The sequence below is a fragment of the Pyrgilauda ruficollis genome, unplaced genomic scaffold (genome assembly GCF_017590135.1).
Source record: "Pyrgilauda ruficollis isolate IOZ18807 unplaced genomic scaffold, ASM1759013v1 scaffold12, whole genome shotgun sequence".
NCBI classification, from domain to species: Eukaryota; Metazoa; Chordata; class Aves; order Passeriformes; family Passeridae; genus Pyrgilauda; species Pyrgilauda ruficollis.
In genome coordinates this window covers 2079128-2212006 of record NW_024510321.1, presented here as the reverse complement: position 1 = coordinate 2212006, position 132879 = coordinate 2079128, and the positions used below count along the sequence as shown (strand labels likewise).

General features: G+C 43.0%; 1 protein-coding gene across 5 annotated transcripts; it reads right to left on the bottom strand.

Annotated features, from left to right (window-relative positions):
* Positions 1 to 12238: 12238 nt before the first annotated feature.
* Positions 12239 to 93091, bottom strand: CTDSPL (CTD small phosphatase like). Of its 5 annotated transcripts, none has more exons than XM_041488134.1 (9): positions 92938 to 93091; positions 47345 to 47499; positions 40426 to 40458; positions 36779 to 36832; positions 33544 to 33645; positions 28585 to 28641; positions 20814 to 20906; positions 19002 to 19187; positions 12239 to 16726 (listed from the first exon to the last, which is right to left on the bottom strand). In XM_041488134.1, the coding sequence occupies exons 1-9, from the start codon at positions 93011 to 93013 to the stop codon at positions 16601 to 16603; spliced, it is 882 nt and encodes a 293-aa protein (XP_041344068.1). In that variant the 5' UTR covers positions 93014 to 93091; the 3' UTR covers positions 12239 to 16600. The 5 variants fall into 5 exon arrangements, with proteins under 5 accessions (XP_041344068.1, XP_041344078.1, XP_041344087.1 ...); XM_041488144.1 differs by lacking the exon at positions 92938 to 93091 and adding an exon at positions 64606 to 65070; XM_041488153.1 differs by lacking the exon at positions 36779 to 36832.
* Between the last annotated feature and the right edge of the window lie 39788 nt (positions 93092 to 132879).

Genomic DNA, 132879 nt, shown 5'->3' with positions numbered 1-132879 from the left:
GGACTGGGGAACTCAGGGGACACAGAGATTTGGGAACTGCGGGGAACTCAGAGATTGGGGAATTTCAGGAAACTCAGGGATTGGGGAACTGCAGGGACACAGGGACTGCGGAACTGCAGGGACACAGGGATTGGGGAACTCAGGGGACAAAGGGATTGGGGAACTCAGGGGACACAGGGACTGGGGAACTGCAGGGACACAGGGATTGGGGAACTGCAGGGACACAGGGATTGGGGAATTGCAGGGACACAGGGATTGGGGAACTGCAGGCAACTCAGGCAATGGGGAATTTCAGGAAACTCACGGATTGGGGAACTGCAGGGGAAGTTTTTGGAACTCAGGGGACACAGAGATTTTGGAACTCAGGGGACACAGGGATTGCTGCTGCCCGGGGAGCAAAGGACCTGACGTTTCTAAAGGACCACACTTTACACACAGGAAATGTGTGGTCTGAACAACTGAAACACCAGAGGTTTCTCAGGAACATTTTTGCACTTTGCACAGAAAATGGCAATTATTCAATAAAAGCCCACGCCCCAGCTTTCAGCCATTTCAGCCAAAATCCAAACCACTTCAAATCTCCAATGACGCAGGCTTGAAGTTATTTCCTTCCATCCCCTTTCTTCTCTCCCAAATCAGCCTTCCCAGCTGGATTACACTTCCCAAAGTCTCCAAGCCTCTTCACTGGGCTGCTTTGCACCTCACACTCGCTGGCAGCAGGGCAGCAGCAGGTAACCCCTTCCTGGCTGCTGGCAGCTCCCACATTTGCTTTTGAAGAGGAGTCCAGATGCATTTGTGCCAGAGAATTCCAGCTGCAGATGTTCTTGTGGCCCCAGGGATGCAGGGGTGGCCAGAAGCCTCACCTGCAGCACGGTGACAGTGACAGGGTGTGTGCTGGTCCAGATTAGGGGTGTCCCCACTTAGACAAGGGAAATGGGAAATGAAGGAACCTGAAGAGGACACACAGCTCCTGCCCAGCCGTGTTTGGAGTCTGCAGAGCTGTGTGCTGCTGGAGCCCAGTGGCTGGGTTTGTTCAATATCTTCACTAAAAGGAGCTCACAGGTGCTACAGGTATCTTGTTTTGGCATTCATATTGGAGAGAGAGGTGAAAAGAGGTGGGGAAGAGCTGGAAGCAAAGTGAAAAGGAGAGGAGGGGAGAGGGAGAGTTGGAAAGGATCTACAGGAATCATCCACTCCAGCTGCAGCATCCTTGCAGGAAGGAGCGGAGAGGGAGAGGGAGAGGTTTTCAGTTGGAAAGGATCTACAGGAATCATCCACTCCAGCTGCAGCATGTGCCCTTGCAGGAAGGATGTAGCTGTATAATGAATTCAGGGTGCCCCCAAAGCAGGGAGTATCAGATTGGTATCTGACTCTATGATTCAGAAGGTTGAACAATTGCTTTATTAAACTATATTATGTTATACTGTACTATATTAAAAAGATACTGTACTATACAAAAGATACTACTAAAGAAAAACCCATGAGTGTCTCCAGACAGCTAGGACATAGCTTTGACCTAATTGGCCAATTAATAAAAACAACTATTACTATAATCTAATTACTAAATCTTTTCAGGTAAATAATTTTCTTAACGCATTCCACATGTGCAAAAACAACAGGAGCAGCAAGGAGAGATAAGAATTGTTTTCTCTTCTCTCTGTGCTTCTCCAGGTAAAAGCCCTGAGAGAGAGAATTATCTCTGTTCAGAGAATGTGAATGCCACATCTGTATGGTTGTCCTTACACATTGCTGAAATCTCATTTTTGTGTTGAGAATTAATCCTCTTTTTGATGTGACACAAATCAGACATCCTGCTGAAAGGCAGGCATTTATCCTGGTAACAACTTCCTCCCTCTTCTAGAATCCTGGGGTGGTTTGGGTTGGAAGGGACCTTAAAGATTGTCTAGTTCCACCCCCTGCCATGGGCAGGGACATCTCTCTGTGATGTTTTTCTCCCCCTGTGCTTTCCCCACTCTGTTCTGTGGCACTCCTAGCCCACTTTATCTCTGATTTCTGCCCTAGGGCCCACTGGCACTGACCACAGCTCTGATGGAAGCCTCTCTGGCATCCAGCAGAGCAGCAGCACTTATTTCCCATTTTTTACGTAACTCCCCTTTTGAAAACCCCCATTCCTCAGATGAGATGGGGATTTTTTTGGCAATGCTTTGTTGGTTTAAACTCGTGGTTTTTCCCTTCTGAAACACAGCATAGGTGATCCAGCCAGACCTTGTAATTCATTGCACAGGATCATTCAATCTCTAAATTTGGAAAAGACCTCTATGATCCATGAGTCCAATCTTTAACCCAGCACTGCCAAGCCCACCACTAAACCCTGTCCCCATTTTTTGGACACTTCCAGGGATGGTGGCTCCACCACTGCCCTGGACAGCCTGTTCCAATGCCTGACCACCCTTGTGGTGATTAAATATTCCTAAAGATGCAAACTAAACCTTCCCTGGCACAAATTTGGGACATTTCCTCTTGTCCTGTGACTTGTGATGTGGGAGAAGAGACCAACTCCCACTTCATCACCACCTCCTTTTATCTCCCTGCTCTCCATTCCTGTATTTGGTCTGCTTGGATTTGTCACTCAGGGAGATCTTCCTGCTCACATCTCTGATTTCAGTCATTCCCAGGGAAAACTCTCTTCTGCTTCTCCTGGATTTTCAACTGCAGATAGTTCCTCCATGGATTCAGAGACCCTTCCCTGCTCTGGCTGGGGGAGCATCAGTCAGGTGTGGCTGTACCCACAGATCCACTGACAGAGGAGGTGATTTTGCACGGAGCTTCCCTAAAATAGCAGCAGTGTCTAACACAGAGCCTTGCTTTCATCTCCCTCCAGCTCCACAGCTCAGCTCACCAAATCCTCACAGGACAGGGCTCTCCCTGGGGAAACTGCTGCAACAAATGATGCTTGGAAAGCCCCTCCAAGCCCACCCAGCTTAGGTAGCTGAGCTTGAGACAGGAGGGTTTAGCTCTTTCCAGGGAGCTTTGGGCATGACTAAAGCAATTTCCCCCCCCAGATTTTCTGTAAGCAGCACTTCTGGTCAGGCTGGGGGAGCTGAAGGATGAGCAAAGCTGTGTTACAAACCTCTGTACAAATCAGCTGGAGCAGGTAACAGCAAGGTGTCCTGGTTTGGACAGACAGGTGTCTGCTAAGGAAGGCAGGAGCCTCCCCTGAACTGGAAAATGTAAACCCCCTCCCTCCAAATTGTTGTAATTTTGAAATTAAGGGGCTCTCAGGCAAAGATATGGGAGCAGGAATAACAGCTCTTTTATTAGGGAAGAAAATAAAAAAATAAAATAAACACTGCAGTAAATCAAAACAACCCTGACAGAGTCAGAACACAGCCTGACAGCCTGTGGGTGAGGGTGTTGGTAGCAGTCCAATGGGAATTGTGGCTCAGCCCTCCTGGAGTGTCAGGTGTGGTTCTATTGGAGCAGGGATCTTGAAGAAAGGTGGAGTCTTCCTCTGAAGATCCAGTGGCAGAGGCAGCTGCTCCTCCAGGAATCCAGTGGAAATGCTGTTCTGATGTCCCAAAATCTCAGATTGTATCCAGGTAGGAATGCTTGGCTCCTCCCCTGGGCGGAGCATCTCCCCATGGGATGATGGAATTTGATCAGCCCTGCAGGGACACTCAGTGGCCATGGACAGCAGAGATCTCCTGGAGGGAGGATTGGCTGTGGGAGAGATAAAGAAAACTGCCCCATGGACAGAGAGAACTGCCCCAGCTCTGAGAGATGGGAACAGAATACACACACTGCCTTGCAATCTAGGACACAAGGGAAGCACTGACCTCAGCCTGCCCAGTGGGAGGTGTCCCTGCCATGGCAGGGCCTTGGGACTGGATGATCTTTAAGGTCCCTTCCAGCCCAAGCCATTCGAGAATTCCGTGAATGACTTTTTGGCCATTCCCACCTTGGGCTGACCTGAGATGAGAGAGGCTTCTCCCACCACTGTTTTTCCCAGGGAGGTCACTCTGCCCCTGTCCCTGCTCTGCTGGGGTCACACCAGGAAAAAGATTTTCCCAGAAAGGGTGATAAAGTTGTGGAATGGCTGCCCGGGGAGGTGGTGCAGTCCCCATCCCTGGGTGTGTTTAACAAAGCCTGGATGTGGCACTGGGGGCCAGGGTTCAGTTGAGCTGTTGGGGCTGGGTTGGACTCGATGATCTTGAAGGTCTCTTCCAACCTGGACATTCTGGGAATTCTGTGGAACAGGCACCTGATGTTATTTTCCCCACTCCTGCATGTTTTCCAGCTCAGACAGCTGAGGTTTGATGCAGTGCTTTGAAGCTGCTGCTGGAGATCTGAGGGCAGCTCCAGTACCTGACAGATTGTGCTTCCCCTCCTCCCTCCTGCCTCAGCCTGACACAGTCATTCTCCCCTCCCACCCTGCACTGTGCAATTTTAAATAGAGCATCAGGATAAGCTCTGAACATTTAGGAAAACAGGGCTGTGCTTTCACACAATTTACAGAGCTGGACTGGGACCATTTAGAATTCAGCCTCTCTCTCCCCTTCCCTCCCTTGAATGGTGGTTTAAGCTACCTGCAAGCTAAAATTGAATGTTCAGAGGCCACATACAGCTCACTGGTACAGCAGCAGCCTTAATTTTCCCATCTCTGTGTTTCTTTCATTACAGCAGTGCAGCTTTTTTATATCAGCCTCAAGGCTGTTGGTTGATAAAAGCAGTAAAGCTGTAATTGCTGCTCATTTAAAGAAAAAAAAAGGAAATAAAATAATAATCACAGAATTGTTATGAACTTTGAAAATGCTGTTGAAAAAAATGGCTTTTTTTTTTTTTTTTTTTTTTTTGCATTGTTCCAGAGCTGTCTAAGAGTAGGAGAGGGGAGCAGAAAGTTTGTAGGAATCCACAATGTTGAGGTTTGTTTTGAAAAAATATTGGCATTTAAAAAGGCAACTGAGAGCACTTTGACCCATCTCTAATTGCTGTCATTCTCAGCAGGCCCATGGCAGGTGGGATCTTTTAGAATCCCAAAATGGCTTGGGTTGGAAGGGACATTAAAACTCATCCAGTTCCACCTTCCACTATTCCAGGGTGCTCCAAGCCCCATCCAGCCTGGCCTTGGTCACTGCCAGGGATCCAGGGGCAGCCACAGCTGCTCTGGGCACCCTGTGCCAGGGCCTGCCCACCCTCACAGGGAAGAATTTCTTCCTTCTATCTAATCCAAATCTTCTCTCTTTCAGTTTAAAGGCACTCCCTGTATCCTGTCCCTCCATCCCTTGTCCCCAGTCCCTCTCCAGCTCTCCTGGAGCCCCTTCAGACCCTGGCAGGGCTCTGAGCTCTCAGTGGAGCCTTCTCCTCTCCAGGTGAGCACTCCCAGCTCTCCCAGCCTGGCTGCATCTCCATGGCCTCCTCCGGAGTTGCTCCAGCAGCTCCAGGTTTTTGTTGTGTTGGGACTCCAAAGCTGCTCCCAGCCCTGCAGGAGGGGTCTCACAAGGGCAGAGCAGGGGGGGAATCACCTCCCTCCACCTGCTGGTGCCAGTCCTGCTGACGCAGCCCAGGATGTGCTCCACGTGCTGCAGGATGAGCTGCTGCTCTCTTGATTTGCCCAGGTTCTTAATGATCCAATTTCTGCTTCACTGATAATCACACATCAGTTCTCAGGAGGTACCTGCTCTAAAGCTCAAAATGGTATCAGGGAAAAGAACCCACCATTATGACTAATTAGTGGCTCTGCTTCAACATTTCTGACTGTCTCCAGGATGGAGCTGATACCTATTTTGGTAGTGAGATCCCTAAAAATGGGTGACAGCATACAAACCCAGTGCCTGTGTGATCCAGCCTGTCAGCAAGCACATCAAATTCATTATTTTAAAAAACATCACAACAAAGTGTCACAGCTGACAACCTGGTTATGAAAAAGTTAAAAGAAGAACTTGCCTTTTCTGTAAAGTTGAAATTTAGAAAATCTGGCTCCCTTTGCTGCCTTGTAGCTGACTCATCGCAGGCAGATAAAAAACATTTATCCCCCAGCACCCAAAGGCTTTCAGGAGAACAAGAGTGATGTGGAATCAAATGAGATGAGGCCACAACCTTTACAGAATAGAAAAGAAAATATATTATTTTGGTTTTACCCCTTGAACAATGAGGTATAGATAATTTCCTTGCCTTTCATACAAGTGAAGGTGAGAGGTGCCTGTGCTCCAACAGCATCCAAGGAACTGAAGGAATTTGAGGAGAAACTGGATCTTGGAGAGACCCAGGTTTAACATCAAGTCAATAACTGGAGCCTGACCTTTTCCCTGGCACACTGCAAAGGTTAGGAAATGCCTGTCAAGGAATTTTTCTCCTTTTAATCTAAATTGTCCATATTGGCTGGGTTACATTCATCAAGTTACACCTTCATCCTGCATCCCGTGGGGAACACGGATTTGCAGATAATCTGACTTTGCAGCCAAGAATGTCTTTGTTTTGCTAACAGAGATGCAGGAGTTCCCTGCAGCAGCTTCCCCTCAGCTCCTGCAGCCCCAGGGTCCTGTGTGGCTGGAGCTGCCTGGGATGGGCAAAGCTGTCTCCTGGAAAAGCCAGGAACTGGGCCCAGGCAGGGATCCCTGATGGGATTTAACTTTTAGGGTAGTCTTGCCCTCGTGAATTAAGGGAGAGGCAAAAGAGGAGAGGCCATCTGTCACCGTCTGGGGGCTGTGTACAGATCACAAACGGGACGGGACTGCTGGGAACCTGCCTTGAGCTGGTTTATTTTCCACCATCACTCTCATTCCATGGTTGTGACAATGGGAAGATGCCAGCAGCTCACATCCCAGGCAGCAGACCAAGAACTCAATGTTACAACTCACTTTAAAATTTTATTGACCAATCACAAAAAGCAAAAGCACATTGACAGTAGTTCTATCCAACCACTATAAGCACATGCACCTTCAGTTAAAACAGTGCTTGCTTATTTTGGATACAATACCTGCTTGTGAGCCTGAAAACACAATGCACAGAGCTCCATTATTAAGCTTAGAACTTCCTAACATCTCACTAGATATACTTTTCTGCAGCTTAGGGAGTTATTCTAGACAAGTGTTAATACACAGACCATTGCTCCATTTGTCCTTACTTTTCTACTTTTTACATAATTTTTTTGCTGATTTATTTTATGGCTACTGCTTAGCTCTAATCACAGTTCTGCTGTCTCTGAGGCCTGCCTTTTGCAGCTTTCCCAAAACCCTGTGATTTTATGCATTCCCACAGCCATCTAAGCCAGAAGGGAATAGCCAAGGTTGGGTGGCTCCTCCTCAGCTGCTGGGTGCCGGGGTCCGCTGTTATGTGTCTCTGCCCCGACACGGGGGGGCTGCAGAGCACCCCTGCTTTACCATGGGCACCCCATTCCTGGGCACAGCCTCCAGGAGGGCGAGGGTGATAAATGGGAATCACAGAATCAAAGAAGAGCCCAGGCTGAAAGAGATCCTGATCATCTGCTCTAGCCTCTCATGGAAAGGGAGCCTAGGTGAGGCTTTCTATCACTGGCCAGTCCCACCTGGAAATCCTCCAGCCCTGGGGACTCCCCCACATCCCTGGGCAAGTTGTTTCCAGGATTCTCACTGTAAAGACTTCTTGTGTCAAGACAAAACCTTTTCTGGGGCAACCTGTAGCCATTCCTTGTTTTCTCCACGGCTCTGTGGGACGAGAGAGAGGAAGAGGGAGCCTCCATCCTCTTTGTGGCACCTTCCAGACCTGGGCTGGGGGGATGAGGGGCCCCTGAGCCTTCTCATCCCCAGGCAGCAGGGACCCAGCTCCTCTGGTCTTTCCTCACAGGGCAGCTGCTTCCAGGTGGGAAGGAGCCTGCCAGGAGAGCAGAAAGCCAAGGAGATGGGCTGAAAGGGGTGGCCAATGGCTTGGAAAACCCACCCTCCTCCAAAAAAACCCGAAAAGCAGATGCTGCAGTCACTGACAAGGATTCCATTTCCATTCCCTGGAAAGGTCCAGCCCTTTTGGACCAGGCTGGCCCCCTGTCCCTGTGCCCCTGGCTGCCCTGTCCCCTCGCCCCCACACGCTGGCCACGGGCAGGGAGCGGAACTGGCACAGGGAATTGCCTTGTCACACACCTGCCAGCTTGGCACCACTTCTGTTTCTTCTTTTTTTTTTTTTTTTTTCCTCCCCCTCTTGGAGATTCAACATTTGTCCACAGTTCTCCTCGTGTACTTCAGCCAGAGCTCAATTTAAAATTATGTTGGTTGGAAAAAAAAAAAAAGGTGAGCAGCAAAGCTTTTGGAGGAAAAAATGGGGACACACACACTAGGGGAGGTGTAAGGACATCATTTAGAGCTCAGCTATTTGAGAAACGCTGATTTCCCTCTTTTATTTTCTTGTGCTGATCACATATTTCCGCATTTTCATGGAAGAAAAAAATAATCAGTGACTAGAATGATCAGGAATACTTATCCTGTATTCGGGCGTGGAGCCACTGGTTCCTTTCTCAAAGGAAACTCAGGAATGATTGGGCAATGAAGAAATTGTGAAGCACCAAAAGAGATTTTTTTACCTGAAGGAAGGCGTTATCCATGGACCCGTGGAGCACAATCCTGGCAGGGCACTCAGACATCCAAAGCTGTGGTGGTGCTCCATGAGATAAAAATGCCATTTAAATTCCCTCTAGGGCTCCTTGGAAGGGCAGCGCTGCACGGCTGCACCATCTCGTGGTGTGACCGAGCCCTGCACGGCCAGAGCCTTCAAACCCTGCTTTTTTCCAAGACTTCCATCACTGACACATCAAAGCCAAACGCTGCCACCGCCAGACCTTGGAGCACCACAATCCCGAGCCACAAAGGCTCTCCAGACATTCCTCCCTCATGCTCCTCTTTGGGATGCAACAATCCAATTGTTTTCCAAGCATCACCACCCTGAGTATTTGCCTGATCCCCCTGGTTGTTATTCCAAGATCTATCCAGCAGGTCAGGGCTCAGACCAGTGGGTGGTTACTCATCTGAACCTGCTCAGGGTGACTAAGATCTGCTACACAGAATTCCAGTGAGGCCAAGGCTCCAGTCACTACTGAGAGGGAAAACCAGAAGGAAAATGAAGAGTCACAGAGCTGCAGCCCTGTGATGCAGAGCCAAGGGCAGGACCTGTACGTGCTCAGCCTCAGCCCTACTCCTACACAGCACCGGGTCCCTCTCAGCTCTGAGCCCTTCCCAACCAAAATGATTCTGTAATTCTGTCATTAAATGGGTTCTTTACATTCTTCTGACAAAAATCTTCCCCTCCTCTTCTAGATGCATTTGTTTGTGAAGGAAAAAGATGCACTAAAGACCCCACAGATAAATTTTATACAGACCTCTGGTTCTCAGTCTCTGAGGGTACAGCAGGTATTAACCAGGGGATCAGGCAGAGACTAGAAAGAAAGAAACCTAACAGCATCTATAAAATAATTTTCCAATTAAAAACACACATGGAAATGCCAGACTTTCACCTTTCTGTGGGCTTGTCTTGCAGCAAATGCTTAACTTACAACTTCTTCAGCCTGATCCTTCCATGCAGACCTAACTCGGGACCTGTGCCAGGTGAGAAACTGCTTCTTTGGGCACCTTGACCCCATCCAGCTCCAGCAGAAGGCAGCTCCCCCAGCTTCCTTCCCTCAGGAATGGATGTTTGCTGCAGGCTGGGTGACCCAAGACCTGTGCCAGCTCAGCTGCCCAACATCAGCGCTCGCAGCAGGCACTGCCACAGTCACGGAGAGGGGACACCACAGCCTGGGAAAAAGGCAGCCATCCTGATCCACTCTCAGCCCCATTTATCCCTAAAAACCCAGGACAGGCAGGTGAAAAACAAACTGCTCCAGGGATGCTGGGAATGTCATGGTACAAGGGGTGCTGCATGGGGTTTGTACACAAACCCCACCAGCCACCATCAGGTTTTCTCCTGCCCCCTTACCCCCTCCCACAATCCAGGATCTTGCTCCTTTTCTCAGCTCCATCTTACAGGCTGTAGTGGCTTTGGAAAGCAGCCCGATGGATTTATCCAAACCTCAGCAGGTTAACCAACAGGAACAGGAGCTGAACCTTTCTGCCAAATCTGCTGGCAGAGGAAGAAGGCCTTGGTGCTCAGCAGTCAAAGCTTTCATCTTCACTAAAGCCCAGCAGCTCCCAGGAGTTGAGAAAATGGAATGAGAACTTTCTGGCCTGATTCTCTGAAGTCTTTGCTTCCCCCTCCCAACGCTTTCCCCACAGAGAATGGCATGTGGACAGAGAAAGGGGGATTTCTGGGAACAGACCTAAACTATTTGCATTATCAGACATGAAAAGAATGAAAAAAATAACACAGATAGTTTATTGTCAAACTGAATCAAAGCATGAAAAAAAAAATTACAAGGTTACACTGTAAAGAAACTTGGTTTTCATCACAAAAGCTCATTAAAATCAAAGAAAACAACCCATTGTCAAGCCAGCAACTCCCCAACAACCCCCCCGAGCTTCTGAGTGCAACATTTATTGCAAGGCTGGGAATTCAGAGGCGGTGACATCACATTTGTAGGGACAAAAGGATCACCCCTCATTATCTGGAGGGACAGAGGTTCTCGAGGGGGTGACACGTGTCTGGCTGAGCGGTGACTCCTCTGTTCCCTCTGAGCAGCAGCAGCCTTGTCCTTGCTGGGGTGCAGCCCGAGGTGAGGAGGCTGATGGGTGCCAGATGCGCTTGTGTCCAGCTTTTCCTGCCTTTCCACCCTCACCAGGTGTGTCCATGTCATGAAATCAAAGCCTGGGTGCAAAACCGAGCGATGCGGGTTTGGGGAGAGCAGTGGGATGCACCACGGGGGGGCACAGCCACAGCCACCACCTCCAGAATCTTTGTGACCCCGTTTTAGCCATGGCCAACCCTCACTTTTTGACACTGGGGTGCACTGCAGAGGGAACCCTGCCCTGTGGAGCCACACTGATCCCCGAGCATCCTGTGCCTCAGAAATGGCCTGAACACGGCTTCAACCACGGACACCCTGCTCCCAGCACAGCTCCTTCCCAACACAACTCCTGCAGCTTCCCAAGGCTGCCAGCACGGCTCCTTCCCAACACAACTGCAGCTTTCCAGCCTGTCCAAACCAGCGGGTTACCCACTGATCACTCCTTCTCCAGCAGCTCCAGCAGAACCAGAGGAATCCAGAACGTTCCTGGGCTCCTGCCAGCGTGGCTGGGCTGGTGGGAAGTCTGGATGGCAAATGTTGCTTGCCAGGAAAACTGCTGGAGGCTGCATCCCACCTGGAGCAGCCCTACCCCATCCTGCAGGGAACTGCAGAGCAGTTGGCTTTCCTTCTGAGTCAAAAGAGAACAAAAAAGGGGGAAAAACCCATTGGAAAGCCTATAGGTGTATAGACTATTGTGTATTCAGTTCTGCAGACACTTGGTTTCTGTCAGCACAGAACAACAGGATCTTTCTCACCACTATAAATGAGCTGTTTTATGAATTTTGAAACACTTGTTTTACCAAGTGAAAAAAAAGAAGAAAAAAAAAAAAAAGAGAGAAAGGCATCTTTATCCTAAGTAGCAGCTAAGGAGATTGGTAAAATCAAAAACCAAACCAAACCAAACCTAAAAAATCAAAAACCTGACCAACCAGTACCAAGTAAAGGCAGGCCAGGTCATTCCAACCAATTACAGGACTAACTAAAAATATTTTTAATTGCAACTAATGTGCTATCTTGAGCCAGCTGCTAATTCCAACAGGCCTGAGGTTTTCTGCTCATAAAGCATCAATAATATGTGCCTTTTCCTAGAAAGGAAGGCTCTGCCTAAGTCTTACTGTGTCAGATAAAAAGCCCCAAAATAGATTTTTCCAACAAAATAAAGTGTTTTATTCAGATATTCATGTGGATATGGCAGTGATGTTAAGAACAGCTATTCAAGTAGCTGAAGTAAGCCCTTCAAAAGAAGTCACACAGCTTTGAGACTTGAACAAATTATTGTATGATCTCATCCAAGAGATCTAAATAGCTGGAACATCTGCAAGAGTCGCCACCAATTTATTTAGCAGAGTTCATCAGTAGTTCATCAGCTCTGTTTGCACAAGCAGGTGCCAGGGCAGCCACTGAGGAGTCCTGCACGTGACTGAGAGGAGAGAGGGAGGAGGGTGGGACAGGGATGGGTGATTTTACCCTCTAACACGGATGTGCATTAGCAGCAGTGAAGTCCCTGCTGAATCAGTGCCTGTTACTGAAAGAGAAGTGCAGAAATGCTTTTTTTTTTTTTTTTTCCCAGAGAAGTATTACATGCACAAGTAACTATATTGTTAAAATTTTTTATTTGTGACAGTAAAGAAACCATTCAATACCTGATTGACAATACTTCTCTCTCCTGCAAACACTCATATGGTATCTGTAGTGTTTCTCAAGTATTGCTGGATTGTTCATTGCAACAAAGTGTAAACAGCTCCATCATAAGGAAAAAAAAAAAAAAAGGAAAAAAAGAAAGAAAGAAAGAAAGAAACTTTTCCATTGCTTACTCCTCTGTTGAGGAGCTCCCAATAGATCTTTAACAAGAAATAAGAGAGAGTCAGCTGGGATTTTACAACATCATGTGAAACAGAAAACTGACAGCTGGTTTTGCATAGTTAGCCCAGAGATTTTGAAGCAATTGCCCCACGCCGGTCTCACCTGCCCCTCCTTGCCCCACAAAGGCAAAAAACATCACAGCACCTTGGAATCAGAGGCACAAACTTGTTTTTGTTTTACAAATAGGGCTGTGCGGAACTCTGGTTTATTAGGTTAAAAACAATCTGTCCAACAGAGGGTTACGCCTTCGGAAGTCACACAGCTACAGATTCTTTTTCTTGGTTTTTTTTTTTCTTTTTTTTTTTTTTTTAACATTGAAATTTCAAAAGCTGCAACATCAGCACACACCAGTGTCATTTAGATACTTTATTGTCCCCAACCAGTCTAATCAAAATCATGCTGTAAGAAAAGTGATTGCGTACACCGACAACCAAAAACGCCTCCAGGTGTTGAGTTTCTTCCACGTATAACTTTTGCTGTTTTAATAAAGATCAAAAGGGCGAAACAAAGAGACAAATTATTCTTCCAAAGCTACCTAAATGAACAGAGCAATATTGTACATTTGCCACCATCTCCCCATGCCCAGCCTGCCACGCCTCGTGGTGTGAACAAGGATTCTGCGCACAGCCCTAAGGTTACAAATGGCAATTTCTTTGTTAATACTTCCATTGGGTTTCAAGGGTCTAAGGCATTCTGCCTTACAGCTTAATTTAAAAATACCCATACAGGCAAAAAACCGTTTTTTTAACCCAACATAAAAAGGACAACAGAACTTCAGGCCAGGCAGCATGTCTTTAGAATGATCAACTGGGAAAGACTTTTTAATATTTCTATAATATCCAGAAATAGAACTGAAACCCAGGGTTTAGAACAGCCCTGGTAACCTGCATGCAGTAACTGAACTTCAAAATATGCAAGAGATTTAGGAAACAAGGTTTGTTTTGTTTTTTTTTCCTATTTGAATTTTTTTTTTAAAATCTTATATTGAAAATACAATCAAATACCCGTATTGCAAATTTTACAAACATTCCACTCGTTCTCTGACTTTATGGACAGAACTCTATTGCTTTTTTAGAATCTAGAAACTCTAAGTATATAGCGTATGTATATCCACGCAAACTCAACACTTGAAATTTCAAGTATGATGATAGTGTCAAAATAAACAACTGTGACAGTTGTTGGCCAAATCTGAATACTCAGGGGAGTCCAAACCTGATTGCAGAGCACTCTGAGTTTTATTCCCATATGAGTTGGGTGGGTTAAAAAAAATAGAACTGATCAGAACTTATACAAAATACTCTTAATACTAACAGAGATCAAAGCTGTGCTACGTTTTTTGTCTTTGTATTGTCACCAAGTGTCATTTTAATGCTGTACTAAGTTACAGTAAGTTGGGTTTTTCAAAATTTGGGGGGTTTTAAGAGCCAAAATTCTACAGCACAAGTATGGTTGTACAGAACATCATCAGAACTGTTCCTCCAGAGGCTGGTGCAGAAGTTCAGTTGCCCATTCTATGTGGATTTGAAAACAATACAAGACACTTTAATAATATAATCAACATTCATTCACAGACTTAAGGCAACTGGTTCATGAAATCACTGTTTCCAGAGATGCAAACGGGTGACACGGTTTGTCTCACGTCCAACAGGTCACAACTGTCACACGGGCCTGTCTCGTGGGTTATTTACTCATTGTCTGATTGTTTGGTCTAATGCTAACGAGAAAAAGTCTTTGCATTTCTTCAGCCATTCCTCTCATACCTGCACAACTAACTACAACCTGAATACTTCCCTGCAAACTGCACTGGGGCCCAGGAGCCACAGGCACAGTTGAAAATACTGCTCAGAGAACAACTTTTTTTTTTTTTTGGCAGCTTACAGTTTCATTACTCTGGAGTAAAATACAAAATTAAACCATCTTAAACTGAAAGTAAACGTTAATGGACTAACCAGAATCCATACGTCCTTCTCCTTGTTGAAATTTTTTGTTATATTTTAAACAAAGTAGGCTTTTTTTTTTTTTTTTTAGCTTTTTCATTTTTAAGCTCGACACTTTGTCTTTTTGTTGTGGCACAGATTTATACAGTACTAAAGTGATGCCAGCTGGTAAAGAAACAAAAGTGTGATGCCTTACAGACTCATAGGTGTGATGGGACTGCCTCCAGCACCCCTGGGCCCAGCCACAGCTGGAGCACAGCTGCACTGCAAGGGGGGCTCAGTTTGGTGCTGCACCCACCACCACCCCCTCGCTGCCTGTGCAGACTGGCCTGCCCCTCTCAGGTGGATTTGTTAAGCTGCTTCACCAACGTTTTTGAGACAAGGATCACAAGCCCCAGGTCCATCGCAAAGGAATTTGTTTTTTTCCCAAGTCACCGGGACTTTTCGAGGAAAAGAGAAAAGGCAAAGGGGGTCTACAATTCAGAATTTAGCACGAGGCTAATTAGAAGCACCAAATAATCCATTTAGTCTTCTCTGATGACAGCCAAAGGCAGCTGCACTTTTTATGTTTGCAGATTTCTGCTGTGGACCATAACTGAAAGGTGACACTGGAAAGGGGGAGGGAAAAAAAGGTGTGCCTTGTTCTTCAAAGGCATAAAATATTTAAAAATCATTCATCTGAAATACCTATGGCACTGCAGAAGATGTTAAGCAGGCTCTCAGATTCAGAGATGAGTGTAACTCAACTCCAAAGCCAGAGGACCAATTTTAGTCTAGGCTAGTAACTTCTGCCCTTCCAGCAAGACTTGATACAGCTCATAATCTGCACATTACACCTTGGGGAAAAAGGGATACAAATCAAAGTTGTGGGCAGCAAACTTCCTGCAATTTCATGTATCAAAGAAAGGAGAGGGCTTCATCTTAATTGAAAAAATTGAAAAAAAAAATCCTTTACAGGTCACCTTTAACTGGTATATGAGATACCAATGGATTAATCCATGGGGGTGGGTTATGAAGCCTGCATTTTATTTATTGCCCAAGTTTGCAGCTTACAGAAAATGTCTCATAGCACAGGCACAGTGGCAAAAACAGTATAACAGCCGATGGTCAACTCCATTTGGTGAGTATACAGTAGCAGCAATGAAAAGAAAAAAGTACTCCAAACAGCTCAATGTAGATCCAGCTTCCCCAGATGGGTTGTTTTGAGAAAAGAATCTTAAGCTAATAAATAGATCTCCTTGCTGTTCTCCAAGATAATGGTTTTCCAAAAAAGAAGAGGCATGGCAGTTGTGCGTAAGCAGAGACAGCAGAACTTCATCTGTCTGGAATTAAAGGTGCTTTAGGTCTATCAGCCACCTCGTTTCCTCAACTCCATCACTCCCTAAATACTCAAACAACTGCAGATATGTTTTAAAACTGTGCCCAAAATCCTCATCAGTGAAACAACCGTGTTAATGACCCCAGTTCACCCCTCCCACGACCGCCTGAACCTTCTGAGCATGACAAAGTGTAACACAACTCATTGTCATCGTGGAGACAGGAACCCAGCATCTTGGTTTCAACTTTTTCCTTTGTTATATATTACAGTGCTCTATAAATTTTTTTTTTCCTTTTTCCTTTTAAAGCATTTAGACAATACAAGACTAAAAGATGTCTGGAAATACGTCTTATACAAAAATGAATTTTTATCTTAAAATAACATTCAAAAAGGCACTTCATTCTGTAAGAAAAAATTCAGAGTCAGGTCAACTGCTCTAAGCAGGGGGGTAAAATTGTCTGCATAGTGGGAGGGGAAGAAAGGGAGAGAAATTCAACTGCTGAAATACAAGCTTCTTTTTTTTTTTTGGCATGTTTTAAGAAAAGCTGATCCAGTAAAAGATGTCCATTTATGAAATTAATTAAAAGAGTCCCATTCAAAATAGCTTTTTTTTTTTTTCCTTTAAAAAAGTAGTCTGAACACATGACCTTAGGAGTCAGGCTTCTGAAGGCTTAATAGCATCACTCATGATTGTCCTTCGTGTCCAATGTAACAGGAAGATCAAGAGTAGCACTTCTGACTGGGGTGACCTCCCCAAGCTTACATTTGAAAGAGCTGAAAGAGATGGAGACAGCCTCTAGCAACTGCAATCTAGGAGCAGGACTCAGTCAGAGTTAAGGGCTACCTGTTGCAGAGTTTATGAAGCATACTGTAAACTTCTTCCTCTTTGCTTAGTCCTTCAAAGAAAGGAATAAGATCTAGCAGCTCTGTGTCTGTCATGTCATCAAACCAGGACTGCACAGGCACCTGAAACAAAGCAACCAATAAACACTGAGAGGGTTTCATGATGTGAAAGACACGTGAGTTTTGTCTGTGTAGGTGTTCTGTAACCATCATCATCATGCTAGAATAATCATGGCAATTAGCTACTCATTAGCATTCAGGTGGAGCAGCAGGGTCAACCCCAAGCCCAACCAGGACAGCTGAGCTTCACCTGCATGTCCAGGTGACCCACATGACCCCACCCTGGGCAGCTCTCCTTGCTCTGCCTCCTTGGTATCCAGAACAGACTGGAAGGCACACACAGGTTATGAAGCTGCAATGACACTTTATTTACAGGAATTATTTTTTTTCCCCTCTAAGAATGATCAGAGTGAGTCACCAGGCACAGGCAGGCAGCAACATCCCCTTCCAGCATGGGGTTTGGAGGAAATGTTTAACTGCAAGGGCAGAACATTGTTCAGTAAAAATGTTAGATCTAGTGAGTGGGTTCAGAAAACAACACGGATAATAACCCTTCTTAAATATGCAGGCTGGATTTGGGGAAGGTGTTCTGTGTATCTTCAGCACACTGAGGTCTTTCCAAGACTATCTTGGATCTTATTACAAGCTCTGGTTTCTGCAGAGACTCCAGTATCAGTCAGCCAGCAGCACTTTTCTATCCATGATTAAACCACTCTGACAAGGCCCTCAATTTCATCTCCCAAATTTCTACAGCTCATTATTTCCTTGGCACTGATTTCTGAGATACCAAATTATTATCTTGGATCAGGTTTTTAATTTTAACCATGAACATAAATTAGAGCTACAGGTCCTGGTTATTATAAATGGCAGCTTTAAACCATGTGTGGCACCAACCAGGAAAATGTTTTCACCCCATCACTTAGGGCATCACAATATTAGGATCTGAACTTGAAAGCTGACTGCTGGAAGATAAATAGCTCATGTTACTAAAAGAAAGAAAGAAAAAGAGCTATTCTGGAGAAGCAGGACTGTGCAAAGCAGTGCTCTTAATACAAGATTTCCTACACTGATTTTGAACAGTTCACAAAGAAGGCAGCCTAAAAACATCAAAGCAAACAGTGCACAGCCTGGTTGTCTAAAAGTCAGCAGATCTAAGAGTTCCAGCTTCTCCCCTGTCAGCTAAAGCAGATGTGAGCAGCTGTGCTGGCTGCAGCCATGGATGGAGCACCCCAGACCTCTCCATCAGAGCTCCTGGAGCCAGTACAAACACACAGTGAAAATGCACACTGCTCCTCATTGTTCTCCCCTACAGAACTGCTGCCTGCCCTTCATCCTTATTTCTCAACCTTGATTAACTTGTTGACTAACAGTTCTAAATTATGGAGGTATGACAAAAATAATTGAGAGAGGAACATAACAGCACAACAGGATCTTGGTTTTTTCTTTTGTTTCCCTTACCCACAAATGCAGATCTCAGTAGCAACCAGTAAATCATTAATTATCTTGCCTAATAAAATATTATTCACACAACGAAAAAAGATGGGAGTACCTAAAAAGAAGTTCAAGCATGTGGCATTCACATTCTCTGAAAAAAACCCTTTGCCCAGGATTTTTCTCCTGGGAAGCTGAGATGCCTCAGAGAAAAGGAAATTCTTATTTGCTTCTCCTGTGTTTTGCTCGTCTGGAATGTGTTTGGAGATTGTTTACCCACAGGTGATTGTTTCACTGGATTCTGGTGTGAGTTGTTTTCACTCTTTGGCCAATCAGTGCCAAGCTGTGTTGGGACTCTGGAGAGAGTCACAAGTTTTCATTATTATCTTTTTAGCATTCAGTAAGTGTCCTTTCTGTATTCTTTAGTATAGTATAGTATTCTTTAATATGATATAGTATTATAAAGTAATAAATTAGCCTTCTGAGAACATGGAGTCAGATTCATCATTCCTGCCTTCGTCAGGGGTGCCTGAAAATACAATACAAGCAAAACATTCTTTCTGCAGTCACTACTCCAAAGAACAAAATCTGTGCTGCAGGGCAGCTTTGTTTCTTAGAGCTAGGTTGGTTTTTCAGGTTCCACACCACTTGGTATTTCTGAGAACTGCTGGACCTCAAGCCAGCAGCCAAAGCTCAGTGCACACGAGCAGTCATGGTTGTGACACTCTGTCAAGATCACTTTGCCCATGTCCTTCACCACTTGGCAGTGAACCCCAGAACCCGCTGCAGCCTAAGAAAACACAGAACCTGACACAAGCCAGTGCTCTAAAAAGTCTATTTTCTGAATCACAAAACATGGGCAAGGGCCAGAGAGATGAAGTTAGGCTGGAGTATTCTGAATACTTACTGCATTTTCAGGATGGAAGATGTAAGATGCAGGAGAATTATCTACTATAATAACTTTACTCAGCTCACGGCCCAGTCGACTCAGGTCCTTCACATAATTCCCTCGGTGGAAAACACAGGATTCTCTAAAGAGCCTTGCCCTGAACACACCCCAGCGATCCAGTAAGTCAGCTACTGGGTCTGCATACTTAAAAATACAAGTCAGAAACATCAAGTTAGCCACAAGCACATAAGGCTGATTCACAAAGCCAGACAAAGAAGGGACAAGAAATAATTTCAGATAAAATGCCCTTTTTCTCCATTTTCTTCCCCGCTCCTTGTTAATTAACTCAACTGCCTGCAAACCTGAAGTGATTAATAAAGAGATAAAGCAAAAGTAGGACAATTATCTTTCTAGAGAAGGCTAACTTGCACTCTAAATGTTTTCTGTGATTTATTAATTATTTTATTCTCAGGGCCAACTTAGAGTTAACCTGAGAGTTTTCTAGAGGTTGATGGATCCAGAGATCTCACCTACCATTACCATAAAACCAGCCAATGCTACTAGAAAATCAATATGAAACTTTTCCCCAGCTGATTTGTTTCCATGTGCCTCTGAAGATAAACTGCAGGGAACAAATCTGAGCCTGATGTGGCTCTGCCAAATGATGCCCTTGGAGCAAATGGGTCAGCAAGACTCTTAAGATTATCAAATTGCATAATTGGGCCAAAAAAGATCATCCAAAGATGTTATTAATAAAAATACTCATGTACAATACCAGGGAAATTCTCATTTTATACATAAGATGATATTTTAAGTGAGGCACAGCTTAGAATCCAACCATTTATATAAACTGACCAAGAAGAAGTAGCCAAATAAACTTGAACATGAATAACCACATAGTTGAAAATGATAGTTACATCTTATTATTGCACAACAGGAGTTACCATTTTCCTATATTTTAAACCAAGAAAAAATCCTGATGTTGAAATCAATCACCTTTTGATTATGAAATAAGGCACATAATTTCAGTATGAAATTGGGGCAGTATTTAGGATTTTTTCAACATGACTGAACAGTATGTGGTAAAGAGAATGCAGGGAAAAAGGCTTTATAGAAGACCAGGGTCCTGTCCCCTGCCACCATCTCTACACCAGGCTGGAGCAAAAGCTTGCCATGCTAGAGCACTATTTAGAAATAACCAGTATCATTTTACAAACAAGACACCACAAATACAATACACTGAAGGAAGTGAAAAATTCCAGATCACTCTACTACTGTAACATCTACCACAAAAACTACCTACGAGCCACTACTGCTACTGCAGGACCAGAGGGCACAAAATATTCCTGGGGACGTTTCAAGCTTTGCAAAAAGGCCTCATTTTCTAACTCCAGGTTGAAATTGCACCTCAAGAGAGCAAGAAGCTTCTTGCTCCCAATTTCCAGTGAGTTTCTGAGTCACTGGTTGATGGTGCAGACAGGGTTTAATTCGGTGTTTTATTTCATGCCCAGCTTTCATGTGCTGCTTCACTGGCACGCTATTTGTTCTAATTTCTCACTATAACCATGGTAACTTGTGAGCCTTTCATATTGGCATCATGAGCAATGCATGGAGGCTACATTATGAGACAAGCCCATATGTGATGGTGTTACCATGGAAACACTTACCCACACACTAGCAGACAAAGTACACACTGTCAGACAAAGAAGCAGAAAAGAAGGGGAAAAATTAAGATAGTACCAACTGTGGAAATAATTATCCATAGAAAACCCAACCAAAAGTCCACTGACCAGCACCATAAGGGTTAAAGAGATGAAAGGAGGAACAAACCTTGGCTAGACTGGCTGTGAAGAGTACACATTCAAAGAGCTCTCCCATCCTCTGAAGAAACTCGTCCACATGTGGTCGTTTCAATACATAAACCTGGAATGATAACAGCATTTAGGTCAGATGGTGCTCAAGGAAAGGAAAAAAAAAAAAAAAAACCAAAAAAACAAACCACTCCTGCAATGCCAGCACTTGAAACAAAAGTTAACAGGGAAGCAGTTCAAATGAAATGCTGGGGAAAAAGGAAAGTATGCAAGATAAAAGTAGAGATCCAATAATGAGAGATTGGCACACACGGGCTGCCAAGCCCCTGCTGGTTATGGAACTGCAAACACTGAGCATCATCAGGAGTGTGCTCCTCAAAAAATCTCATTAAAGGCAAAGGGAGACAGGAGGGCTTCTCAGGAAGTGAGGATTCAGATCTCTCCACCAAACCCATTCTGGTGCTGGGAAGCTGAGGAGCGTCACAGAAGGAATAAATCTGATGAAGCCTCTCTGACAGCAGGAATTGCTCAATAGGGACCTGTTTTCCTTCTGTGGCTGTCTCATTTCTGAAATTCCAGGTGCTAAGTACCATAGCTCACTATGGAGAGTGACCAAGCCCTCCAGCTCTACAGGGAACTTTTTTCACCAAAAATCTTCCCAGCACCACGCAGAACATCTAAAAATGCTGGGTTTGAAATGTGACAGAATCTACAGCATCTTCTAAAGAGGACTTTGCCAAAAGATGGCAAATTCCCAGGATTTCTCTCCTCTTCAGCATCCTGCCTTCAGCAGTGCTCTGCTGCCTTTAGCACTGCCTTGGCTGCCTGCTGTCAACAACCTGATTAGCAGATTATTAAAACCTCCCTGCTTCTCCTTGCAGAGCACACAAGATGATTTTGTGCTCACAGAAAATACCAAAACAAGGGAAGTGCTGCTCAGAAAGCTTGGAAACAGCTCACAATATACTAGGAAGCTGAAGAGGGGAGTCTGCTTGAAAAATATTTATCTGTCTTGTTTGCAGTTAGATTAAAAGTTTGAGAGAAAATATTGGCAGCATTTTATCTTCTTTTGTTTGGCAAATAATCCCTAATAATGGAAATTTCAAGTGGAGAAGTCTGGCATAGAGCTGAGTTCAGGAAGAATTGCAAGACTGATGCTATTTCAGGAATGTAATTCTTTGATATGTAAAACTAGATTAATTGAATGTATTTTACTAGATTCCTATTAATAAGAGGTAAAAAAAAAAAAAATCAAGGTACTCAGAGAAAAAGCCTGAAGGAGAAAAATATGGAAACAGCAGCTTGAACTCAAGTGTAACAATTAAAGCCTTCAGCAAAAGAAGAAAAAAGAAACTGTGTAATTGAAATTGAAGACCTAAATTTGAAAGTAAAGCTTTTTTAAAAACACATATGATGGAGTTGTACCTTAATGACTAAAGCAGAAATGTTAATTTTCCCCTTTATGCAGCATACAGATCATACCATGAAGTCTTTATCTCTTTTAAGTTATTTCTATGAAATTTATCTAAACTATTTCTGACCCCATAAACATTACATTCAAACTTTGATACAGATAACAATTTATAACCCAGATTTTTTTTAACAACCACAGCAGCACCTAACACATCAAATAATGGTGACATTTTATGGATTAAAGACAGTTAACAGAAGTACTTCACCACCACTCTCTTCCCAGATAATTACAACGTTTCCTGTATTTCACCAGGCATAAACCAAGTAATTTCCTCTCCTATAACAACACAATTAATTTTTCATTTAATTCTTTCTACACAAAGTAGTGCTGTAGTATTTCCTCTCCAGATTCCACCTTTTAATTTTTTTAAAAGACAGAAAGACAGCTGCAGTCCCTCTGAGAGTTTCCTGAGAGTTTCCAACTTCCCAGATGTGAGAGGAAAGACATCAATATCCAAGTTAATTACTCAGTTCTTGATTCTTTAGCCTTAATTTTATTCCTACACTTATTTTTGAGAGCACAAAAGGGGCACCCCAGAGTCTTAACATCATTCTTGGAGAGTTAGTGCTGGAATTTAATATTAATTTCCCTTTTAAAGCCCAGTGCTTCCAGCCTCAGCAGAAGAAGTCTCCTCTTTGCTCTCCATCCCTATCTCTACCCCTGTCAGTGAAGTATTTCCACTTGGAATGTAATTACAAACTCCCTGCCAAGGATCTGAACTTTGCTGCTTGCAACACAAGCCACCTCCTCCATCAGGAGCACTCAGTAAATCAACCCCAGAGCTGCAGCCCCAGAGCCACAGCCTGGGCTGCACTGGCTAGCCTTGGCAATAAACACTCCTCTGGCTGTTTTTAGAGCTCCTAATTCTGCCCCTAATTCAGGATTAGCTGTGAATACACAGCAATTTTAGCTGGATGGTCTCCCTTCTGCAGTTCAGGGCTCCTGATCCACCACAGAGCACTCACAGCCTTCTCTACTTGAGTTTCTCCTGCTGCTTTGCCTTAAATCTTTCTCTACTGGGATCTGGCCAACAGATTTGCTTCTCATGTTAAATGGCTAATTAATAATAAATGTCATCTCTTAAGATAAAGTCTCACCAAATTTTTCCCTTAATTATTTCCCTCTGTAAAAAGCCCCAATTCCTTCACCCTTTTTTTTTTTTTTTTTTGGCAGAACGTTATCTTAATACTCTGGATAGTTATTCTCCAGAGTTGATTTCTTTGAGAAGTCCTACTTAGAGCCTGGAAACAACTCCAAAATGTACTGGTATCCTGGGCTACAAAATCTCTTTGGTTTACTCCACATAGAAAGCTTTCTTCAGCTGACAGTGCAGCTCTTTTCTCCTCTTCCTTCTCATTTGGAATTTCTTCCCTCTTTACTTTGTTAGTGGCTGGACTTGAATCTCAATGCTGCATGGTTATTTGTGGCTTGGCTTTTTCCTCCACTGCCTGATGTCTTCAGTTGAAATCTCTAGACTAACTGGCTCCTGGCATTTTTCTGAGATTTATATACTGTCTTCAGGGCATTAAAAAAAAAAAAAAAAATCCCTTTTTTTTTTTTTTTTTTGTACGTTCACTAATTTTTTTCCTTATCACAGCAAGAATTTAGAAGAATATAGTATTTTTTAAATTATTTAAAATGAACCCTACTCAACATTTTAAGTACAAATCAAGCACTAGGCATGTTTCCACAGGATTCTTACAGCTGCTAATGGCAATTATCAAGCAATTATCTTTAATTGTTTTCAAGCATTTCATACTTCCACATGAATTTTCTATACCTCAAAGCAGCTTCAGCCTACTGAGACTCAGTATTTGTGAAACCCAAAGACAAACCCAGCTCATTTTCAACCAATTTAACAGGACACACAGAATTGCCTTTCAAAACCAGCTTTACAATGAGGAAATCTGCAAGTAATGGCCAAAAAATCTGCCCATGACAACTCCAACTCCTGTAATCTCCTGTTTCATGTCTCTTCTGAGCAGTGAGCAGAAAATCCCATGTGTCCCTCGTGGTCCTGGGTCACACAGCTGTGGCTGTGTCCCAGTGCAAGTAACCAAGAATAGGCCAGTTAGAATGGATACAGCCTATCCTGGATTACTTGAACCAGGCCACAGCCTTCTGCAAGAAAATCCATGAATTCTGTGCTTTACAGGAAGGAAATTTATTATTCAAACAGCCTTTCCCCCCATCATCATAGAAAGAAAAAAATTAGCTTCTTATATTCAAAGTATATATGGCAAATGTTCATTCAGCTTTCAACAATTAAAAATAAGCAATTAATTGAATTAACTTCCCTCACCCCAAACAAACACTTAAAAATTAGCTTTACTCAATAAACAAATTTTATTTAAAAATAAAATTCAAAGTAACACCAAATCAAACTCTTTACTCTTGAACACCAAAAGCAAGGCACAAAGCCACTGGAATTCAATTTGGATGAAAGATGAAGGACAAGCATTCCCTAAAAACCTTCACCCTTTGGGGATTAAAGCTGTATTTCTGGACTGGGCACTGTGGTCACACTGCTCTTGGTCAGTGGCTCCAAAGGAGAGGATGTGTTCCTGCAGAGTTAAATCAAGGTACCCAACAGGTGGAACATCTTCCTCCAGCCACCACCTCCACCCCCAACGAGCCTCCTCGCAGCTCCAACACATTCCACTGGATTTCCCACTTGTCATTTGGGAGAGCAGGACCAGCTCTGATCTCCTTTCACCCAGAGAACCAGAGTGGAATGAGAGGAGTGGCCAGAAGGGTCAGTTTGTACCAGAACCCCTTCTGTAGCTGGGCCATCACTCCCAGCACAGAGCAGAGTGCCCTGGTGGCCAAGGAGGCCAATGGCTCCGGGCCTGGGTCAGGAATGGGGTGGCAGCAGGAGCAGGGAGGTCACTCTGCCCCTGTCCCTGCTCTGCTGGGGTCACACCTGGAGTGCTGTGCCCAGCTCTGGCCCCTCAGTTTGGGAAGGACCTTGGGACACTGAGCACGGCCAGAGGGGACAGCGAGGCTGGAGAGGGGCTGGAACACAAACCCTGAGAGGAACCCCTGAGGGAGCTGGGGGTGCTCCCCTGGAGAAAAGGAGACTCAGGGGTGCCCTCCTCACTCTGCACAGCTCCTGAAAGGGGCCTGTGCTCAGCTGGGGCTGGGCTCTTTCTCCAGCAGCACTGACACAACCAGAGCACACAGCCTCCAGCTGCACCAAGGGAATACAGGCTGGATAGCAGGAAAAAGTTTTTTACAGAAAGGGTGATAAAGTTGTGGAATGGCTGCCTGGGGAGGTGGTGCAGTCACCATCCCTGGGTGTGTTTAACAAAGCCTGGATGTGGCACTGGGGGCCAGGGTTCAGTTGAGCTGTTGGGGCTGGGTTGGACTCCATGATCTTGAAGGTCTTTTCCAACCTGGTCATTCTGTGAAAATGTGGGATTCTCCCCTGGAACTTCAGCTGCCTCAGGATGGGCAGCTCTGCAGGCACCCAGAGACCCACAGCAGAAAGAAATGAGGTTCCTTCACACTTGATTTACTTCTTTCTTAAAATAAAATGACAAATTCTTTCAAAAGATGAGGTAATTTAGGCTGGAGAAAGAAAGATGGGTAAGGGAGAAGGGACGTTAAGAAAAGCTGGTTTTTAATCTAGGGAAGCTAGTTTACCCAAGAACTCTTTAAGATGATGAATTGTCCTCCCTATAAAAAAAAAAAAAAACCAAGAGTATTTCTGACCTTTGGATTATAAATTATATAAGGGAAAGCAAATTCCCTAAACTAAAGACATGATTTTAAGACCTCTGCTGAGCTAAAAAAAAAAAAAAAAAAACCCAAAACAATCCAACCAGCATTTACAATGAAAAAACTTGGTAGATAAGTCAATCTCAAAACTCTTTGAGGAGTACAGCAATTCCATTTGCCACAACTTGTATTTTTTGATATAGGAGATCTGAACAATCTCCTACAATTCCAAGTTTCTGTACAAATGGGCACCTCTGAAATGGTGTTTCTCAGCAAGGAAACTTCCTTTCCACGGGGGTTCTGCCTAAGGCAGAGGTCAAGGACAATAAAAATCTGTCAACCTCCTGCCTGATAAGGTACCAGGCTCACTGGTAAAACAGGGATATGCACTATGGACAGTGTGGTTCCACAATATTTCCCATCTCCTGGGATATTTTGCACAGGTGGAAATACTTCTCAATGTCAGTGATTAATGTTGGAGTTTATAAACTGCTTAAGAAAATGGACACGCATTACACAGATGACAAATCCTGCTAAATGACAGAAATTGCTCAGATCAGTTCATTTATGCTTTAAGTGACTACAGAATTACAGGTTTGAAGGGGGAACAGGTTGTCAGAGCTCTACAGGCTGTGTTAATGCACATCACACTCAGCCAGAATACCCATTTTTTGCCCTTTATCACAGTGCAAAACAAAAAAGAAAGATTCCTGAAGGTCAGCAATATCACAAGAGGTATTACACACACAGGCTTTGCCTATCCTGTGCCACACAAATGACCTTTATTTCAAGAATCACAAATTCCTTACTATTACCTTCATTTTTACCATCCAAATATGCTTGAGGTATTTACTTATTTTAGAGGTTAAGAACTTGAAATTCAAAGAGTGAAGCAATTTCCTTGAAAATCATGCAGGGACTTTTCCAGCAAAGCACAGGGACCAATTTCACCTGACCACCTCTGTCAGGGGAGAAAGAGATGCACAAATCCACTCCCTTTGGACCCAGCTGTGGGGTTTTTGTTTGTTTTCAGGGTTTTTTTTGTTGCTATTTTCTCTTTTCTCCACATGGAGTCATCTCCAAGTGCCAAACTGCATCATTTTTGGTGAAGAATCTCAGAGTTTGCAGCAGGGAATGGAAAAGCAACAGGCTTTTGAAATGTTTGACTATAAAGCCCAAGCCTTTTATTGGGATTTGTTTCCAAATGTAAATATGTCAGCCTGACAAGCTAAGTGATCACAACTCTAAGCCACTCAAAAATTCACTTTCCAAAAGCATTCTGTAAAGTTTGAGGAGAGAGAATTTGTCTGTTCCACAGCACCAAACACAGCTAAAGCCCACATCAAATCAGGATTAAAAATCACAAATCTCTAAAACATCACTTAAATGTTGTAAGCACCAGCTCTGGTGAACATTACAGGTGGAAGTACCACAGATATTGATTTTTTCTATATAAAACAGGCACAGTGTAAGAACTGTCAAAACAACTATTGCTTTAAAGCACGTTTAATCCACTGACTGATATTCAGTAATCATTTTAAGAGTGACAAATACATGGAGAGCTTCCATCACAGGAAATCAGACAAAATTATGAACTATCTTTATGACCCACAAATTAGTACAAGAAATAATATACAAGTAAAATATAAAACCTCTTAAAATATACAAACTTCTTTGTCCAAGTAGAAATAATCCATAAAGATAATATATAAACAACATTTCAGAATTTAAAGTACTTAAAATTTCTGTTAAATCAGATGGAGGGAAGGTTTGCTAACTGTAACACCCAACAGAATATGTTTCAAACAATTTACAGAGTTCATGTATCAGAAAGGCTCAGCTTCACATTAACCTCTTTAATTCATCTCCAGCAAGAACTTCACTGTCTGCCTGAAGAGGGAAAGTAACAGCACTGTAATTTGTTTTATTCAACCCTTCAGAAATGATCACTGATTAAAGACACCAATCCAAGATACATGGAGGGGACTGATTTTCAAATTATGGGCGTTTTGCATTTACTCAAAACCATTTCTTAGAGCCTTAAGTGAAGTTCTTAAAGAACAAGACACAGAAATCAGTCTCCTCATGATTTTGTCCAGACCTTTCAAATATGCTGAAGTATGTAATAACTCTTATCAGAGGAACTTGAATTACTTACAGGAATAAAAGGGGGCAGAAATTGAACACAGATTGCCACAAAAACAGAATAAATGTCTATTCTTCCTTTATACTTTTATAAAATACAAATGACCTTTAGCATATGAGCTACCAACATATATTAAAGCCAACCTATGTCCTATTTGTGTTGGAGGGAATGAAAAATGCAGTGTTCAAGCAGCTTTTTGTGGGCCCAGCAATGATTAAAACCCCATCCTTACATAATTTCCTGTTTGAAAATGTTTTAAAATTGACAAAGAGCTAAGTATAAGTCCTGAGAGAGAGACTCCACCTGAGCACACAGGGATGCCTGTCTGCATTCCAGAATACACAGCTTCCATGCTTTGCAAGAGAAATTACTAGATATAAAGCAGCAAATGGAGGAAGAGAACATTTTGGGACTCAGGACACAATGCTGAAGGAAAAAAACAGCCCTTACCTGATGTATGGTTCCATCAATTTCAACAGGAACGATGAAATCAGCGTTGCTAATTGGCTAGAAAGAATGACAAGGAAATAATCAGCATTAAAAATAAAATGGTTAGAGGGAAAATTTCAGGGGCATAAAAGGGAAGAGTACCAACTTCTGAGGAACAAGTTAATAATCATTACTGACTACACATATCCACTCTGTGTGTGCTCTTACACGAGTCAGAATCTCACAGTTGTAATTTCAGATGCTGCACTTCCCTTTTCTCTCCCATTTTTAAGCTTCATAAAACCTAGCATGCTTCACTGCTTGAATAACCCCCACTACCACTGAGTGTGCTGATCAGGAAAACAATCTCTTTGGATAAACTCTTCCATCCAGTCTTTATGTATAAATGACCATCAAGAAAATCAACTGCGTATTGCACACATTCTACTCGAGGGTAGCAACTGGTGACCAAATTAAAAATAAAGACAGAGGTAAAAGTAATACCTAATGGTCATATTTGAATCAGCAGCTGAAGCAAGACTTAAGTTGTATAGCTAAAGGATTCTAAATATGCCAATTCAATCAACCTAATCATGTAAAATTGCATTTTAATTCCAAAAGGAAGAGCAGGCACACTCTGCCCAAGTCCTTGAATCTGTTTTTCCAGCCTGTCGAACACAACTTAATTCTCCAGACTTACTGTGAAAAACTGCTGGTCAAGTACAATTGCCTTGGAAAGCAGCAAAGTGGCCTCGTAGACAGTTCAGGAGTTCATAATCTAATCTTGGCTAGACAGCAGGGGTAGTTGGGAACAGGCTGCTGCCAATGTTTACTGGTTCAAGTGGACACCACACTTAGGTACAGCTCATGCACTGTGTCCATTCTAAAAAAGTCATGTAAATATGCCTGGGGCTCATTCCATCACCTGCAGCCTGGAAATGGCTGAGACAGAGCTGCCAAAGACAGTTTTAACATGACTGATTAACAGCCAGTATCTCTCATGGATACTGCCCAGGCTGGAACTGGTATTAGCAAGCTAAGGCTGGAGAACATCTTCACTCAGCTCTGTGAGATTTGTACAGATGGTCCCACCTGCTTTTCTGGATCAGTCAGCAGGCTGATCTCAGGAACCACCAAGAAGATGTCCCTGGAATATCTGTGGGACTGGAAACAGACTTTAAACTCATTCAGGGGGGCAAAGGTGTGCCAAGAAAGCAGAGAAGCAGCTGAGGTAAAGTGACTTAAGAAGCAGATCACAAACTGGGGAGTCTAAACAGGTGCTCTGTGAAAAAATGGTGGGAAAAGAGGATCCTGCAGTATGAACCTGCCAGCAGCACTTTGATCCCACTCCCTGGGTAAACCAGATTCTAATTCCCCTGCCAGACAACCTCCCTGCCAGGAGAGCAAAATGACCACAAGAATTTCTGTGGAGGGAAACACCCTTTCTCAGGAGAAAAGAAATAAAGAAGATGGTTTGATCTGACACCTGCAAGTGCTGGGTCTGAGGGCACAGGAGAGGCTACATGGAATCCTCTCATCCTGACCAGCCAGGATTGGCAACAGACCTCTTGCTGACCCCTGTGCTGATGTGATCTGAATAATTCCTCAAATACACACCGATCAATCTGTATTTTTCTTATCTAACACTGAGCAATTTCCCCTTTCTGCTGTGGGAAAAGACAGAGGGGAGGCTCCCACCTGCTCCCTGCATGAAGCCCCTCAGATAAAGAAGATACAGTGCAGCTCTAACAGCCACAGAACAGCTACACAAAAGTTCTGATGCTTCACCTTAAAAAAAAACAAACCCCAAATGAATTGTCAAGAAGCCCCAGCCACCAGTTTTCCAGTGGGTGCCAGCTCCCTGCAGACTTTGAAAAGGCTTGCACACACTTGAAGGATTTATATATGCATGACTCCCTTCAGCAAGAGAAACACTCTGCAGCAGCAGCAGGAAAAGAATAGGTCACTGCAAGCTGCAGAGGTTTTGAAATCCACTGATAAAAACTACAGCTTTTATGGAATTTAATCCTAACAGGAGCAACATCAACCAGATGCCAGAGAAAAACCCATTCAGTGTGAGCAACTTTGGTTTTTTCTAACAAATAAAACTCAGCCTCAGACTTTGTCACAAACTACTCCCAATTTGCTTCCCCCACTTATACTTCAGGTGTTATGTTGCTTTCTTGTTGGCACTGGTGATAAGGAAAGGAGCACAGACTGGAGTTCTGTGCTCCCCAGGGAGGGAAAAGAGGAGAAAAGTCTGCAGCAATTTGCTGGTAAAGGTTTGTGGGCACATGAAGCACGTCCGTGCCTCCAGTGGGAAGCACAGAGACAGAGCCTGGAAGGCAATGCATTTCCACTGAAAATCTTCAGCTCAGTTAGAACTTTTGTATTAAAAAATCCCCAAACTTTCAGCATTTTAAATGTTCTAAAGGTGTTTCACTGCCAGTTTTGAATAGGACTACATTCCAGGCTTGCATGTGGTTTAATACATTTTATACAAAACCGTGTTTACATCTCCTTGATTTAATAATTTATTATTTTTTGCTTCTATTATTGTTTTATGATGGGAATGATAACTACCCTGTCTATCTGTTCCTTTTTTACTCTTGCCAAAGAACCCTAAACTTCATTCCTTTAATATGCACCTAACATGAAAGACCAGTACCTCCTTAAAGCTTCACAAATATGCAGGGGCATAAAAAGATGAGAATTACCCTCCCTCAGATGTTGCTGCTTTCATAAAGAGCACTTTAAATACTCTGCCTCTCTGGCTGTGTCAAAAAAACATGTAATCTGCATTTGAAATATGAAGCCTATTTCATAACAGAATTACAAATTCGAAAGTATCAGGTGTTTTAAATAAAGCCTTTTGTACTAAAACTCTCAAATTTATGTATGCTTTTCTAGCTTTTAAGTGGGGACCTACCTGGTTAGAGCAGACATGTTTTAATGGAAGAAAAACCCCCAAAATAACCCCAAACCCCTACAAAATAAAAAGCTAGAAAAGTAACTTGACTATCCAGGCAGAGCAGGGTGCACCCAGGTGTTCAAACCCCTGCTCTGCTGGAATGTACCACTATTTTTGATGACAATTAATGGTCTTAATTCAGCTGAAGAATTTCTCTTCATGAAAGAAAACCCAGACAGCACCACTGGACAGTGGCAGCCACTGAACAACTAAATTAATTTCCTCCAGTCCTTGGTTTTCTCTTACATACCCCCAGTCACAGGGTTTCATATTGAAATAACACCACTGTCACCCTTAAATTCCAATTCTGCAGAAACTCCAACATCTGCCCAACTCTACTGACCTCGCACAAAAAAGGACCAGTTTTCTTTCCCTCACACAAAACATTATTCAGTGCTCATCATCAAGAAAAATCTTTTGGTTTTTCTTAAATATCTACTCCACATCATTTAAATACCCATTAAATATCATTTGAATGTGGGAGGATTAAAAGGAGCCCTCTAAGAAACACTCTGCAAATCTCAGTCCTACAAGAGAGATTTGCAACTGTGTCAACCATTAAACATGCATTTCTCTAAAATGGTTTAAAAAATAACTGATAACCACCTAAACTGAATCTCATTTTGTTTCAAAACCAGAAAAAAAATCACAGTACAAAATTACCCACAGCACTCAGAAAGCAAAATTGTATTTTTACCTTCCAGGTAACAATAAGCTTAACACTTCAATTTTATTATACACAATTAGACTTTTAAATTCAGCTTTCCCTTCTTGTTTTTGGCTCTTGTTTAAATAGGAAGGCATGGCTCCTCCCTTCCCAATCCAGCTGTGGTTTTTATCTCCCTGAAAAGTTCTCTAGAGCAAGCTCAGTCTGGCTACAGAAGACAAATATGGCACTGAGGCTTGGAGGCTCCTGCACACCAGAAATTATTCTGTACCATCAGGCACAACAAAGACAGAGAAAAAAATTCTTCATTTCAGTCTGAGGCACAGGAATATTTGTTCTAATATTTCCATATAAGGTTTTCTTTAAGTCAATAAAGAGAGGCTGCTGCCAAATTCTAACCACAACATGAATTACAAGTTTGCATTTCAAATACTGGCAATGAACAAGTGAAGGATTAAAAAGTGGAGCTGATGCTTCCAGTGAAAAATGGAGTGCAAGCACCTAGAAGACTGTAAGGGTGGTTAATTTGGTTTGGGAGTAGTAAGGTACCATTATTAATTCTTATAAATTCTCCAATCAATGGTACAAAATTGGAGATGCTTTATCAATATTAGCTGTACTAATCAGAAATGCTATCAGTACCCTAAGCTAATTTAGACTCTTTGTATTTCTCAAGTCTCCTAATCTCAGCCCTACTTAAACAACAGAAAAAACAGCAGTACCTTCAGCACAGGCTGAGCTCTGAAGGGTTACAGAAGCTGCTTCCTGAACATGACTGACTCACACCACCAACAACTAAATGGTATTTGCTCTCTGCTCTGAAAACTAAATACCTAAAAACAATTGCTGTGATCAGGACAGAAGCCTGACCTGGACAACAACATCCTCCAGCAAGAGAGAAGAGCCACCACTTGTGCCCAAAATCTCCTGGTTTAAGGTACATCTAACCCAGCACAAAGCTGTGCTGATTCTCCATTCTCCTACATTAACTATGGCATCATTTAAGCCGCAAAAACAAACCCTTATTTTCAAAGCAACAAGCTCTGGACCTGTCCAAAACACAGATCTTTGGTGGAATACTTAAAGCCATGAAGTCAGTATCTATTCCAGGCATTGCTGCAGTCAGCGTGATTTTCTCAAAAAATAAAATAAAATTTAAAAAGCAATCTCTGTTGTTACTCCCCTGAGAGCTAAATTAGGATGAATAATCACAGGAGAGGGAATGAGGACTCCCAGGCAGAGGATGGAAGAGGAGTTCAAGTGTTAAGTTCAAGGCTTAACAGTTCCTGCAGCATTAACTGACAGATTCAAGCTGCAAGAGATCCCTTTTGAATTTACTTACCTTAAATGAACTGTGCACTAAAGTTTCATCTAAATCAATGACCACACACTTCTTCCCATAGTCTGATGCTGTCAGTTCTGGCAGGAGGTATTTAGCTGGTGGCTATAAATAAAAAGAAAAGAGGAAGACAACAAAAAAAAAAGTAAAACCTCTATGGAAGGGGCACCCTTCTGTCAACATTACTATTCTAGTAATTACTGGGAGCTGGAATACATGACTTGAAATCAAATGATTTTCTGGACTCATCCCAAGTTTATGTATGGATATTAATGGCTCATGCAATTGCAATACCCATACAGACTTTTCTTTTTTAAATTAGAGACTTGTTTAGAATGACCTTCAAAGCGCTGGAAATGAAAATGGTAAAACACCACCACTGTCTAAACAAAAAAAAAAATCATAAAACTAGGATATTTGATATATTTGATACAACATCTTTTTCCAGTGGCTCTTTTCCCAATGCCTGGTTTGGTGGCTGTTGTTATTCTATTTCCAGTCAATGTCATTTGCAGCCATATCAGGCTGATGGACATTTACACAAATCATTATTTCTGTTTGCCATGAAAAATGCTGAAACTGAGGAATCCAGCCTGATGAAAGACAGCATTACTAATTTTATCTTCCAGGACACATCTTCACTCTTGTTTTTACCATTTAGGAGGGTGGTGATCAACTTCCATGTGAATTATGCTCCCAGTCAAGGTGTTAAAACTGCAGTGAAGAACCTGAACTGGGCTCTTCTACAGCACACTGCCCTTACTAAAAATGGCACCAATCCCATGAATTGACAATTTTTCTGAAAGCAAGGCAGACAGTCTCATATTCTTTGGATCATTTCCCACTTCAACACCCCAGTTTGCAATAGAAATGTGTAGCTTTAGATTTTGGTACTGGATACTTTCTGAAATCACAGAAATGGGAGAGAATGCTTCCATTTGGAGCTGAAATACTGCTGCCACTCGGGGGTTTTTTGAGAAAGAAAAGAATTAGCTTTATAGAAAAGCATCAGCAGGGAGAAGCTTAAGACAGAGAGGAAATTAAATTAATTTAGACTTGGGTACACAACTCGAACTCCATTCTTTTCCTTTTTTTTTATCCGTTTGCTGTTGCTCTGGTAAGGATTCATCATTTATATTTATTTATGGGTTTGTTCTTTTCAGTGGCCCTTTGCAGAGGTGCTGGCAGAGATCTGAGGCCACCCCTGTGCAGGCAGGGGGGACACAGGTGAGGCAAGGACAACCTCCAGCAGCCAGGACAGATCAATCATCAACCACTGGCTGAATTCAAGTGTCACCTTGATAGATACTGGCCCATGATGCCTAATAAACTCTTAAATGAAGCACCTAACAAATCAGATTCTGGACTTAAATTAAGTGTTTTTTAGCTAAAGCAGGAGTTCTCGGGGGATTTTCAGGAGCATTCAGTGAAATTGATTAAGTTCCTCACAATTAACATCGACAACAGCTTTCCCTCAGCTACCAAACTGGAAGCTGCCCTGCCTACAAACCACTTGTCTCGGTGCAGTTCCTCTCAGCACACACCTGACAAGGACCTTCCAATTAAAACAGCTTCTGCACAATGCCTGCAAAGACTCCACAGCCACCCAGCCAGGCTGGAATTTCTACAACACCTGGCTAGGTTATGGACAGCCCCACAGCTGCTTCAGTTCCACCTCTGTTTGTTGGCAACTACGATCAGACCTAAAGAATTTTGGTTTTTCCCTCCTATTCAAAGCCAAAAAGGTATTTAGCACTCCACCTCAGTTTTTTCATATTAAGAAGGATCCAAACTTGCAACCTAAAGAAAGTAAAATCTTTTTGAAAGCAAAATCCAACCCATTTAAAAACAGTAATATTCAGAACGCATGTTCCAATACTTCTTGTCTTTGAAGATGAAAAAAAGGTAGGAACATCCCAAGAAACCTCAAACATACTTAAAAAAAAATTAAAACAGTTCAGTTTATTGTTGTACCGAAAACTCTTATCCCCTTTGAGTTTTTGACTACATTAATCTGCACAAGCAGTTCAAAGCCAGAAATTCCTTCTGCTATTTGAACTCCTTATCAAACTGAAAATATCCGTATCTATGGAAAATATATGGAACTATATATTCTTCCACATCAAAATGCACATATGAAAAACATGAGCAGTGTCTTACATAGGTATCTAAATTTTTTTAGCTGTAAACTGTTGCATTTGTCATCAAGAAAAGGATGGACACACACCAAAGACTACAAAATGCAAGAACTTTCATCTCTGAGAGTCCAAATTCCCTGAATGCACAGTGAGGTGACCTGCACCTGGTTTTTTTCACCCACCTGCACCTCTGCCTTCTCAAAAGCAGTGGCTGGGAGAGGCACAGTTCACCTGTGGTACCCACACAGAGGTTCTGGTTACTGCTGGAGCTCCTCTCTCTCTTCAGCACTGCTTTAGGAGATCATGTGCAGTTACTGACCTAACTTGATCTAACAAGGGCACAACCGACTCTCCCACAAGCTTTGGCATCTTGAGTTCAACCTGATCTTGTTTCCTTATTTCACACCTTTGAAGATCAGAATAAATGAATTTTCCATTTCACAAACTGCAATTCTGTTGCCCTCAACTGTGAAAACATTCACCTTTTGATAATAGGGAGAAGGGAATTTTCTGAAGCTGAAGCCACTACAAGTTGTGAGGCTGCTAAATAGCTGGTGAAGGACTTGGGAGCAAGGGTGGCATTTTTGAGGCTTTTAGGAACTTGAAAGGATTTGTATGCAAAGTATCAGCCCATTTGTTTTGCTGTTCAAGCTTTCTGATCTAAAGCAATTTCCACCTGCCAAGGGCAGCAAAGCTTTTAGTCAGAAACAAGCATTACTCAACACTGTGTTTCAATTTTCTCACTAATGGAGACATACCCAAGAAGAGTTCTAAATACCAGATTTCCATCACAGTTAACAGTGAGTAGTTATGGAAGTTTGACAGCGTCTTTTTTTTTTTTTTTTTTTAACACACATGACTTAAAGACATCTCAGATGATTAAGAATATTTAATTGTGGCTAACAGCAACTCATATTTACTATGCAACACTCCCCCAAAGGCTGCAGCCTTCCACAGAACTCAGCAGAAAAATGACACGTGGTATCTCACTGGTTTGCTCTTCAATTCCAACAAGACACAAACTGTACACAAGTTAAACTAGTCACTGTTTGGGATTTATGCATTCCAGCCAGGTCTCATGGCTGATCAGCTCAACAGACCTTGTAGTGAAACGACTGCTGCACTGCTTCAGTCCCGTGGAAATAGTAAATTCCCTAAGAAAAAACAAAAAAAAAGGGGATGGTGGCGGCAAGAGAACAGGACTTTTAGTTGAAGCATAAACAGCTGGTCAACACAAATCTTGCAGAAATTCACTGTACAGAACAACCATCAGCTTTCCTCCCTGCAGGCCTGGATTTCTCACAGGTATCAGAATTAACAAGCCCTTTTTTTTCCTCTCTCTGTACTGGCAGTGTTGTCAAGCCCAAGTGCAGCACATTAATTTACTGTTTGTGCTCTCCTCTGCTCACACTTTGGGCAGCACGTGCAGGGCTAACAGCTTCTCCCAGCAGCTATGTGCAGAAATACTCTCACAGAAGATAAATTATTCCTACTTAAAACACAGCTGCCAGAAGATGCCAGCTCCTCTTGTGGAGCAGGCAGCTCCCAAAATTTCTTCTAGAAAAAAGTTTTAATAAGGATTTAGCTAGTGTAGGTGAGGACAAGTGGTAAAAAACTCCAATATCCCTGTGCTAAGATTTAACTTCTGCAGGGATTCTGAGGGATAATTTTGATACCATTCATTAACAATGGAATTCTAAGCTGAACAAAAGTGGACACTCCAACTCATTTAAGAGCTGAAGTTGGACAACATCTCATTTAATTTGTTGCATAAACATGGCTTTGTATTTCCATCTACATTCAAAAGAATTCCATCTTCATTCAAAAGAATATAAAATAGTGAAGGTGCTATGGGTCTACTTTGATTTGGGGGTTGGAAGGAGATAATCTTTTAAAGTTCCTTCCAACCCAAACCATTGTATGATCTTATGATTTCTCTACCATATCCTTTCCAAATAAAGCTGAATAAAATCCATGAAAACACAGGCATCCTGAGCTACATTTATATTTTTCATCAGGTCCATCAAAATGTGTCAACTGGGGATATTTTGGGTTTGCCTTTTTAAAAATGTTGTGTTTATTTCAGCCCTAAAAATAATTAATTTTGCAGTATAAGGAAAATAATCAATTATGCTGCTATTTAACCTATGCCTTATCTTGGAACAGTTTCAAAATATGAGTTACAAACACAGTAAATTTCATATTTTAAAAAACTCCAAAGTAATGCTGCTTCTATTTTCTGAAGCACCTAACCTGAAGCTGGAATATTTGTTTAGCAGCCATCTTTATCAATAACCAAGTGAAAATTCATATTAAGTCAAACTTTTCAATTCAGTGCAATTAATACAGGACAAATCTGATTGAGCAGAAGATCCACTTCACTGAACTGCACACATAAATGCAAATAAAAGCAATGCAAAAACGCACATAAAGCAATGGAAGCTTTCAAACAGGTGACCTCAGCACACTGCCAGGTTTAATACACGATAAAAAGCACAATAAAGCTCCAGAAATCCTCATATTTTGACTGGAGGCTTCAAATTGAAAGTGGGGAGTGGGCAGAGCTCTTTTTAGAGCCACTCAGGAAATCTGTGAACACTTGAACTGATGACATTTGCAACCAGCCCTGTAAAAAGTGAATGTCCACTGAATTGTGACCAAGCTCTGTGTCTGTTTAGAAGATTTTTCTCCTGGTTTGTACAAGACACTGCAGTTCACAGCCCCAGTTCTCATCCCTAGCTAGCAGAGAATCAAGAATTTCTGCCTTAATGGGTCTGAAACACAAAATTAGAGCTGTCTTGGACCAACACCCCTCCTAAGACCAGCAGAGCAACACTTCAATTTTAGGTGTTTTTCCCAAAACAACCCTGCATTTTCCTTCCTAGCACTCCCTGCATGTGCAGCTCCCTTGTGCCTTTATTTAGATGATGACACAGTGCTGCTGGCTGGTTCCTGAGAGCCAGCAGCACTTTGATACTGGGAGTAAATGTCACACCAGTGCCCAAGGGCCATGGTTGCCTGACAACACTCCCGTGTCCTGCTGCAAGAAGAAGCATCAGATGGCACTGGAGAAGGAGAAGGAGTGTTTAAAGTCACCTGCTTGCTCAGAACTCTACATCACAACTGCAGGGATAAGTTAATTTTACTGCCTTGTTAGTGCTGGGAATATATGTCTGCAAAATTACAGCTGAGCTTAAGGAAAAAAAAAAAAAACCAAAAAAAACAAAGGAGGGGAAAAAAAAAGAGATATCCCTTCTTGAATCATTCATTTTCCTACCACTGTCCAAATGTAACAGAGCACTGCTGTAACATTGCAAAGGCAGTGTTCTAACAAAGCACCTGATTTAATTGCTATACCTGTCAAAGCTCTACTCATTTTCCTTCCAAAATTTTGTTCTGTTTGAATTCTTATTCTGTTAGTACCTACAGTTACTCTTGGGAAAGGTTTTTATTCCAGGTCAGAGCACAGCCAGAACATATTTCATGTTCAAATAATTCCTAGTGGAGCAACTACAGTCACCTAACAGAATTTGGCAGGTATGTAAAAAAGAAAAGTAGTTTGGAAATCAGTATTTTCTGATTTACATTTGAGGTTTTTCTATTCCTAGACTTGCAGAAATACAAATCACATGCATGTCCATGCCTGCCTGCATACACACCATGCATGAGCCATACCAGAAATAACAGGTAAGCAATAAAGAGGAATTTCCAACAGTTCTCAAACCCAAGAGAAGCTGTTGGAAGAGGGAAGATGTGCACAGTCCCAGGGATCTCCTGGCACTGTTGCACTGCAGCACAGACAGGAGGATTCTTACAGGAGGATTTGGAATGCTGGGCTACGTGAGAAGGAAGGGAAAGAAGAAAAAGAATGGCATCTTGGGGAATATCCAGGTCTTTAAAAGCTACCAAATATCTCAAACAAGAGGGCTGGGTCACAATCTCCACACATCAGCACTGCTGTTTTCTGGGAAACTCTGCAATGATGAAGTATTGTAAACAACAAAGGAGCTAAAAAAAAAAAAAAAAAAAGGGAAAAAAAAAAAAAAAAAAAAAAAAAAAAAAAGTACTTTCAGCTTTACAAAGCCTAAGCCTTCATCCTTGTAAAAAAAAAAAAGAGCAGCTTTTTGACCAAAAAAGGTTAAAACAAATTAAAAGCTTCAGTTTGAAGGACTTGATTTTTTTCTTCCTTTTATTTAGCTTTGAAAAATAATTCAGATGCCAAACAGCATTCCAAGTTTAATCCAGGGAAGATAAAGAGAAATATTGAGGCTCATAAAGCAGCAGCTGATACCAAGAGCATCATTTCAAACAAGTGCAGTAACGAGCAACAGTCAGTGTGCTCTGTTTTCCTAGCATGACTTATTTCAAATAAATGATGCAGTTTCCAACTCTTCTTTTCAACTGGAATATAGGGGAAAATGAGAGGAAAAGGTTTTTGTAATTGTGTCTCACATAATGATGATGAGTCACCTTTTGCCTCTATTAGAATAAATAATTTTCAGACTACCTCATGTGTTTTCAAAATGGTAAAAATTCAGAAGAAACCCAGATAAAACCCAAACTCTTCTTTCAGTCCCTGTAGAAGACATGCAGCTCAATTCACCTCTGGGGATACAACATCACAGACAGAACATAAAATCCTTTTGTTAACATGCAACACAAACCAGACCTGTTAGACTGCAACATAAAATGAATCAAAGCAAAAGTAATGAAAATTATTAAAAGAAAAAGGGATAAAAATACATACACTTGGTATAGGCATGACCTGCATCTGGTCACCCTGGGGAAAAAGAAAAAAAAAAATCACTGTAAGGGTAATGGCTTTTAAAGGGTAGAACAAAGGTCTGGAGCAGTAAATGTAGCACTCAAACATTTTAAACCAAAAGTTCAAAGTATTCAAGAAACCAGGGTAAAAAAAAAAAAAATAAAAATAGGATTTTGCATTTTAGTTGCTGAAATGATCTGTTAGTATACTGGCATTTATGATTTTTAGGAGACTGGACTGATAAAACCCATGCTATGATTAATAAGAGATGACAATAAGAAAGTACCTGTATTTACTGGAACTTTTTCAGCTTTAAGATCTACTAATGGGTATATTTGACAATTTGCACTGCAGCAACAGGATACTGAGCCAGAGGCTGGCAGAGGGCAGAACCCCATTCCTTGAACCCAATTTCATTTGAGACAACTGACTTGAAAAAACAGCATTTTCACTGAGGCAACAGCAGAATGTCTGAGAAGGACATGATGATGTTAAACTAATCCAAGGAATTCCATTTCTCCATCCAGCAGTGACAGTGCTGTTCCCATGGTCTCACTTTTGCACTACACTTGGGAGAAAGCAGGAAATTCTTGGCCAACCTGATCTTTCCTTCTCATCTTTGGACATCCAGAAACAAGGACAGCTCCAAAATGGACAAAGCCTGGCTCAAATGGGTTAACTCTCACTCAACTCAAACTCTCACTCAAATATTTAAGAGATTTTTGAAGCTAGAATTCTATTTCCTTCAAAACCAACTTTATTTCCTGGTGGGCACAGCACATAAAAAAAAGGAAGCTGATCCTTCTAGCATAGATGTTGCTAGGGTAGATTATTTTATTCTTTAATATCTGGGCAACACAGGCTCTGATCTCCAGCAGAGAAACTGTTGAAAGGGCTGTTTTCAACTTTAGAACAGCCTCTTCCAGCTGAAGAAGCCTCTTGCTTATTTGTTTTCAAGACTACCAGTGTTGACACATCACTGACAAACAGAAATAACTCTGTATTATTTTTAAAGTGTTCTTTTTAGTGCTGCTCAGCAGAAATTTTTACTGAAGTTTGCCCAAAATCCTGAGAAGCTAAAGGAGCAACTGGAGAACAGCAACTACCGTGAAATATCAAAAACTAGTAAAAAGTACCTGATTTCTAGAAAAAAACACACACAAAAGTTGGTAAGAATACAAGTTTTCCTCAGGGTAACAGCAATAAGAATAGAAGAAAAAATATAATTCAGTACATTAATGTCCTGTTAATGGAACTGATTTTCATGGGAACCCAAAACCAAAGTTGCTAAAGGGCTTGCATTACTGTTTGCCTAATTTTTCTTAAAGAATTTCTTGAATTAAATTTAAAAAAAATGGGGAAACAAGCAAATTTCTTAAGAAGAACCCTGAAAATACCTAAGGAAAAATCAAAACAGTAGTAAGAGAGATGAGAACAGGAAAAACAAGCAGAAAGAAGCGCAAGAGTCTGCTGGGAAAGCAAAAATGTTCATGAACAGGCAAATGCTTCTTAAAAGCAAGTCTGCTCTGGGAAACTTCTTACAAGGTCCTGCCTCATTTCCTAATGCCTTGGAACAGGAAGGGAAATGGGTCACAACAGCAGAGCTTGAAAGAGATGACAGATGACTGCATTTGTTGAAGGCTTTCCACGAGCTCCTGATGTTGGTAACAGAACAAAGCTGTTCCTAGAATGCCAAAATTTCCCTATTGTATCCCTAAGACAACCCAGGAACTGATTTGTCCCCAGCCATTGAAATCAGGGTTTTTTTTTAATGGGTTTTATTTTTCCATGCTATATACAGATAGAATGATAAATCCTATCTTTTCCATTAGCTGCATAATTTGTAGTTTGAAACAACAATTTCCAGCACAGTGTTCCTCACTGACAATGCCTATGGTCATGTGTGGCCTCAATGAGCACCAAGTGACAGGCCACGATATTTTGCTTTTTTTCAGAGTAGCCTGTATTGAAAGATAAGGAGCTTTTTCACTTTAGAGAAGAAGCTGACCAAAATAACAGATTTATCCTATTAGTTTCTTTAGCACAAAGCCTGCTCTAGACCATGACCATGCTGTTCTTTTACAACAGTAGTACAGTTATTATTTGACACTTAAGTGATTTTACAAACTCCTAAGCTGTCTCTTAATAAAGAAGACTTTTTGGGAAGCAAAGAAGATCAGAATGAGTCGGCAAAGAGAGGAACCTCATCACTCTGCACAGCTCCTGAAAGGTGCCTGTGCTCAGCTGGGGCTGGGCTCTTTCTCCAGCAGCACTGACACAACCAGAGCACACAGCCTCCAGCTGCACCAAGGGAATACAGGCTGGATGTCAGGAAAAAGTTGTGGAATGGCTGCCCGGGGGGGTGGTGCAGTCACCATCCCTGGGTGTGTTTAACAAAGCCTGGATGTGGCACTGGGGGCCAGGGTTCAGTTGAGCTGTTGGGGCTGGGTTGGACTCGATGGTCTTGAAGGTCTTTTCCAACCTGGTCATTCTGGGAATTCTGGGAATAGTTTTGGAGAGGAGGTCTTGTTTTCTAAACACACCTTCCTCACCACATCTCCATGGTGACCAACAGAACCAAACACATGGAATTTTCCTGCTCTGACCAGCAAAGGTTAAGCAGGAGACAAAGCACAATGATTTACACCAATCTCAACTATCTGCCTCCACATGGAGAAGGATTCCCACCTCTCAGAAAGCCTGCCATTAATGATGTCCTCACCACAGAGCCCACACTCCTGCTGCTCCTCCAGCATGAAGCAGATGCTACTTTGACCTCAAGAACGCGCTCCCTCCAAGCTGTTTTCCTCATTTTGCTGGGCCCTATTCATGTGGGACAGATAGAAGATCCTTTTCCCTGTACTGTGCTATAAATAGAGATCCCTGAAGCAGAGAAGAGTGCTGGAGACACGACCACAGGGCATCCACTCAGCCTCCCAACATCACCTGGGAGACGATGGCATCATGCAGTGGGGAGAACGAGCCACAAATTTTGAAGTGAAGTGGAAATTCAGTGACAGGAATTCACCTGGGAGATGATGGCATCATGCAGTGGGGAGAACGAGCCATAACTTTTGGAGTGAGGTGGAATTCAGTGACAGGAAAAGCAGAGGGAGCAGCTGTTGCCCCCAGAAAAATCCTCCTCCTAATTCTTTCTTCTTCTCTGTTGCATGTTGATCAAGAGCTTCTCCTCTAACCCCGCAAGTACAGAAATCCCGTTCCTTGTTCATGCTTCACCTCATTAACTGGAGCCATCTGCCTGATCTGGATCTTGCTGTGAAACAAAAGCAAGGATGACTCCAGTGGAAGTGGGTTGGGAGTGAAATGGCAAAGTGCCCACAGACTTGTCAGGGCTCCCTCACCCACCACGAATGAAAGCAAAGGGAAAAAAAAGAGTTTGTATCTTGCTTTTCTCACCTTTCTCTACGTGGACTCCCCCTTCAAGTCTGAATGAATGAAATCTGTACTCACAAACACCTCAAAAGTCAGGTAACAAACTTACCCAGAAGAAAAAATTTACATGCAGAAAACACAAAAATTGAGTCAAGTTGCTAACTGAAGAATGGAAATTGAGATTTGAATTTATCCCAAAGAAAACAAAACATAATTCTCTCTCACAACACTCTAAAGAATAAAAAAAAAAAAGTGGCTGGAAGGTGTTGGGGAGCTGCCTGCTGCAGAGGAGGCAGGAAAAAATTATAAAAGAGTTCATGAGGCTGAATATTTTGTGCTCCCAGTGACACATCTGGCTCAGCATCCAAGCTGCAGGCAGGCTGATATACCCACAAATATCACATCTTACAATGCATCTTCTGCTGGGCTGAATAGCTGCTGCATTTGAAGGAAAACAAATATGCCACAGTTTCAGTAAATACAAGTTATTATTGAAAAAAATGTTGTATTGAAACTTTAGAGACAGAATGGACCATTCATTACCAGTATTAGAGCCACACTTGGACAAGCAGCTGCTCTGTGAGTAGAAGGTTTAAAAGAGAACTCAATACTTTAAAGAAGTTTTTGGGCTTTTTATTTTTTATTTTTTTTCACTTATAGAATAGAATTCAGCACTGAAAGTAACTGTTTAATCAAAACCATGCTCAATTTGGTGTTTCTTCCAACCATGAAGAAGTTTCTTCCCATGAAGAAGTGACAGAACACTTGACGTGTCAAGCACATCAAGTCACATCATGAAGCACTGATTAATCTGAAGCACTGATTTCATTTTTTCTACCAGAGCCAAATAATAATAAGAATTTTCTCACATATCATAATTACTCTGAACAAAATTTCAGTGCTGTGTTTTAAACTACTCCATAAAATACCCTTTCCCTCCTTTGAACAGGTCAGCATTTACAAAAATCAAGATTCCTACTGAGAAGGAAGTTGGCTTATCACATCAGCTTCAGAACGTGCCTGAAGCAACACAGAACACTGAATTCCAGTGAAATCAGCAGAAGCTTCCCCCATTCCTTCCCTTGCTCTGGAGTCTTTATCACCAGTTTTCATGTACCAACTCCACTGAACAGCAAAGACATAAGGGAAGTACCTCCAAGCCATTTTATACTCATTTCTAGTGGTAACTGCTTGACATTATTGTGCAATTTTCCTTGTCCATTTTTTAAGGAAAGGGTCACAACACATGAACTGACTGGGCCCAGCCAAAAGTGAACAGTGATGTGATAAATTATTAATAAAACATAAAAGACAGAGCAGATTTAACCAAGTGACCATCCGAGCAGCAGCTTAACAGAATTTAAACAATTCCTACCTGGCAGTGAAACTAATGCAAAAGAAAGAGCTTTAATGAAACAGCAGAGGAATTTAAGCAGTGGGTTGTCAGGTTTCATCTTCTTTCCTGAGAGGCAATTTTGTCATTCCTGGACATTTCATTTCACCAATTTAGAATCCAAGGCCCACTGGTGCTTCTCCCACCTTACTTTATTTCTGAATCTAGGCAAGATGCTCAGTGTAACTCCACCAAATTCAAGCAGCCTGCACAGCTCTGAAACAGCTCTCCTGGTAAAAATCACCAGTCCAACAGTGTAACAATATTCAAACATATTCAAAAGTCTTCAATGCTCTTTTGATTTCCTTAGAAGATTTTCTTACTTACTGTGTTAGCACTCAAAATAAAAACAGTATAAACACATTTATCTTTAACACAGCATTTAAAATAGCAATCTCACAGATTAATTTTACCTCATGAACCACCTGGAAGTTCAGCTATATTGATTTCTTCTACAAAGATATGAATATCTGAGTGCCTTTCATTCAGCTGAAGAAAACACTCTTTAATTAAATTATCTTCAATATAGTTTTTGATTTTTTTTTTAAATCTTTTACATTTTGATCTGGTCATTTTAGGAATGCTGTGATTTGTGTCCTGGTCTTGTGTGCAAGTATTGCATAACTCCAGAATTGCTCAATGAGGCAGCACAGAGTGAGGACACCTATGCAACCTCTCAAGGCATAAGATATATTTCAAAAAGAATTGTTTTGCAAAATGCAATCTGGACACTACTGACTCCAGACCATTTTAACTCACATTTTTCTACAGAAAAAACAAACTTGGTTTTATGTTTTAGTTTCTACTAAAAGTAGAAGTCCCATTTTCTCTCAGCTGTAGTTCTGCCAGTAGCCTCACTTCTTTTTGCTTTCCATTCCCCAGCACAGTGGAAAGGAAATTTTAGTAGCTTCCCATCCCTTTTTTTTTCCTCAGATGAATGTGTGCATACATGTTACACACGCCTCAGCTTTCCCTTCAGCACATCCAGGCTAGATTTCCCTCCTTTCACTCAAAATGTACCTTGGCTAGCAGAATAAGTCTAAAAATACATGTACAATCCCTCCTCTTGGCAGGATTTTCAGGTCATTTTACCTCTGTGAGAGCAGTTTCAGCAGGAACTGTTACAGTTCAGACTTTTACCTCCACACAGAAATCTCCATCACTTTCATCTGCTCTCCTTCCCTCACTCCCACCAAACAGTTCCTTGCTCTTTCTCCTGAGCTTTTCAGAATTCTAAACACAACCAGCAGAACTCAAACCAGAATAAAATGGACTGGACAAGGGAAGGAAGGAATCAGCTGCATCAGACATGAAAAATTGTGTGAAAAGCAGAAGGATAAAAAGCCCATAGAGATATCTCCATTTCTGCCATTATTCTCCACTATGGATTCACCTGTATTTGCAATCTCAGTCTCATGGAAACTGTATGGAAAACTTGGCATGATTTGCCATATTGAACTAAAATTCTTCAGATCATAACACAAATGCTCTCAGGGTTATCAGATCTATAAAGAAGAAATTTGTGTTGCATTGTTTGTATTCCATCTGTATTTGCATCTAAAATCTCCATACATTCATCTGACTCATGAAACAAAACTTAATAACCTGGAAAAATGGCCAAAAGCTGCTATCCCTGAATTCAGCATGTATTGAATGGAAGTGGACTTCTTAGAAAAAAAAAGGTCTAAATAATAATGGTTCTTTTGATTTGTTTTTATGTCACTGAAAACCCTTTAAAATGATGTTCAGAAGGTTCCACTATGCTCCAGTGGGACACATTTTAACCTTCCTGTAATCAGGAAAGGGAACCAAAGCTGGGGACAGCTCAGCAGTTGAAATTTTATGAGAAGTCTCCATTTTTTTTAGTGTCTTAGTCAGGTTTTAAATGTTGGTTGTTTACAGAATGTAAAGTACCAACACCCACAACAGAAATGTTACTTTTATATTACAGATGAACAGACAGTATTAGCAATCCACCATCAAACCAGTAATTTTTTTCCTGTACCTCACAGCTGTTCCCCACGAGGGAAATCTGTTAGGACAAACCTTTGGAAACAGAATTAATCCTTGCTTACAAAACACCCACATGACAGCAAAATAAGACAAAATCCTGACCTTCTGAAGTCCTCCATTCTCCTCCACCAAAGGAGGCAGAGCACTGGTGCTGTTGGTGGATGGTGGCTCGACATTGTAGTCACGAAAGCAGCAGAATAAGGTGCTAAAGATACTTCGACTCCTCTGCTTCTTCAAGCTGATATTACATTGGGACACTGGATAAAAAAAACACACAGCAGAAAAATAAATTCATGTGGTACAGAGCTGGTTTTCCAGATTACAACAACTGAATTGAAGATGTAAGGTTTCTATACCCAGAAATGTTTATCAAGTCTTAAGATTACTGAGATTCTCCAGCAGATTGAGACTGCTCTTCTTCTTTTTTAACACATTTTTTCCTTGCCAGACTCGTACAGTGACATCCTGGAACTCTGCATAATCACATTGAGACAACACAGAGAGTTTTCCCAGTAACATCCAAGGTGGATACTGTAATTACACAAAATAACTCACTGCTAAAATTCATCTCTGGATCCAGGAAGCAAAGAGACCTAAAAACCAGAGATGCACTAAATGCCTGCTGCAGTGTTTCTACACAACTACACAATCATGTGTGGAACATTTTTACAAGTCCTGCAAAGGTCAGGAAAATCTCTGAGATTTTTCTGAGCTTCCTCTGTTACTGTTTGACAGCATTGCTGGAGGACAGAAGACACACCACAGAGGCTACAAGAACAAGGGTGGTACTAAACAGGAGCCCTGGCTTTGACTTTCAGTTTGTTTACTGGTCTACCAGGATAAAAATAACCCTAAAGTGGTAAAAAAAAATTACATACAGCTGAATGAAAGCAAGTGTAGCATTTTTAAGGAATGAAAACTGTATTTGAAAGCAACAGTTTAGAGAAAAGAAATGCACCCAAGGCATCTAGGGATGGCCATAAGGAAAAAAAAACCCTGAACACACATTAAAGTAAAAAAAATATTAAAACAGAAGACTTGTAGAACAGTTTTAGAATGTTTTAAGTAATACTTGATGTGTTCAGCAAATATTTTAATGATTTATTATCATGCTTGTAGATAATGCTTATTTAGAAGTATTTCTTTCCTGCTTTGGGTAGGCAATCAACCCCCTCCAATCCCAAAGTTAGAGGGTGAGTAAAATTCTCAGTAAGTCCCATCATTCCCATATTTGCCAAAATACTTTTCCACTTTAAGGCAGTGAGCACTGCCCAAGTTTAGTTATTAATTGCTATTAAGAGCAAAGTGTACCAATAAAAAAACTAAATGGGTTTTATAGACTTTCCCCAATTTAAATAGTGCTCCCATAACAGGATGAAGTCAGAACTGTGCAGAGATTTGTGTGCTTAAGGAAGTGTTTCATTACTTTAAAAAACATTTGTAAACTGAAACCAACCCAGCATCACTTATCAATACTCCAGTCAAACAGAAAACACATGAAGAACTGTGGCCACCAGTGCTACAAGTTACAGTCAAAGGCTAATTCTCAAAATGTCATATTCTGTTTGCAACAACACAATTTTAGAAATCCCCAAAGGATACCTGGGCAGCTGGGAAGGACATTTTCAAAGCACTCAGAAAAAATGGTATTGCAAGCACAAGCAAGTTAGTTGCAATACAATCCTGGCAAGGAGAACTCCTTTCCGACATTAAAAATTGAAATATGCTGAAATTAGAACGGGAAGAACAATGCTGTGTGTCCTGCTGCCTACAGCTACTGCCACAGAAACCTTGCTAAGAATTTCTGGTTTGTTTTCAGCCTCTACTTAAAAATATGAGGGCAAATTATCTCATTTGAGCGCAGGTATCAATTACAGCAGGGTGCTTAAATTCCTAACTCACAGCCTCAACTGTACAACAGATCAATGGGAACACCAAACCCACTCCAGAATTATACTTGTATCATCTCTACTTCCTACAGAAAGAGACAATAAACTGTCTAAATAAACAGTCAAAAATCTCTAGACAAAAAATGCTGATTGGTCCAAGTCTTCTAAGAATACTTGGATCAAATCATATATTTGAAATCTGGCCACTCCCTTCACTTAGTGAAACATTTTACTAGGGAAAAAAATCCTTCACGTTGGTTTTGAGTCTTGACAATTCTGCCATTTGTAACACAGTGCTGTTTCAAAAAGGTCTTTGCACTAATTTAAATGTTATTTTAACAGGATTTTCTTTAATAAGCTATTATAGAGGCTTTACAGTGACTTAATAAATGATAATTTTGGATGCAGTAAGGAGCAGAAATTTTCAGTGGCTTTATGAGCTGTGTTACATTAAAATACAAGTACTGCACACAGAAAATGTTTGCACCCATATCTCATTTTTAGCTACTCTGACAGTGTTGTGCATCATGGAAAATAGTTTCTCCTTCCTCAGTTACCCTGAGCCACCTGCAATCTGTGTTCTGTTTACTGGATTTCTTCTCCTTGAAGCAGTGACAGCATAAATATAACAACTATAAAGGTGCAAAGAAGCATTGATGTTGAATTATCAACACAAATTTAGGCATTCTGGATGGCAGCAAACTTTAAAGAGAAAAAAAAGCTGAGGACAAAACCTGGCATTCCTTAAATAGTTAATAGGTGAGAGCAGGTACTAACAATAATGGAAGGGTAAACTGAGTTATCCAAACTGCAGGTCTGAGCAGCATCCAGCATATGGAGTTTGAAAAAAAAATAAATTAAGATTTTCTTTTCTCCCCCCTCCATCTGTTAGAAGTTACAACCTCAGTTTCTGGAGCTGATTTCCTCCCCAGACACTGAACCATCACTACCCCAGCACACCGAACACCGAGGACACTTCAGTGACGTTTTCCATCTCAAACCCTGCACATGGAACACGTCAACACCACAGCCCAAAAAAGCCAGGCAGAACAACCCCACAACATGAAAATGTGTTATCTGTGAAAGCAGAGAAGACTGAGAGCAGCAGGTGTCTGCAGGAGGGTTGAAGAAAGGCTCAGGGTGAGCTGGAGAGCTGCTCTCCCCTCCCACCACCCCAGGTTCACTGCAAGTGCAGTTTAAGGACCTCCTCACCTGAACACACCAAATGTGTGTGTGCAATAATCCTCCACAAATTCCCCTTTCAAGGCCTTGCCCCATTGCTTTTTGAACCTACACCAACTTTTAGAGTCCACAATATCACATGGCAGTGAAGTCCACAGCTCAGCCAAGAGTTCAGCTGCTTCAGAACTCCGAGCATCCTTTTTCTTACCTTTCTGCAGGCCCTAATTGGTATTTTTAAAGCAGGAAGAGAGGGACTGGAAGCACACAAAATATCCAGGATGAAAGGAAGAAACTCCACCTTGAATTTATACACCCACACAATGCTTTGTTCTCTTGCTTTTCTAATAATTCTTAACATCTTACTTGAGTTTTACAACAAGTGAGCATTGGGCTAATGTGATTTTTCAGATCTGATTATAACACCAAGATCTCTTCATTAGAAGGGATTTCAGGCATCACTGCAAACATAAATCAAGAATTCTTATATCCTTCCATGCAGAAAATGTCATATGTATCTACATTTAATTCCATCTGCTATTTTAAAGGCCAGTCATTTGAAGTCATGCTGCCTTCCTACAACTTTTCACAGTTAAATTTTAAATCTACACACAGATGCACACATAAACACACACATATATTTATATGCACCAACAAATACATAACCTTTTCCCTCACTAACTCTGATCACTTTATTTATTTTTCCATGTGGCTTAAGGCCATGCTGAAGAGCAGAGTGCACTGCTTCACTCCTGGGGGTCTGCAAGAGCCTTCAGTGAAAAATTTGGTCAAATGACCTGAATTTGTAAAACATTATTTGCAGCCAGAGTGAGAAACAGGAGCACAGTTCTTAGTATCTAGAAGGGAAGTAACTCTGTCCCCAATTCAGGCTCTCACCTGTAATTTCCAGATGCCATTTCTAAGGAGAAGCCTCACTGCCCAGGACCCCTGTGCCACCCACAGTTTGAGGGCATGTTAATCCCTGAATCATTTGGGATCCAAAGACAGTTCCAGAACTGTGCTCTAGGAAGTCTTCTAGCAAGTCTTAACAAACCCACAGCACTGCAAAGGCTGGGGAGGAGCCCAAGGAAAGATAAAGAAAATTTTAAAATACATTACTACAATCACATAACCTTAAATGAGAGGTATGGAGCCACACTGGGTGGTTTCCAAGAGAACAGGGAGACAAAGGCCATAACAAACCCCAAGTATTAACACACACAGGTATAATAACTCAAATGTTAGAACAGAAATTAATACAAGAGGTGCTAATGGAAGTAATCTACAGCATCTTCTCCAAGCTCCTTTCACACACAGGAAAGAGGAGGCAGAAGGGCTGTGCTGCTCTGCCACCAGGACACTTCCAGCAGCAGCACAAGTTACACAGCCAAGAAGATTTTCCTCTCATGCACTGTACTCTAAATAAGTTTAGTTGAGGGCTTCCCCAATCAGATTTTGCTGTGGTGGTGTGAAATTACAAAAGCAGATTCTTGTGAACGGCCACAGCATCACAAAGCCCTCGCTGCTGCAAGAAGCCACCTCGGATGACTGGAAGGCTCCAAGCCCACCCCTCTGCAGTCAGGAGTGAGCTAATTACTGCTGAATTTGTCCTAATTAAATGAATGCAATATCCAGTTCTTCCCAATAATATAAACCGGGTAATGAGGAGACTTCTCTGCTTACAGATGAACTCACTAAATGCAATAAAATGAACATCTGGGTATGGTGAGCTCTCACCATGAATTTGTTTATAACACAGGACGGGAAGAGGCAAGTCAGAATTAAGTGGTATTAAACAAAGCCTTTCTTCAAAGGAAGCAGTTTTAAAATCTATACACAATTAGAAATGCCTAATTTCTCCAACTACTTAAGAGGCTGTACCTGATCTTCTCAAAAAAAAGAAATTTTATATCCCACATGCCTCAAGATAGAAAGAGTTAAGTAGAAAATCACCAACTTGCTGACATAGCTCCTCCTCTGTGATGTGACCAGGACAGAAATTGTTTTACAACACCTGGTGCCAAATCTGCATGTGATGCTCTCATAACTTTGGTTTTAAAATGCCATTTGCAGTTTATCATTGAAAGGTTTCATCTCCTCTGTAAACTTTGCAGCAAACACAGCAATAAAAGCACTGTCACATACCTGAAATAACCACCCACAACTGGTTTAACCTTCAAGCATGTAAAGCCCAAGCAAATTGCTCTGTTTAAATTCAACATGTGATACTCCAGAACTACATTAATTTCAACTGAAACTGGCAACCTTTCTCCCCCCAGCAGCACAATTAAGTAGAAGTAAGGTTTTGGGTTTTCCACTGAAATTATTACTTTGAAGGGAGAGATCCCAGATTAGTTTACTGAAATAAAAATCTTTCCAAAACATTTGACTCTCCCTCTCCACCAACCTGTTTCCCAGGCCTTCCATTAGTAGATTGCTCTGGATGGAGTTGATGGGCAAAGAAAAAAACTTGAATACATAAGGCAGGTGGGGACAGGAAGGAAAAATAATCAAATAACTTATTTTTCTTTTTGAGAGAATTTCTTTAGGTCAGTGCCCTTGGATTGGAAAAAAAAAAAAAAAAAAGTCAACATGATTGAGGAACTACTAGGGGAATTTTAGGAAAAAACTGAACATTACTCTTAGTAAGTGATTCCACGATGCTTTGGAAAACAAGCTTATGAGTTGCATCTCATAAGCTAGGATGAAATAGCTACACAAGAACTGCTTTTCCTATAACCTATCCTTCTATCTACTTACTCTAACAGAAGCTATCCAGTGGATATCAGAAACTACAGTTTCACTTCCATCCCTCCCAAAGTCCTCTAAAATACAATTTCACAAAATACCTAGGACAAAAATCATCAGGATGGATGTTAATTCATCCATCTATTCAGCTAAAGCTGTATGAAGAAAAAAGAACTCTACCTAACCAAACAAAGCTTTGGAAATGTTTCTGTTGCAGCAGCTTAAAGCTAAAAAACCCCCCTTATTTCACCCTACATACATTATTTATTACAGCCCTCAAATCTGGGTAGATTAAATATCTGCTGTTGGTTATTGGATGCTCATATTTTAAGGATCAAAGGTAGTGAAATTCTAAAGTCACTTTTAAAAGACACAACTGAGAACTCAGCACTGCTATCTCTGTAAGGGCTGTGATGCTTCACAAAATGTAGCCAGTAAATGCTAAAAACACCAACTGCACACAGAAGCCTCTTAAATGACAAAGAGGGATAAGAAACCATGAAAAGGCACAAAACAGCACAAGAAGCTGATGGATCTCAAGGCAAATTCCAAAACCTTTTAAAACTGTTGCTACACTTCAGACTTCACACTGTGGTTTGGCTGGACACATATATATGATGGTATAACTTTCATAGATGTGTCAGCTTCTCATATAAGCCATGATTTAAACATCTTTTGCAGTATTCCACAAGTGAGGAGAGTTGCTACTAGGCAAGATCATGTAAAAATAAATTAATCTGTCAGAGCCCACCTCTGGCATTTATTCAGCCCTAAAACCAAAGGCAGATCCATGGCTTCAGGGATATCCACATTTCAGAGCAAAGCTCAAAAGTTAAATACTGCTTTAAGAACCCAATTAACCTGCTGAACCATGTTCTGAGCAAAATACCTTCAAACTCAAATTAAACAGAGCAGATTTTGGCCGCCCTCTCCCCTGCTCCAGTGCCTGACAAGCTGACAGGGCTACACCGAGACCACTTCCAATTCTGAGAAGCAGCACATGCAGATCTGCATCTCCAAAGGACTGAAAAGTCGGGCTCCTGTAATCCAGGAGGAACTAATTAACAAGCAGCACTTTCATTCTTGTGCCTGTATTGCTTGCCACTGAAACAGCCACTGGGATCAGAAGATGGATGAGGATACAAAGGAGGAGTTAGGAGATGCTCACTCCAGTAACTCCCCCAGCAAGAGGAGCCAGGGAGCTGCTGTACCTTTGCCTTTGGTATAAATACCTGGACAGTTCTTGAAGAGGAGCTGAACGTGCCCATCCAGCCTTGCTCTCCCTGGAGCAGCCAGGAGGGACGTGCCCCATTCTTCAAGGATTACCTGTGCACACCTCCTTTCCAAACGGGCTGAAAAACTACTGAGCACATTGAAAAAGTTGCTACAAGGATATACAACAATTTTAAATGCACACATACAGAGTTCACAGTAAAATCTTTTCCTAGTATTTGCTTTGAGAAGCGTGATAGCATTTCATAGTTTCCAGAGCAGCCTGTGAACACACATGCTCAAAATATACATATGCTTAAAGAAGTAAATGATTAAATAAAATAAGTAAGTGGTCACACCCCACAATCACCCTTCCATCAGCTGATAGTCTGAAACACGTATAAAGGACCAGAACCGCTTAAGAAAAAAAAAAAAAAAAAAAAGATAAAAAATTGAAAGAAACAATGCACTCATCTGACACTACACTACAGTCATTTCACACTACACTCAAGGCCAGGTTTGCAGCACAGGAGTTCAGTGCTAGCTGGCAGAAGCGATTCAACTCCAAGCTTTTTGCCTTGAAATCTTTCACTCCTGGAACAAAATTCATGTAGTGTAAAAGTGATGCCTTAAACCAGTTTAAGGGCCAAGTAAAACACAGCAAATAATGAGAAAGTAGCTGCAGTGCCACAAGATTGCCATGGTTTGTAACTGGGTGGTAAACCAAGCTAACTGAACTATGCAAGCAATGCTATGGCGATGTATTATGATACAAAATAAACAGAACTTTCTGCAGGGGCATTATGGAGCCATTTTCCTGTCCCTGCAGCACTTCAAGTGTTTTGTCTCAGCCCAATAATTTATAAATATTACAGAGCAACAGCCACACACTGATACATTTACAGCACCGGCACACCATGATGGTTCCCTTTAAAAATGGTATTTTTCTAAAAAACAAAACATTTCAGCCTCTGTGCTGTTTCTCTGCTGTTTGAGCAAGGTTGGAGCTGCTGGAGCTGGATATTTTCCCAGCGCCGAGGTTTGGAGCGGCAGTTGAACAGGAAATACTGCGCAGTCTGTGCATGCATTACATTCCTGTCCCGCCCCGGGCAGCCGCCAACAAACAAACCTTTCTTCTAGTAAAAGAGAGAGAGAGAAAAAAAATACACTGCACAAAGTTCACAAGCAGATGTGGCCTGTGAATCCAACCCAGCCTTTTCTGCTGATAAAAAGAATTTGATGTATTTGCAATGTTGGTGTAACGTCACGCTTTGGTGGAGCTGGATCAGCAAAGACCTGGCAGTTTAAAGCTGCAAAATCTGCACTGCTGTGGTTCCCTGAGCTGCTGCACCCACGGCAGAGGTTTTCTCTTGAGGAGGGTTTGCCAAATATCAGTAGCAGCTTACAATAAAAAGGATTGTTTTATTTCTATTTTATTCAGCACTTAAGTTTGTTTTCCACCATCAACCACACACAGCAACCAGATCAGATGTTTGCAAATCTCAACTCAATTTCGAATCACTCCAAGGTTGGCCTGTTTGAAAAAAAATTCTGGAAAATATTTAATAATGATTTGTTAAATACTTGGGAAGGAAGACAAAGGAGAAACAAACAAACAGGAACAGGAGCAGCACATGGGGTCAAAATGGCCGGATCTTGGCGTTTGTCAGTCAGGGCTGATCCCCTCTGGCATGGGGAGAGGATCCAAGTGGGAACGCGGGGAAGTGAATGTAAACAAGCACGTGTTTATAGAGCAGAAATATGTCCAGCATCCGCTCTGCTCCAGCCTCTGCTGACGTGGGACACGCTGGGAAAGGCAGGGAAGAACAATTTGCTCCATCCCCAGCAGCTCAAACTCAAGGGAAAAGCAGGAACAGGCGAGGAACCGGCGGCACCTGGAGCCGTAACACAGCCCAGGCAGTAACTGCTGCCCCACACATTAACTTAACTCACAGCTGGCATCATCATCACCATCATCATCATCATATTTTAAAAAGTCTTGGAACCAATGCTGATAGAAGAAAGAGGGATAAACAAGTTTTTCATGAGCTTGTTTGGGAGAGTATTTTCTTATTGCACCGGGTATGAACAGACAGAAGGATGGACACACACAGAGCCTCTGCAGCCCCAGGCCACATTTTCTTGAAGAACTTATGCCATGAAATTAGTGTGAAGTTATTGAAGAGCTCCAAAAACCTCTTTTTCTGTGCTTCCCACACAGCTTTTACCCAATCATTGATTTTTTAAGAGAGATCCAAACCTGAAGAATATTGCAGAACACGGTACCTATAATCAGCTTGTTTCCTGATCAGATTGAGTCAGTTTAATAAACTGGTCTTTATATGGATTTTAATAGGGTTTTCTTTCCCCCCAGTGACCAAATTCAGAGCCTGGGGTTGTGAAATTAAGCAGAGCTTCTTCCTGCCTCTTGCCACACGCAGGTTGACTCAAATTTAAGTGACAGTTTTAGTTCTTTTATTTGACTTGAAAAGTGTAAGACAAGTGGTTCACCAAACACAAAGGTCGAAGAAATTCCTCTACTCTCTCCCCCAAAAAATACCATTACACCTATAACCAAAGCCTTATCAAAACCTTGCTCATCTGAGGAGAATAAGTTTAATTTAATTTTCCTAAATATAACCCAAAGATGTTCCCATAGAGACAGCAACATTCTATATGGTACTTTTTGCAGCAAATACTTCAGCAAGACATCAAATCCAAAGCATTAGTCTATTTTTGCAAGCTTTCTCCTCTCTTTCCTAGGAACAGCTCTTCTCTAACAAATTCATCTTGCAAAAATATGTTAAAGGGTGCTCCTCTGCAAAGAAGGGTTTTGTTTCTCCATTCTGCCTTATGAATTTTTCATTCCCTCCCTGGGGATATTTTCGGGCCAGGCTACAAGTCTAATTCCTGACAGTGAAATTCACTCATCCAAAGCTTGCTCCCCAAAAGACACATCCCTAATAGGAAAAAATCAAAACTGGGACATCTTTTCTGCAGTCCCTTTGACTTCTCTTTCTAAACCCCATTTATTTCTCTCAACCCACTGGTATTTTGTGGATATTGAGTGCAGGTCTCACAAAACATTCACCCTGTGAGAAAATACACATCTGAAACGATGCTGCTTCTGGTGACAAGTTCTACAGAACCAAAGCCACTTATATCATGTAAGTTCTGGAAAAGATTCTTAATGGAGCAGGGAACAATGTGTGACCATATATGAAATATTTACCTTGTTTCTTTGGAAGAAAAATAGAGGTGGCTTAGCTTCAAAAAGACACAGACTTAAACAGAGATGTAGATTTATTTGGTGTCATTACTGTTTTTCCTATTCCTCCATGCCCCTCCTCAAATTTCTCTGTATTATGAAACCCAGATACAAAGGAATAAAGAGGAATCCCACTCCCTTGGAAGAGGAAACTTTCTCTGAATCACTGTATTATCTTCAGTGCTTCAGTCATTAATAGAATCGGAAAGTAACAGCTGTTTCTAACAACTAAAAATGCTCTTAAAATCAATTTACAGGCATCATACAGCAAGTATTACTTAGCAGGTTACTGGAATCCAGCCCTTCTGGGAGCAAAATAAAAACATCAGGTTTTGATTATAAACTTATTTGTTGCAGGGATTTCTCAATAAGAGGTCTGGGTTACACTGGAGTGTATCTGCTGGGACAGAATCTCACTTGAAGAAATTGTTGCCAAGGTAATTTCTTCTCCAGCTTTAGCGTTCATGAAGCAGGTTTTACCCTATCTTGGATTACTCTTCATAAATTCTTTTTTAAAGATAATTACAATATTTATAGACATGTAATATAAATGCCTATTACAGAGAGAAAAATGTAATTTTATTTGCTGCCTTCTTCTTCAAGCTGTTGAATCCACCCTCACCAGTTAAGCTGGAAAGGATTTTGATCAATTTACGTTTTCAGTAAAACCTACACATCTTCTGTAACTATTTTAGATCTAAAGTAATTACAATATCAACCACTGTGGGTTTTCAGTTCAATTGAAGTGTCACCTGCAGAACAGCAGCTCTGCCAGGTATCTCTGACAAAAAATTGAAGCTGTAACAGAGCATCTATTGTTATACACTAAGTAAAGAAGTAAGGAAAAATCCCCCACAGAAGCACACTGCAAAGTCTCATTAATAATTTGCTAAAATATCTCACATTGCCCTGGTGCTGCATCTCTCCTTCACTTTTCAAACTCTTTTTCTTTTTTATTTTCTTTTTTTTTTTTTTTTTTTTTTTTTTTAATATTAACTGTGTTTTCAACTGATCCCAAGAAATAAGCTGGAAAATATTCAACCCTAGCTCTTCTGACCTTGTACTTTGGAGTCATGAGTATTTTATCCATTCAGCATTCCCAGACCATTAAAAGCAGCACATTCCCACCTGGAAATATGATATTTAGAAAGCTAAAACTAGATTAAGAATGAAACAAAAGATACAGGAAACTGAAAGCTCTGTATGATAAAGTGACTACAGTTTTGACAAAAAATAAAAGCAGTGAAACTTGATGAACTTCCAGCAATTCCTTTCTAGAACAAAGCCACAGTTCACTGCCTGTTGAGAAATCCAGCTGTAAGAAAAAATATTTTTATAAAAAAAGTTTTACAAGGAGGGGATTTTTTAAAAAGCATTCTGGTGTCTTAAACAAGCACTCAGATGCCTCCACCACACTGACAATTCAGCTGCAGGTTGGAACAGCTGCAGACACGTTTAACTGCCTCTCTTCTGACCTATTTGAAATATCCTAAACTTTGTACTAAAGGAATGCACAAGATTTAATGGCCATGCTTCAACTCCTGACCATCCTGTAGCACTGAGAGCAGCCCACTTGCTATTTCACAGAGGAGGCATGAGAAAGTATGAATAACTGAGTGCTGTGTAACTGAGGATATTAAATAACCAGTGTCTTTAGGGCTACAAATTTAGAAACTTTAAAAATAAACTGTTTCCTTAATTATATTTGAGGAAAAAAACCCCAACAAAAGCAGTACAGTGATTTTTCGATGCTTACTAGAGCAAAAATTATTATAATTGTAACTATGTTGATTCATTCTACAAACCCCACTCCTGTTATCCCCAAACAAAGACCACATATTGATCTTACCAAAGGCAGACTAAAAGGAGGTAAAAAACTTACACCTGACCCTATTAACAAGGCAGAAACTCTTCCCCAGCTTACTTCTGCAGCATGTGCCTTTGTGCTAATTTTAAGAGAGAATCCAGGCATGAGGCAAGAGAAATTGTTCTAATTCTGCATCTTGTCCAAGCAGCCTCTGTTAACCTACATTCCTGCCCAAGCTGTTTATGCAGAACACTACAGATCAGCTGGTCTCTGCCCAATCTGGCAAAACCCCTGCTGCTCTCCTCCAGCACTGATGCAGAGGCAAGGGTGAGCTGTGTATTTAGTACATAATGATGCAATACTATCCCCACTGCTTTGCATCCTTTTCTTTCTTGGCATGGAAGACCCAGATTTCCACCATTTACATTAAACAGATCACAGCAGCACTGCATGGTTTGGGCTGGAAGGGACCTGAAAGATCAGCTGGTTCCACCCCCTGCCATGTGCAGGGACACCTTCCACTATGCCAGGCTGCTCCAAGCCCTGTCCAGCCTGGCCTTGGACACTTCCAGGGATGGGGTGAGAAATCTTCCAGCCCTGCTGTTCTCAGAGGTGAAGGAAGCACATTTCATCTCCTAGGGAGGCAGGAGCCTTGCCTTACCACCAGCACTCAGCAGCAGAGGTCCCAATTTGGCTCAGGACAGAGAAGCAGATAAGGGCTTCTCAAAGGTCCCACTCTGGCTCAGGGCCGATGAGCTCAGGCAGGAGCCCCGAGAAGAAGACGAATCCAGCACATTTCCTGCACTTAGCTCAGATGGGAAACCCCAGGCATGAGGGCCCATAAATGCTGGATCACATGAAGTCTATACTTACAGAAATACCCATGCACTCAGAGAGCCACGCTGAGTTCTTGCTGCTCCTCCTCTCCCAGCAGGTAACAAGGTCCAAGTCGAGGCACCCCAGCCAGCACTGCCACCAGCATTGCTCCTCTTCAGCTACTTCCAGCTCTCCATGCTGCTCTCACCACCCCAGCCCGTGCCCCTCTGCAGTTCAGGTGGCTGCACTGACCCCACACACAGGTGTTCACACAACCACCCCCTGCCACGTGGGCTGTAACTCAGACTGAGGGAAACAGGGGTACAAAACCAACAATTTCTAACTGAAAACCCTCCAGGACCCCCCAGCTGCGTGCAGCAAAGCTGCACTGAGAAAAGCAGTGCCTAAGACAGTCACACCTGCACAGCTGGGTGTGTTGTTTATCCTGATAGCTTTAAAAATCCCTTTTGGCACCTACAGTAAGTATTATGTTCCGTACCATACCACGGCACAAGCAATTTGAAAGGCTTTTTTCTGCCTACTGGTTGAGCACTATCAGTTTGGGCAGAGCCCACTTGGCTCCTTCTGCCCAGCCCCAGCACATTCAATGGATTACTCAAATCTAAACAGATTCTGCATTTCAATTGCCCTCCCAAAGCTCTACAGAGCTGCAGCAGGAAAGCTCTGTATGCTCTGGCACGCCTGCTGCAAAGCAAGATAAATATCTGGCACCTCTCCTGCTCCTACATAACCAGAACGAGGACAAATAGCTGCATTATTGGCTTCATTAGGGCCTGTCTTAGATCTTATTTCTCCTGGTGACATAGAAAAACATGACAAGGGAGATACTTGCCAAAGGAAGCAGTGAATGCCCCATCTCTGGAAGTGCCCAAGGCCCTGGAAGTGTTGGAAGGGGCCTGGAGCAGCCTGGTCTAGGGCAAGGTGTCCTGCATGGCATGGGAGGTGGAACTGGATGATCTTTAATGTCCCTTCCAACCCAAACCGTTCTGGGATTCTGTGAAATCCATGACCCAACAGGATTTTCCCAGATCAAAATCTAACAAACATCCAGATTTGTACTCTTGACATAACTCCTGCAGTGCTGCAGGGACATTCTCCTTTCTGCTCAAGAACTGCACTCCAGTGACACATGAGCAGAAATCAAGGCCTGAGTCCCCTCCCACGGGTCCCCACACACACACAAGGAATTCCAGCCCTACAAAAAAAAACAAAGTAAGGTCCAGTGTGTTTGAGACACTCTCTGCCAAAACCTTCTGCCAAGACCCAGCCAGCTGGTGGGGGGAAGTCTCTGGGTGGTAATGGGTCTTGACACTGAAAAAAAATTGGTTTATTTTCTTGTTCTAACTACATCATCATAGCTCTCAAGTAGTTTCTGTTAATTTTCCCCTCACCCTCCAGGCAGCTCGGCCCAGCTGACCACAGCAGAGCTCACAAAGCCAAGCTGATAAGCACTTGTAGGGCACAATGCATCTCATTTGTCTACACCAGAACCCACCCTAAAAATGCCAATATTGTTTTTCTTCTCTCCCCTGGGAACCCCTGATGAACAGCTCAGCTGTTTATATTGCAAACATTTACAGTTAAGGGAAAGATCACCATCCCCCACATCACTGCTTCAGTCCTTCCTGTAAGTCACTGGAGGTGGCCAAGACCAGGAACAGTCCAGCAAAACTTGCTTATCCTAAAAATGCTGCAAAATAACCCCTTCATTTAATCCTCCTGCTTCTGTGCCCAGTGCTACTATTTCCTGACCACTCCACACTACTGATCTGCACATCCAAAATGGAAAACACTGTTCATAAGGAAAACAAAACACAGGACTAGGGCTTAACGTGAAGTTCCTCAGCAAGGCTGACCTGGGAGCTCTGGACACTCAGCACATTTTCCTGCTCCTCTCAGGTGCTGCTTCCAGGATTCCTGAGGAATCCTGTGAGTTCTCCAGGAGGTGCTGCAAGAAAAATGCCACCATACAGAAAATTCTGATGGCAGAACATTTAGTGGAAGACTGTTTGCTCCAAGTATTTTTTGTACCAGCTGAAAGACCACAACACAATTCCCAAAGGAGAGAGCTTACGCAAACAGGGCGAAGCTTCTGGATAGGATTTCACAGCAGATTTTTTTTTTTTTTGAACACTCTTCCTTCCTCCTTTTGCCCAGAGGTGAAAGTGGAAAGTTTTCTCAGGCAGAAGATGCCTTGGCCACTGAGCACTTAAGCAAACACATTATCCACAAAACTTGGGGGTTTTTTCCTCTCTCATTTTAAGAAATCAGATTGTTCAAAGGCCTTATTTAATCAGCTGGTGCACACCTACAGCTGAGCCCAAGCACTGAGGAAGCTGTTTCAGCCCAGCCTCCAATGAAGGATGAGCACAATTTCCAAACACCTGTGACAAGCCACATGTCAAAACATGCTTCCAGCACCACCTGATAATACCATGAGATGATTGCAACACTCTGGGATGTTTGTACCTGCTCTCTGGGCACAGGTTTTAAGTTTCCCACCACTACCTTGCATTTTCTCTTCAGTCCCAAAGATTATTGTATTCAGGGTTAACATTAAAAAAATGGCAATTTCTATAAATCTGAGACATTCCTCCTGTTCTTTTGCTTATGGTACACCTGTATCAGTTTATAATTTACACCCTGAAAGTTTCACAGCAAATACTGAAGGAATGTGGCTCCAAGTATGTATCAAACAGGTATTTTCTCTTGCAACCCCAAGTTTTGGACACTCCCATCAAAAGGAAAGACAATTCAACAGTTCCAAGTAATGCCAGAAGGCATTAACTGTACCAAATGACAGCTGGGGACGCAGAATTGAGGCTTTCTAAACTCTGGCTCAAGTGGCAAAAAGACAACACTGCACTGTACTTCTTAATAGGATGTATGTCCTGCAAAGCACAGGGAATTTGGTCAGCCCCATCCATGAAAACCAGTTAAAGTCCAAAGAGAACCTTGATCCACTTTTCTACTCCACTCCAAATTTCCATTTTTTGGACAAGCAGCTCCCAAGTCTCTGTGCAACAGTTCCTTGTTCATATTTTTTAAACCCAGTGTAAAAACCAACTGCAGAACATTTTCTGCTTCAGTTTTATTCTTAGGTAAGGCACACACACAGCCTTTGAGTAGGACCTTGGGGCAGAATATATATTAAAAACTGAGAGGTTCTCATATAATTTAATAGTAGGTTCTAGAGGAACATTTAGCTTGTAACATCCTAACTTTATTCCCTTATCACACAGAGCAAATATTCCTGCTTTATCCACTGTCTAGAAATGACATTAACCATATCTAGGAAATCCTGCTAGATGAGTCTCAGCATCTAAGTAACATTTCAAGTTAGGCCTTCAATAAGATATAATTGTGGTGTTTGGGTATTACTAATTACTGACATTTTTCTTATTAATAAACTAATTGTTGTGTAAGATTCTAGCAAGGCAATGGAAAAAAATATCTCTAGAGCTGCTTAAACATGCAACTGGAGTTATCTCAGGCAACTAAACCAAGCGTGATCTAGGAATGAGAAAGTACAAAGGAAAAAGAACACCAAAAATTATGTCCCTTGGCTTATACTTCTTGTTTATAGTTATACCACAGCAGGAAATATAATTACAAACATCAGTCTGTACCGGGTATAAAATATTCCATATTGAAAAGATGCAATATATTACATAATACTATATAGTTTCTCCAAATTCCAAAGCTCACACACGTTTCCTGCCTTAACAACCCAAAAGTACACACAGATCTGCAGGAATACGTGGTGTGCACATACACACATCTGCAAAAGCCAGCTTGGAAGTGGCACAAGTAACAAAAATATGCAGCCCAGCCCTGTATCCAAACCAGAAGCAATAATTCTTAGACATGAAGTTTAAGGCAACTTCAATAAACAACCACTCCGTCATTCTAAAAAGCACATTCTAACTGGAATTACCCTGACTTATTTTAGGAATTGAATTCCAGTAACGTTGTATGAATTATTCAATGATTGTATCAGCTTATTTTCAACCAAATTCTGTTTCCCTGAGGAAATTCCAGCATTGGAAATTGCATGCACCACACCAATATTAGCAAGAGCTAGAATCCTTTACGGTTTTTTCTTTTTTCTATACAGATTATGTATTCTTCAAGCTTATTTCCAGCGAGGGGAAGAAAAAAAGCTTTCAGCTTGGCTCTCCTCATGAATAATACATTAAAAATTTAATATTAGAGCACAAATCTTCTTTTTAAGCCTCCAGAAACAGTATTATATTTGCCCTATTACTTTGAAAAGATTCATGTACATATTTAAATAAGGGTAAACCATAAGCTCCTGTTCTCCATAATTAAGCTGCAACAAAGTATTTCACCATTTATCAGCCCAATTCTGAAACAATTCTGTAAAGCTTTGTAACTGTCATTAAAAAAGATAATCCCTTACCGTATCCACAATAAGGAGCGTAAGACATTTTGTTCCATAACTCAGTGTTACAATCTGAAGTGGAACAGATTTTTTTCAGCCATTCACAAAACCCAGTTTTTTTACACGGAGGAGAATCCTGATTTCAAGGAGGTATCTACAGTCCACAGTACTAACAGGAGATGTTAATTAAACCCAGCCCCACAAGAAAAAACAGCTGCAAGAATGATGTAAGGGAGGAGAGGGAGGGAAACAAGTGCCTGGTGAAAGGATGAAAACTTCTAGGAAGAGGAGAGTCCTTCTAAGAACAGCAACCACATCGATCCCGTGCCACTTGTTCGAGCCCCGACTCCGCAGGCTGAGGGCTCTGCCACGGCCTCAGGCTCCCAGCCCTTCTCAGGCTTGTACAAAAATAAACAAAAATAAACACACTGTGGAGCACGAACCCAGATGTTTCAGGGATCAGAAAGCAGGAGTCCAATCGTGCTGCTACGGGAGATGTATTTTTAAGCGTTTGCGTCGGGAGGCGGCACCGCCGGGGCTCAGCTCCCTGGAGGCTTCAAGCATCTTCTCCAGGAAGCCAGCAGCAAGTTCATGACACTCTGAGGAACTGGACAAGGTGTCCTCTGAGAAAGAGCACACACGCTGCAATCTGCAGCACAAAGGACAAATTTAAGCAGCAGAAACTTTGCTTTCACTGTTTAGGGCTGGGCCACCAGGGCAGGCTCAGCACAGAGCGGGACTAATGGTTGGATTCAATGGTTTTAAAGGTTTGTTCCAGCCTAAATGATTCTAGGATTTCCATGTATTGCCTGGTGGAAGGATGAGTCAAATGGGAGAGAAGAAATGGCAAAGAGTTATTTTTATTAAGGTGACTGGAAGAAATGTTACAAGCTTGAGTGTGTGGCTTCAACTACAGATTTCAGCCAACCATCACCACCCCCAACACCCTTTCAAAATAACTTCTAATTTCTCTTTAAGGAATCGTGTTCCACATGAGTTGGGATACTCCGGTCATTACTACAGCAAAACAGTAGGAAACAAAATGTTCTTCTTCACCTAATTGATCACAATTTTTAAAATTATCATTAGCGACTGGCATTCAACGATTTCACTCTGGGTTGGATTTTTAGGAGGCTCTTCACATTCCCCCAAAAAAAGCAGATTTAAGGTGCAAGACATGGGAATCAGAGACTTTCTCATGCCTCTTCTGCAAAGAACTATCTACAAGCACAGTTTGTTGATCTGTTCCCAGATCACAGATTGTGGAAGTGAGCTGTAAACCCTGTCACAAACACATTTCTAACCCAGCTTTCAAAGTGAAGTGAATTCCAAGCAAGGTTTTGAATCTGCGCTGTGAAGTTGCTTGGTTTTGCAGCATCCACAAAAAAGCTCCTACAAACCTGTGTCTCTACCACTAAAGACCTGTAAATCTCCTGTGCTACTTTTTTTCCCACAAACTTCTGTTTTCCTCCTTCTCTGCCATAATCTTAAATACAAAATCCATAAGGAGCTCCTGCACCTCTCAGAAATTACTGCTGTTGCCTTCTGAGCTGTTAAACCCACGAGGAGCTCCCTCAGCCAGCTCCTGCGCTCAGCTCTGCACTGCCAGTGACTGTCCCCAAGGTCCCTGGTGTTCCAGAGCAGGAAATCCCCCCAGGAGCAGCTGGCAAGCAGTGCCCTGATCCACACAGATGATGTTTGTCCATTACCCTTTTCCTTTTGGCTGCTGCCTCGGCTTCGTGAGCTCCTCTCCCCTTATACAGGAAGCTGGGGCCTCAAACTTAATCCTGCACATTCAGTTCTCTGCTCTTCCAGCTACCACTACAAATGTACTCTCCCAGAAAAAAAAAAAAAAAAAAAAAAAAAGAAAAAAAAAGAAAAAAAAAGAAAAAAAAAGAAAAAAAAAGAAAAAAAAGAGAAAAAAGGCACAGAAAGCTCTCGCAATCCCGCAATCCAATCTTTGCTAAAATTCTCCACGGTGAGATTATTTCTCATTTTTTCTATTTTCTCTTTACAGGGAGAAAACTAAAGGAAAGATTAACAAATTCCTGCAGCTGAACAAACACGCTGAACGTTACACATCAAGACAGAAAACAGATAATCCAAATCTAAAAGGTACAAACAAACTTTGCAACACCACTACAGCCAGAAAATCTGGAACGTCCCAAGGTCTTTATTCACAGGTTTCAGTGTTACTCAGCAGGCACTTTCACTCCTGTGGGGTTGGGGAAGCAGCAGCAACAGCACTTGTGGGAGATGAGGGGGAAGATGGAGAAGATGTGGTTGAAAGAAGACTGAGCTTGGCCACAGCAGTCTGGGAACCCAGAGCATCAGATCAAGGAAGTAAAATGAGGAAGGAGTCATCTACAACTCTAACTCATCTCCTTTTTCTCTGAAAGCTGCTGAGTTTCTCTGCCTGCTTGCTCCATGCCAGCCTCTGGACTGCACCATCACCTCCTCAGAACAGTTTTCTTCTCAGCTTAAAAGGGTGAACCTTCTTCTCCTGTCTCTTAGCCATTACAACATTGCCAGGCTCACCCCAGTATGTTCCAAGGGGGGAAAAAAACCAAACAAGCATCATATATTGAAACGGTGTTTTGTAATGTTATTTGTGTGTGTGTGTCCCCTCCCAGCAGCTTCCTCAATTCCTTCTTCCTGAACCTCATAGCCTAAAATAGAGTAAAAAAGCCTTCCTGTCATCCTTTCCGATTATTCTGGTGCTTCCTCAATTACTGAGTTTGGGTAAAACTCCTACACCACAAATAAAGACATCTGCAATTTGCTTAAATGCATCCATGGCACTTTGGAAGGGCAGGACTGCCTGGATCCCAGACTCACCCTTCCTTCAGTTGGGATCAGCACAACTCCACCACAACTTTTACAGGCTTTACACTAAATAATTTTACACCATTTAAGATGTACAGCAGCAAATTGCTGTTTACTGTTGTATCAAGAGCCTCATCCAAAGGAGCTGAAGCCTCTTTGATGCCCGTGGTTGGCTGAGGAACAGCAGCTACTCGTGGAAACATCAGGGGATGTGCAAAGGGTACCACAAATCAAGGGTGCCTTAAAGTACTCTCCTTAAAATGGAGATATTGTGCAAAAAGCATTTAATATGATGGCTAAGAGAAAAGGTGCTTTCTGAAAAGGGAGGGAAGAACAGGCCGTGCTTAAAGCACCAGCTGAAGTGATTTATTCCAGGTTGTCTGAAGTGCTGATTCAAGGTGCTTCCCATGATATGAATGAACCTGATGTTTTTAAATCCTCACACTTTATTTTGTGTTCAACTACAGATGTAATGGTTAACAATGGAATAGAAACAAGAGGTGGGAAGAAAGTTGATCCAGGTATAGTCACTTCTTTTCAAACTTTATTTTGTGTTCAATGGTTCAATGGAATAGAAACAAGAGGTGGGAAGAAAGTTGATCCAGGTATAGTCACTTCTTTTCCTATGTGCAGAGTTAACCACACCAACACACCTTTTCTACACAAAAACCTGTGTGCCAGTATCACACTACTGTGATTTCTCCTGGCAAACTCACTGATGAAATGCTGTAGTCACATCAGTCACAGAAACCAGGTGCAGATATGTAAATAAATAAATAAAAATCATGTTACCCCTTCACAGGACGAAAAGAAGAAATTCTCAGTTTGTTCAGCCTTTTATTGCAGGTCAGATTTTCTACTCTGCTTTCTCCCAGCTTCTTGGAAAGCTCCCAACTCCAAATCCAGAGGACAAAGCTTTACACAGCAGCTCAGAGAAGGAGAAGTCTTTGCAAAACAGGGTACAGCAGGACAGCTTTACCATTCCTACAAATCAGCTGTCACACTGGAATGTGTAAACAGACATATATCTCTTTCTTTTCTTACTGCTAAGTGTCAGATCTGACTACTACAAATACCTCAGGATTTTCTAAGGTCTACCAACACTACCAGTTGTCTTCTTGCTCTCAGTTTTTGCAGTGATTTATTCCACAAAAACTTGAAATAATCTGATTAAGTAATATGAAAAGCACATGATTTATGTTTTGTTCCTCCAGTCCCTTTCTATTTTTAGTGGAAACACCCAGTATGGCTCAGATTTCAGTACCTGCAGATTCAGTCTGCTCCACTGTACCAGCCAGGTCACCAATGAGTGACCAGACCTGGACACTCCCAGCTGCCACATCCCTCTAAAGGCTGTGAGCTGTTGATAAATCAGCAAAGATTTCTGCACCCATTTTATAGCAGCTTACATGCAGACCAACATTCTTCTTTATTCTTAAAAAGCTTCTTTTCAGCTCGTGGCAATCGACTCCTTTTTCCTCCCCATGTTAGCATGTTACAGAATTAAGTTCAGTCTCTGGCATGGTTTATTTTTGAGAAGAAAAATCTGCTGGGTGTTATGGGCTTCCTTGGTTTCTTGCAATATTTCTCAAGTTTCTGTGTTCCTTTCTGAAAACTGAAACTGGAAATTATGAATAAGGCAGCCTAAGCACTATTTTAGTTCTTAGGGGTTTTTTTAGAAGCTTATTTACTCCTCCCAAGGTGTCAAAGGTAACAGCTCACAGTTCTGAAGCTGTACAGTTTCACACCAGCCACTAGGCATTCAGTGATTTAATTTACCATCTGCTCCCAATTAAAGTCATATCCAAAGACTGATACAAGCTTCCCTCCCCCCCATTTAATACAATATTTCAGTGTCAGAAGTTGGTGACTTCCCTTTCCTGCTAAGCACCACACCAAATCCTTTGTCTTCCTTTCATTACTACAATACTTTGCCAATCCTTTGCCTTCTCCACAGGTGCATGTTCTGGCAAGCAAAAGACAGAGAACATAAAAAAGTTATTAAGGAAAAATTAAAAACAACATCCAAAAATATCAGGGAAGCAAAAATATTCTTGCTCAAACCATCCCTGTTGGAAACTAGGGCAGACTTTTTGCAGGCTTCCTTCCTTCCTCTTGCACTGGAAAAACTTATCAAGTTAGTGAACTACTATATTTCCTATGCTTCACTTGAACTGGCACAGCCTGTGCCCGTCTCCACAATAAAAAAAAACTGTTAAACTGCTACATCATCTTAAATCCAATATTCCTTTCAGGTTTGCATCTGAAGGCACTGAGTCATGTCTCCAGCTTCTCAGAGCTTACTGAAGTTTGCCACCCTGCAGCTCACTGATTTTCATGTTTTTGCTCTTTCTCCTTCTGAACCTCAGGTAAATGTCCCCATTTCAGCCACCCTTTCTGAGCCACCTCCCACTTCTGTCCTGTGGTGCCTCCTCACCTGTGATGCCTTTTGGGATCTCTCTCAGCTGCCTTTCCTGCATCAAAGCCTGCGGGAATATGAGAAGGATGTGCTGGACATCATTCCCTGCTGTACTCCTTCCCCAAGTATCTACTGCAAAAATAAATCACTTTACCAGCACCTTTTGTGGTTGGAATCTCTGCAGCACTCAGCTGTTGGAATGCAAGCCCCTCAGGGCACAGGGATTGAACTGAAACCCCTGGAGAAACTGAGATATATGAAGCCACAAAGTAAAACAGAAATACAGATTTAGAATACAGATTTTTAGCTTTTAGTAGAAACTTATACTAAGTGCCTTGAGTATCTAAAAAGTTGCAGCAAAGCAGAAGCCTTTTTGCCCTTAGGCACAATTCTACCATAGCAGTGGCGGTTTCTGTAAGGTTGCCCTGCTCCCGAAAAAATGTAAACTCTCACCCACCACAGGGCACCCACTAAGGGCAGGTACTTGAGAGAAGGCACAGTGAAGGTTTAAAAGGTTTTCCAAGGAAAACTCTCCACTCCAATGTGACTGTAGTGACACCAGCAGTGCTCATTTTACACCTGTTCTGCTGGGACACACGAGCTTTAATGAAACTTGCCCACTGCTGCAGTTTTCTGGTGCTACCATTTGTCAGTTTTGTTATTTCTAACATTTCATCTCCATCTTCCTTTATTGATAACCCCTAAATGAAACTCAATATTAATTACTGTGTCACAGAGACCCTTCACAGGGCTGCTGGGTGCCTCAGCACTCAACAAGAGCACGATCCTGGAGGTGAGCAAGGTCAGAATTAGGGTACATTGCTATGATGTTCCACAGCACAGGGCAGTAGCTTTCAAACAGCAAATGCAGAAGTCACTGATGTGCCCTGGATCCTCATCACTGCTCCTCTCCACACCAAGCACATCTTGGTGCCCTTCAGCACGTGCATGAGTCTGAACACGGACCATGGACAGTCTCTTCCAGCATCTCCAAAGTCCTCATGTGGCTTAAACACCAGCCACAGCATAAGAAGGGCAAGGACCTGCTGGAATGAGTCCAGAAGAGGCAGAAAGATGCTCCAAGGGATGGAACCCGGCTGGGAAAGCTGGGAGTGCTCACCTGTAGAAGAGAAGGTTCCAGGGAGACCTCAGAGCCTCTTCCAGGGCCTGAAGGAGCTCCAAGAGAGCTGGAGAGGGACTGGGGACAGGGGACTGGAGTGACAGACAAGGGGGAATGGCTTTACACTGCCAGAGGCAGGATTAAAAGGGATATTAGGAAGGAATTTTTCCCTGGGAGGATAGGCAGGCCCTCTGGGTTCCCAGAGAAGCTGTGACTAGCCTGGATCCTTGGAAGTGTCCAAGGCCAGGTTGGACAGGGCCTGGAGCAGCCCGGGACTGTGGAAGTTGTCCCTGGCCCTGCCCTTGCAGGGGGTGGCACTGGATGGGCTGCAAGGTCCTTTCCAACCAAAGCCTTCTGTGAGGCTGTGACTGCAGAGGTGTCCCTGCCACAGGTGAAGGACTGTCCCCACCAAAATCCCCTCCTGTGACAGACCCTGCATTTTCCTGATCCCTTCCTTTCACAACCACAGCTTTTACCAAGCACAGCATGTGGCTCACTCTGATCCTTTCTCACCAGTGCACAGCTCAGACATTTAAAAACCTAAGTGCTGTAACACATCTTCAAGTCCAGATGAAATATGCAAGTCATTTTTGAGAGAAGCATATTAATTCTTAAGGGATGAAACTTACTTTCCTACCAAGACAATTCTAGGTTGTATTTTTCAGAGTTTAAGAATTGCCAGAGAGGCAGAGAAGCCCACAGAAGTGATCTGGAATTCAGCTCAGGTCCCCACAAAAGCACCTCTTGACAGGGTACATTTCCCCTCTGATTCAACATGGACCAGCTCTGCCCTGCTGCTTTTAAGGAAGCTGTCAAAGGGACCAAGGCTCCCCTTCACCATACCAAATCCAACTGTTTTTGTTTGGTGGGAGCTTTTTCAATGCTTTTTTTGTTTGTTTGTTTAAGCATTTTTAAAAATTAATTCTTAACTTAAATGCCTTTGAGAGAAGATTAAAAAAAAAAACACACAAACAACCTTTGTGCAATTTTGCAGTATTTTTAAATGAACTTTTGAGAACAGTGTGGTATTGGTAAAACACACAGGTCTGTACAACACCTATGAATTTCCTTATAGGTAGGCTTTAAACTGGTCACCAACACTTTAATCAGTATTAAACACGCTTAGAAGAAAAGATCAAAATTATTTTGTGGTTGTCCCACGCTGATTTTTTTTAAAACACACTATTTCTGAACATTACTTTGTATGTTCAACTGTTTGTAACATTAAAAAATTAACACCTGGAGAGTTCAAGGAGTGCAAAATAAAGAAGAAACAATGTTCCAGGCCAATGATGACACCTCAGAGGGACACCAATGGGTTCCCATCATGTCTCAAGCAATAACCACTGTCACCACACAGCACAGCTGACATTGGAGGTCCCCAAACTTAAGAGAGGCTCTTGTAACAAAAAATGTTTCTACCACCACACTCACTCTACACTGCCACTCGACACAGGAATGCTCAAAACTGTTCTGCATATATATTCATGCCAAGCAGATGAAGAGAATCACATTTTTAGTGATGAATGAAATGACTGGAGGCACATTTGTCGTGTTCTGTGTCACTGGTGACATGTTCATCTATCAGGTTTTCAACAGAAGCAACCACCTTTCCATCATGAGATGTCTTATTATAGACCCCAGTTAAAGCAACCACAACAATTAACAGCCTGTTTGGCATATTTGTCTCTACAAGTGGGTCATGAAGTCAAAAAGAGTGGGGAGAAAAGGATGAATCCTAAGGAAAACTAGTGGTACTTGTGAAGGTGATGGTAAGAGGTCAGACTTGAGAAACCTTCAGCCTGATGATCCCTTTTGTAAGCAACAGGGCTGTGTGTGCGTAACCCTTTTAAGAAGATAAGTGCACATTAATAACTCAGTTTTTTTGTGAACAGAGGTGTAAAAATAAATATGAATCTCACTCCAAACACACCATTTGCTTTAGGAAATGAAAAGCCACCAACTATCAGTGGCAGACAAGGATGGACAACTACCAGGACTGCACCACAAGGCTCCACGCTGAGAGAAGAACCCCACGTGTTTCAAGAACTTCTGAAGCAGCTTTTCTGAAACACTTCAGAGCACAGGATTGCCAAATGCTTTCACTCATTGAACTTTAAGTGGAGCACTGTTAGTAGACAGCCCAGTGTCCTACATTTTTTGGTACTAGTCAATAAAGGAGCTGAAGAGAAAAGCCAGAAGAGGAACAACCACCATCTGTTCCACGTGGAATCACGTTTTGAAGGCAAAGCCCTACGGAACATAAAGAAAAAAAGTTGTGTGGTTTAAGTTTGTCTTTCTTCTGCCTAATACAACTCCTGTTTAAACTTAGGTTATAAAGGGAGCCAAACTCATGAAGGAACAGATGTGGCTGCAGCAGGCTGTCACATCACAGAATCACTGAAGCACAGAATCATTTAGTTTGGAAAAGCCCTCCAAGATCAAGGAGTTCAACCACCAACCCAGCCACTAAACCCTGTCCCCAAGAGCCACATCTACACCCCTTTTAAATCCCTCCAGGGCTGGTGAACCCACCACTGCCCTGAGCAGCCTGCTCCAATGCCTGATAACCCTTTTGGTGAAGAAATTTTTCCTAATATCCAATTTCAACCTTCCCTGGTACAGCCTGAGGTAATTTCTTTTGATTCTGTCACTTGATCCCTGGGAGAACAGCTTGATCCCTACCTTGCTACACCCTCCTTTCAGGTAGTCATAGAGGAGAAGAAAGTCCCCCCACCAAACCTCCTTTTCCAGCTGCTCCAGACCCATTCCCAGCTCCATTCCCTTTTCTGAACACACTCCAGCCCCTCAAAGTCTTTCTTGTATCAAGGGACCCCAAACTGAAGACAAGATTTGAGGTGCAGCATCCCACTAAAAAGAGGTTTTCTGTGCATAGAACAATAACAATAGCACTAACTCTCGTAACAGAGAGCCCCTAAAACACTTCCAGAGATTTTTTTTTTGGTTGTTTGTTGGTTTGGTTTTTTTTCACTTCTCTTGACTGAACTGCAAGACTATGCCCTGCCTTCCCTTGCCATTTCACTGCACGAGAATAAAGACTGTCTTATTATGCAGCTTAATGATATGTTAATCTTAAAGCAAAACACTGAAGGGAAACACTAATACTCTCCCCAAACAAACAAACAATCAGAAAATGTGCCGTTGAGTGTAACAGAGCTGTTTGCACAAATAATGTGAGAAACCCAAGCAGTAATTAACACAAATTGTTTTATTTGAGAGAATTAACAGAGTATAAGCAACCTGCCATCATGATGCAGTTTGAGCTTGGCTTCTTATGGACTAGCTGGTGTTACAGCAATAAAACAAAGGGCACTGCAAAATATAAAGCTGAAGCTAAAAAAAGGAGATGTCAGAATTTTATTGGGAGATACAAAGGGAATTTTATATATTTTTTTTTCTTTGAAGACAATTCACAGGGATTTGTAAAATGAGGTACAGATTTTCAACAGGGATATCTAGCCTCTAATTTTTCTCAATCTTCTGCATTGAATAAATAATGTTCATGGTATTCTGATTAATGCTAATAATAATTATTAAAATTCTTTTTGAGGCTGTGAGAACAGCAGGCTGTATGAAGCACTAAGTTACTTCACCTCTGCAGGTCCTGTGGTAAAATAAGACCACAGGGTCTTATAGGTGAAAAACAGTACCTAGAACATTGCTGTCCTACATGTCTTAGGAAAGTCAAGCAGGAGGAAAATTATCCTACCCACAAAAAAAAAAAAAAAAAAAAAAAAAAAAAAAAGAAAATAAATACTAAGAGCCTCCAGAATTAATGCCACAAAATAATTCCCTACTTAATCTCAACAGTTATTTTCTGTAACCTCAGAAGGAAGATGTGACTGGCAGCTTCAGCAAATAAGAACAGACAGAAGGGAAGAAGGGTTGAAAATGCACCCCAAACCCAAAGCACCAAGGTCTCCTATGCTGCCATTCCCTCAAAACCCAACCTTCTCTACATGAAGCCCCCACAGACAACACCTTACAGCAGAACCTCAAATTCTATTTTAAACTGTTATACATTTAGGAAAAAAACCCCACAAACACCATTAAAAATGGAAAAAGTTGTCAGATATAAATTTATTTAGAAGTAACCCATCATTTAAGCTTCTTCACTGAGCTGTTTATGGATCATCATCTCATTTCTGGAGGAGGCCATAATCACCAATTTTCTGTAGAGCAGGAACACTTTTGCCCAAAGCCTCCTCACATTCACTCTACTATGGAAGAGCCATTCTCATACTTACTGAAATTAAAACAACTCAGATTCTGTGTGCTCTACAGAAAATGTATCAAAGTGCCACACAAAACTGCTGCAGGATATTAAGAACTGCTGAATTTTAAAGCAGAGAATTTCAGAGGTAAAGAATGACATATAAATTTTGAATCCAAACTTCAGCTGAATTCAAGAATGAGGATGAATATACATTATTCATTTTTCTGGATACGTCACTGGGCAAATTTAAAAAGTTGATAGTTGAACAGTTGGTATTTTTCTGAAACACTCTGTAATTTGAGTAGAGCATCTCAAGAAGCAGCACCTTAAATCTTTATCAGAAGAGGGCTGGAAAACGGGAACATCCCTTTCAAAAGAAGTGACTTAACAATTCTGAGGAGGTTTTGACATGTAGTATGACTTAGCTGAAAGTGGGATTTACTCCAGAAAACCTGAAAAGCTGTGCATGCACATCAGGGCAGCTACTTCCAACAGATAATTATACTATAAAAAAAATATGGCTTAGATGAGAGCATAACGAAATTGTTATTATTTTTTAAGGAGGAATCTATAGCCACAGTATCTTCAGGAAACACATCTAGCCAAGAGAGGTGTGAGGACAGAATAAAGCACTGGCTTTAAACTGAAAACCAGCACAAACAGAAGAGAAGGATCTGTGCAAATTAATTATATTTAAGTAAACACAGAACTCCCTGAGTAAGAGGGAAACACTGGACAAACAAGCATTTTATTAGTCCTTTAATAACTAGGTTAACAGTTTAGGCAGGTACAGATTCTGAGGAGGCTGTGCAGAACATGGACTGAGATTAGTGGAGCTACAGACACAGGAGCAGTACAAGAAGAAACAGATCCTAGCTGCAGCAGGATACATTTCCCCTAAATATTAACAATTACTGTGGTCAAACACTCAAATAGGGTTCCAGACAGGCTGTGAAATCTCCATCCTTGGAGATGCTCCAGATTTGACAGGAGAATGCTCAGAGCATCCTCAGCCCTGCTTTGAACAAGGATCTCCAGAAGTCCCTTCCAACCTGAATTCCTGGGCAGTGCCATGAGCCTGGAACCTCCTCTCACAGTAACTAACACAAAGGTAAGCAACAGGTATTTACCTACAGTTCTTCCACTTGATTACAGGAGCACAAACTAACCCTCAGCTACTCAAAGAACTATTTACAATGGTTGAAATGACATTAATGGGTTAAAAACCCCACTGCTTTTTTTAAAAAAAATCCTTCTCTAACATTAGTCTGCCAGTCTTGTATGAACAATAAGCCTTTTCTTTTAAATTCTTTTCTGCAGCAGAAAATTAAAGCTTAGTATTTTTATCTTGAAAACCTATACTGCCAAGGAAGAAAACCTTAAAGGGTTTTGCTTGTGTGACACCTGAAAGGTGACTTTTTTTTCAAACTGACATTTACATCACACTGAACTCCTTAAAAGCTTTCCTCCATCTTTCCTCCAGTTTTCTCTTAGTTACCATGCTCTCCTTTTTCTCAGGTTTCTATTTACTGTAGAAATATTGGCCTATCTTCTTTTTCTAGATCCTAACTTTTCAGGCATCCCCATTCCCTTAAATTACTTTCTGGGACATTAACAGTAGAGGTAGAGCAAGCAACCTCACAGTCTGCCAGTGGAAATAAAATACCACCTTGCTGATCAGCGATCACAGAAAAAGGGTGAACAGTGTTAGAGTTTCACTATCTGTTAAATGCCCCGTAAATATTTCCTAAATTGCAAACTTTGATCATGAATCTCACCCTGCCAAGCTCCAGCAGTGAGCTGAATTTTATCCTTAGTGCCACACACCAGCCCCTCTAACATCACACCACTGAGCTCACAGCTGAGTCTGCAGAATGATTTAATCTGGTCCTAAGGGAGAATTTCAGGGCAGGAGTTTAAAGTTGGCTGTAAATTCAACCCCCTCCCAACCCAAAACACAAATACCTGTGTTAATCCCTCCCCTTGAACCAGAGCTAAGCTCACACAAAGTCCTGTACAGGAGCCAAGGCACAAATACCTGCAGGATGAGACAAGATTCCAAAATACCTCAGCTCTAAGTTCACAAGAGGAGAAGGGTGGGTATGAGGGAGACAGAAGCCATGAACAGCTCTGCCAAGGATTCCCCATTGCTGCATCTTTCTCTCCACTGACAAGAGCACCTTGAAGACCAAAATCACTGAAAATCCAATGACATTCATTAAAAATAACATAAAGTCTAAGTTCTAAACAGCTATGAAAACTTCATTTCACTGTGAGTGCAGCAAATTTATGCTTCCTGAATACATTAAAAGAGAAATACAGCACAGAATAGGACAGTATGGAATTCTTCTAGTGGGATGCAGGCTTTGGACTTTTTCATTAGCAGTTCCCTGGACTATCAAAATTTATGGAAGATAAATCCAGTCAGAATCCAGTGTTCATGTGATCTCTTCTCTCACTTCCCAACAGCATCCCATTTCCCATTACAGCCAGTGTTAAGTCATTATCTCAGATGAATCCACGTCCCTTTTCAGACCTGAGTATTGATTTCCCTTCGATGCATGGGAAAAAGAGCAGGAAATGCTCTTCCTTCAAAAAAGCAGGAAATGAAAAATTTCTTACAAAGACTTCTCCTGAATAATCATGCAAAGCTCCTGATCTTGCAAAAATAATTTAATCCAGAAACAGGCAATTAAGAAAAGCTTTCATAGCAATGCTGAAGGATAAACATAAAAAAATTTGGTAGTACTCACTCAGGAAGGCAGCTGACAAAATCCATCAGAGAAAGAATTAGGAGAGGTGATATTTTATCTAATTCACTTGCAGCCTTTTGCAATGGGCGATTTGCTACCATCCTATAGAAACAGTGACATCCCTCCAAAAGGCCCCTGGGATAATGCAGCCTTTCCATAAGCCTCTATATTGTTCTCCTGGCTGTGTAACAGACACAAGAAGTTTCTCTACAGCGGCAAAACAACGAGCCCCTGCTGATGCTGGGTTCAGGTTTGCCTCTGTGGAGCAGAGCTACAGGACTTTGCTGTGACATGAAACTTCCACAAATCCCAATTTAAATACTCTGCCTCGAGCTCATCCGTGACAAAACCACACAATTCTTGCCTGCAACGGGGAGAGCTTTTAAATCTCTTCCATTTTTACTGAATTACTGTAAATTCACCCAGGTGTTGGGGGTTTGGCAGCACTGATGGGCTTCCAGCAGGCTGAAGCATCGCGTTACCTAACGCTGCTCCCAACACTGGTTTCAAAATCTGAAAGTTCATTTTAACAACCACCCCCAAGGCTGCTAAACTTAGAGAAGCAGAACACCACCACCAACCACTGAATTTCTTCTGCCAAGTTTTCCCCTCTTCTTCTCCTTTCTCCTGTGAAGAGGAGCTAAATGGTGGAACCCTGCAGGTCTGTATCCCCAGTGCCACTGCGATGGAGCCAAACCCCAGTGGTGACACACAAGGTGACAAAGCTGGTGGCAAAGCTGTCAAATTAGGACTTTGAACTCCATTTAACTTATCTCTGCACAGAAGTCAGTGAAAATCTGTACAGGCTTCTTCACTGTTAATGGAGTCCCCAAGATTCATGTCATCCTACAGCAGACAACTGGGATCAGCTGCATCCTACAGCACCTGTGTTTCCTCCACCAAGTTTTAAGACAAACCCAATTTATTTACATGCACACAGGACAAAGCCACACTTAAAATTTTTAGTATCAAGTATTATTTTATCAAAAAAAACCCTACCAAAACCAAAAACTATTCAAACACGTGGAACAAAATGGAAGATGCCCTCACTTCAAACTTTTATCAACCAAAAAGAAGGAAAATTCTCCTGTTCCTCAGCACCTGGTAAAGAACAGGCACAGCAATATTTCCTTTTTTCAGATATGGAAATGGTCCCAGCAACAGTTTGAATAAGTCTTACCAGATTTTTAAGTACCGCATTATTTAGGACCCCTCCAAGCAAGCCAAATGACTGAACTGAAAACACCAAGGATGGCAGAAAGCCTTGTCTGGGAGACAATTACTGCCAAATTAGGATGAGCAGAGATGAGCAGGACACTGCCTCTTTCAGTCACACACCCACAGCTGAGAGACAACAGAACATCTGGTTCAGCTTCTCCTGAAAAAGGCTGAAATGGATGGTGAAAACACAGTGGTGTTTGTCAATAAACACAGAAAAAGCCCAAACCAAACCCAACAAAAAACTCTCCCCAGCAGAGAGGGGAGTTAGTGATGGGCAGGGAGTGCCCTGGGACATCTCCTGGCACCTCCTGGCTCCACACAGGGCAGGAACAACGAGATGTGGTCACCCCAGTAATCAAAAGAAGTGGCATATTTGGCCACTTGGACCAAAAGGCAGCTCATGGTCTAGAAGCACATTGCTATTATTTCCTGTGAGCGTTCCAAGGGCTGCATTTATCCTCTGGGAAGTGCTATAAATAGATGGGATGTTTTCCAGAGGGAAGGGCGTTAGTGGTCACTTCTACCCAAACATTGCTAAAGAAGTATCTTTAGGTCCAGCATCCAAGCCCTCCCTTCAGCTGACAGGTTTTGTTTCTAGAATTAAAAAATCCTAGAATTAAAATTTTTATTTTAATTCTGCAACTAAAACTAAAATTTTCTAAAATTAAAAATTCTACCAAATACTTGATGGTCCCTTTCACTAGAACACAAATCAAGAATTTAATGTGTTCATATTAATTTCTCTTGTTCATTTCTTGTTATTTTTTTTGCTATTATTTACCATGCAACACAACTGATTACAGAGAAGTTAATCCATGCAGACTCTGCAAAGAAAACAATTTACAGGTGTTTTAGTTGCTTAGTAAACTTGGAATTTGGTGGGTTTTTTAAATGTGCTTTTGGATACTGGGCCCAAACAGTTACTTTATCACCTGAGGAAAATATTCTGTATCTATAGCAAAAGACCATCAAACCTCAATCAATGTCTGATTGCTTTGAATGAATAAACAGCAAAACCAAAAGAGTTTTCAAAGACATCTGCCCGCTGGACTTAGTAGTGATTTCCACAACTGCACCATTTTATCAGCTATTAGAAAATACAGGATGCAGCTTCCCAGACAATCACAGTTGCTGTACACATATGGTCCTAATTAAAGCAAGAAAAGGAGTTTATTCCTGTACAACACTTCCTAGCAGCAGCAGCAGCTGCCAATCACCTGTAAACTCTGAACGTGTTTTCCACTCAGGATTCTTATGCCTTTGAAATTTGTTATTATTATCCAAAAGAGAAACCTTTACTGACCTTATTAGCAGAAGAGAAGATACAGCCATTTATTACTTGAAGGCTTTCATATAAGGACCACCTACAGTGGGACTTCAGAAATCATCTTCATAACAAAAATTGCAGGTTTTTTTTTTTTAAACAGCAGCATGTATTGGGCTGACAATTACTGGAAAACTGTTTAAAAACAGCACCATAAAGTTTTGTTTTCCCACTGACTCCACCTGCTATTTTAAGTGGCCATTGGAAACACTTTACTTCAGCCTTTCACCATCAGCAATAGAAAAAAAAAAAAAAATCAACTTTTACCTATGAATTTCTAGAATTATTTCAAGTGAATTCCAACACCCCCTATCCACAGTACAAGGATAAACAAAGCCTAAACTAAATAGATATTAACCTTAACAGGAACTCAGGATTATCTCAGCACATTCTGCAATGAGTCAGCCCAGATTTATTTCACTCTTATCTGTCTTTCAGTGCCCATCAAAGGCATTTCCAAAATAAAACCAGAGTTACTTCTGTGTTTTAGTATAAACAATACTCAGACAAATGCACACCCTTGTGCACCAGCATCCCCCTTTCTCAAGGGGCTGCATTTCTAGAATTATTTCAAGTGAATTCCAACACCCCCTATCCACAGTACAAGGATAAACAAAGCCTAAACTAAATAGATATTAACCTTAACAGGAACTCAGGATTATCTCAGCACATTCTGCAATGAGTCAGCCCAGATTTATTTCACTCTTATCTGTCTTTCAGTGCCCATCAAAGGCATTTCCAAAATAAAACCAGAGTTACTTCTGTGTTTTAGTATAAACAATACTCAGACAAATGCACACCCTTGTGCACCAGCATCCCCCTTTCTCAAGGGGCTGCAGAGTGGTTTGTTCAGGCTGAGTGCCAGGTCACCTTGCTAAAAATTGTACTGCTGTGTCCTCCTGGTCACCACCCCAAGGTCACCTTCCACATTTCCAGTAGTTTCACATTCACAGCTTATACCCCTGCTAATATTACTGGGAATTCTTTATGTGCTTTAGTCTGGATTGCTTGATTTCATTCTTGGCTGGGGTTTGTGTTGGTTTTTTATTTTCCTGCTTTAGGAGCACAGGTAATTCTTTTTTATGTTGCAAAGCCATAATCAATATTTTTAGATTTACAATGTAAGAAGATTGCAAGTGTTGTTTGAGGAGAGTTTGGTGAAACAAATAATTTTGTGTGATGAGGGAAAGAGCCAGAACCATCTGGGACATCAGAAATTCACCACTGTGGAAACTGTATTTGAACAGAACCACAACTGCACATGGCCAACAGAAAGTTTTGTACTTCAGGGCTTAATCCAGCATATCACACAAAATGAAATGGCAGAGTTTCATCCTATTTAGGACTTTTCCTGAAAGGACACTTAGAAAAATTATAAAGCAAAACCTCCTTGTGATTTCTTGTTTTTAGTTACTAAATGCTACTCTTGCACTCTGTGGAATGGCACCTGGCTGAGGGATCCAGGGACACCTGGTCCTCAGGAATCTGCTGAGGTTGTTCCCTGCATCTGGGCCAGGTTTGCTCTGAAAGCTCATTTTTCTCCTTTTAATATTATTACAGTTTTGTATCATGAGCTAGTAACAGTATTTAGCTCTTATGTTTAGGATAAACAACTGACTGATTTAAAGGTACTGAAAAGAATCCATCACTGCCACAAGTGACATTTTTAAAAACATTCTGCTGTCAGAGCTCCCCTGCCTGCCAGAACGATGCTAAACAGGTAATTTATAATGATGTGCAGCAGCAACAGCACAAGTAAATACAGGCATGAGACCTGAACAGATTCCTACTTCAAAACTGTCTAGTTTTGTTCAAATTTTTGTCTTTTCTTCATCATGACGTGTTTACCAAAGGGAAAGTGGAGGCAACTGTAGGGTAACATGTTGAGCACCAACAAATATGAAAGATTTATAGGGAAAAAAAACCCCAAACTATCATAATAGCAACACTGAATGCTCTTTGTAGCAATACTAGTTAGCATGTAATTAGTGTGTACAATTAGTTATTAGCAACTTTCCCAGCAGAGACAGCAAGAATTTGCTGGAGTGTTTCAGATTTCTTAGAGGGCAGGGAAAAAAAATAAAGCATTTGAATTTCAGGGCCAAGTTTGCATTAAGCTGTCAGTTTTATCATGGTAATCTGGAGCCAGAAACATTCATGTATTCAATCCACCCTAAAATTCAGAAGGACACTTCCTGGTTTTTCTTAGGTTTCACTTTCAATCTCCATTAAACTTCACCATACATCCTTCTGTGACATATTTAATCTCAACACAAGAGGGAATCTTCCAGAAAGACAGGAGATCCTGCAATGTGAGGAAAAAGGAAGGCCATAACTATGCACTCACGATAAACCCGATTAAACAAATCCAGTTAAAATCTCATTCCTTTGTGGATAAGCAAAGACCTCTACACAGATGCAAATTGTTTTCCAGTTATGCTGTAAACCCCCTCCTTCTGGGGCTTTCCAATTTATGTCAATGTGTAATTAGCAAATGAATTGCTCTGCAGATTGCATTCAGTATTCTTTTCCTTCTCTTTTGTTAATTCCCCAACTAACATAACCTTCCCCCCTTTCCCCACTTCCAAAACTCTCAAAATCACTTTCAACTTATGGATTCTCAACAAAATCAGCGTCACATCATAAAAAGGAATGAGAACTGGCAGCTGGCCAACAAATGACTTGGCAAAGGTAATCATCTTGCAGCACCCATAACCCAGCACAGGAAAAGTGTCAGTGAGTTCAGGATAAATAGAAGCACAAACACTTGATGTGTTCAGTTGTAATGAAATTTTACCCTTCCTGCCTCGACTGCCCCATCCCTGGAAATGTTCAATGCCAGGCTGGATGGGGCTTGGAGCAACCTGATTCAGTGGAAGGGCAGGGGCTGGAACTGGATGATGTTTAACGTCCTTTACAATCCAAACCATTCTATGACTGATGACACACAATTCATATGCTGAAACACAAACAGTACCTTTATAATACTGGTTTTCAGTACCTTTAAAAGGTTGCATCAGTTATAACAAATGCAAATTGCTGCCAGTTAATCCTGTTTAGGAACTCCCAGATAAACAGTTTTGGAAACCATTTCTTCACAGGTTATGCAGGTCATGTGTATGAGGCATGAGCAAATATTTCCTTTAATCCAAATGGAACAATCTGCCTTTCACTCTGCAGCCATGCTGTACCTTGGGAAGCCCTGGCATATTTACTCTATTACTCTGGTTATTTTTCATGCATCTCCTCCCTTTAAATACAGCACAACATCCACTAGAGGTGATAAAAGACTTTTATCTTCCTAAATTTCAACACAGAGTACACCTCTCCTTATAAGACTGCTCCTATATCACCAACTTCCCAGGAGACAATCTGTCCCTACAGTATTGTCCAGGGTTCCTTCTCACTGCACCTCCTCAGCCCCAAACATCCACTTCAACTTCTCAGGGAATCACAAAGCTTGGAAAATATCTCTGAGGTAGAGTCCAACCTTTAACCCAGCACGGACACACCAGAATTATCCCTGGACACAGCCACCAAACACCTCAGCCCCTGCAGCTCCAACAGCATCAGAGCACAAAGAGACAGCTGCTGCAGTCCAGATCTTCTAAGGAGAAGATAAAAAGGCCAGAAAGCAAAACAAGGCAAGGGAGAGAATTTTAAAAAACCCCAAAAGGTCAAAGATTAATTCCAAAAATCCCTGTGAAATACTTACTTGAAGTGTTTACCCTGAAATGTTTCACTTTACACTGCATTTATCAAATTGTTAATGTGCATCTTTAACCAATTTTAGCTGAAAGAAGTCCCAGAAGCCCATTTGTAAAAATTTTTAGAGGTTTTTTGAAGGCATAACGAGATACTTTATAATTGTACCCTCCTCTCCAGGTGGTAAATGTTAGACCTTTCTTTGTGCTTGGCTGAAGCCAGTATATAAATGATTAAATATTTTCTAGGAACGTGTCACTATTGACCTCTCCTCTGCAGAATGCCTCTGACTATCACAAGGAAAAAACTGGCAAAGCTCACACTGCAAACCAACTTCAAAATCTACACCCACCATTCTGAGCTTCACTGAGGTGGACTTGCTGCAGAAACACCAGGAGGCCACAAAAAAAGCTCTGAGAGCTGGAGCACCTCTGGCACGGAGACAGAGGGTTGCGGGTGTTAGCCTGGAGAAGAAAAAGCTCTGGAAGACCTTAGAGCCCCTTCCAGGGCCTGAAGTGGTCCAAGAGAGCTGGAGAGGGACTTGGGACAAGGGACTGGAAAGACAGGATAAAGGAGAATGGTTTAGACCTGACAGAGGTCAGGGGTAGGTGGGATATTAGGAAGAAATTCTTCCCTGTGACGGTGGGGAGGCGCTGGCACAGCTTTCCCAGAGAAGCTGTGGCTGCCCCTGGATCCCTGGAAGTGTCCCAGGCCAGGCTGGATGGGGCTTGGAGAAACCTGGGATGGTGGAAGGTGTCCCTGCCCATGGCAGGGGTGGAACTGGATGGGTTTTAAGGTTCCTTCCAACCCAAAGCATTCTGTGATCCTGTGAAAGCTTTCCTGTAATCAGATCCCTGGTAACCACATGTACGTGCACTCATGGGTAACGAATGCAAGCATGTAAATATTCAGGCATGAAAATACAAGACAGCTTTTGTGGACAGAAATAAAGCAGCACTGTCTGCCAATTGTTAAATGCATACTCAGAATGACTTTGTATAAAATTTGTATCTTTTAAAAAAACTCTTTACTAACATTGCTTAAAAAAAAAAAAAACAAAAATCACACCTGAATTTTTCTACACGTGTCCACTGCAACAACACCCTTGTGGCACAATTTCTTTATGGTGATTATGAGGATGCAAACTGATTTATCTACCCCAAAGTGTTCCCAAAGGCAGAATTCATCCTCAAGAGCTGGGAGCACATCCCTCCCTCTGGCTCCCGGACGCCAGGGGAGGAGTCCCACACACCAAGGGAACAGCCAAGCTTTGCAAATCATCAAATAAACAAGAAAGTTTCAAATTTTACTGCTGATTACAGCAGGCCAGGAAACAGCAAGATTCGTTTTACTGCCAATTCCGCTGGGAATCCTGGAGGACAAGTCAGGAAGCAGAGAGCTGCGGGGGTGGGGAGAGCACGGCAGCGAATAAAAATCAATACTTCTCTTGCTACCAGGAAAATAAGGTTTGCAACAGTGGCAGCAAACAACTGGCCAGTTACTGAGCAGAGAGGACTTGACTTTAAACAATATCATCAATATGCAAACTGTAACTGCAGGCTGAGGTTCAGGAAATATTTGCCTCCTACAGACCTGTTCTGATATTTTAGGAACATTTTAAAAGTTACATACGCTTTAGATTTTGACAGATCGGGCATCCATTATTTGGGGCTGCTCCTCTGTACAAAATAGGTCCTGCAGAGTCTTATTTTCCCATCTGTCAGGCTTTAAATATATTAATAAACATTCAGAAGAGACTAACAGCTTCTTGAAAACATAAATAAAGAAAAAAAATCTCATTTCAACCCCCAACACCCTTAGAATCCAAGTCTATCATATATTTATTCATCTTTAACTCGCCATAAATTTTCTAGATAATAGAATTCTCATTTCTAGTGCAGCCAATCACTTCTAATAACTGGGTTCTTCTTTTTACAAATCATACTTTATTATCTTGTACAAAGAAAACAATAAGTGGCACTTTGCAAGTGATCATTTTGATAACAGGCTGAATAAAGCCTACAAGCTTTAGAACAGGACTTTCTCTGCTCATTCGGTTAAAGTTGATATTTTTACTGCCTGTATCTGTGTTACACAGTAGCAGAAATAGCAGAAATAAAGCAGCTGGCACTGAAAGGACTGAACTGTATAAGACTCTTAGAGTTTTTTTTTTTTCTTTTCTTACAGCAAACATTCCAGAAATACAAAAAAAAGGCCAAAATTATACCACGGCAGAGCACGTGGAACATATTTGTTTTTTTTTTTCTTTTCCTACAGCAAACAATCCAGAAATACAAAAAAAAAGGCCAAAATTATACCACGGCAGAGCACGTGGAACATATTTTCACTGAGATCTATTTAGATGCTACTTATGCTTTCCATATTCATCCCATCCATGTCCGTTTCATGCCTCAACCTCTCCAAGTAAAAATAAAGCAAGCTCCCCTCAAACTCCAGCAAAAGCAGAATTTACAGAAGATTAACATTTCCAATGTGAAACTCTAGAAAGTGTGTGTGATGACATGAAAGCACAAAAGGCTCTTCCTCTGTGCCTGCCTGCAGCTCTGGGAGTCCAGCAAATCATTTAAACCCAGTGAGACGTTTGAGCTGAGCGCTGGAAACAGAGCTTAGATCAGGAACATCCACTAGAACCTACTCATGGAGATTTAGGAGACTTTGCTGAATGTTTCTGGGAGATTTTTCCAGCCAGGTTTCCACTGCTGAGAGGCATGAGATGGTTGACAATCCTCACCAGCATGATCCAGATGTGATCTTTATAAACATCTGAACAGGCTTGGCCCGTTGTAGTTTTATCAGCCCTTCTCCTGTTTCAGCTCGGAAGATTCCATCCCTTTCTGGAAATTATTCTGAGCTGGGATAAGGGACACACAAAACCACCCCAATTTGTGGGCAGAGACCCTCAGACTTTATCAGGGGAGCACCCACTGCCCAAGAGTGGTCAGGGCAGGCTGGGAGCCCAGCCCAAACACCAAAACTATTCCCTGTCCCACCAGCAGCCTCTGCCCGGGCTCCACAGCCTCCAAAGGCAGGATTTCATTCCCTGCTCCATCCCCCAAACAGGCTGGAGCACTCTGGCAGCCCTCTGCTCCTTCCTGGTCCTACAGACATGCACATTCCTCTGCCCTCCCAGCAAGATATATCCCCCAGGCAGGGAGGAGAAAGAGGGATGAGCCACATTTTCCCTTACTGATTCACACAGCAGGGCAAAACCTAAGCAAGAATGTAGATAATTAGACCTGTCTTTCCTTTTCCTACTTTTTTTTTTTTTCCCCAAAGAAAATGTTAGCTCTTGTTGACAGAAAAACTTCAAATTGTCTAATGCTCTGTTGGCTGGGCATGAGTAATGGACAAATTCAACCCCTGAGTTACCATTTCCATAGCCAGGATTGCCTGAAACTGCATTTTTAATTGAAAATGTAATACTGACCCCAACCACGGTGGTCATTGCCAACAACTCAAAATTCAAAAAGCATCAAAAGCACACTTGCTTACAGAGAGAAGAGCTAAGATTTGACATATACATAAAATTGTGGGATAGATCTAATTTGCAGCCATTTTCATGTTGGAATGATGACTTTTACAGGACAGTCAAGCTCATAAATGAAGCATTCCATGATGGGAAAGCAAACTTCCCACAGTCAAACCTATCTATGAGGGCAACAGGAACGTCCTTCACAACAATGACCAAGTCAGGGAGTTTCATTTCTCCTGGCCTTTTGCCTTCTCAGCATTTCAGTTTTTATCCCTTTAAAGAAACACAAATGGGGCCGTTATCCAGAGGCTTATTTGGAATGTTCAGCTTAAACTCTGAAAGCTGAAGCGTGGCATCGATCACACTGCATTTTACTGATTATGTCAGAAAATGCTGTTTGCATTTCTGAATACTGAATTAACAAAATGTAGGTCAACTTTGCTGGGTAGGGTTTCTTTTTTTTTAAGGCAAGTTAAACTTCTGAACACTTCAGTTAAATCACCACATTGAAACCAGTATGAATTTCAGGTGACAACAAGCACTGTGAAGAAATGATCACACTGCAGGTTACAGACTGACTGAATATTTGATCTTCAGGAAAATGATCATTCCCATCTGCCAGTGCACTTCTGCCTGTTAACTGTGACCCTAAATCAAATCTTGGGTTACTACAGGTTACTACACTCTCCCTGGAACATAAAACCTACTGTATGGCTACTCTGGTTTCATGTAACAACTATGTCATTAGTTAATGATTTAAAATTTTACCCTCTGCAAGCAATTCACATTCCAGTGGACTGTTGGAGTGGTTTCCACTTTTTTTTTTTTTTTTTTTCCCCTCCCCTTTAAATGCTACTTTAGTGTTAAAATTCTGAAGTCAATATTATAAAAATCTGTTGAGACAATGTCTCAGGATCATTAACATATGTTCAAGTGTTTGAGTACTCTGAATCCTGGTGATGTAATGGCAAAAAAGTACATTCAAAATATTTTCAGCTATATTCAAAATGGGGTTTTTTATTGAAGACACAATTAAAGACATTTATTTTGGCTTTTAACTTGAGATCTTCAGAAATCCTTATTTAAAATTATAATGAGTATTGCTCTCATTGCTGTTTTTTTCCAACTCTGTTTAAAAGAAAAGAAGTTAAAGTTTGTGAAGACATCCCGAGAGACTCACTCACACTGTGATTTAAAAAAAAACTCTAATGGTTCAGGTTCCATTGTGAACCTTTTTCATATACTTTATTACAGAAGACAATTCACATCTGTAGGGACACCAAAACATTCTGTTACTCTAAATAACTGAAAATAGACATTCAGCTGACAGGAAAATGTTAGAGAAGTCAGGAAAGATGTAGCTGAAGACAGAAAACAAACCACCACAGCCTGAAGGAGGTACCAGAAGGACTGGACTGTTTCTTACTACTATTGAACCTGGCATTTGGAAACAGCCAAGAATCTGCATCATTTATGAGGATCAAATGAATGCAGGCAGGTAAAAAAAGGAAATTCATTTCCTTGGACTGAATGCCTGTTGCCCATCCATGACCACACTCTCAACACGACACTCAGAGCAGCTCTGTCAGCACTGCTCAGTTTTCTGTGCATTTAAAAATACAGATTTTACATTAGAGGTCTGTGAGTAACATGAATTAATACAAATTTAAAAGTAAATTAACCGGTTGATTTTAGCTGTACTGATTCATAGAGACCCAGATTTTCACTTTTTCTTCATACTTTTTATTTATATTTTTCTTAGCTGCTCACATTTACCCCAATAAAAAAACCTCCTTTTCACATACTTAGGGTGTCCATTTTTGCTTCAAGTTTGTTACTGTCCCCAGTTTCCAAAGTGCCAGATGACCACAACATAAAATATTTCTGCAAAGAACTATACTATTTCTGTTACTTAAAAAACTAACAGAGAATTGAATTCTCTGTAAATTTAGTGTCCAAAGTATTTCCAGGCACCAACGAATCACCTCCAGTTGGGAGAATCTAAGTTCCTATTTCCCAGAACTAATTTAACAACACAAATAGGGACCAAAATCCTCCAGCAGCACCACAGGCATTTGAGAACATTACAAACATAATAATAATAAAATATGATTGTAGCAAACCTTCCATGCTCAGCTTTCATCTTGACAGACAACTAAATCCAGTGCACCACCATGTGGCAACATATTAGGGAATGGTTCACATACCAAGACCTGTTTTTTTCCACCTTCAAAATTTTTTGCTATTTCTTAAAAAATAAATGTTAACAAATCCTTCTTAGTGTTTAAAAGATTCCCCTTAACAAGTTGCCACAGCTTCACTCATCTCAAAGACTATTTTTTAATACACCTGGACTAGCAAGCAAAAGCTTGAGCATTTTTATTTGTAAAACACATTATTTACCTAAAAACACAACTGCCCCAGGACCAGAGAACCAGCTCTGTTTCTTTCCAACCTCGCTCCCTCGCACAGGAGAAATCTGGCAAAAGGCTATACTGCACATCTAATTCCTCTTAAAACATAAATACATTTAAAATAAATAAATCAAGCTAAATGCTGGTCTCACATCTGATTAAAAGCTTAAAAAAAATCTTGGGAAAAAAATCAAAACCTTGAAGGTATACAAATGCATTATTTAGCAGCTGCTCAGTTACTCTAGATCTGCCTCTCTCCAGCTGAACAACAGTCTTTTTTTTTTTTCCACAAGAAACACCAACACAAGGTCTCAACAACCCTAAGAAAATCCTAATTCCCAGAGCCAACACATGCCACTTAGTACCCTGGAATTTACTTCTGCAGCCAAATGCTAAACTCAGAGGAAAAAAAACAGCTTTTCATTAAACTGAACAGCCTTGCCTCACACAGCACAGTGCTGCTGTATTTCACCTTATCACAGAATTCCAGAATTCAGCCTCAGCTGATTGTGGATTTCATGAAACAGAGAGTTAATTCATTATGCCTTAACACATTTGTGAGCCATTTTGTACCAATACACTGAACCAGCAGCAAAGACTCAGCACAGCCTCCTGCTAGGAGCTTTATCTGGACTCCCCATCTCCGCTCCGGGCTCTTTCTCTCTCTCGAAGCTCACTGGACCTAAAGGCTCTGCTAAAACCGCTCTGAAATCTGACAGAAATTTGGGTGGCCATGTGCAGCCACGCCAGGGAGGCAGGCAGAGACATGGGTTCCCACAAGCTCCCTACCTCCAGCACTGGGAAAACCTGTAGTGGAAGAGATTGGAGCAAGCAGCACTTTCCTTCCAGAGCCCAGGACGGACAGACCCGCAGTTCTCCTGCTGCAAAAGTTGCTCTGGAGTGATGTGAAAGTCTTACCACAGAGCTCATCGTCAATCCAACCACGTTTTAAAAAAAACACACCCCAAAAGCCGAAGAAAAAAAATGGTAATTCACCTCCTGCTTGAAGATGACGCTGGAGTTTCCTCATCTCCAACTCCAGGTCTCCTCCTTCCCCTCTCCCCCAACCCAGCCAAAGCCTGAAAAAGCTCTTTCTCTGCTAAGAAGACCATCACGATTTTCTGCCAAAGACAAACCAATGGCAAGAACACAATGCACATTATGCAAGTTACTGCAGAGTTATGCAAGTTAGATGCATATTTTCACTCGCTCTGCCGAGGACTCCGAAGCCACTTGTTTGATGTGGATGCCTACTCTTATTCCCAGCTGTCAAATCTTCCTCTGCTTGTCTCAACTGGCTTTTTTACACCGAAATTTCAAGCAGTTGCTACAGATATTAACGAAGCCCTTCCATGACATACAGTAATCTAGGCCATTAAAGCCACAACATCTGAGCACGGTATCACATGTGTCTACCCCAAAACAGGTCTTAGGAGAAGTGGCAGGCAGAGCACAGCACGTTCTTTACTGTAGATACCCCACACTCCACACTGCCAAAGCACCAAAAATCTCTTGAGCCAAACCAGGCCTCGTGGTGGAAGTACCATCTCACGAGCAAAAGGAATTAGAGAGTTACATAAATGCTCCTATGCCGAAAATAAATAATTTTTTGTTCAAACACCCCAACAAGCCCGATGGTTTGGGGTTTTTTTTGTTTGTTTTTTTTTTTTTGATCTACCTCCGCATTTCTGCAGTCAGCACTAGTGAAGCAAGAAGACACAGATTTCGTGTATGGCCTTACAGTCAAAAGTAACTGGGAGCAACTTCTCCAGCAATATAGGAGCCCTGACTATTTCCAAGATGAGCCACACAAAAACACAAGCTTTTTGGGCACTAAATCCATCCATTTCAGGGGGAGATTTATCAATCTACCATTTTAAACGACTGCTCAGAGATCTGACCATACCTACCAAGGAACATGGAGACATAACTCTTTTTATTTCTAATTTCTGCCCTTTCTCCCCTATTTACCAGCACTGCCTGTAACAAAGCATAAAAGTGACATCCAAGTAACTTCCCAAAGCCATGAACAAGCCCCCAAAACTTGAACCCCTCCCGCTCACCCACCAGACACAAGAACACAACCACTTACAGCCCCAAGACTGCTCCAAGCTTCCAAAAGCAAACAAGGTTAAAGGCACTCGTCAACATCCAGACTTCTGAGGGAAGCAGCTCCTTCGGCCAGGCTGGATTCCTCTCATTTGGGAGTAAAACCCAATCCAAGTGTGATGCCTTACGCAAGCAACAACTATTTATCTAAGGAGTTAAACACAGCCTGCTTTTACAAGTAGCCTGTGTCTCTTTCTGGGAAGCACAAGTAACCTCCAACAAACAAGAAAGCTGCACAGATTCTGGTATGGGAGGCAGGGAGGAATATAAGAAAGAAATCTGGTTTGAAAAAAAAAAAAAAAAAAGACGGGGGAAAGAATTTAAAATCTTTCCAGCGGATATTTCAAAACCTTCCAACACACCCAGCACAGGTATCCCTTCCCTGAAGCAGGGCACGAACTTCACAGTGACCACCTTATGAAGTTACCTCCCCAAACCTCACGGAACAAGAGTATTTTTTAAAATTACTAATGAAATTTGGTATTTAAACACTTTTAACAAGTTCTCAGCTGTGTCCAACAAGCAGTTTTAGAGACCCTTCAGGCAAATACCTTCATCACACGAAAAAAAAAAACCAACAACCAGCCCAAACCCAACAAGCCCTCCTCTATTCCCAGCAGCCTAGAGAGGATTATACGGCCACTGAAGAATGCGAGTTGTTACTACGTGCATTTTAAAACAGAGGAGGAAAGAAAAAAAAATCACGGAGAAAGATAGAAAGCAGCTCACCTTTATCCTGAGTGCAGGACAGGATCTCCTCCTCTTTGGGGTTAGTCACCTGGGTGATAATGGACGGGTTGTCCATGGAAACAGAGTGAGATTCCACCTGGCTATTTCCCTCTCAGAGGCAGGCTTGTGTGCGGGGCGGGGGGGGTGGTGCTGGNNNNGGGGCTTACGGCGGAGGGCGGGGCCGGGGAGCCGTGAGGGCGCGGGGCGGGTCCGGCCGCCATTTCCCGCCTCAGGCTGCGCGGGAAAAAATAAATCACGGCGTCGGAATTGTTTAGGTGGGAAGGGGGATGTGGGATCGGTGGGTCAGCGTCGCTTTGTCAGCCACTGAGTGCCACGTGCAGGTTTTTCCTCAAGCGCCTCCCGGGACGGTGATTCCACCACCTCACTGGAGTGTCCTATGTCTAATCAACTTTTCTGCGAAGGAATTGTTCCTAATGTCCAACCTAAGCCTCCCTTGGCTGTTCCCTCTCATCCTGTCCCTGTTTCTGGGAGCAGAGCCCGACACCCCCAGGTGTCCCCTCCTGTCAGGAGCTGTGCAGAGCCACAAGGTCCCCTCTGATCCCCCTTTTCTCCAGGCTGAGCCCCTTCCCAGCTCCCTCAGCCTCTCCTGGAGCTCCAGCCCCTTCCCAGCTCTGCTCCCTTCTCTGGATCTGAATGTTAATGGATTCATGAACAGATATAAGCCATCTATTTCAAGATGTGTGGAGTGAAATATTTTTACAGGTGACTGTCTTTTTCAGAAGCAAGTGTGCAGCTCAAATCACAGAATCACTCCATTTGGAAGCGCCCACAGTGGGTCACCTGGTCCCATGTCCCTGCTCCAGCAGAGAGGACCCGAGCAGAGCACACAGCACAGGGATGGTTCTGGAATATCCCCAGACAGGGAGACCCACACCCTCTCTGGACAATCTGTTCAGGGCTTGGTCACTGCACAAAAAGAAGTTCTGCCTCATGTTCAGGGGGAACTTCCTGGGATCATTCCTGTCCATTCCTCTGGTGCCATTGCTGGATCCCACAGGAGAGGGCCTGGTCCCTGCTCCGAGCCATCCCTGCAGATGCTGAGGGACATTGGTGAGGTCCCCTCAGTGCATCCTCTCGAGGCTGAACAGCCCCAGCTCCCTCAGATCTCCCTCATAAAAGAGTCCATTAATCTTCCTTGTAGCCTCTGCTGGACCCACCCCAGGAGCTCCGTGTCCCTCTTGTACTGCAGAGGTACTGATGGCAGGCATGGCTGCTTCTCTCACACCAAATACCCTCTGTCTTTTTCCTAAAAAGCATGTCTGGCTCTCCAGGAATTCCCAGAGCTGCTGATGGCTGGTGCATGAGGATATAAATTATGGTGTACCTGTCCTGCTCCCACCCTCCTTGGTACCTGCCATTAGCCAGGGCCTTGGGGATGGGGAAAGTTCATGGGGAAACCCACCCCAAATAATGGCTCTTTTGTGGGGCTGCCAGAGTGTAAAACTAAGAGAAAAAACTTTAAAAAAGCATGGTGGTGTATTTTACATAAATAAAGAATTGTAACCTCCTTTACCTCCTAGAAAAAAAAACAAAAAACCCTTAATGTATATTCAAGTCTCTATTGTAACCTTGCTACACTAAAGACAGGTATAATTTTATAATTAATAAAATAAATGGGAAAATCTTTCTGTAGCCAGCAGAGACCCGGGCAACATGAATTATCTTCTTTTTGCACTAAAACAGGAAACCACTGACCATTTGCATTAGCAAAATAGTTATAAATTTATCTATGAGCAATTTTACCTAACAGTAACAAAACCATGGCATTGACTCCTCATCCCTGGAAGTGTCCAAGGCCAGGTTGGACAGGGCTTGGAGTAACCTGGGACAGTGGAAGGTGTCCCTGTCCATGGCAGGGGGTTGGAACTGAGTGATCTTTAAGGTCCCTCCCAACCCCAGCCATTCTGGGATTCTGGGATTCCTTTCAGCTGCCAAGCTGGGTTGCAGAAATGACCATTTTGTTTAATTCCAGCAATTTAAGCAGCTGTTTTTGTTGCAGAAGAGCTGCCTTGTTGTGAAAGAGGACTATGGGCCCAGCCTTGAGGAATTTCTGGTCTGCAGCACAGCCACATCCAGTTTCTGGAGAAAATGACTGAACAGCTCGGGGGCCTTGTTTCATTCCTGCAGTCAACAGATTTAAACATTTTGCTGCGAGCTTTCCAATCACTGCGGGTTTTTTTCAATGTAGAAAAAGTCATTCCAAATCTACCTGTGCTTTCTGTCTCCAAAACTAACACTCCCTACAGAGCAGTACAGGCAGAGATACCTGTATTGCAGGTTTCTGGGACTCGTATTTTAGGTTTTCCTGTCCTGCTCTTATGACAAACACTTGCATGGGGAGTGAGCGCGATGCCACTGCTTGCATTGCATCCAGCTGTGCAAGTTCCAACCTGCTCCTTGGCTTTGGCTTCTCCAGACAGGAGTCTTGCAGTTGCAAACAGTCCCTCACAGGCTGGATCGGGCACAGAGGAACAGGAGTTGGTACATGTTGGCTGCTGGAATTAGCCCTGCTGCCTGTGAAGGCTGGGAGCTGCTGCTCCTGAGCTATTATGCAGCTTTATCACAGCTCTGGTTATGTTGTAACCCTGCAAGTTCTTGATCTTTTACCCGCCCAGGCACTGCAGGCATTTTTAATTATCTGAGGGTTAATTTGCATAGGAGCTTTTGCTGAAACAATAAATTCATACCTCTGTTATTATCTGGTATGAGTTTCTGTATCAATATTTATATTTGGGTAAAAAACAAAGAAGCTTCCTGCTACCATTAAGACAAAAGAATTGCTTCAGATCAAGTTCAGGAGTCAGTCAGCACTAACACCTTCCACCTCTTTGCAGGGAAAGGGAAATTGTAATGTGTGGTGGGAGAACAAGCATTCCAATGCCTCTTTTCCATGCAGGGATGAGGAGACAGAAACATCTTGTCGGATGAAAAGAATGTTTTGCAAGGCTTGACAAATACAATGTTCACCTCGAGCCAGTGTGGTCTGTGTGATTTTAACGCTGGTAAGATTTTTTCTGCACCTCGTGTGTTAAAACTCCAGTCCAACAGCTCGCTATGTGTACATCTTCATCAGGAATTTGGTATTTGCTCGAGTTTAGAGGGGGAACTGCTGTTTGTGGTGATATAAAAGGGGGAAGTAGAGTGAGAGGATGTGCCAGGAGGGGCTGTCTCTCCCCATGTCCCTTTGCTGCTGCCATGAAGCTCCCTCAGCGCTCCAGCCTAAGGGGAAAAGCAAAAAAGCAGGATACTGGCAGCACACAAGGAGCTGCAGAAAGTCCATACTCTTGCAGGGCAGCGGGAAGCAGAATGGAAGCTGAGGAAATGCAGATGTTCTCATCCCAGCAGCACTGCTGTAACCTCGGAAACAGGTCCCTTCCCTGGCTGTGGGATCAGCCTCTCCCACCCCCACCACTCCCATTCCTGTGCCAGTTATGAGATAGATGTTACAGAATCAAGAGCAATCCGTGTTGTATCCTTTCTGGTTTTACTTTAGGAACACTCTGAAGTGTGTACAGTATCTTCTGTCTATGTTTCTTTGTGTGCTACATGAGCTAAATCCTAAATAATCCCACGGAACAAGGGAATGGTTTCATCTCCCTGTCACAGATCAGAGGTGGAGGTACAGACAAAGCAATACTTAGCAGGGAATTGCAGCACAAGCTAATAGGAGATCCAGGTTTTCATCATGACTTCTGACATTTGTCCTTGCTACTAAAATGTGTCCCTGTCTCAATGCCACAGGATGTTTTATAATGGGGGGAGGGGGGTGTTTTTAGCAGAACTGTTCTACATTAAAAGGAAGCACTTATTTTCATTGGTATCAGCTCTGTGAAGTCTTGACCCTGGGCCCACAATGGGAGTTTTATCCTTGACTTTAATGGGGGAACAATCAAGGTCTCGTGACATTACATCCTAAAGAAAGGAAAATACTGCAGTTTGTATCAATAAGATAAATGTCTCATACTTAGTGTAAGCAGCTATATTCTTGCAATAAATGGTTTATTAGATTGATTAAATGTCTTAACTTCACCTCAGCTATTAATCACTTTTGGCAGCTGTTTACTGCTTTGTATACTTTGAAGTAATGGACATTATTCCTTAATTATCTCATTGCAGCTCAGTCATTGTTTCCTAAATAGTGCCATTAGAATGGTAAATTGCAACAGTAAAACAGTGTCAATAGGAAGTTATGAAGTTCCCATTTTATGATTCATTCATAAAGTTAACTCAATCTACTCAAAATGTGGCTGTAATTTCCACACAGTGACCTATTTGCTATGACAGAAGAGATTCTGATAAGAAAACAGTTGAGCTTTAAGTGTGCTAGGACTCTGCATTACCCAAGTAAAACACAGCATATTCCCTGTTGGAATATATGTGCATATCAGAATTTATTAAACTAGTGCTTGTTTGATCACTTTTGGTTTCACTGAGTGCTGTGAATTCTGAGGATTTCATGCCTTTGAATACAATGCATTTATTCCTGTGGAAAAAAATGAGAAAACTCCGAGCAGTGCTGTCATTTAGATGTTACTATTGTCATTCCACAGAAGGGTAAGAGAGAACCAAATCAATCAGAAGAAATGGCTGCTTTTAGTTTTATCTCCAGATCTGGCAGCAAGTCATAACGTAGCAGTTGTACAACAATTTCCATTCTGAGTCCCTTTTTCAGTCAGCTGTAACTGTCCTGAACTTTAACATTATGAGTTGTCTGTTTCAGGCTGAGTTGTTTGGGTGGAATCAGTATTACTGTCAATCTGAGAAAGAGTCATGAAACTGGCTTTCAAGTACTGTAACAGAAATTGTCTCTCTCTTCTTTCTCCCTAATAAAGGTTTTTAGGGAGAAAAATAACATTGGGAATTATGAGTTCTTGTGATTTTTTTATTCTCCTGGGATTTTTACTGTGCACATGATAGAAAATGTAGTTCCTTACCTTGGGCTAAATTAGTGCTGAAGACAAGGTGAATGTTTTTTTTACTAACATTAACAATTTATGTTTAATCACAAATTTCCACAGACTCCTAATCCAGAAGCTTTGATTAAGGAATCCAACTAAAATGAAGCCTGACTATGCCAGATGTCAGACACCCCCAGGAGAAACGATGCCTGAAGAGTGTTCGACCCAGAGGGAAGCAAACATATAATTAAAATGCCTGGCTGTAATTTTGGTTCTGGGTTGAAGTCAGCTGGTGACCCACAGCTGGAAGGATCTGAAGGCTCATCACCAGGTGACCTACAAATGACATATCCAGTTCTACCTAGCAAATGCTATTCCTTTGCAAGCCTGCTTTTTGCTTTTTTTTTGGCAAGCAACCAAATCATCCTCCAGCCTTGTCAAAGGCTGGTGAAAAGTCCCATTTATGTGCTCATTGCATCTTCTAGTTCATCTGGTCAAGCTTAAACTGTTTCCTGCTGCCCTAAGGTGCTCCTCAACCTTTTAGAGCTGGAGGGGAGCTGCTGCCAGGATTCACCTGGCAGAAACATTTGTAACAAAGCTCTCTCAATCAAACCCATGTGAATGAAGGCAGCAGGTTGAGTTCTTTTGTCCAAATAATTTGTCCTAGACCAGATCAGAGATTACTCTGAATCTTTCAAACTCCAGAAGCAATAGCACAGGGCAAACCCAACCATTTATGAGGAAACAGCAACTTCAAGCAGTGCAACTACTTGTTTATCTGCAGCCTTAGACCATATTAATGCTACAGAGAGGTGGTGGATGCCCCATCCCTTGAAACATTCAAGGTCAGGTTGGATGGGGCTCTGAGCAACCTGATCCGGTTGAAGATGCCCCTGCCCATGGCAGTGGGGTTGAACTAGGTGACTTTTAAAGGTCTTTTTCAGCCCAAACCATTCCATGATTTTATAACCGTTTGATTTGGTGAGATATGAGAAGTGGAACATGTCAACAGTAGCAGGGCTTCACTTTTGATTGTTCTGCTGTTTCACTTGAGCACAAGAGTGGGACAGGATAAAAGGTGGCTTTGTCCTTATCTGGTTACCCATTGTGAGCACTCTGTTCTCCAGTATCCTGCTGCAGCATTCCTGCCAATACAGCTGTAGAGACTTGGTTTCCATTTCAGTTTCACTGGTTGTCAGAGAGTTTATCTGTGAAACAGATATAACAACAGCTAATCTCATGTTATGGTTCCGTGGCTGTTTATAACTCCTATTAATAGCAACTGTGGAAAGCCTGAGAGTGGATTTTATAAGGCACTGGGGTAACCAGTTACTGCACATTCCCCTGAGGCTACGTAGCATCAAGTGTAGCAGCTTGTCCTTTCCAGACTAGGTCATGATCATCTTAACACTGGCATTCCCTATCTTTTGAGGATTTGACTTCGTGCATGCTCTTGGTAATTCTGAGACATGATTCAGAAACAATTGATTTTGCTCTATGATTTATGCCTACAAAGATTCCAACTGATTTAAAGGAGGCTCCATAATTAGGCTCTACCTTGTGCACCAGCTCCAGTGAGGATTTCATAGCACTTAAAAGGGATTGACTGGACTTTCACTGGAGGGAAATATGATGGGTCCATGATGCCTTGGTAAGTCTTAGAGGTTAATATTTTTAAGTGCTTCTAAATGTTCAGCATTCTCATTCCAACTGCTGGTACCCATTTTTAAAAGTGTTTGTTTTATCCCCCAAATGTGGGAAATGTTCCTGTAATACCTGATTCAATGAGGCATTGACCATTGTCACATATAAAACAGGACAACAAACACCTTCTTACTGATAGGTACATGGTCGGGTTGCTGAGTTAATGAGAGCAATGGTTGACACATGCCATGTTAGTGACACAGTTGTGGTTTCCCATGAGGCACAGCAAACATGGGAAGGTTTTTGTCTGCCGATTCTGGGGAAACCAGCTGATGAGCTGTGAGAAAGTCCTGGCTTTGTGGAGGATGAAACGGGATAAGAAAGTCATGACAAAGGCCTGAAACAGCCCTCAGGAAGGACTTCAGGTCATCTCAGCACATGGGAGCAGTAATTTCTTCCAGGAGTCACTGCTGAAATCATTCGTGTGAGCTATGGAATAAAGCAATAGTATGAACAAAGGCAGTAGAATCTGGCCTAATTGAGAAACAGAAAAGGAGGAGTGAGGAACACAAAAGGTCTTGTAAGTGCAATGTCCTGTCATGTGAGTCAACTGATAGTCATGGTAAGTAGCCATCTAATTTATTTTTTAAAGGACTCCTCACAGGAAAAACCTGATGACTGTTGGAAAAATAAAGTCAAAACGATTAAGAGTTGCAATGAGAAATTCTAGTCACTGCCTAATTCTGTGCCTTTCATTTCAAATTGCATAAATGGTAACTTAGCTTTTGGCCTCATGCCTGGAGAAGCACCTGAGAACACATCATTGCATCATCATCGAGAGTCCACTGGCCTTTTAAAATTATGGGCTGGCTGTGGAAAGTGAAGTGGCCTGGTTGGTTAAGGCTGATACTAGACCCTACTAGCAGTGAGTGACTACCACAAAAAATGCTGGCATGGAAACCACAGGCACTCTTGAAGCCTTTGGAGCTATGATGCTTCCACTCGCACCATTTGTCTAATTGAAATTTCATTCACGTGGCTGCTAGTGGAACCTGAGAGTGTCAGGAATGTGAAAGAGCATTTTTCATGATGTGGTGTGGTCTGTGTGGCTGGAAGTAGAGAAATCAGAGTGAAAGTGGGGAGGTTTGAGTGAAGGAAAGAGGACAAATTTATGAAAGGCGTCTGTGAATTCTGTACACAAGCTATGAAGGGAAAGTGTAGATGGAGGAAATGGTAAGGCAGAGGAAAGGAAAATGGACTACAGAAAGAGGAGGAAATAGGAAATCCTTGAATAAAAACTCCTAAGGAATTATTTCAATCCTAGTGTCTTTCCCCTCAGAATTTCAAATTTAGGGTGGTCTTCAGCACCCAGTTGCTGGAGAGCTGCAAAGAAACCTGGTGACCTTTGTTGGGAAAAGGCACTTTAGATATTGGAAAAGCAGAGATGATTTAAAGGAGTTCTGTGGCTGTCCTTGGAAACAGTAATTTTGTCTTCTCCAATTGTCTCTGTTGCTGCCTGTGTAATAAAAAGGAATCCAGTTCTGAATGCACCAAGGGCTCCATATAACTTTGCTTTCCTGAATATGTAAGGCAACACAGGTGCTGCTGCTTGACTGGTTTCTGGAGATTTCCAAAGCCAGAGGCACTGGCCACCCACCAATAGTTTGGAGCAATATCCTCCACTTTTTACTGTAAAATTTGTGTTCCATTAAAAAGGCCATGAAAAATGTTCCCTGATAAATATCTACAAATAACAGAAGTGTCTGAGCCTCAGGAAGAAGCACTTATGTAGGACGACCAGGATGAAATTGAGCTTAATAAAAATATTTGATTGTGAGATCAAGATAATTCAGTAATCCTGTCAAAACGAGTCTCATTGTGCTGGGTTCTCTACAAAAAGTAGTAGGAAGTGACCCACAGCATAAAGATCTACAGTTTTAAGTGTCAAAGGAAATATAATTTCCTGTGGAAAACTGAAACATAGAAAGAGTAATTGGACTGCAATTACACAGGGAATTTCTGGCAGGGTTGGGACTAGCCAGTCTGCTCCTTCTCCTATTTGAGGCTGAAGCTACCCTTTAATAGCTTGAAAACCAGCCTGGTAAAGGCACAGGAAAGGCTGTGGTGTGATTAGGTGTGTACCCCTCCTGGGAGACAGGCAGTGTCCATAATTCCTGGTCCTGTCCCCCAGCCATGAGGAAGAGAAGCCCTGTGGGGATCAGTGGGAGCTCGGCGCAGTGAGCGGACACAAAGGGCTCACGGAGCGTGCATGATGGCCTCACGCAGCCCCAGAGCAATCGTTTGTTAGGAAGGTGCCAAGGGTGAAAACGTAACCCATACTGGGTCAGTGGGTCAGTGGGAAGCCTCCACTTGTTTATTTTTGGATTCGCCATGCCAGCAGGATCCCACTGAACTGGGATTCCCATAGAAGCCATTCCCAACCTAAAGCCTGTCCCAGGCCACCAACTTCATGAGTGCCAGGGCTGTCATGAACGGCAAAGACATGGCTGGAGTGGAAGAAAGAGGTGCAGCACTCTCTGATGAAGATGTGTGGGTAGCAGGCCTGTCACAGCAACAGTGTTGAGTGCTCCAGAGACTGCTATGCCCTGTTAATTCAATTAATTGCTTCTTCGGCTTGGTTGAGAGATCAGCCTGTGAAGTACAAATATCTCAAGCCAAACAATTTTTTCCTTGTCTGCTGTGGGTAAAGTGTTCTACACATGGCTGTCTGTCAAGTGTTCAGCTGCAGCACCTGCATTTTGATGTTCCCAGGTGATTTTCTCCAGGCTTCACAGGACAGCTATCCTACATCTCACTTCCCCTTGGGTCAGTAAACGAAATATTTTTCCTTGCATACTTGTGTTATGTTCAGTTGGGGATATATTTGGGAACAAGTCAAACTGGTATTTAGAGACTGTGATAAAGCTGGAAAACAGCATGGCAGTGTGTTTGTCCAAGCATCCCTTGCAAGGCTTTGCCCCTGGCCAGTCATCCCACAGCTCCATGCAGCAGGAACATTCTCCAACACATTTGCATGCAGGGGAGGCTTTGAACAGCCTGAATTTTCCCCTTGGCTGAAGGCCCTGTTCAAGATCCACACACTGTTTAAGTTCTTTATGCATTAGCTTTTACCAGAATAGTTAAATAATTAAGACAGTCCGCTGGCCAATATACTGATAAATGAATTACTTGGGCTACCATTGGCTGTTATTTATGTGACCATGTGGTTTGTTGTTTGCAAGTATTTAAACAGCTCCAGCTACAAGTGGGACTGGTAGAGTCATGAGGGGATGGTACTTTTTGGGAGAGCTGGGTTTTGACCTGGTGGGGACCCCGAGCTCTCTCCTTGAGGAGGGATTTGAGGCTCAGGGGTTGGGTTTTATTTGCAGGGTGCCTGGGCCTGAGACAAAACCAACAAACAGCTCTTAGGACACCTGCTTGACCTGTACTGCTTTGATTTAAGGAAATTAAACTCTAGCCCATAGAGAAAGAGCTGAAATCCTGCTGCTTTTGGGAATGTTGTTTCAATGTACTTGTTCAGTGAGTTGGCCTGGTAGTTTACAATTCAGAAACCCCGGAGCACTTGTGAATTGTGAGGGAAGTACACTATTCATTATCTGCTGTCAGGCATTCATCATGCCAGCGTAAGCTTCAATCCTCTCATCAGGATGCAGAACATTACTTATGACCAGTCACAGGCCATGAATAATGGCTTAACGAAATGAACAGTTCTCCAGCAAATCAGACCCAGGTTTGTTAATCAAAACTATTCAGATCCAGATTCTGGCACCCCCTCAAACACTCTGAATAACCTACCCCCAATGCACCCTCTAACCGTCTTTAGTTTTAATTGTATTTATAGTTTAGCAAACTTTTTTTTTTTTTTTTTTTAAATCTGGCTGACCTCACCCAACAGGCTCACAGAAAAAGCTGAAGTTTGCCTGCACCAAAATAAGTAGTTCTTGTCTCATTTTGCACTAGCACTTGCTGTAGGAAACCACTTTGGTAGTGATGATGAATCTGCATGTCATTTCCAGATGGGATTTCCATGCTGGTCAGCAGCTAAGCGCTGCCTAAAGTTAAGCACTGACTTAATCATACCTTTTATTCTTTATGTGGGGAAAGTAAGTGGAGTGACATATTCTTTATGGGACCTCATGCACAGCAGTAAAATGGCATGGCCATATTCACCCATGTGTAGGATTAGGCCCTGTTCTGGTTGGTGTTTCACATCAACATCAGTTCTCTCTTGTGTATTGCCAAACACACTTCAGGCTGCTGGAAAGTGGAATATAGCAGTGTATTTGCAACCCAGTCCCCAAGTATTCCTCTACAAATGTTCACAGCAGCTGGTAGCTCAAACTCTCTTCCCCAGTCGTAGGAGGCATCTTAATTTTTTTGGTATTCTGAGCTGTGCCAAGGAAGCTGGTACTTAATTTCCAGAACCAGGGATTGATTAAGCTGGAACATTTGTTACATGGGCAGATAGTGATGGGGCAAGGGGAAGTGTTTTTAAGCTCAAAGAGAACAGGTTTAGATTAAATATTAGGAAGAAATTCTTCCCTGTGAGGATGGCGAGGCCCTGGCACAGGTTGCCCAGAGAAGTTGTGGATTCCCCATCACAGGAAGCATTTGAGGCCAGGTTGGACTGGTCTTGTGGAAGGCGTCCCTACCCATGGCAGGAGGTTGGAATGAGATGGTCTTTAAGATCCCTTCCCACCCAAACCATTCTATGATTCCACAACTCTATGATTTCATTAATGGAGAGCTTTCTGGGCAGTTGACGTAAGGTAAAGCCATGGAAATATTCAACTGAGTTTTGCATTCTCTGGTAATCTCTTAGCATTGCAAATCACAGCCTTGGCTGTCACTGCATGTATCAGGTTAAGACCCCCAGGAGTGGTTCCCCAGTGCTCTTTTGGGGTATGAGACTACCAGCACATGTGGAGGTATAATAATATGTCCAGGATCCTCAATGCATTCCTACTCTTCTAATATTCATGGGATGAAACTCCCCATGAGACCCTCAGGGATGTGGTTACCAACTTCCATTGTGGTCAGACTCCTCTGTGTGTTTGAACAGAGCTCTTTATTTTATTTTACATATTCATTTTTAAAATGGTTTCCAGGGAATAATCTTCCATAACCAGTTCTTCTTCCTGAGGATCATATTTTAGGAAACAGCCCCAGCAGTTTCACCCCTGGAATGTATTTCCCCATATGATTAAATGTTGGTCCCTTTGTGTGGGTGAACCAGGGTTCAAAATGAGAAAGAAAAAACCCTCTGGATCCATGTCAGAGGATCTCTCTATCAGCAATGCCTGGTGCAGGGGAGGCAGAGCTTGCTCTGGATTTTTTTTCCACCAGATTACATTTTGATGCACTAGCTGCAAGGAGTGGGAAGGGAAGGAGCAGGGAAAAGAGAGAGAAAAAAGAAAAGGCTCTCATCCAGAGAAAAACCAGGAGTGCTTATCTCTCCCTCTCCCTCCTCTGCCTTGCATTCACTGCCATCAGCTCTTCATCATCTCTTTCTGCCCTCAGGGGTATAAATGTAGGCATCTGTGGGGGAACAACCCAATACAGGGTTTTGTCTCCTCTTGGAAGTTTTTCAGCAAATTTTCATTTTGGCCATTTCTTTTCTTCAGGCATTATATGTTCTTTATTTGAGAAAACAGAGGAAAAATGCAACCCAAACAACATTTCAGTTTCTCCAGCAAAGTTTCTATTTTGATTTATTGAAAACTTGTCCAACCAGTTATTTATATTTTATCTGTGAAAGACTCAAAAAATTTCATTCGAAACATATTTCCATGGAAACGTCCATCTTTGATGAGATGTCGTTCCTCAGATGTTTCAGCTGAAGAATTTTGTCAGTTCTGGCAGAAAAAAAAAAAGAGTGGGGGACAGAACAAAGACCAAGCTCCCAGGAAAACACGCAATGCTTCAAGTTAATGGGCTAAAATGTCAGCTGGTAAACTGCCATAAAGCCAGAGAAGTCAACCAGTCGACCCGAGTCAATGGAGCTATGCTAATTTACACAGAGGATCTGGCCTTAGATTTTAATAGAACCAGCCAAGCAAGCTGTTTCTCCACTTACCCATCCTCCTCCCTTTTTAATAAGCTCTCAGTCATACTCGGCCTATCCTTTAATAATTCACCCTTCTCTCTTCATGATCCCTCTTCCCTCTCTGGAGATAATGGGATGGGATTTTCTGCGTGCAGCCCTCACAGAAATATCGTAGACAGGTTAAACTCTGCACAGCTGGCTACTGGCTTCTAACATATCCCTGGTGCCTCTTCCTGGACTCTGATATCCATCTTCTCTTTGGTCTTTGCTTAGCCAGTGCCAACTGACTCCAGTGCAATTTGCCATATATCACAACGCAGCGCACGGTGCCGTAATCTATGGATCCCGGGATATTGAAGTATTAAGCTCACAGAGCAATCAATTACTTTAATGGGACTTGTGTGCGTCTGGCTGCCACTCTGGAAAACAGATCTATGAGATAGCTCCAGGACACAATCCAGCCTCTGGACCAAGAGGCTCCTCTACTGCAGAAGTTTTTCTAGCTCGGGGCCAAACACAATTGGCAAGATGCGCATTATGGGGTTTTTTTTGTTGTTGTTGTTCTGTGTAACTACGGCTGGAATGACCGTGTGAAACTGCTCTGTCCTATGTAACATGTAGCTGCATGAAATAAATTCTCCATCATCACCAGTTACAGAGTTGCGAGTTTCTCACCCTGTTCCCTTAAATTTTTTAAGACCCACCAGACTACTTTTCTTAATCTAGTTCTAGTTTCTTGGTGACCGTGTTCTTCCCTCTTTACTGCTTTGGTTAAATACAACAGAGAAGTGTTGATGCAGAAAGACTGCCTTGCAGACCTTAAAAGCCTCAAGCATGTTGGAAGATCCTCATTGAAAAAGGAGTGACACCTGATTGTTTGCCATAGAAGTAAGTAGTTCTGAGTTCCCAGAGGATGTGAGCCCTTATTTTCAGTGAATATTTAAAATACTTCAGTTATTTGTACCTGTTTTGTTATTTGCTCTTGTTCACATGGAGGAGTGAAGATACCATGCAGAGTCTGAGATGTGTCCTGTGTTGATTTCTCAGACACCCAGAGCATGGAGCACATCTTTTGCACACCTTTTCCCAAAGTAGCTGAGATGATGTTTGATTGTTCCACATACAGAGCTGTAACTGCATCTTCCAGAGAAATAAAAAGTAATGTGTGAGAATGGTTCCCTTACTGAAGCCCTGTGGACTTTGCATTGATTAAATCAGCATTTTGGAATGACAGAAGTGTGATTGATGTCATTTGAATTTCAGCTCAGCATCCTGATTGGCATTTTTGTGTAATGACTTTTCCTTATTTGTTGAATTTAATTGATGGTTGTTGCATTTATTTCCAAAGAACGTTGCTTTAATTAAGAAAAAGATCTCTGCTCTACAGAAATTAATATTCCCCATCTATATGGCACAAAAGGGTGTGTGGTGAACAGAGAGAATAATTAGTAGCTGTAGGAGGAGAACTTATGAGAAGATGATTATGAATATGTAATAGAGGAAATAGACTACAAGGAAATTAAACCAATAAATTTATGAGTGAATAATTGACCTCTGAGTAAATATGAGTGTTCTCTCCACACACTTGACGTGTTGTTAACCACTCAGTATGTCAGAACATTAACCACCCTTTTAACCAACCACTTCTTTGCTGTTGGCAAGGACTCGTTCTCCAGAGTTGTCTTCCTGTCTTGCAGGGTGATGTGTGCACCATGCCATGAACACACGTGGTGCCAGAGCTTTGGGGTGGGTGGGAGAAAGGTCGTGATCTGATACACACATGTAAATCTACCCTTCCTTAGCCAAAGGAAATGTTTGCAGGGAATAATTAAATCTGCTGCAAAATTATGCTGTTCAGAATGAGAGCAAAATTTTATCAACTGCCACCAAATGAAGTCAGGTCTTTCCACCGTTAGGGCATCAGCCCAATGCTGAGGTTTTCAGAATTGATGGTAAAGTTTCTAAAGTTGATTTTCAAAATTTTCAAGATTTCCATTTTCCCTTAGATATGGTGACAAATTAGGAATCATGACTTCAAAGAGTGTAGGCTAGAGATGTCATCTTGTTCTCAAGAAAGTCCCAATATCCTCCAAATGAGAGGCCTGACAGATGTGAACAGATACATTAGCCAGAAGAATGGACTTGATGATGTTTGTATTTGAGAGAAAGTTTGGATACTCACAGGGCATCCATGAGTAAGGGCTAGGCCTTAAACCTGAGTTGTGGGATGTAGTAAGTGGTGTCACAACTCCCTGAAGAAAGACTAGCTTTTTTTAATGATAAAAGATAATATGGTGACATTTGTTTGCTGAGAAACTTGTTTTAGAATGGTCCCTGGGGAATGAGGTATAATGGATGTATATTGAGGATAAAGACTCTTTTCATTCCAGATAAGCTATTCCATCTGGTTAGGGACCAAATAAATTGTGAAATTACTGCCAGTTTTACACCAAATAAATTGATAACAAAGATGTGATATCAGTGGAGCTTTGCATTTCCTCCTCCTTCCTATTAGCTGGTTAGTGCACCAAATGTTTCTTACATCCTAGAATAGAGGGCAAGTAGTTATCTAAAAATTTAATGATCAACTACAATATGTGACTGATTGAATCAGGAGGGTAGTGTGAAAGATGAGGTTCACTTGCTGGCCTTGGCCTCTTTGTTTGGCAAAGAGAGATAAGAAGACAAAGCTCAGTTTTATCAGAAGTTAACAAATGACTAAGTAGACGAGAATCTCAAATCAGCTCTCTATTTTCTGTGATCTAAGTAATTAATGGACTGTGTTTGGATGTGGTAAAAGATCAAATATAATAAACTGGTTATCAGCCCATTCATCTTTGCTGGAACATGGAGTGGTGTTGGGAGGTGCTATCTGTATCAGGGAAGAACCTTTGGGTTGGGAGGGAGGTGGGCACTGAGCTGTTTCTCCTGCTTGGAAAGCCCTCATCTCCAAAGCTGCAGTTTATGTGAGCCCACACTCACAGTCCCAAGTCCCACCCTCGTCTGTCTTGCTGAAGTCAGCAAGTTTGGGCAATTCAGTTTACAAGCTGTAAGAATGAATTCTGAAGTTTCTCTGAAAGGAAAGAGGTGGATGTGCTCCTCTTCAGCACAGCCTTCATCAGCAGTAAACGCTTCTCTTTCTTTCTGGGAAAAGGAGAAAACTCATAAGATAAAAGTAAGTAATCCAGGAAAGAAAGAGATCCAGTATGGTTTTCCGTTATATACTGATGGGAAGATTTTAAAGCATACATCTACAACAGTGAAATAGTTTTGAGCCCCTAGAATTTGCTTTCTATTGTTAGAATTATCCCTGGCACAACTTTTGGCCCAGACCACCTAGACCTGTCCCAAACAGTCTCCAGCTGGTGTTTGGAAGTTCACATGGTTGAGGGATCTTTCGCCACAGGCAGTTTGGATGGAGTCACCCTTTTCTGGAGGCTGGAGGACTCTGACACAGCTGGACTCTGGCAGTTGGCTTCTGGACCATAAAATGTCCCCTGGTTGAATTTAGTCCACTCCAATAAAACAGACACGTCAAAACAGACATTCAGGGGAGATCCTTCCTCAGTTTCCTCTCCAGCTAAGAACATCTGGGATAAGATATAAGAGGGAGAGGGAAGGTGGGAGAATTCTTACACAAATCATCCACATTAAAAATGACAAGACTGTTTGGAGGACTTGACACCGCTTGATTTGAAATTTAGTACTTTCTGGAGCATTCTGCTTTTTTAAAGAGTTTTTGTGGAAAATACAAGGCATGATGGAGAGTTGGGATACAGGAATTGAGGGTACATTTTGAGGCTCTGTGGTTGTGCCCTATTTCAAAACAAACAGCAGCAAAGGCTTAAAGGTCAAGTTCAAGCTGGGGGCTAAGACTGAGATGCAAAAGGAGGGAGCAGCAGGGCAGACTCCAAGAAAACATGCTTATGCACCTCTTCTAACAGGTAAACACATATTGGTCTGGCTAGGTGAACAAGCTCTGTAGAGATGAAGACAGGGTCATGCAGAACTAGAAATCTGATGAGTTTGATTCTGAAGCTCCTGAGAAGGGACTTCTGCCAAGGAGAGTCTGGCTGTATGGGCAAGGGAAGTTAGAAACTAAGTGGGTACAGAAATCAAAAGATGCCAAGAGATTATCCATAGGAAGAGAATGGAAGAAGTACAGGTTAGCCTTGTTGAACCAAGATTAACAATTTCTGCGTTGTTAGATACTGTCTTAAATGTTCTGCATCCTAAAACAGTGTTAAACATAGTGGGCCCATTTCATTTTTACTGACACAAATGAGAAATAAACCTCTCCACTCACTTGAGCTTCTACTGCATGCAAGATCAAAATCAGAGCCAGAGGCATTTGGAGGCTGAAAGAAATGTTTTTGTTTTTGATGTCTATTTTTGCTGCCTCTATTTAGAGCAAACATAGCCAGGGCTGCAAGTGAATAGAGTGTCTCTAAAGAGGTGAGTTATTCCCAGCCAATCTGTAGTGGCAGAATGTGGTACCTTATGGGTTTGAAATAGACCATCCTCATTAACTACATGTTGGGCCAAACCCTGTTAATTTTTACAGCCCCTCAGGGCTGAATTTAGCCCATTAGAACAAAGTGATAATATCATTGGAAGCTATTTTTGTGCCCTGTGCTGCAAGTTGGATACTATGATACAGCATAAACTAGCTAAAGCCAAGATGTTTTAGGCTTTGGGGCATTAAGTAGTTTCTTAGTATTTATCCATGCTTTTCTCAAGGGTTCCAACCAGTACTAATTAGTGTACATAAATGATGGCTGAAATTCAGGGACAATTTCAGCAGCAGGTGTGTTGGGGCTACTTGTGGTGTCTTCAGAGCCAGGTCCTGAAGGGCTTTGAATTGAGCTGTGTGGTGTGGTGGGATGTGGGGCAGTGACCTGTGAGACTTTATGAGTTGTGGTTGTGGGAGGCCAGTGACAAGGAGTGAAGCAAAACTAGGCAAGATTCCTACTGAAGTCACTGTCATGGACCACCCAGGGCTGTCACGTTGTATGTTGACCCCTACCTGTTTTAAATTGGAACAAGAGAGATTTAAGTAAGGTGTTAGGAAGAAATTCTTCACTGTGAGGGTGGTAAGGTACTGGAACAGAGAAGTTGTGAATCCCCCATCCCAGGAAGTGTTTTAGGCCAGATTGGATGGGGCTTTGAGCAATCTGGCTTAATGGAAGCTGTCCCTGCCCATGGCAGGGATGTTGGAAGTGGATGGTCTTGAAGATCCCTTCTAGCCCAAATCATTCTGTGATTCTAAAACAGATGGCCAGACACCTTCCCACAAAGGGAAGCAGTTGAAAACCTGGTCTATGTGCTACTTCTCAAGCCCTACCCTCAATCTGTCATTCCATTGCTCACTTATCTTGTGGCTTTGGACCATCTTAAATTTCTGCTACATGTCCCGTGAGCTCAGGACAACCGGTCACTGCTGGCGTTCAGCAACACCAATAAGACTCATCCAACTTGTCCCAAAGATCCCCAGCGTTCCCAGCTCACTGTCCCTTCCTCCTGCTGAGGTGGGGCAGGTGAAGGTGACATGTGACAGTTGGTTGTTACCTGCTTCTCTTCTCCCCGTGGCAAGATTTGCCAGCTCACGGTGCCTGACGCAGGGCCGAGCCGCGCTGCGCTGGCTTTGCACCTGCTGCGTAATTGCGCTCCCGCTCGCTTCAAGATCGGGCATGTGAGCTCCAGCCAGGCTGGGAACAGCTCCGCTGGAGCAAAAAATCCGGTTAGAGGGAGAAGCAGAGCGGGCTGTGAGCTGCTGAGTCATTCCCCAGCCCTTGTTGGGTAGCCTGACACCAAGGCAGAGGATCAAAGGTGAGGTGACCTTGTGCATCCGAGGTGAGGCAAAGTCCTCCGCAGGGGCTGGAATGTGCTCTGGAATGCAGACAGGCAAACACTGCCTCTGTTCTCAGCTTTAGGCAGGGGTCTAAGATCGTCTGTCTGAGGGGAAAAAACTCCACATGTGTCCAAAACCCAGGGAAGTCAGTGGGAATACTTCCATCAACTGTGACTCAGGTGCTCAGAGAGAATATTCTTGGATCTGTTCTTCTGACCAGGGCTGTGGTTAGTCTGGGTGATGCTTAGTTTTGGTCCACTCTGTTTTGAAGCTGGATGAAGCTGTTGGAAAGCCTCAAAACCTCTCTTTAATTTGCTAAATAGGAAACTTTCATCTCCTCCTGTAATTCCACAGTTCTCATTATGATCTCCAAAGAAACATTAAAATGGGTTGTGTTTCAAAGATTATTGTTTCTCATCCCATCTCCACTCTATTTATTTCAGTGGACTAAATATCAAGGTAGTTATTTCTGGGTGTGAATCCCTCATTCTGCCCCTGCTGATTTCTATACCCGCTTCTGGCTTTGGTAATTAAACCAAGCAAGCTTTTGGCTACTTTTAGAGGATTTTCTGGTAAGGCCTGTTTCACTGCCTTTTCACCTGGATCCAAAACAACAAAGAGCCCAGTGCTGTTTGCCACCTCTTCTCCATTTCTCTGAAAGGTGTAGGACATAGAACACAAAGGTGTTGGCCAAGATGAAAGAAGGACTTCGGTTTTCTGCTTAGATCCCTTGTTTAGTTTTGGGCTCACAGGTGCTGCTACATGGTAAGATCCATCTCCTAACTTCAGACATCTGCAGCGTGGACATTTACTTCTGAATAGTCATCTTGGACTCCCTTTACAGTCCAGCAATGTACCTCATCCTGGATTAGACATTTTCAACACTTGCCCTATTGGGTTAGGCCCTAAAAACCCCTGGTTGTCTCCCTGTACTCTAGTGGGGTCTATCAAATAAGCTCAGGGACAGACATCTGCAGCTGAGATATTCACATTTGGTTGGAGAGCCTCAGGTTCAGAGCCTAGTTTTTACTGGATCTCAGATTTTAATACAAACCTCTGTTCAGTCTATTTTCACTTTAGTAAGTCACCTTTGGAGATGGATTTTCCCTCTTTTAAAGACATGATGTGAACTCAGTCCCTAAAATCTGCACATATGGCTCTTTGCAGAAGTCCTGCTTTCACAGGTTTCTTGCACTAGGGCATACCTGTCTCTCCAACAATCCTCTAGGATGTATTTTTAACAGAGGAATATAAATGGGATGGTTGTGCTTCTTTCCATCATTGCTTGGGACACCACCACTGACCAGTACATCCATGAACAAAGAAGCCACCAGGGCAGAAAGCCCAAACCTTCCACAGTCCCTAAAGGTGCCCTGTAAGAGGAACTTTTGACCAGGGCCTGTAGTGTTAGGACAAGAGGGGCTGAGCCTAAATGGGCAGAGATCAAGTTTAGATGAGGTGTCAGGAAGAAATTCTTCCCTGTGAGGGTGGGGAGGCCCTGGCACAGGTGCCCAGAGAAGCTGTGGATGTCCCATCCCTGGAAGTATCCAAGGCCAGGTTGGATGGGGCTCTGAGCAACCTGGTATTGTGAAAATGTCCCTACATAAGGCAAGGGATTGGAATGAGGACATCTTTAAGGTCCCTTCAAGTCAAACCATTTCATGATTCTGGGATGTCCTCATGAGTGAATGCATTTGCAGAATAGGAGGGCAGCATCTGGACCATGCCCCATAACACACTGAGGGATCCTTGGGATGAAAGAAGCTGCACAAACATAAACTATCTGCATTGATTAAAAATGACAGGGAAAGGGAAATGCGTGATTTAAAGCAGTGCCAGCTCTGCTTTAGCAGCAGATAAGCAGCACTGGGGCTGTTGGTCAAACAGTGCTGCTCACTCTTCAGTGCTCATGTTCAGATGAAATGCAGGGGAAGGATATTTTTTCTATCAATGCCACAGAGATCTGAGTGTTCCTGTATGTCTTTCCTACAGAGATAAAGACATGGACACTGCTGACATGTTACATTCCCCTTATCTGGGGTGATTGTGCAATCCCCCTGGTGTAAATCTCCTGCTTCCTAGCGTGATGCAAGCAAGCTCTGCCTCTGCAAAGACTGGGGGCAGTTTGGCATGGCCCTGCCCCCACAAAGCAAGAGGTGTGACTTGTCAGCAGGAAAATCATGGAAGCGATTCTGCAGGAGGTGACAAAAGGTTTGGAAGTTAATGCAGGACTTTCCAAGAAAGCCCCATGCAGTCTCCACAGCAATTCCTCCTCTCCCTGTGTGTCTTATGTAAGGTAACAAGAGACTGACTTGCTCAGCTGGGCAGCCTCCCGAAATTCTGGGCAGGGCTGTCACGCTGCAGGCTGCTGCTACATGATCCATCTTTGGAAATAGAGGCCCATCAGGAGACCTTCCAAATGGGGTATTCCTAGGTCCTGCTGACCTGGGCACTTTGGGAATGATTTTCAGCTCATGCAGCTTCAGGGGGATGAAATCAGTGACCAAGTGCTGCTTTGGATGCCTCATGTTAGCAGGAACACGAGGCTGTCACCTGTGTGATACCTGTGTCCTTCTAGAAGCAACCAGAAGGCAGGTAAGATACACCAGGGCACCCCAAAGGGCTTGAAATGCCTGGTTTTAGGCACCTGTCTTCCTTCCTGCACATCTACACCCTCTGTCTCCATCAGAGCTGGGCTGTTTTTGCGGCAGTGGCATAAGTTCTGTCAAGGTGGGGTTTAGCCAAACTCTTTTAGACACCTACTTCAGTGAGTTGTTCCCTAAACACCACAGGCTGTCATAATTAGACTTCTGTGACTGTGAAGGGAGCTCAAATTTATACATTTACATACAATCAGCCAAACTCCATCCCAGATCTGGTCTGTCTCACGCTGACATTAACTTAATACCAAGAAAACAGCAATCCACGGGCCTGATTTTGCTTGTAATTACAGCAGTGTTGATGAGATTAGGTACAGAGCTGCCACTTGGCAGTTGTCCCCCAAAGTAAGCTCTGACAGATCTTCATTATGGTAATGTTTTCATGGCTCCTTTTGTAAAAACAAGAGTTTCAGTTAAGAGTTATTTGTTTGGATTCAAGCCAATTGTGAGCGGCTTCAGTTTTAACAGGGTGTCCCACGATGCTTTCAATTACAATGAGGTGAGTAAGAGATGTTTTGGTTTGCTGGTGATGCTGAAAGATAATTGCACATGTCTATATTGTTCCTGATCTAATAAAAAAGTTTCACTCCATCCCAGAGAAAACATTTCAGTTCACTCTTTAAGGATTTTTCACGTTAAGAAGAAAAACAGAGCGAAAGGAAATCTCTGAACAAAGACACATTTCATAGTGAAATCCATCTCAAGCAACTTATGTTTTTTAACTCTAAATGAATTCACTTGGCAAAACTGACAGAAATTCACAGTGTTGCTGCTTTCTTTCACCAGAAAAAGCATTTATCCCGCCCAAAACACGCCCACACTGTTGCAGCTGCAGTGCTCTAAAATCCACAGGGCTTTGGACCCTTGCTGGCAGGGCTGGGGGGCCTGGGGTGATCCCTGCAGGTTTTTGACAGCAGGCTGACAAAGAGCCCTTGGATGTCTTCCCTCCATGATACTTCCACAAGGTAAATGTTCCTGGTATTATTTGCAGCACAGTCATATGTCACAGCAAATGCCAGGTACAATAAGACCCAGACAGCAAAACAGTATAAATAGATGAGGGAATTCCTGGCATTAGTTCTGGAGCAGTTTGGGACTGGAACAAGTGAAAAAATACAATTTTTCATAAAGGGAAGTTTCCTGTAAGTAAAAGAAAATCTCCTCCATTTCTGCCCTCCCTTCTTTCTCCAGATTGCACTTTTTCACCAGGGAGAATCCGACTGCTCCAAGTGAGTTGAACCAGAATTTCATTTTGCTGAAGTGGCCTGATTTGGGATGCAAACCACCTCTGAAAGGCTGAAATTTCCCATGGGAGGGGAAATTTTCTGAATTTTGCTCATCTCTGGTTACTGCTTGCACAGAAATGGCCTAAAGCAAACAAACAACCCTCTCCTGGAGCAGCCAGCAGAGCAGCCTGGTAAGTAGGTTAATTTGGATGGGGTTCCCGGGTGGCAGCTCCTCATCCTCTCTCCTGCCTGGGGAAACCTCTGTGCAGTGATCAGCTCTGCAGACAGGGCAGTGACAAGCCTCCCTTCAAGGCAAAAATAAACTTCCACATTTATGAACTCAGAGATCCTTCCCTACAGGAGTCATTCCCACCCCAGGGCAGGCTGGTGTGGCCTGACACAGCTCCACTGGCCTCTCCAGAGCAGAAAAAGGATCACCTCATTCTAGATAAGAAAATATTCCATTTTAGAACAAAGCCAAGTCCTCAAAGGATTTTTTGGTAGGGTCTACAAAGCAGCTGATAGCCCAGATGGGAATTCATAGCTGTGGTTGGTTGCTGAGAGCCTGCCAGCTGGTGATGCATCCCTGTTGGTGAGGTATCAGCATGTTATTGGTGAGGATCAGCAAACGTGCCAAGGCTGGGAGCCTGGGGGGATGAGAGATGGACACGTGTGAGAGGCTCTGGATGGAGACAGCTGGCTCCTTCTCACTGCCTCTGCCTCCTTAAAATGACTGCAAGGAGACATCAGCCTCCAGAGCTGCTGAGAGGCTGGGGCAGGGCAGCTGTGGGGAGAGCTGGACCCCAGGTGCAGTGCTGGAAGGTTTCTATCCAGGTGTACAGGGCAAGGCAAGCAGTTGCCCCTCCTTGCAGCAAAGACAGATGTGCCCTCTGAGCACTGCACTGTGGTCCTGAAGTGTTCATGGCCTGCCATGCCAACCTTCAGCCTTCCTGCAGCCTTCGCTTCACTTCTCATCTGGGGAGAGAAAAGTGCCCTGCAAACAATTAACACTCAAAATCCCCCAGTGAACTAGGGAAGAATTATTTCCTCATTTTTACCTGTCTGGAAAATGACACAGAAATTAATTGACTTCTTCAAGGTCAGTCAAAGAGTCAGTGGGAGATTTGAAAATGGGACCCAGGAGTCCTGACTGCCGGTCTTTCCTAACCACTAGATACCTAACTTCAATTGCTAGAGAACCTGCTCTTAGGCTTTACAATTTTGATTAAATATTCAAAAAAATATTGAAGCTTTAAAGGAAAAATATTTCACTACAACTTTACCAAGTGATGTGTGACTGGGCACAGCCCCTCTGGGAGCACAGACACTGTTTAAGAAGAGTTGCTCTGCTCGATGCTCTGCATACACATGAGGTCCCAGGCTCCATGCCAACAGACACTGGCACAGGTCTGGCTCCTGCCACCACAGGCTGCTCAGGTGGCTGCCAGGGCTCTGCTTTCCATGTCCAGGAGATGAGGTCCTGAACTGAAGCAGCAGCAAGCAGTGTGTGCACACCTCATGCTGGGCTTTGGTTGTGTTGTGTGTCCAAGAGCGATCTAGCTGCTGAAGATGAGCAGCCAGGGCTTTGAGAGTAAAACACGGAGTTCAGGGGGTGCAGAAGCAGAGCAGGGAGTTGGCTCCTGGCTTAAAACCATCCTGTGAGGGCAGAAAGCACCTTCCCCCAGGCTCCTCATTCCCTTCCCTGGGCTCCCACCCCATGGCCCTGCGCTCCCTCAGTGACCCATTTCTGATGTCACCTCATGTCTTCTCCCACCAGTGCACAGAGACCCCTCCCAGCACCCCACAGCTCTGTTTGGGGCAGCCCAGCCCCACAGGTGCCCCATAGCAAGGACAATGAGGGCAGTGCAACCAGCCCCTTTGTTTGCTCTTGCCTGCTCTGACCTCCCTGGCATCACCACCTCCATCCCCTCCATCAGCATCAACACAACCCATCCCATCAGCTGGCCCAGCAGCCTGACTCACTGTTACCCTCTAGTGCTGGGCCAGCTGGGAGACAGGCATCTTCCTGGAGAGCTCAGTGCTCCAGGCAGCACTGGGTTGTCCTCTTCACTCCCAGACACCCAAAATTCAAGTCCTGGCCCCAGTGACTCATCACAGGGTGCTGACTTTCAGTCCCTGCATGGTTTGCTGAGCCACTTTCTGTGCTCTTACATGCCAGACGGGCAGATTTGTCACACAGCTGTTGGTGGCTTGGACAAGCCCTTTGGTTCTCTGGATTATGTTCCTGCTGTGGGTTTGTTCTTCCCTTCTTTTTTGTTTAAGGATCACCCTGTCATCTTGAGTTTTGTTCTCCAGACCTCGTTTGCTGTGGTTTTAGTGGAGGGACCAGTAGCAGGTTTGCCCACGGAGAGGCTGATGGTGAAACGCCTGCCAGGAACAATTAGGGAAAACTTGTTCTGTTGGAAACTCCTATTTTTATAGGGAAAGCGCTGTTGGTTAAAGGGACCAGAGTTTGCTCCCAGTCTGCACCAGTAAGAGCTCAGACTCAGGAAGACAGTGAAAACATTAAAGCCCTCTGGATTTTTCCCTGCAGTCTCTGAGAATACTGACATTAGTTTTCAAGGAACCAGGACCTTCTCTCTCTGTTGGGAAAGGAGGGGTTGAACACCTTTAGAGCAGCCTTTGTAGACAGGCTGAAGACAGCTCGTGGGGCTGGGAACAGAATGCTGGGATCTGGCCAGGGTGGAGTGAGGAGCTTGAAAAGGGGATGGCTTTCCTGGGGGGAGTGGAGAAAAATAATCCCTTGCAGCAACAGCAAAGCTCTAACCCTCCTCCCTCCCTGCTTCCAGGGGAAGAGGGTTAGCATTTTTCCCTAGCAGGATTTGTCAGAGTTGGGCACCCAAATTAGAAGCCTTCTTGCCCTAACCAGGCCACAGCCCTGAATGCCAATGATTCACACTGGAAATACTGGTAAAGCTACTTTCCTTTTCACGGTTTTCCGTTCCTTTTCTTTCTTAATGAGTGCCGCCAATTCCTTATTTCACACATGCCAACATGGATTATAACTTGCTCCTCTGAAAAGAGGCCAACGGCCCCACTGGCCATGGGCTCGATGCTGTGTAATCAAAACCTTTCTCTGGCTCCTGACACATTTGGACCTGTTTTTCTGATAAGCTGAGCTTGTTTATGGCCATGCATGAAATGTAGCTTGTGGTTTTCTGTCCTACTGCATCTTGTTTGACTGTATTTTAACTTCACTGAGTGTTCCTGATGATAGAATAAACATTGGTATTCATATAAATAGTTTACCCTTTGAGATCCTGTGATAAAACACAGGAAAAGTGTCTTGCCTGCACTAATGAACTGAGCAAAGCAAACATCCTGGATGATAGGTAAGGATCATTTGGAAATTTTATGGCCAGAAACAAGGTCTTTGAGTCTGAGCATTTGTGTACACACACCACAAAAACTCACCCCAGTATTTGTGCAATGTATCCAGCAATGCATTCTTGAGTAATGTGTGTGTTCCTGGAAAACATACAGGGCACTGTTCACTTGTCTAAATGGAGTTGTATGGGGTTTTTTTGGGATGCTGTGAGAATCTGAGGCATACAGACAAATCTGGCAGGAAATGATGCAGGCCAACAGGCTCCCTCCCTCTTGGAGCAGCTGCTGAAAGCTGGGCAAGATAGCCCCAAGACCCTCCAGGGGTGAGAGATAGTGATGTGCTGTCAGCAGAGCTGAGCTCCCTGCACGGTGTGAAGGGTAGAGCTCAGAGATGGAGAGCCAGCTGAATTACAGTGTCTGCAGGGTGGTGTCCAGTGAGCAATGGGTGCTTGTCCATCTGTCCAGGCACCCCAGGGAGTGATTCCTTTGGCCAGAAGAACAGTGCTGTTGGCTGTGTTACAAGGGACTCAGCTTTCTGAGCACTGGCATCTTTTAATTTGTGAGATGCTCCAGTCTGTCCCAGCCAGCACATATCATGTATTCCTTTGGCATCTGCAGTGGCAGACATGACAAAGGACTTAAAGGAGGCCCAAGTCTGGATGACATCAAATTCCAGGGAGATGAAGGTCTCCATAGGTCCTTTATCATGTCAGCCAGCAGAAATGTGTGCAGATACCCAACACATCCAAAGAGCACTGGGCAGTTTGGAAATGGAGATGAGCACCAAAACTGGAGTTCATCTCTCCTAACTAGACATTTATAATATAGTTATATCTAACGTGGCCTCTCCCAGCTCCTTTTACCATAGGTGGTAGGAAATGTGCACTCCAAGGGCACGGTTCATCTGCCCAGTTAGAAGTGTCCTCTAGAGAGATCAAAATAACCCCCTGGCTCTCCTGAGCACATTGACTAGAACTCTCCAGGGTCTAAATGTGCACATCAAGACAGAGTTAGTGTTGGCTTTTCCCTGTGGATACAGGAATTAATCAGAAGAATTGCACCTTCAGGACATAGACAGTCCACCAATTCCTTTGATAGATATTCTCTGCGACTGGTAATTGTCTCATCTGAATTTGCCCAGCTCAATTTATGTCCTGCTCCTCTTCTGCAGATTGAAGGATCCTTCAGCACTGCAGTGAGTCACATATTCTGATATTCCCATTGATAAAATGAAGAGCTGGAGCTGCTCAAGGCTTTGACAGAGTGCTTAAAATCCTTGAGAACTGAGATAAGATATTGTTGAGCACATTGTTTCTGTCAATGAGGACAAATGGAGCAAATTATTAAGTAATTCTGTGTTATGAGATAACTGCCCTAATAGCATCATCATGGTACAGCCATCTATGACAAATCAGAGGAAAGCTTTGTGCAAGCAACTCATGGATGGGAAAGTATATGAAGGTGTGTATGTGTCCAAAGAGACTCAGAAGGACCAGAAAAATGGAGGGAGAATATCCAATGGATGTAGTCACAGGAATGCTGTTAGGATTTGCTGAGAACAGGGAGAGAAGGGGAGCAGTAATTCCTTTTACTTTCACATCTTGAGTTATCTGGAAAATGGAGTGGAGCTGGGAATTCAGAAACAACCTTCAGTTCTTTCTCATCATTTCTAGAGGAAGAAAAAGAACAGGATTGTGCTGCAGAGGTCTTGATCCTGCTATAATTTCTCCTGATGGAGCACAGAGTTGCTGTGCCTCAGTTTCTCCATCTGCACAGTGGAGCTGTAGGATGCCACTGAGCATCTCCTCAGCTGTGGGGAGTCTACCTGGTCTAACTCAGACCTCTGATGGTGTAAATCAATTGCTGTGGTACTTACTGACACAGATTCTGGCCTGCAGCTTGCAAAGCAGCCAGACACTCCCTGGGGCAAAACCCACTGCCAAATCCGTGAGCAGGAGAGGGACTTCCTTGCTGGAAACATCACAGTGTCACCCTGGAGGGTGGAAAAGAAAAGAAGACCATTTACTGCCCTGCTTCTGGGCAGAGTTTAGTTGAATTTTAAACAGCCACATTCTAACCTTCCCCCGTGACAGCAAATGTCACTTGCAAAGTGTGTAATTTGTGCCTGCAGCCTCGTGTCACTCAGGTCACATGCAGACGTGTGCTCCCTGCTGTTCCCATCTCTGCTCCCAGGATGCGGGTTTGGCAGTGCCTGACATCCCAGTGAGGCACCCACCCACAGATCCTCTCCATGGCAAGGGTGACGTGATGGGCTTTGGGGAGGTCCAAATGTCCCCACAGCACCTGTGGTGAGCCCAAATGTCCCCGCTGCACCCATAGTGACCTCTGTGCATGCACGGCTCGGGACACTGCTGGCAGCAGGTGTCTGCATTGTCCACATCACCAGCTGTTGGGGCCTGTGAGCCTGCAGGGTCTGCTGGGGAAGAGAGTTCCTGCTTTTCCTGGGCTGATATCCCTTCTTTTGTCCTTGGGCTGGTGTTCTCCCTGGCTGACAGACTGTTCCTCCCTCCCTCGGCGTCGCCGCGTTGGCAGCACAGACGGTGCTCGCAGCACCCTCTTTCCCAGCCTGACCTTGCAGCCATCTCTTCTCCAACTAGAAAGAAGACACTGCTGGTAGCTCTGCCTCTTACAAACCCCACCTGTGCTGGGAGGGAGCTGCCAGACCCGTGGGAAGCCCTTGGCACCTCATGTTGTGGCCTTTTACAACGGGAGACCCTTTGCAGGTCTTCAACGCGGCACTGGCCACACGCTGACAGTGTTGGGGTGGGCAGCTGTGGTGCTCACCGTGCTGCACAGCCCTGGGCATGCCCTGGTTCATCTCAGCCTTAGGCAAGTGCTTCTTCTGCTGGAATTATTTAAATATCAAAGAAAACCTCTGGTCCTCAACTGTTTGGTCTTTTCTCACGGTGAAACCTCGTCAGAGTTGAGTAACTGCATGGCTCCATCCAGCTAAAAAAGTGTTTAGTGTTTCATCATTTTGGGGAGTGAAACTTGAGCTTCTGCAGTGAACCAGCCCAGCAGATGCCTTCTGAAGCCTGTTTGTAACCTAAGCAGGCACGTGGCTCTGCTGGAGGTCAGGGAGATGTCTGTGAGTGTGCCCTGATGAATGAGAGTCAGGAGCCACCAGTGGGTGAGCCTGTGAGGCAACTCAGTTGCTGACTGAATTTCAAAGACAACATGAATAACATGAATGAAAGGCTCTGTGGCAGTCTTTAGAAACTCCTGCCTGGGCTAAGGTCCTATTTACCAACCAAGAATAATGAAATTGTACACCTTTTAGAGGGCACTTCAAGATCTACTTATGCTAAGTATCTTAGAAAAGCCAAATACTGCTATTATTATTTATTCCGATGTCAGAAATGTGTCCACACCTTGTAGCCAATGAGACCTGGCAATTCCATCAGCCAAATGACGACCATGGAGTCAAAAGGAGTATCCATGCCTCCCTAGCTGTGCAGTGTGCATCTGAGTGACGGTGTGACTCACTCATGGCTACCCAGCAATATGTGGATGAGGCAGGACTGATTTCAGTGCCACAACCCTTGAGACTGTGCCTGCACTGAAGATCAGGTTAGGAGGGCAAAGCAACCCTTGCAGAAAAGGTTCTAGTCCTTTCTTGTCTCCATGGGCAGCGAGCCTGTGGTCAGTGAGCTTCCTTCTGTAGCCCTCATAACCATATTTTATTCTCTTTTCAGCCCAGTCTAAGCTTCTGCATCCCTGCTGCAACCCAGCCCATGCATGTAAATACCTGTGACAGACAAAAAAGTTTCCTCTAAAATACTTTCAGGATCTAAAGTGGTTTTTATAGGTTCTTCTACACCCTCTTCTTTTAGGCGAAATGTAGACTTTGAACTTCCATTGGGAAAGGAACAAAACGTTTCCGTTTGGAAGCCTGAAACCAGGTGAGGGACACTGGGCTTGCCCAGCCCCGTAGTGTGTGAACAGGGAAAGAGCCGGGTCCTCATCACATCTAACGCCTGTCCTTAATTAGACACTCTTTAATCTGTGGTGATTAAGTAAATGAGGGCTCAGTGGGAAGAGGGAAGGTGCTCGGTGGTGAGTCAGGTCCTTGGTGCCAGCCCCAGGGCGGGAGGAGCGGATGCGCGCTCCTCAGGCAGCACCGGGCTGAGCTGGCAGAGCAGGCTGGAAAAGCCTGTCCTGATGGGGGTTTGGTCAGACACCAAGAGAGGGCTTCAATTTTCATGCATGTCAACCTCATGCTTTCCCTGAAGGGCAATGAAAGGAGTTTCGTGTCCCAGGGCTGAGCTCTGCTGGCCCATCACTGAACTCAGGTTCACCAAAGCTCGTGAATTCCCTGATGGATCTGCTCCTGCTGCCACTGAAAACATTCGACACCAGATCAGCTGAGATCAGATCTAGATCTGCAGAGGGAAACCAAGGTGGGTTTTTTTTTGTTTGAGGAAGTATTTTTCCTAAAGATAGTTTTTTCAAGCACTTTGAGTTTTGTTATTGCATTGCTGAACCCCTTTTTTAAAAAACAATGAGTTAAGCAGGGACTTTCTTTGCAAGGCTTTTTTTCTATTCCACTCTGTGCCATAGTTTTGCTCTTCAATGGATGCCACTCATAAATAAATCCTCCCTTTGTCCTCTCCCCCTTTAAGCCAACCCAAGGGAACCAGATAGCACTTTAGCAAGCCATTATTAAGGTGATGGTAAATCCAAACCCTTGATGGAGAGCTGTGGTGTAGGAACAGCTTGCCCAATTTTCTCTGAGCTATGGAGATGTGTTTGTCATTAATAAAACATCTTGTTGTATGGTTTTTAATTATTTTTCCCATCTCAGTGGGGATCGTTACCTCTGCTCACATGAAAGAGCAGATAACTTGATGAAGGTTCTTGTAATAAGCATTGTTGGAGCCATCATCTGCCAGAGCATCTTGGTAATTAATGGTTTCTTTAAATTCCAGTGCGTAATTGTCTTTGCGTTCTTGACTGTGGCTGTTGCTTGGGTCCTAATGGAACATCTGTAGGGAAAGCAGGAGGGCAGTGGGGGTTTAATTAATCACAAATGTTCATCAGCCAGGTGAGCTGCAGTGGTGTCACGTCCCAGAGGTGCCACTTGGGGAACAGCTGCCGTAGCTCCAGGAAACAGAATCTCTTTGCTGGGCATCTGGGCTGGGATCTTCCAGCAATTTACAGTGCCATGGTTTAGGAATAGGACTGAACCTTCTGAGCTAAGATCAATGGGATTTTTTTTCTGGTGGCTTCTCCAAACACTAAACACCACCCTGTGTGACAGCAGAAGGTACCTGTACAGGCAGGACAAGGAGATCTGATTCTACTGAATATTTTCTGGGACCAGCTGGTATCCTGCTCTTTCAGCCCTCAGTCCAGCTAGGACTGGCCCCAAAGCACTGCCCTCACTGGGCTCTTTCTCCTCTACAGAACAGTATGAGAAGACTTCTGTCCCTTGTCCTTGCTGGAGCCCTGCACACGATTTGCACCTTGTTTCACCTGACTTTATTGTGAGACCAGAAATACCTGCTGCTGTGTTCCCCACTCCCAGATCTGATCCTTGTTGAAGTAAGTAGGTGTAGACATAAAAAAGGGCTTCTGAGCTATGTAAATATGGAAGAGATTTTGAAAACATCATCCATGCACAGCTTGAAATTCTTACAACATGTGAAAAAGAACTGCTAAAACAAAAAAATACAAAATGATAGTGACATACATCTCAGGAGATGTAAATCCTGAGGAGAGGAGAGGAAAGGGACCAAGGGGGTCTGCTCACACTGCTTTGAGGCCAAAGGGTCATGGCATTAGCTGTGTCAGGACTGTCACTTTGCAGCCAGTAAAGCATTTAGTACAATTGCAACTTGACAGATCCTGAAGTGCAAAGCTAATTTCAGTAAATGACAATTGCTAGATGGGTGCACATCCTCACTGAAGAGGTTAACACTGTTAGCTGAGCAATAAAAGCATCACTGGAAACCTCACCCTCTCTGCGCCTAGACGGTAAAGAGTGAGAAATTCCTCCTTGGAAGGTGTCTGTGCCACAGGAGGCAATGGCTAGAGCTGGGATCTCAAACAGTAAATAGAGGTTTTTACACCCCAATGACTTAATGACCCATAAGAGCTTTCATGGCTCCCTGCTGTCACCAGTTCTCATGCTGTAGGACAGATGGAATCCTGGTGCCAGGAAGGGATCTCTCCTCCACTGCCACAGGTCCCACAGGTGACCAAGGACAAGGTGCCTCATGTGAAACTCCCCTCTGAAACACCCACTCACCAATGCCTGCTGGGTATTTCATTTTTCAGCCAAAATATTGAGTAGCTGTTAATTCCAAGATGACAAGTGAGCGGCTCAGAATCATGTTGTTGATTATTTTTGGGAAGCCCCCTGTTACTGTGGTGACAGCCTAGAAGGAGTGAGTTTGCTATCTTAAATGCCTTTGGGCACTTGTGTGTGTGAAAATGTGCTGTGTTCCCAGCTCCCCTGGCATCCAGCTGTGGCCCTGAGCCAGTGGAGCAGCACAAAATGATTCCAAGTGATGACTGGGAAGAGGGTGAGCATCATCAATGGTGCCTGTGGGCGAGCATCTCACCTGTCAGGATAGAGGTGTACAAAACATCCAGCTTGTCAGAGATGCTTCTTCAATGTGTTCCCAGGGAAATTTGAGCTCTGGACATGCTGGGATGGTGGGAACTCAAAGAGGTTCTCTCCTCCCAAGGTTTTGTCCTTTGAGAGCAAGCATCAAGCAAGAATCCCTTTGTGAGTTACCACGGGGGAGTCAGCTTGCAGAACAAGGCCCAAATTTAGCTGCTTTTGAGTCACAGAATCCTAGAACAGTTTAGGTTTGAAGGAACCTTAAAGATCATGTCATTCCAGGTTGCTCAGAGCCCCTTCCAGCCTGGCCTTGGACACTTCCAGGCATGGCAAGGAAACAGCAGCATCTCTCTCCCTCTCAGGCACCCGTGGCTTCTCTCTTGTGTTAGCTGTCATCCTCCTCCTGTTTCTGCAAACGCTGTAATTTGAAAATAGAAAAAGGAGAAGAATGAAACAAAACAACTGCTTTAAAAGCCCTGTTAAAAAAAAAAAAAAAAAAGAAAAAAAAAAGGGAACCTAAGATATAATTATGCCTCTTGGATGATATTTTCCTCTGGAAAAATACTAAACATGTTCACGTGATGTTCTGGTGTACAAGTACCTGCAGCATGTCTCCCTCTTGCTCTCTCCCTCCCTCCTTCTCTCCTGCTCTGAGTCCCAGGAGCTGCAGCACGTTCTGCACACAGACCCAGCTCAGATTGAGCCCGCAGCACCGCTGGGCTCGGATTTAGGGACCGCTCCACAAACATCACGAAACCCATGGAATGTGGTCATGGCATTTTTTTAAAAAATGACACTTTGAACCCTCTTTTCACCCAAATTTCGGGCTCATTTCTGGGAAGCTTTGACAGAACAGAGGCACCAAAGGGCTGGGAGAGTTGATCCATCCCTAACCCATCTCCCCTGAAGGCGGACAAGCCCCGGGAGTTCCCGGAGCAAGACAGGAGCAGTTCCTGGCGGGATGGTGGATGGATTTTTAGCACCTTTTGGTTGGATTAGCGGGACAGAGCGCCATGGTTTAAGCGAGGTCTAAGAGAATATTGGCAACAGAAGCTCCTGCACTCAGTGGCACAAACAATCCAGCTGGTCCCTGCTCCCATTCCCTGCAGGATCAAGCCTGCTGCTGGCTCTGCTGTCAAAGCTCTGCGGGAAATTCCCTCGCAGTCCTGGGGAAGCTTCTCCTGACACCCTCCTGGGGCTAAAGGATCCCGGGTTTCATTTATTCCCTGTTCTCAGACCCAGGACCTTCGCTTTTCCTTTCACTTCTCCCCTGAGAGAGGTTTGCAGTAGCTGAAATTCAAACCCTGCAGCAGCTCACCGTGTTTTGCACTAATTTAACACGAAGCTCTGGGTACTTAAACATTTCTCCAGTCTTTGAGCACAAAAGTGACCTTTTTTCCCCTTTGCCGCCATCCTGTTATTCAAGCCCTGTTCCAAAAAAAAAATATTGAGGAGTGAGCCATGTTGCTTGTTGCTTTTTGGCATATTTTGTATATTAAGAGCAGTTTTTCCACCATGTTGCAGAAGAAGACTCATCACTGGGCACAGTCCTTAGCAGGCTCTTGAGAACCCAAGGTGGATTTAAGGCTGGTGAGAAAACCTGAAAGAAGATCTGTGTCCTAAAAACCAGAGTTTGAGCTTAGGATGTTTGCACATCTCAGTTTTGGGGACTTGGTGCTGCCCTGTGGGGTGAAACCCAGCACAGGAGGCTCCCCAAGGGTTAGGTGACCCCATAAGGATGCAGCCTTTGTAAAAAGCTCTTTTTTTCTGTTAAAAGCTGAAGCCTCACATCTATCACAACACTTTTGAGGCATCATTTTCTTTTAGATAACTCTTAACCTGTCAGAAAAATAGATGAAAAAAGAGCAGACCTTTCTCCAAACAGGGTGTAGCTCGGTGAAAAGTCAGAGCCGAAAAAAATGCAGATGCCAATATAAAATAGGAAAAGGAATGTTTTCATCTTTTTAAACCTTTTTTTTTTTTTAACCTGTTATTTTCAAAAGGTGCTTAAAATCAACCAAAGGCTCTTCCTTCCAGCTGCAAAGGTGTCATCCTAAATTAAAGCTCCCATGAAAATCCAAGCTGCCTTGTCCTCATCGGGTTTTTAAATTGAATTAGTCAACTGAATTAGGAATGCTCTTTGCTTTTCTGTGTTTGGTAGTGGCTGATAAGCCTGCAGCCACAGAGAAGCCTGGGTTTGATCCCAGCTGCTGCCTGGACCTGTGTGTGGAATTGGTTAATCATGTGCAGGAGAGCCCTTCTGAGCCAGGCCCATATTTCCTCCATAAATGATACTTGTGACAAATACCTGGTGTCATTGATATTCCATTAGTTTCCTTCAGTGAAAGATCAGACAGCTTTAAAAAGCCAATAAATTCCCACAGATTGTCTCTGAAAGGGAGAGAAAAAAGATTCCTTGGCAGGCCACACACCATTAAGCCCAAGCAGTGAGCAGTGTTTTATGGTTAGCACAGCTGAGGTCACTGCTTCTGGATGGGTGCAATTAAGATTCACTGAAGCTTCCAAAACCCCACTATTCTTCAGGTGCTGGGGCAAAGACACCTTGTTCAGACAGCAGCAGCCTCAGCTTGGAGGAGGGATGTTCTGCACTGCTGCAGCTCCAGGCTGTGCTGGCCCTGGGAGAACCTCCCAGTTCTTAGAGCTACAAACAGCACAGATCCCACTTCAAAAAAAAAAAGAAAAAAAAAGCTTTAGGAAGATGCAGGGAAATGTCGTTGAAGGCAGAGATTCTGCTTGCCTTGCAGACTAGAGGCCATTTTTAAAAGGGGTTTTGGAGTGCTGTTAAAACTCTGCAGCTGACCATGTGCCCACCTTGTGGTCACCACGTCTCTGTCACTCCAGAAAATGTCTCAAAGCCATGTGGCTTTCTTTTTTTTTTTTGTGTGCAGACAATCCATATTTGCAGTATGAAATGGCAGCAGCTTCCTCATTGCCCAGGAAATCTGGATATTGTCAGGTTTTGGGTGCCATTTCCTGACATTTGGGTGTCCTTCCATCCATCTGTCTGTTGAAATGATTTCCCCAGATCTTGCTCTAGCTGCAATCCTTCAGCAAGTCCTTTGTTCCCACTATTCTGCCTATGCCTGAAAAATTATGTTATTCATGCCCAAAAATATCTTTTAGCCATTTGCACCCAGACTTTGAATTTCAAGAGCCATTGATGAGGCTTTTTAATTTTTTTAAAATGTAATTTTCTACAGGTAAATCAAATCTTTTTAGCTAAGTACCAGAATAAATGAATATGCAGAATTTTTTTTTTCTCCAAACGCACGCTTTGATGAATGACTCATTCCCTTTGTTACAGAGGAATTGTTGGAGCTCTGGTGTTTTCAGGCTCTGAGCAAGGCAAGGTTGGGAGGAGGAGTTATTGTCTTTTATTAGACTAGATGATATAGTTGGAAAAAAAATCAGGCAGGATTTCAGGCATGTGATCCTTTCCTTCAGGTTTGGAGCTGCTTTTGCTGCCTTCAAGCTGACTGCAAGTTAAAAACAATCGTTGCAATATTTCACTGGGTTGAGCCAAAGTCAGTGCAGTTGTCCTCAGCTTTTCCTCCTGACCTGGGAAAAGAGTCCTGGAGTTCTGTGCCAGCACCACCTCATGCTAAAGCTCCTTATCATTTCACCCATTCAATGACAGCAGCCCCTTTGAACATATTTACACACACATCTGTTTGCCTTCCAGTGGCTCCTTTATACCTGAGAAATAAAATCAATTGGAGATACTGAATGGCATTTCTGCCTTCTTCCTCCTGACATTTGGATGGAAACCCAACCTTCAGGTAATTCCAGTCCCATACAACATTTGCACAGGAGGAAAAGGAGGGAAGGGCAGATCCTGGAATTTAAAACTTCTCTCTGAAATAATTTGGGGTGGAAAAAATTCCCCAAGTTGATAAGCCTCTGGGTAAACCTACTGAGGAATCTGTCACATCTGTCTCTCTCAGGAGAGATCCTGGGGCTGGAGAAGTTTTCCATCTGGGGAATGAGCAGCACGATGGGGAGACACCCTGAGGTCGTGGTTGGGGTAGGCTGTGCCTGGGTGAGTGGAAGCCAAGCATTTTGCACATCCCTGGAGGAAAACTTCCAGCCCCCATCACGATACCCCACTAAGACAGGTTAGTGTGTCCAGGCAAGGTGCTGTCTGATGGATTTTGGGGGAGATAACCAAGCAGACCCCCATAACCCTTCGGGTTTGCACAGGGACTGGTGTTTTTCAGGTGTCTGCTCTGGGCCAAGCCAGGCACTGCCTGTTTGTTTCAGCCTGGCAGGGTGTGGGAATGCTTTTCTCCCCCTCTCCCACTGCATCTGACTCAGAAAATGTTTGAAAATCCCAGGTTTCTGCTGTCTCCTGCCTCTCCCACTCTGGGTAACAGGAGGCAGAAGGAGAAGCAAACAAAGGCGTCCTTATGCTCTGGAGAGCTGATGGGTCATGAAGCAGCAACTCCTCCTCTTCTCCTGCTGCCCTCCCAGGAATCTGGTCTCCCCATTGTCTGCAGCACTTCCAGGCACTTTGAAGGCCTCCTTGGTGTGGCTGACACATCCAAGCCAGGGCTGAGGGCTGTTTTTATCAATTATCCAAGCTGAGAACACGTCTGAGCCCTTTGCTGTGCCCGTGGTCCATGTGCTTGCTGCTGGGCTTTGATGGGTGCAGAGGTGACAAAGCCAGAGAAAAAAGCACCACAGGCATCTCATTACCCTGCTCATCTGCACTTGTGTGCTCACTCCTGTCTTAAAATCATCTTGCAAGTTTCTTGGAAGCAGAGTTTCCCTTTTTTCAGTGTTTTTGTAGAAGCAAGCACTGCAGGACCCTGTTCCACGTGCAGGAAGCGTCATTTAAACTGAATGAGTGCCACTGTAGAGCTGTGAGTCCAAGGGACAGAGGATGGCAGGTGGTTCATTTCCAAAATCCAGTGCAAAAGCAGGGACCAGATGTGACCTCATCATGGTCTGCAGCTTCCTCCCGAGGAGAAGAGGAGGGGCAGGCACTGATCTCTTCTCTGGGCAGTGGCAGGACCTGAGGGAATGGCCTGAAGCTGCATGGAGCGAGATTTAGGTTGGATATTAGGAAAAGATTCTTCCCCCAGAGGGTTGTGGGGCACTGAACAGGCTCCCCAGGGAATGGTCACAACACCAAGACTGATGAGACTGGATTTAAATAAAGGGAAAGACATCTGAGGGTCTACACAAGGCAGAGCAAATCTGGAACTCCTTTTCCCTGCCTCTCAGGAGCCCCATCTGCAAGCAGGGATCAACCCCTTGCTATTTTTCTATTTTTATTTTCAAATAGTGGCTCAGATGCATGAGGAACTGCATCAAGCTCCCCAGAGCTGCAGCACTGGGGTCTCATAAGAACACAGGGAAAAAATCACAGGCTCTAGGTAGAGTCACTGTGTATGTTCAGGCTGGCACCTGAGAGGGACAAGAAGAAGCATTTCCAAGAGATCTGCTGGGGAGGTTTTTGAAAGCATTTTCAAGCCCATGACCTTGTCAGTAGAGCTTCTGAACCCCGTGATGGCCAGCAAACCTTCATCCCTGCACGGTGTCCTCATCCTCTTTATATAAACCCAAGCCCCAGGCGAGGGCAGGCGGCCAAGCAAACACAAATTCCTTCCTTCCTTCCTTCCCTGCTTCCACCTGCGCTCCGCTCAATGCACGGGCCCGACATGGGGCCTTGGAGAGAAAGGTCAGGACCATTTGGTGTCCTCTTACTTTGGCTAGTGAAAGGGTGTCTCTGGCTGTGCAGCCTTCTAAAAATAAGCCAGGCTTGCAGAGAGGTTTTGCTCTCCACCACGCGCGGGAATAAAAGGATAGGAGAGGTAGGGAAGGTGTCGGGCGAGGGAGGTGTCCAAAAGCTGCCACGCTGCTCCCCTCCAAACCACACATATGCTTCCTCCTTTTTGGGAGCATCCTGCGTGCTGAGAGAGGGGCAGAGAGGGAAGCAGAGGCCTCAGAAAGCCTCTCTTGCCACTGGCAAGGAATGCAGACCTGCTGGGGGGGACACAAAGGGACCCCTGCCCTGGTGAGCAGGCTGGCAGCAGGGGCTGGGGACACGGGCACCATGCCTGTAGTGGGCAGGGTGCCACCACGGCTGCGCTGGGGACGCAGAGCAGTGCCAGCATGCTGGGAGGGGCTTTGAGTGGCTGCAGTTTTGGGGGAGACCTCCTGTGAGAGAACCATGGGCTGCTCAGAGCAGTAACAGCTCCTGCTCAGGGGAGCTGCTGAGCTGGGATAGATGCGGGATAGAGACAGGGTGTAATCCTCTGGGAACAGGTTTGCCTTGTCCCCTAGGACAGGTCACCAAGGGAGACTTTAGGGCTTTAACCCCTTCAGGACCTTGAGGGGTCCAACAGCACAGAGCAGGTTGCAGAGGTGGCCGTAGCACTGATATTTCAGGTCCTGGTGAGGATCTCCCACCACCAGAGCTGGCCAGTATAAACCAGTTCACTTCAGTGTTCATCTTCATCACTTCTTTTTTTCCTTTGGCTTACCATGCAAATATGTCCTGTGACAGCACTTCTCCCATGACTTTGAGCACTCAATCCAGCTTGATGTTCTATGAAAGGCATTTCTCACTTGACTTTTCCCAGGCAATCCTGCCTCAACCAATTAATTGCTCATCTAAGCAAGCCCACAAAGTGTGACAAAGTCAGCAAGAGACAGCGGAAAAATGTGCCAGAAAACCACGGATTTACCCCCGCTTTCAAAATCAGGAGAGTGTTTCCATCATGTTGATGGAGGGCTTGGAAGTTTTCATCCTGAATGCTGCATGTGGGTCCCCTGGGTAGAAGGAGGGGGATTTCCACCCAGAGGAGTGTGAAGAAGGCCAGAGGAATGGAGAGCCAGCACTAGGAGAAGGGTCTAAATCCTCCTGGTGTTGTAGATGGATTTTAGTCATTATATGAGCAGTATTATGTTTTATGGCAGCCTGAAACAGCTGATCGTGGGATTTGAGAAATGAATGGCCATATATTCTACACTGTAATCAGGAATTAATCTGGCCAAATGCCCACAGCTCTGTGATTGCATCCCTCCAAAGAGCCTTATAGTATTCCTTGAGGTCTGGGTGGATGGCAACACTGGGAGCAGTAATCAGTCTCTGACAAAACAGAGCAAGAGATGGTGACGGTAAATAAAGTGGAGGTCAATCCAATTTCCTGTCATGGGCCATTTGTGAGAGGGAAGGGGTTTGTCTGTGTGTGAGAACCCCCTGACATTGTCCAGGCAGCCACCCTGTTAACCATCCCCTCCTTCAACAGGTAGGGGTGAAAATATGCCTACCCAAACCCAGCTGGGATTTTACATCCACAACACAAGTCCAGCTCAGGAGCTGTGGAAGTGAATGTCAGGAACACACAGTGACAGCCCTCTGGATGTGTGTAAGCCAAAACCTGGGGAAAACTGGTTTATGGGAGAGGGAACCAAGAGCTCTTCAATGGGTTCCTGCTGGGTAACTGCTGTGCTGTAAATCAAAGGTGCCCAACAGCTCAGCAGCACAGGCAGCACTGTGCTTACACTGCAGGACAATTCACCCAGCCTGGCTGAGCTGAAGAGTAATCAAAAATAAAAGCCTTGGTGGTAACCTGGGAAGACTACTGTTTCCCCAGGAAAACAAAAGAT

What these genes read in the sequence shown, in the direction of transcription:
- CTDSPL (XM_041488134.1), bottom strand. Translation starts at nt 93,013, where the DNA reads ATGGACAACCCGTCCATTATCACCCAGGTGACTAACCCCAAAGAGGAG. An exon ending in AGCAGTCGTTTCACTACAAG is followed by an intron (nt 33,646 to 36,778) that starts GTCTGTTGAGCT and finishes TTTTATTTATAG; the next exon opens with CCACCAGCTAAATACCTCCT. An exon ending in TAGTGCACAGTTCATTTAAG is followed by an intron (nt 28,642 to 33,543) that starts GTAAGTAAATTC and finishes CATTCTTTCTAG; the next exon opens with CCAATTAGCAACGCTGATTT.